Genomic DNA, 121896 nt, shown 5'->3' with positions numbered 1-121896 from the left:
TAATATTTTTTTATCTGCCAAATTACTGCTTGTTGTGAAGTTGAGTCGCTGCCACCATTCAGCCCCCGTATCTCAAGTTCATAAATCAGGTCACTGTAGCAACATTTTACAATATCCAGTCGTGATATTTTCAATTGAATACTTGTTTATTCGACCTAGTGAGTGTGTGGAGGTGTACCTAATGAAGTGTCCGGGCTCCTGGACGCATTCGGGGGAAGGGATAGCAACTGCGCTGCGTGTGACGTCACCGCGCAGGAGCGAGGGGGCGACGGCGAGTGGAAGCTGCAATAAACACACAGGGCGTCTGCGCCTATCTAACTAGGACAATAAAGTGCAAACAGCATCAATGCTTTAACAATGGATCTATCCGATATGGTTCTCCTGAAACTTGTCCTCTTCGCCTACTTGCTGCACGACACTCTAGGTGAGCAAGGCGTTTTCGTGGAGGAAAACTACGCGGATAAAGGATGTGGATAACGGGCTTGTTGAAAGGCTGCTCGGCTAGCTTCGCGGCTAACGATACGCTTTGGATCAGCGGGGCCTGCTTGTTGTGAAGGGGACTGCACCCTTTTCGCCGTGTTCTCGCCGAAAAACGAGGCACAGTGGAAAGTATTCGACAAATTCGGGCGGCGCGTTGCAATAAACCCACGTTTTTCGTGTATTCCAGCGTGTTGTCACGGCTCTTCTCGCCAGCTTTATGGTGTATTACCGTGCCTATGTCACCGCCGTCCATTGTTGTTAGAAGATGGGAGATGCCGACTGGCTTCAACACTGGACTGTTAGCCTTATGCTAGCCAAGGCTCGCTGCTTGTATTTCGGTGAATACAATCGCCGTCAAAGTCATTCTACACTTTTTTTGTTTTTGTTTTTTTTAACCAGTCACGTTACATTTTAATAATTCATACGTACGTGTAATGTTTATCTTTTTTCTCATCACTACTCAGTAGTAGTACATGTATATTATTCTTTAGTTAACGCGGTAAGGCTACATTAATCAACTCTAGGGCGATGTACTATTTAAAACGGTGTTTGTTTTTCCATGTTTAAGTTTTCCAATGTACTGTTGTTGTGTGTGTGTGATTATTTCTTAAAACGCTTGTGACATACATGCCTGTGCAGCACCGAGGAGTCAACTACATAGTTGACAAATCGTTAGCCTAACAGCATAATTGCACAAGTGATTTTGAAACGTTTTCGGAAAACAAGAACAAACAGTCCACAGTCCAGTTGCCTCAATTTAACCTTTGCGGATTACCATGACCACAGAAAATCTAAATCATAAAGGAGAAAAAAAAACGATATATTATTTGAAACGGTGTTATTTTACATTATTTTTAACGTTTAAGTGTTGTAACGTACTGGTGTGTGTGTGTGTGAGGGAGAGAGAGAGAGAGAGAGAGAGAGAGATTATGTTGTAAAACACTTGTTTACATGCCTGTGCAGCACTGGGAAGTCAACTGAAAAGTGCTGCACCGTGCTTAAAAGCATAATACTAATAGCATTGTTGCCTAAGTAATTTTTTAAAACGTTTTTCAGTAAACAGCCAGTTACCTCTCTTCACTCTTTGCAGATTACTATGATCTGGATGACTGAGAATCTTACACAGGCACAAAGAAAAACATTTTTTTTAGCAAGCACATTGGTATTTTTTATTGATAACGTGACAGTCAGTTAAAAATAACTTAGCTATTAGGCTAATGATATTTAGCTTGGGGGAAAAAAGTCTGACATTTTTTTAAATTTCAAATTAAAAGCTCAATTTGTGGTGGTTGTGAAATTTTAGACAGAAGTTCAAAATGATGTACTGTTCACATAAGTGGCATGAACGTCTCCTCTTAAAAAATTTGAATATTCCAGAATAGTCACAGCTTTTACTTCTCATACTCAATGAAAAATTTAATGTTAACACCTAAATTTTTCATAATGCACATGAGCGGTGAACTCGCTGAAGCTCAGTCTACTATCATCCGTTACATTGTTACTCTGGATGATGGAACTTCTGCCTCTCAGGCGTAATTACAGAGAATCACATAGTGCTTTTACTGAAAATAAACACTGGTTTAGAGTTGTTGCCATAATATGACCCTGCAAATACAACGCAGTGCTTTGCAAAGGGTTGCATTGCTGTCATTTTGTGCAGCACAATTCCAAGAATTGTATTGTTGTTTTGTTTCGTGCAAATGGAATTCAGGCCGTTTTAGAAGTGTGGAGAAGTCGGAGAAATGGGTGGAGGTGCTCAAGCTACATTCTCCTTCATGCCCACCACCCACTCTTCATGTGGAGAAATAATTATACTGTGACGGGTGTTGTTAAGCACAACCATGAAGACAGTTCATTTTTACTGCAATACATGTCACTTTTTTTTTTATTTACTTATTTTTTTAAGCACACCACACTGGGTCATTTTCCTGTATTTTTAACCTTCCTTGTCATCTGTCTTCCCACAGATAAGACATGGCTACATGATTAAGACATGTGTCACTTATAAACATAGCTGCGATTGTGCTTAAATTTGAGCATTCATCCTGCAAATTTAAATAAATCTTGATGAGGCTTACAAACCATGTTTTCCTACCTAAAGTGTGTGTAATAAGTAGTTAAATGATACTAAAATAAATTATTTTTTTTGTCTACAACAAGTTATTTGATACGAGTAATTTGATCTTGTATATCCTATTTTCACAATGATATTAAACATTTTGCATGTGTCCCTGAAAGTTCTCTTTTATGGCGTATCTGCCCCTTTAGGAAACCCTCTGATGCGTTTAGTGACATCAATACTAGCATTTTCTTTCCTCAATGCAGACTGAATCAGTGGTAGCTGCACAGTAAATATTTACTTAGGATTCTTAAGTTTCCTCACACTGGATGTTGTGAAGCGTATCATGTCCACAATGTCATCGTAAAATATCAATTGATAAAAGCCTTTCAGAAATGAGAAATATATTAGTAATACAGTAGAAAGCTTGCTTACTGAATCATGTTTCCAAGGTCCACCATGTGCTCATTACATGCTAACCTTAGCCAAAAAAATTTCACCCGGTCATTGTCCACCCTGTCAGCAAGCTGTTTGCATGTTCATTGTCTGCTTGCAGTTAAAAAAATAAATAAAAAAAAAATAAAAAAATATATATATATAGAGGGTGGGAGCTTGATCAACATGCATTACTAACAGCATAATATCTACTTAGTACAATGAATAGAAATTTAAAAGGAAAATCTTAAGGTTTCTATGGTAAAATGGGAACGTATCAATGGCACCTTATGGTGGTCCATTAACCCATACACTTGAGATTATTACTGTCTGAAAAGATTTTACCATGTTAGCCTCTACTTATAGAACCTTTATACTTTTTCTCTTCCTGTTTCCGTCCACACAGGACACTATCGGAATCCCCTTAACAAGTACATCCGGCACTATGAAGGCGTTTCCTACGATACAGAGCTGGTACATGGCAAACATCAGAGAGCCAAAAGAGCACTCTCCCACCAAGACCAGTTTCTTCATTTAGATTTCCACGCCCATGGAAGGTTGGTCGATTTTCTAATTTCTTACAGATGTCGTGTGTTGTATTATTGTTATTTATTTATTCATTGTTTATTCCTGCTTATCTGTATCCTTTCACTCTTTGGCAAAAATCTATGCCTACATTGTATATATTTGATGGGAAGTACCAGTAGACTCTCGAAAATGTAAGGGAAACCTATTTGTCATTCCGGCAAAAGTCGGTACCACAAGGTACTATTTACAATCGTCATGTCAACTACTGCCAGTCGCTCATTGACTGACAAATTAGTCATCCCTGTATCATTGGAACTTTTGAGTACACATGGCTAGAAATGACAAAAATAATATCATAATGTTACCCTGTTTCTGTGCCTTAGTATTATACTCCCCAGTCTCCACTTTGCTGCAGTAGTCTGAAAGAGTTGTTGTTTGTTAGTGTGTCTCATTGCTAATATACTTTCTGTGACTAGTATTGAGGCAATAATATTTAGTAGTGGAGAACTAATTCCATCAAACTGAGGCAAGTAGAACCGAGGTGCTATTTGAAAGGGGGTAAAATATGCGCTCGTGCTTAGGGACTACGAGGAGTATACAAGATGACATCAGAGCAAACTGATTGGATGCTAATTAAGTCGGTGACAAGTCATAACATCATCACCTTTATGGGTGCTAATTAAGTCTGTGACAAGTCATAACATCATCACCTTGACTCTTTCCTCAGAAAAGTAAAGTGTTTGTTTGGGCTCAGCTCCATGCTTTGCTCTTTAAATGAATAAAAAGCTATTGGACAATACTGCGGCTGTCATCTGCAGTTAAAAGGACTAATAATAGCATTAGCATGCATTCATTAATTATATTATACCGCTGTCTGTCAAAGCTGAGCTTTTGAAATATTTTTTTAAAGGCAGTTATTTTGATACAAGCCTTGTATTAGCTCTCATTAGATTTTCCAAGTGTTTCTGATGCTGAGCTAATCAAGGGAATTGGCTGCTGTTTCACTAGCTACACATTTTTGTTTATATAGTAACCCTTGATGGATCAAATATGTGATGGTGAAACTGCAATTTTTATTTTTGTTTTTATGGGTGAACATAGCAGTTTTGGTTTGGTTCTCAAAGGAGCACCCGAGGTTGTTGCTTAGTGCAATTTTTTTTCCGACCCCCCCCTGACTTCACTTGATGAACTTAATGACTTACAGAGTTACATTATGGGATCGTTCTATCTGCTGATTTGGCAGTTCTCTAGGGCATAGGTCCCCATTCTTTTCTGCAACATAAACCAGTTTCACGTCAAGGCATATTTTGACAGACCGTCGTAGCCGCTGTGCAGCGAGACCGAGACACCCACAAAGCCCGTGCCTCATCGGCGGCCCCTCCCCTCGAGGCCACCGTTAGCTGGGAAGTGTTCAGTTCACAAAACAGTTATTTAAAGGTTTATAATTACTGTAACATCTATGCTGATTTCTGTCAGCCCGTCGAATGTGTTTTACATTATAAATGAGCATTAAGCTATTGGACTTAGATGATATTATATGGTTTGGTTGAACATTTAGGGGTTTGAATATACCGTGTTTACAGTAAACATCAACAGGTGGTGACAAAGAGCTTAAAGCTTTGCCTCTTATTTGGAGAACGGAGTCTTTTTGTTTCCTCAAACTGATGTCATATAATTGTCTCCCATTTCTTCACATCGAGGGAGTGAGATCAGGTGCTAAGAAATACTTTAAAAAGTTTTTTTTTTTTAAATAAGGTAAAATTTGTTTAAAGCATGTATGAAAGGTGAAACAATTTTCACTATACTAGAGGTACGCGGTCTTTTATTTTGTAGATTGTTTTTTTTTCACCATTTTCCACTAAGCTTTTTAGAGAGGTGTAATAACTGAAGGTATACTATGTACAAATGAGAAAACCAGTTCTGCATTCTGCGGCTTGATCATTTCCTATTTGAATGTGATGTATTTTCCATTGAGGGAAACTAATGAGTACAGGTATGTGCCAAAAAAAATTATATTGAGGAAAAGTCCATTTATTTCAATAATTTGTTTCAAAAGTATTTCACAAAATTATAATATTTCATGTGACCAACAAAAAAAGGATCTTAAAAACAGAAATGTTGGCCTTCTGAAAAGTGTATTAAAGTAATATGCCCCCAGTACTTTGTTGGGCCCCTTTTTGCATTAATTACAGCATCAAGGCGGCGTGGCATGGACGTGATCAGCCTTTGGAACATTTCAGGTGTTAAGGCCTCTTTATACTCCCGCGGTCACGCGGCCAACAATGCCCGCATTGCATCACGTGACTGACGAATTGCCCCGCACGGCCCCTCTGCGTAGCTTGATGCGCACACGGCAAAAATTGTTGCTGCGTGACGAACGCCGCGGACATCATCTCTCGTGATTGGTCCGTTTAAGTCACATGCTGTGATGACGTATTCAGCGTGCCCCTTGCTTCTACATACCATCTACGCCGCCGCCTTTTCAATCGATTTTGCAGCATAACTAAATGTATCATCTGGTCATCTAGGTCCATTTGTTCTAGGAGACACTGTTCCGCGGTTGCCATTGTTGTTGCTTTGTTCCTTGGTACTGAAAGGAAAGTAAAAACGGCTACCGGAAATGGCCCAAAAAAGGCAGAGGAAACTCCACTCTGTGGTGTCCTAGCCAATACCAGCCGTAGCGACACCCCCGACTCATTTTCAAAAGTGCGCGCGTGGGTTGCGCTCGAGTATAAAGGGAAACTACGTGCGGGACAGCCGCAGTGACGTCAGCGCGGTCACCGACCGCGCGATTATAAAGGAGCCTTTACTGTAGCCCAAGTTGCTTTGATATTGGGCTTCAGATCGTATGCATTTCGGGGTTTCTGTTCCCTCCTCCTCCTCCTCTTGACAATACCCCATACATTTTCAATGGGGTTCAAGTCAGGAGAGTTTGCTGGCCAGTCACGGACTGTTATTTCATGGCTATAAAACCAAGCATTTCTTTCTCCTTATGGAGGGTGTCAATGATGGTTTTCTGCACAACCGTCAAGTCAGCAGTCTTCCCCATGATTCGGAAGCCCACTAAGCCAGACTGAGACCATTTAAAGGCTGAGGAAAACCTGAGGAAAGGTGTTTCGCCTTAATTAGCTGACAAGATTGGGACACAGGGAGCCTACAATGTTGAACTTTGTCATGATATTCTAATTTTGTGGGGGAAAAAAAAATTCTGCCAGAACCATCAAAATTTAAACAAATAAAGGCTTGAAATATTTATATATATTGTGTCTGGTGAACTAAGACAACATACAAGTTTCACTTTATGCATCAAATTGAAATTGACTTTCCCTCGATATTCTAATAATCCATCCTGTATAATCAATTCAAATAAAAATCCGCCTTATAAAGGAAATCTATCACCCCACTGCTGCCAATGGCCCCTGTCCTTGTCAAGTCCATCAAACAGACTTTTTACTGTCAGACACGAAAAACAGAGGCTCTCGTACTAGGCTGGTCTTTGTGAGATAGATGTGGTAGGTTAATTGACAACTCTAAATTGCCCGTGTGAATGAGTGCGAATGGTCGTTTGTTTATATGTACCCTGCGATTGGCTGGCAACCAGTTCAGGGTGTAGCCCGCCTCCTACCCGATGATAGCTGGGATAGGCTCCAGCACGCCCGCGACCCTCGTGAGGAGAAGCGACTCAGAAAATGGATGGATGGATGGATGGATGAGTATAATGCATTGTACACCGAGAATGTTTGTTGACTCGTCCCTGGGGAAAAAAGCCTTTATGTTACACCAAATATGTTGATGTTTAATTCTTACTTTGGTATGTTGAGGAGGTGGTGTGTTTTGTACGAACATGTCCACACTCTCCAGGACCATCTGGCTTAGAGAGCTCTGCAATGACTGTTTTATCATCCTGCGTGGAGCAGAAACTGCTGTTGCTAACCTCACACACTGCTTAATAGGCGGGAGAATGATAAGAGCTGTACAGAACACGGAAGGAAGACGCCTGTTTCCTTGAAAAGCAAAGATGTGTCAGCTTCTTTTCCTGTTTGAATTCTGCTTGACAATGCCAGGCACACAATTCTCCCTCTAAACATTCACTTGTCTGCACGACGTCCACATCCAGTGGAAAGGTTTAAAGATGCACGGAATCTTCAGTTTATTATTACATACTGGTTTGTATATATTAGAGGACTGCTGCTTGATTTAAAAATGATAACGGAACAGGTAATTAATCATTCTTTCATGCTGTCAAATTAGAACAAAGCTTGAGATGCTTTACATTGCTTCATGGGGGTAATTAGCAAACATGCTTTCAAAACCTTTCTTTTTCTTAACCTGGGTGTTAATTCGTCTTCTTAACACCAGCTAGTAATGAGTGCTTGTGAATGTCCAAAGAGAGCCAATGTTAGATCATTGCAAAAAAATATATACTCAAGAAGTTATTTTGTGTTACCTCTTTGTTATTTCAGGCATTTTAATTTACGCTTGAAGAGAGATACAACCCTGTTCGCTCCAGACTTGAAAGTGGACGTTTCAGGAGAAGAGTCGACATACGATACCTCTCACATCTACACTGGAGAAATATATGGTGAGAAAAGTATTCCTTAAGTCAATGTGCTGGAAACAGATCAAGCACATTCAACAGCCTGACCACCCCATGGAAAATATAATGATATCCAATACAGGAGTTGAATCAAATATTCTCCCTATACAAAGGGAATATTGTTCAGTTTTATTGCAACTGTCAGATGGGTAGTCATGTTCATTCGTGTGGATGTAGTTTGCAGAGATGTAGAACAGTACTGCATCATACATAGATTTGTTTCTAATATATTGACTTTCTCTTGTTACTAATGTAGGCAACCAAACTTAAAGACACAGCTCATCTATAATACAGTACAGTACCAGTACAGTTCTGACAGCATCAACCAAAATTTGAGCCTTATTACCTTAAAAAAGGAAGACTATTTGATACAGTTCTTGTATTGGATACCATTGCATTGTGCAACTGATCATGTTGATGTTGTGGTTGGGCTGCGTACTGTATATTTTACGATAAAAGATAAGTAAACCACTACGGGCAGGGGCGATTTAATTGATTAATCTGAGTTTTGGGTCAGGCCTTATAATTGTTGTTGTTTTTTTTCTCCAAAAATGGAAACAATTATTCCGTAGTTCAAAGCATGTCCTAGCTAACGCACACTATTTACACTCACGCCATGGCAGTGAAGAGAGAAGTAGTAGGCACATTTTTGACAGTCATTACAAATTGGTTTGGGTTTACAAACAATGAGTAGAAAACAGTTTGCTGCAAAAAGTATGACAAAAGGCTGTTGCAACCAAAGTGAGTAGCGTAAGCAGATTATTGCAACATTTGAAATGCATAAATACAGCAGCAGATGTTGATCAGTATTTGACTCGGGGAAAAAAATGGAAGGAAGCGTGAATACGCCCACTAAGAAACAGACATAAGCAGAAACATTTTCATTGTTTTCCGTGTAGTGTGACATATCAATGACAACTCTCCTGACAGCGTACCTTGACGTCGACCAATAGAATTGCGTATTGTGACCGGCGCATCGCCTCCCATGCTTGCCGTTGTCAACATTGCGCGCTGTCACCATTTATTCATGCACACAAGCCAATGTTTACCGAAGCTTTAGAGCATGACTCAACGGAACGCCAACATGGTTACGTACAACCGTTAGTGCTAGGACTAGCTTTCTAGGCTAGATAACGTTTTGTTGCCTGGTTGAGCGCCGTATCGTATTAAAAGTACGTGAACATACCTCAAGCAATCATTGCAGGCAGTTCTCTCCCGAGCACCAGTGACGGACACCACACGTTTTTCCTCATTTGGTCCCCCCACGCTCACTCACACACACAGAAACAATACATTGACGAGACGCATTGTTGTTGTCGTCGCCATGGTAACGAATGTATCCGGTCCTGTTGACTGGAGACACGTTTTCTGGTTCAGGCTCTCCGACAGAGTTTGATTTGACAAGATAAAGTCCAGTGATCGTAAAAGACGGGATACGGTGCGATCGGAATAAATGTCGTGTAGTGTTGCCACTGTCTGCCAGAGATACGGCAAGATTTGATGGCAGTAGTCTGACAATCGGGAAAGACCAAATTTGTCCTGTAGTCTGATCCAGTCATAAAAATTGGCACCCGTTTTTACTTGTTTTAAATAATGTCATTTTCTGTTTCTTTTTATCGAAGGGGGAAAACACTTTTATAATCATAATTCAGGTGTTTTGGAGAAAAGAAATCGTTTAAGGCCACATGGCCCAGCCCTAATGGCTACTGGTCTCCCATTGGTCAAGCAGGCTTGTCATTACGTCGCCATTTTAACATCTGAGCTACTTGCTCGAAATGACAAAAATAAACAGATACTCAATAGCTGCTCTTGTTGCTGTGCCTCAGCTCAGGATTGTACAGTTGTATACACCACAGTTTCCATTTAGCTGCAGTAACCTGTTTTCTTGCTGCCCTCAGTCGCTCAAATAAAATGTCTTTGTCTGTAATTTGTCTCCCCAGGTGAGAAAGGTACACTGGCACACGGCTCCATCGTGAATGGTAAATTTGAGGGTTTCATTCAGAGTTTCCACGGCAATTATTATGTGGAGCCCACTGAGCGATACCTGGAGGGCAAAGACGTGCCATTCCACTCTGTCATGTACCACGAGGACGACATACGTGAGTCCTTGACAGCTGCACGCTCACAATTCCTTAAACAGGACAGGCAGTAGGCAGTAGTATGTAATTTACATGTGGATACATGTGGTCCGAAAGTGTAAGGTTACTCTCGCTGAGCTGATGTAGGCAGATTGAAACACCCCTGAAGAGCAAAGCTACCCAGGGTGCTCATTAACTGAGTAACATGATCTTTCTCTCAGGGTACTGCCTCATTAAAGCTGTCTCTACAGCATTGCTAGGGATAATGAACAGCACTCGCATTTAATTTCTAATCACCTTTTACATATAGACTGTGTTAACTATGAGAGGAATCAGTAAAGAAAGTAAGCCTGCAGAGCAACTGAGGCTCAGGTGGTGTGTAAGGATACCAATTAGCTGATCATGAATAGCATCACAAACAGAGTGACTCAGGGGGTTAAGTAGCTAACATTGTCTCCATAATCCTGACAGTGTTGTGTCGGCCTCTTTCACTTAGACTATCCTCATAAGTATGGCCCGGAGGGAGGCTGTGCTGATCGCTCCGTGTTTGAGAAGATGAAGCGGTACCAAGCCTCTGCTGTAGAAGAGCCGTCCAAGGTGAACTTCACCACACACTTGCAGTGCAAGTGTTCTGCCAAAAGAAAATTGATAAACCTGAGATGTTTATCCCCTTTGCAGGAGCTATGGAAATTTACAGCACCCAGGCACAACATTATGAAAACACGATCTAATGAGAGCCAATATAAGAAATCTATCAAATATTCTGCCTTACAAAAATAATGCTCAGCTTTGATTCACTCTGACAGAGTTGTGTTAATTTGGTACAGTGGGACCGTTTTTACAAGTTTAATTTGTTGCGTGACAATGCCCTTAACTGAAAACACGGAAATAATCTTTCCATATTGAAATGAATGGAAAAGTTATTTGTCCCAGCTGTTTGACCCAGTTCTGTATCCGCGTTGTACATATTTAGCCCAGACCGCCCCCTTTCCTCTCATTGGTAGAAGACCCACTTGTGAGAGCGCACGTGTTTGTTATGTTTACAGCGCTGGCTCGGGAGCGGAAATGGAAGGTGAAGATCTTCTCTAGTGACGTAGATAAGCTCGAGAAATTCAAATGACCTGATTTCAGGTGGACTGGTTAGCACATCTGCCTCACAGTTCTGAGGACTGGGGTTCAAATCCCGGCCCCCGCCTGTGTGGAGTTTGCATGTTCTCCCCGTGCCTCCGTTGGGTTCCGTGGGTCACAATTAATTACAGTATCTTCATCCATCCATCCATTTTCCGTACCGCTTATATATACACCTCTATGTATGTTTAATTTGTTTTTGTTGTTTGAATAAAATGTAAAATGTATTTATTTCTTCCTTTCATGCACCATATACTGTAGCACCAATGTATATTGTATGAAGGTTCTATACCTTTAAAACCAGAGGCCAGAAATATCCGACATGATTTATCCAACTGCTGTTCGTTTGTAAATGCCCTTACACTATGCTGTGTTTAATTCAACTGCTGTCTATTTCCTTTTCCGTCACACCAGGCGCAACTCGGTCAGTCAGTTCTTAATGAATCTGTGATGCTAAGAAAGAAGAGGATGGCGCAAGCTGAGAAAAACACGTGCCAGCTCTTCATCCAAACAGATCACCTCTTCTTCAAGTATTACAAGACAAGAGAGGCTGTCATTGCTCAGGTGAGAGGCACATAAACAGATAAGCTCGAGTGGGAGCAAGGATGCGATTGCTACCCATAACGCACTGCTGATTGTGTGACAAGCCATGACTCAACGACAGTTGCTCTTCGCACGTTCTGCACCCTAATTAACATATCAAGCCGTCGTTTAAGTTTTTCATCACACTTCATAGAAATGGCAAGAATATGTCTCTATTCATTATCCATCCATCCATCCATCCATTTTCTGAGCCTCACTAGGGTTGCAGACGTGCTCGCCTATCCAAGTTGACTTTGGGCGAGAGGCGGTGTAGCCTGAACTGGTCGGCAGCCAATCGCAGGGCACATCTAAACAAACAACTATTCGCACGCACATTCACATCCACGGGCAATTTAGAGTCCTCAATTAACCTACCATCCGTGATGCCGTTACTTTGTAACGCGATACTCCAAAAATCTGTTACTTTTCCCTGGAAAGTAATTAGACTACAGTTATTTCTTCAATCCAACAATAGTTACTTTTGCATCATCAATGTCTCTGACAAAACAGCAATTTGTAGCTGGTGATTCAAACAAAGAGCAGTCCAAATGTGCAAAAGCATTTTACCAAGACCGCCCTTTTCTCCAACAAGTAGAAGAAAGCGATTGGGAAGTGATTATTGATTCTATAATGCACAGTGACGGTGCAGTACCATAAAGGTGCAAAGAAATGCATGATTTCACTGTCGCCACACTGTTTTTTTTTATTTTCCTTTGTAAAAAGTCTATTTGATTGTTGTTACGTTTTTATTTACACATTAAGAATACAGTTTTACTAGCGTGTTAAACGTGCAATCATTGTGAGTTAATTATTCATATCGAGTGCGCGATCATCAATCGGTCAGGGAGGGTAAGGACTGACCCACTAAAGGACTTACAATACTTAGCTTAAGTAATATTTACAAGGAAAAGTGAGAACTCTCAACTTTGTCTGTGAGCTGGTTGAACGCGCGCTGCACGGCTGATGTCACGTAGTAAGAAAAAAAGAATGAATGTTCCTGAGAGGTGGGTTGGCATCTCTGCATTTATTGCCATTCAGTACATGTATCTATTTGAGTCTCCAGTCAAAGACTATATGTCCTTGATCTACAATGGGGAAAATAAACAGTCAGTTGTCCTTTTGAAGGGGCGGGAGAAACTCTCGAAAATTCTGGAGTCATGTACTCCTGAAAGCATCAGAATAAGTCATCATCTTGGTGTCCAAAGAAGAAAAATAGAATATCTCCCAGCAATTCAATATACAATGCAATTAATATATTTTTTTCTGATTATGTGTTTGTATGTTGTTATCATATCATTTCAGATCTCCAGTCACGTCAAGGCTATTAATGCCATCTATCAGGGCACAGACTTCTTAGGGATTCGCAACATCAGTTTCATGGTGAAAAGAATCAGGGTGAGTCTTCTGTTGGTCATCGTCTTTTTTTTTTTTTTTTTTTTGTTGCCCTATTTTGTTTATGTTGAAAATACTCGTCATAGTGTTTGATGTAAACAAGCCCTCTTCCTCCCACACAGATAAACACCACCAATGATGAGAAGGACAAGTCCAACCCGTTTCGCTTTGGGAACATCGGAGTGGAGAAGTTCCTGGAGCTGAACTCCGAGCAGAACCACGATGACTACTGTTTGGCTTACGTTTTCACTGACAGAGACTTTGATGATGGCGTCTTGGGTTTGGCCTGGGTCGGAGCCCCCTCAGGTACTGCAGGACCGTAGTCACTCATCAGCAGCTGTAAACAATTGGCTGTGGTTTTAAGTCAACTAAACAAATTGAAAGGCAATTGTCATTGTCAAATCGGTGCATCTATTTTTTAATTGGGTTTCGTGGTAAAAAATGTATGACTCATAAAACAGTGTGAGCTCACTGCCCAATGATCAGTGTATCATTGCAGTTAAAACGAAACAACAACAAAAAAAACATTTCAGTGGAGCTTGAGACCGCAACAGACTCAGGTTCTTATGGGAATCAGAGTCAAACATAAAAAATGTTCAGGAGTGTTTTTTCTCACAAAACATTGACATTATTTTGAATCTTTATCTTTTTTTTCTTATCTTAGGACATTACATGCCTGCTTTGGAGGGTGGCTTATCTAATAGATGTGCTTATCATTGTCAGGGAGTTCTGGAGGGATCTGTGAAAAAAGCAAGTTGTACTCCGATGGGAAGAAAAAGTCTCTCAACACAGGGATTATCACTGTCCAGAACTATGCCTCTCACGTACCTCCCAAAGTCTCCCATATCACCTTTGCACATGAAGTAGGGCACAACTTTGGCTCCCCGGTGAGTAACTCATGTACTATATTCACTCACAGAAAGAAAGATGAAATGGAGCGTGGCAACTTTTCTCTCTTCATTATCTTTTTACCTTACTTTTAATTTTTTTCTTCTTCTTCACACACAGCATGACTCTGGTTCTGAGTGCACACCAGGTGAATCCAAGAGCCAAGATAAAAAGGAGAAGGGCAATTACATCATGTATGCGAGAGCTACATCGGGAGACAAGCTGAACAACAACAAGTTCTCCATCTGTAGTGTGCGCAACATCAGCCAAGTGCTGGAGAAAAAGAGGAGCAACTGTTTTGTTGGTATGTATCACCTTTGTGACTAGAAAAACACATACCGTAATTTCTCGTGTATAATGCGCATTTTTTTTACCCCCAAAAATTGTCAAAAGTCAATAGTGCGCATTATACATAGGTATAGAAGAAAATAAAAAAAGACTTTCACATTTTATCAATGTATGGCGCCATCTAAAGGTTATGAAAAAGCTGTACACTATCATTTCACTATGGCAGCGAGGTTATGAAATAGTTCTACACTTTCATTCTAGTATGCCACCTAGAGGTTATGAAAAAGGTGTAGACTACACTTTCATTCCAATATGACAGTGGTACATATGTACAATTGTGCTCATAAGTTTACACACCCAGGGAGAATTTGTGAAATATTGTTTTGTTTTTGTTTTTTAGTACGACTGATGACTAAACAACAACCATCATTAATTTATTTATGGTTATGTTTTGTTTATTGATAATGCAGTTCTGCAATGCTTGATAGTTTAATTTGAATCCCATTAAAATAGAATTAAATGTGTTTCGCCTGGTCCTTCAGGTTTTCTTACAAGAATTGTACACATCTTACAAATCCGGCCTGGGTAATCAAACATATGAGCACAACTGTGTGTTTTTTCATTTACGAAATAAAATTAGGGCTGTGAATTTCAAAATAAGAGCAAGTAAATAAAAATAAAGTATTGTGTGTTCAAATAAGGTGTTTAACTTCTGAAAAAATATTTTATAAAAACTAACAAAATACAAATAAAATACTTCATGCTTTGATCATATGCAAAATCATGCATTGTAAAAATGCATTATACATAGGTAGAAGGGTTTTCCAGAAATTTTAGGTCAACTTTGGGGGTGCGCGTTATACATGGGTGCACATAATACAGGAGAAATTATGGTACTAACATACTAACTAGGTTTTACACGATGAGGATTTTTGGGGCCAATCACCGATCAGCTGATGTCATGTTGTTAGAAGCAAACTTCCATCCATCCATTTTCTGAGCCGCTTCTCCTCATTAGGGCGTGCTGGAGCCTATCCCAGCTATCATCGGGCAGGAGGCGGGGTACACCCTGAACTGGTTGCCAGCCAATCGCAGGGCACATACAAACAACCACTCGCACTCACATTCACACCTACGGCAGTTTAGAGTCGTCAATTAACCTACCATGCATGTTTTTGGGATGTGGGAGGAAAACGGAATGCCTGGAGAAAACCCACCCAGGCACGGGGAGAACATGCAAACTCCACACAGGCGGGCCGGGGATTGAACCCCGGTCCTCAGAACTGTGAGGCAGACGCTCTGACCAGTCGTCCACCGTGCCGCCGAAACAAACTTCATTTTTGTATTTTTTTCCCCCACCAACCAGAGTCTGGTCAGCCCATCTGTGGAAATGGCCTTGTGGAGCCAGGAGAAGAGTGTGATTGTGGCTACAGTGATCAGTGCAGGGACCAGTGCTGCTATGATGCCAACCAGGCTGATAACAAGAAGTGCAAATTAAAGTCCAACAAAGTCTGCAGGTAGATTGCAATATGTTCCCATTTCTAATTTCTAATTTTCACACCATCTTTTGAGATCTATTTGACCAAACTTCTTATGCTTTTGTCCTCAGTCCCAGCCAGGGTCCCTGTTGTACCCCTGAGTGTAGCTACAAGGGGCGCAATGAGAAGTGCAGGGACGAGTCGGAGTGCGCTCATCATGGCATGTGTAATGGAGTGAGCCCCCAGTGCCCGTCATCTGAGCCCAAGGCCAACTTCACCGCTTGTCATGGCGAGACTCAAGTCTGTCTGAATGGAGTGAGTGATCAGCAAATTTTCCGAGCAACTGGTCTCAAACTCATTCGCTGCCAGCCGATTTCAAAGTAGAGTTCCCCATATCATTGTTTTTAGAGCATATTGACTGATCTTTCAAGACCCACAGAATATTGTTCTGTGACAATATGAGCACCGGACCTACCAAAAGAAAGCGTAGATCCTTTTAATGGAAAAATAATTTATTTACAGATTTATGAAGAAACATGCTTGACAGTTTAATTTGAATCCCATTAAAATAAAATTCAATGTGTTTTGCCTGGCCTTTCATGTTTTCTTTAAAGAATTGTACCCATCTTACAAATTCTGGCTGGGTAATCAAACATGAGCACAACTGTGTGTTTTCTCCTTTACTAAATAAAAGTAGGGCTGTGAAATTCACAATAAGAGTATTACGTGTTTAAATAAAGTGCTTAACTACAGAATAATTCTTTGAAAAAATACAGATAATACTTAATGTTTCGATCATATGGGTAGAAGCAAAATCATGCATTGTAAAAATGCATTACACATATGTAGAAGTGTTTTCTGGAATTTTTAGGTTTACTTTGGGGGGTATGTATTATACATGGGTGTGCATTATACAGGAGAAATTACGGTACTCGACAAACATATATGTCGATGGCCGTAAACTGATGGATTCCAGTTGACAAATATTTTCAAATAACTTCTTACCCCTTCTCTGCGTTGGACAGTAGTCCACGGCAGTGAATGGGTTAAAAAGAAGTCAACGTGATTCAGGCCATTGTTACGTAGCTGGCGTTCTCCTGCTCCTCGCCCACAGGGTTGCTCTGGCTCTATTTGTGAGAAGTATGGACTTGAGGCGTGCACATGCGCCAGCCAAGAAGAAAAGGATGAGACGGAGCTTTGTCACGTATGCTGCATGGAGAAGAGTGAGTCATGTACTTTATATGTGCTTGGGGGGGGGGGGGGGGGCTCTCATTTCCAATGCGCACGCTTCATATCTCTCCATATCTCTTCACTCACTCGGCTTCATCTCTCCAGTGAATCCCAACACGTGCAGCAGTACCGGGTCAGAGCGTCTGGCTCGTTTCTTCAATAAGAAGGTGACCACCTTGCCGGCTGGCTCACCCTGCAATGACTTCAAAGGTTACTGCGACGTGTTCATGAAGTGTCGTCTGGTGGATGCGGACGGCCCTCTCGCTCGACTCAAGAAGGCCATTTTCAACCCAGAGCTCTATGAGAACATTGCTGAGTGGATTGTGGTACGTACAACCTACTGCCGTCTGATACATACGGTCAAAAAATCTGACCTGCCGACAGATCGTAGCTGATTTCTTTACCCAATTATCTTTTCGAAAAGTTTCACTCGTTTACCACGATGCATTAATGATTATTATACAATGCATACTTCCCATTTTAAACGATGCACATTTTGCACATTTCCCATTTTGCTTTCCTTTTCGAAATGTTTGTGCCATGTCCAAATACGCTATTTAATTCTTATATTTTTATTGAATTTCCTGGAAAATGTATACTGTAAGCTACTCTCTTGTTTGACTATTGAGCATATTCTAACACACACAATGACTTGTTTGCTTGTCAATTTCAATCTTCATCCTGGAAAAAAGTATGTATGAACATAAAACTAAAAGTAGACTTAGATTTGATACATGTAATTAAAAATGTAAATCATTTGCACGAAAACTAGCTACGTTATTAGTAGGGCCCGACTGATATGGAGGCCAATCCTGATTCTGATATTTAGTTGGAAATAAATTCCATTAACCTATTAAAAAAATATAGAAGGAATAAATAAAATAACTTATTTTTGGGTGCCTTAAAACTTATAACAACAAAGATATGAATTACAGGCAGAACAGACTGTTTTATTTGTCCTTTAGTATTTGTTTAACTCTACAACAGAGAGGAATTTCCAAGTACATTTACTGTACATTTATGTTCGTCTCCAGATTTAGGCCATAAATGTATGCAACATGATTAGTGAAGTTACTGGCAAAACATTATTTTTATACATGAGAGGCCCTTTAACACATTTCTTCTACTCCCATTATTTTCCTTGCCATGAAATGTTGACTCTAAGAACCAAAATAAATACCCGAGACACCTATTCTCAGATGTCAAATCGTCATCTTTGACAGAGTTGCATTTTACATATATGATGTACACAGAGAGAGTTAAACGGGAACGGGAGCCATATTGTTTCATTGTTGACTTCACAAGGTCATTATTATTAAACGCTTTCAAATGTAAATGTACAATTTTGGTTTTGTGCACTTTGAAGGATTTGTGTGCGCTCGATTGTTTGCAGGCCCACTGGTGGGCAGTGCTGCTGATGGGGATCGCTCTCATCATGCTCATGGCCGGCTTCATTAAGATCTGTAGCGTTCATACACCCAGCAGTAACCCCAAGCTTCCTCCGCCGAAACCGCTTCCAGGTGAGTGCGGACTGCTTGATGAGATAAGGTTTTTGTCGTTATACGTGAGGTTCAACCTGCGCCGCTCAGTTGGTGGCATTGCTATATATCAAGCGGAAAGTTGCAGGTCCGATCGCTGGGATGGTGAACAATCGGGGCTATTTACAAAAGGCTGTATTAAAAAGTGAAAACTGTCCTTTTAATGTTTTAACTTATTATATTGATTAGAATCGCTTGAGGAAATTCAACTTTCACTGTTCTGTATATATATATATATATATATATATATATATTGTGTTGCACACTACACACAAAGAACCAACTCAGTCGTCATAGGTCACACGTCATGACTCCTTCTTGTGACTGGCTCCAAGTCAGCTCTTAGATCTTTCAGATCTATCTTTCGACGATTAGTTGAGATAATTTTGGTTTCTGGTATTTAAAACATGTTTACATGAGCATACTAAATTCATTCACTTACATATACTCTCCCAAAACACGCTTAAAGAACTACATGGCAATTTTGCCCATTTGGGAGACACAATCCTGAATTTGCCTGGTTAGTTAGTTGATCAGCTTCCACATTTGTTTGCCTGAGCAATCAAGTTTAGGCCTGTTCTTGCTCCTGCAAACCTTTGTAAATCAGGTCTAAAGAGACTCAAGTTAGCCAGACCACCAACCAATTTTTCCCAATCTCTCCTTTGAAATCAGCGGTGCAGTAAGTAGTGTGCCCTCTGAATGTGATTGAGGAATAGCAGATTTCCAACTTTACTTGGATCAAATCTGGTTGTCGTAGTCAGGATTCAGATTCAGTTTTATTTGCCATAACAAATAACGATGTGATGCTTACTCTCAGTAAAAATATATTTTCCCCAACTATATTTAAGTTCCCTGTTAAAGGGGTAGTTTGCAGTGTTAAAACTACTATGAAGATTTGAATGTAGCCTCACTTCACTAATCCCTTCCCTATGATCAAACTCACAGCTCTCACTATCATGCACAAGCACAATTGTCAAATATGGCCATTAATGATGCCATGTGATTACGAAAGTGCAAAGTTGTGATAAATACTCACAGAGTACACACATTCGGCTGCAGCGAAATAACAGTGCTAGCAATACTAAGCCATTATTAGCACTGTAAACAAGCCAACGTTAGCCGTGACTGCTACATTGGTAGCTTGACTTATTCAAAGGAGTGTTACTATAATAATACATTTCTTTTATTATGCAAATGTGCAATCAATACAAAATAAAAAATGTGCTAAACCTACCCGTCAACAAGAGTAATTCCACATCGGTTATGAATCCTCTCAACTGCCTGAAGTCCCGTCACTCTGCTTCTGTTTGCTATTCTTTGCCCATCCCGCAGTAAATATTCCGCCATAGTTTCAGCAAAGTTCCTGAAGCCCAAAGTAGCGGGTCATCGCAGGGCTGCAGGGGTGTGCTCCCAATGAGTGTGCCTGTGAGTGCATGAGAAATGATTGACACTTCTTCAGTCACGCCTTCCATCTTGGGTTGGTTTTCCTCGGGTGTGATGGTTTCTTAAAAATCAAATTAGAGGTATAGGTTGTGGCCAGGGAGGGCTGATTTTTCTTCTACAGATCATTTTGCTCATTGTCCTACCAACAAAACTACGACAAAAAATGATTTTTTTTTGGGGGGGGGGGGGGGGGGGGGGGGAATTGGAAACTCCCCCTTCAGGAGCCAAACTTCTGTTTGGTCAAGTCCCATAAATTTCTGTTAATTCCCATGTAAAGTTTCCCTCTTTGAAAACTCCCGGAATCTTGCAGTCCTACCTTATCTGGTTGAGTCTCATTGCTTACCAAGTCTTCCTTCCCATATCCCACACAGCTCAACTTGCGTCCCTTTTCCCCCCCCGACAGGCACTTTGAAGAGGCGGCGAGCGCAGCAGCACGCCAGCTCCCAGGTGCAGCATCAGTCCCAACAGGGCGGCCACGGCGGTCAGCGGCAAGCCCAGAGGCAGCCTCAGAGGCAGGCCCAGCAGCAACAACACCAGCGACACCACCGTCAGCCCAGAGAGAACTATCAGATGGGGCAGATGAGACGCTGAGACACCGCCGCCACCCGCCCCCCTCCCCCTCTCCCCGCCACTCCCCTCCAATGCCTTGGCTCCTCCTCGTGCCTACAGTGGGAAACATAAGCGTCACTCCATCCAAAGAAAAGCCAGACATGGTTGTTGGTCACCACCGTATCCTCCATCTTACTGACACGCAAAGAGAAAAATCCAGCAACTCGACTGGCTTCAGCCATTTCCAACGCCGTGCAATCTAGCTTCTTTTTTCCGTCTTCATCTTATTTTTGTTCATTTCAAAGGAGTGCCAAGGAGTTAAAGAATCATCAGTAGCTTGAGTCCACTTTTGCAATGTGTTTTGGTTCTATTGCGATGTCGTCTCGAGTGACATGCTGCCTGTGGCTGCCGGTGAATTGTCGCGTGCTTTTCTTGCGCCGTTCTAGCCACAAATGAGAGAGAGAGAGAGAAAGAGAGAGACACTCGGCGGGGGATTGGCGCTACGTTTGTGATTTCCACATGCCCGAAAACGGCGAAGGACACATGCTCCGGTCTCTTGTGCAGACAGTCTCCTGCATGTGACTGTACATATTTAGTGTATCATAAGTGAAAACGAACTATTTCTTCTACTGTAAATGTGTAATTCTTCACTCTTTTTTTTTTTCTCTCCTTCTTCTTCTTGGTTAGCGCTCTCAGGACTTTTAACACATAAATAAAAGGAGTGATGGTTGCTAGGAGTTCCTTGGATGTTGTCACTGACGATCTGATGCTGTCAGGTCTTCTCTGCGGTCGTCCAATCAGGTGGAGCTCATTCACTTTGGGTTACTTATTTCTCTATTTCTCTACCAAGTCACCATATCCCCTTTTTTCCAAGGTCATCTAGATTTCTTGCTAACGTGTTGCTTGCGTTGTGTAACAAGCTTCACGGGAGAAAGGGAAGGATCGCTCTGCTTGTTATAATTTGTTTTTCTTTTACCAATTTAATAAAATTTTTAGCTCTATGAAGAATGAATAACCACTAACTGAACCTAATGATGAGTGAGGAGAAGGGGAAAGTTGAAAGCTGCTGCGGCTTAGTTTAGAAGTGAGTGTTAGTGACATGCGTGTGGAAATAAGTTTTAAAATGCCTCAGTGTGGATGTATTCAAAAAAAAAAAAGTAGGTTCATCATTCTATTCTTGCTCTGATAGCAAACCTTAAGAACTTTTGTGGGCGTGCAAAGGCATTAATTAAAATGTGACTATTATAATTGACTTTGGTCTATGATATTGGCTCAACACTAAGCTGACAACTGTTAATGTGAAAAGAAAGGAAGGCAGGCTTGTTGAGGCAGGATTTTCACACAGTTTGACTTTGCTACTTCACCTTCACGGACTGACACTTTCCAGCTTGCATCTGTGGTGATTTTTCTTATTTTATTTTTTTGCTCACATCGAAGACGGGAAGCATCTGCAAGCTTCATTTGAAGGATCCGACACACCTCAGGTGTTCTTTCCTGTCACAAAATAACGCTCGATCCTGTCACCTTGACATGATTCAGGCTTTGCTTTGGCGAATAGGCTAATATTTTGGCACTAACAATAAAGCACATCATTTTACATTACATATTTCTTTGGGGTTTTTTTTTTTTTGGGGGGGGGGGGGGGGGTTACTGGTCTGAATTGAGTATATCTTGGCATTTTTACGTTTAAAATGCATGCAGTTCAAATCACAACTAATGTCTTACAACACTGTCCTGAGGGTTGGAATAATCCCATGTTTTGATCCAGATTGAATGAGGAAACGTGTGACAGTTAATGTGACATGGCAGATGAATCAGGCTTGTCATGTCTGCATAAAAAAAGTTTTGTTGTTGTTTTTGTTTTTTTAACTGTCATATTCGTGGGTCCAGAACATGTAAACTTGTACAGTACTTTGAAAATTTGCATTTCATTGAAAACTAACAATTACATTTTGATACATCTTATTTTTTTATTTTATTCCAATTCTAAGATGTTCATATGTGACAAACGTCTTAAGTTATTTATGTTCTCATATGTTCTAGTTCAACTGGAGTTTGCTTATGATACTTGTTTTCTCCTCTGTCATCAATTATATAAAAAAAACAATTGAGTGTGTTGGATTTAATGTGACATTCTCATTTTAGTCTTTGTTATCCTGTGGCATGGTTTGGCTAGAAGAGCAGAAGAATAATGCCTGTAAATTTACTTTTCTTTTCATTTCGTAGTCTTGGTTTAAAAAAAAAAAAAGAAAAAAAAAAAAGGTTTTTAGATAAACACGCACTGCAATGTCCAAATTGATTTTGAATTGTTGTAGGTGATGTAGGCCGAAAGAACACGATTAAAAAGTAATACTACTGTCTGATTTTAATGTTCACTGTGTTTTATACAGTATTGGAAATTTTTGTTCACTTTGAACATTTTTACTAAAAAAAACAAAAAAATTCAATTGTATTGTGCAAAGAGATGTAATTTTTTGGAGTACTTGAAATGCATTAATTAAACGACTCATTCAATAAAATAGACCACTGTTTACTGTCAGTTAGGTGTACTCTCTCTTCAGATGCCTTTCTTTTAGGGGTTCCTTCATTCATGAACTAATAACGTAGGATGCGATAATCCAACCATACAAGCGACAACCACAATAACATTCTTAATGCCTCTGTTTTTGTCAATCAAACACGGCATTTGTGAACAATACCTCCATATCAACAGGGGGCAGTAGGCAGCATTTTACATCCAATGTCATACACCATGTTAAACCATTCCATAATAGGCATATCATTAATAATAAATTAATTAAAAACTTCCATCCATCCATAACTCCAATCCAATCCAATATTGTATTTAACTTCCATCCATCCATAAATTTAATATAGTGTATTTGCATTTAATCTTAAAAAAAACTTTAAAAATTATTTAGGTTCAAAAATGATGTGTTTAACATTACATTTTAATTGAATCAGTTCTTTTATTCCCCCCCCCCCCCCCCCCCCCCCCCCCCCTATATATAAGCGCAGCGTTAATGTTCAAACTGCTTAATGTTGGCTTACAATAATATTAGACATACTTTTTAGGTGGTACTTGGAGAGTTACATTCTTTTTAGGTGTTACTCGTGAAAAGTCTTGAGAACTAATGGGTTATAGAACACATTGTTGATTTTTCTTTTTTTTTTTTTTTTACATAGAAAAGCCTTGGTGTGTTCACTTCTAGCCTCCTTTCCTGAAACTACGCAGGACATGTATTGTAATGATGACGTAATAACCAACCAGGAAAGAAGGCTTAATTTGCACATGCAATGGAATGTGGCCTGTATTGATTTTCAATTTGTACCCTCGAGCTTGTGGCGCTGACATAACCATGCATTCACTCCATCCAGAGGTGGCAAAAGTACTCGTAATCTGTACTTAAGTAGCAGGCCCCTCATTCAGTCATCCAGCGTCATTCTATGGCTGCTTTAAATGGAACCTACACCCATACAGTACATGTCATAGTTATCGAGCAGTCTATATTAACTCAATGTGCAAGGTTAATTGTATTCATTTGTAAGGAAATGTAAGCATGAACGTTTATAGTGTAGCTTGATTGGCTGCGCTAGTATGCCGTTGTCATGACAATCCTGTCCATATCAATACAAGCATTTGGAGCCCATAATGGGCCGGGGAACCACATTTAGTGACTTGAACTTAAAATCGTCATGTCGTGTGCAGTTAACATTACTCTTTAGGGCTGAGATTCTGACCCCGAACCTCAAAATTGTGAAGCAGACGTTCTAACCACTAGTCCCTTGTGCTGCCTTAGGAAACCTACGTTTTGTATCCCACACAAAATAACCAGTGATGACTTAAAATACAGGTAACTAGTTTGTAGAAATTTTAATTTAAACAAAACATTACATTACAAGGAATACATTTGGTTTGCTTAAGAAAACAAAACAAGTAAAACAAAAAAGTAAAAATATTTGGACTACTGCAGAATAACAGGAGCAAATATGAAGGAGATTATCTTGCTTGTAATATCTAATATCCGACAGTACAATATTTACATTTCATCCATTCAGAATGTTCATTAGATTTCCATCAACTCACATTTAAATACTTGAGCTTAGCACAGCTGTTTTATGCATATTTTATTTATTCGCAAGCTACTTGCTTGTGTAGAACTGTTAATTTGTACAATTAGCTGCTGCGTTGCATCAAATTTGAATTGAGTGTTGCGAGTGGGCCAAAAAGGTTGATCATAGGTGTAACTCCAGTCGATTGCGCCATTAACAAAGAGAGCACGCATACTGAAGTGAAAATTCTTCACGAGATCGACCATAACCTGAGTAAATGCGCCCACGTGCACTGAATGTCTCCTCTCGTTTGTTTTTTTTGGCCATGTCAACCAGCCCAGGGCTTTCAGAGTCAGCAGTGCTGCCAAATGTACTTTAAACTATATTAGCAATGAGGGTATTAGATTGCAAGTTTGCTTCACGGGGCCGACAACATTAGCATTTTACTGTCCTCTGATTGGTTGGTCAGAGCAGGCCAAATTTGACGAGCAAAACTGTAAAAAAGACACACATGAATACATTTCAATAATTAGCATCTCTGATGTATTTTCTTTGAATTATGTTTATTAGATGATGTACGTGTTATATTTTTTTAATTTTGTGTATGTGTCTATATATATATATATATAGTATAGAATTGCTTCTATAATTGCGACATGATAGTGGTGGTATTAAAAGGTGGATTAAGCCGGGTAAATTCCCACCGAAGGCCCGAAACGCGTGGCCCGCCACTGTGTTTAACTCATGGTGATCATTTCGTATTTGTCCTTCAGACTGCAGTCCTCGTCATCCTCGTCTTCCTCCTCCTCCTCCTCCTCCTCCTCCTCCTCGCCCTCCTCCTCGCGGGGCTTCTCGGCATGGTCGCGGGGGTGATGAAGCTCGATGAGCAGGTAGTACAGGACGGCGGCGACCACAGCCCCCACCATGGGCCCCGCCACTGGGATCCACCACCAGTAGCCTGCCGTGCTGTATGTAACACACGTTAGGTGAGACTTTGAAAAGTGTAACGGAATCATGTTGGATCAACAACAGCAACAATCAATCACGTCTGTTGAGCGCATGTGACATTATATAATAACCCAACAATGCTTGTTGCCTAATCATTTATTTCAATCAATATGTTTGTTTGTCCACTCACCAACTTGACGTAAAGTAGGCCTCAGGTCGGCAGTAGGGATTTGTCTTTTTTTTTTCATCAGAAAGCCCTGCCGTTCCTTATAATAAGGAGGAGGAGGAGACGAGCAACAGCCCCCCCCCCCCCCCCCCCCCCCCCCCAAAAGAAAAGAGAACGGGTCCATCCAATTCTAATGGCACGTCATGATCTGAGGGGCTTTAGGCTCATCCGTGAGCTGCAGCTCCATGAAGACCGATTGGAGGTGTACACCAGGCTGAGCAAGTTGCTGCTGTGCCTTCTTTCCAAGGTGAACAGTACGGCATTTGTCTTGAGTCGCAGCGCTCAGGACGCCAGGGCACTGACAATGTATTTCCTACCATTCATGTATCTTTGTTCATCTATCTTTGCCAGCGACATCTGGTGACACGCAAAACATTTCAACGCTCTTCCACAAGATGGCAGAAGGTCAAATTAACCAGGCCGGGATTTGACGGTGAGAAAGTAAATAGTCTGAGTAGATCATCCAGTTTTCATTATACATTACATGTGAGACACACTTTTAGGAATATTTTTGTTTGGTGGTGTGCCATGAATTTTTAAAATTTCAATTTAAAATATGTGCCTATTCTTCAAATAGCAACTGATACTGCATTGTGACCTGTAGAGTTAATAATCCCAAATGTGTCCTGCAGTCACCTGAAGACCTCCATCCCCCATCCGGCCACAGCGGTGAACAGTCTAGGTCCGAGGTCCCTGGCAGGATTCAAGGGGTATCCACAGTTCAGGCCCATAGACACCCCGATGGCCATGATGATCAGCCCGATGGCCAGTGGCTCCACACCTTTCGGAGCGCCGATGTTTCCTCCATCCATGATGGCCAGGATGCACAGAACCAGCATGCCCGTGCCCACCACCTGCAGACAATGGAGCTCGTGGCTGCACTTTCTCGCGTGTGTGTGTGTGTGTGTGTGTGTGTGTGTGTCCCCTGTATCGCATTCCACCCTGTTAGTCCGTTGTAGTTTCGCCCTCTAAAGGAAAAAAAACTAGTTGCCATCAATCAACATTCTTGATGGGACGTCACTCTTTTGGACCAACTTAAGACCAGAGTGAGGTGAGTGTAAACTTTCTGTCTGCCTTTTTAAAAAAAAATATTTATTTATGTATTTATTTTTAAGGATCCTACATGTCCTATTCTTTCCCCCCCCCCCCCGACCCTCTTAAGCTAAGTTACGATGAATCTAAACTACTTCCAAAATAATTCAAAATGTTGTTTGACATGTACATTAATAAGGTAAAGGTTTTTAGTGAACAGAATAGCTTGTTCAAATTTGGAGATTTACATAGCAATGGCTAATTTTAGTGGGAAAAAAAATCCACGCTGTTAAATGTACCTAATTAGTTGGTAAGTAGTAAGTTAAGATTTAGACCCCCTTTATTGTTTTTAATGTTATATTTTAACAGTGGTCCTCAGTGCTTCTTCTTACACGTATCTTGGTATTACAATTGAAGCGTGTTACCTAAAATGATAAAACATTGCCTGTACCTTTAAGATGTCTTATGATGGCTAAAGTTCGTCCTCAGGAATCAAATCATAAAAGTATTTCCATGATTTCCTATAGTAAACTCTGATTCTAAATACAAACAAAAGATTTTGTTGGACCTGTAAGGTTGCACTGTACATGTATGTGAACTAGGCAAACTTGCAGCATTGTAACACATTCACTAATCTAGACTCATCTGAGTGGGTCACCCCTTGTGGTTTTCAACATTTTCCAGCACCAACGTGTTATTTTTGGATCAGTGCACCAACTTAACAGACTGGAAATGGTGCCGAGTATAGATCTGACCTTCCGGTGAATACCAGGAAGCAGGTCATTCAACCCCAAAACCAAACAAAGCAAAAGAGGGGGGGAGGGGCGGGGGGCGGGGGGTGTTCTCAGACTAAATGGGGCGATCAATTTCGCATTATCGCCATTTCATAGATGTTGCCGTATTTCGAGCCCCGATGGGATTAAGAGCACAGTAGAAAGGTAATCGGGCCATTGTGAGCTGAGTTCACCTGATCAATGAATCCGCCAAGAACTGACAGGTGTCTCGCTGGGTAGGATGCAAAAATGTGACCGGTGGCGTTGATTCCCGTCACCGACAGAATCCCGCTGGTGAAGTCCATGAAAGCATCTGTGAGGAGTTCATCGAGTTCTCACTCGTCACTGTGGCAAGTCCAAGATGTAACTTTCGAGTGTACATTAGAAAGCAGCATTAGTCACCTCTGAGTGATCATTAGGTGTATCCAATTAGTGACTGCACCTTTAAGAGGCGGGGCCCGTGGGGTGGCGCATGACTGGGAGAATCTGCTTGTGAGTGTTTGGGCGTGAGCTGTGGCTGACAATAGTTTTGTGTCTATGTTTTACTGTTCTCCACCACCATTTTTAATCATGAGAAAAATAGCAATGTATTGTGCGATATAAATAGAAAAACATGATACAACATAAACACAATAAAAGAAGATGTTTAGAAAACTGGTTTTATAATGAAGTCGAAAGTTACAAACACACACCAGTGGATGTGTGCCTGCAAGGGGCGTGGCCTAGCGAGTGACATAAAGAGTGTTGGCAGTTCACCATCCGGCTAGTTCAGTGTGAGTGTCTGCTTCATGCTCCTTTTGAGTGTTTTCATTTTGTATTCTGTCTGTTTGACTGTTTGTCCTTCCAGTACCGTCATTGCTTCTTTTATTTTTCCACGTCAATCAAGCGGCGGCGTATCTGAAGTCGGTTTGTCACTCAAGACTTTGAAAAAACTCGACCAAGTAACGCAAAAAAAAAAAAGTGGTTGTGGGGCACTCGTATACTGTAATAACCCATAAAAAAAGTAACACTTAAAAATCTACAATATGACGGGGGCATGAAGGATGAACCACGATATAGCTGGAGAAAAATGTATATATATTTGGTGACATTTTTGTCTGCTGGAATTCCGTGTCATTTTTCTGATGTAGTATACGTACGTGTCTTGGCTCAATAAATGTCACGAAACACTGAGATCAGGTCACGACCGAAACGCGTGCGCGCTTACCGTAGTATAATCCAAAGACCGCAGCAGCTCCTGCAAATGCGCCGAGAAACTGAGCGATGACGTAGAAAGGAAACTTCCAGATCTCCAGTTTGCCGAGGATCACCATGGCCAGAGACACAGCGGGGTTCACGTGGCCCCCTGGGATGCAGGTCAAAGGCCAGAATGAGTGAGAGCTGCAGCCTGGATCGAGGTGTCGTTAGGCACGTCATTCGGGATTAACTCTTACGCTACTGAAATATTCGCGGCACACTACAGACATTTTTCCACAGCTCATAACGCTCATAAATGATTTTTTTTCCCACTCACATGCACTACTGAAACGCTTTCATACAGGAAACTGAAATGCTCTCATACACACGACTGAATTTCTTTTCACGCGTCTAAATGACTGAAATGAATCTCACACATGAAACTGAAATGCTCTCATGCGCACTACAGAAATGTTTTCTCTTATATACACTACTTAAACGTTCTCCTACACACTACTGATTCTTTTTTTCACTCATACATTACTGAAATGCTCTTATTGACGACTGAAATCGACATAATATACTGAAATACACATTTCTGAAATCCCTTTGTAGAATATACTGAAATATGTGTTTTTGTAGTGTGTATGAGAGCCTTTCAGTAGTGTATATAAGCCAAAAAATATATGTATATCTCAGTAGTGTTTGTGAAAGGTAATCCTGAATGATCTCCCCAACGGTCCCTCATAGGCCGGCATGTTACCCTCTCCATCATTAGGGAGGTTGTCACATTTACGAGGGGCAGCAGAAGGAAAGCAGCCCCCTGCGGGGTGGCAGGAGTTTATTGAGGAAAAGCAGACAGTCAGACACAATAATGGCCATAAACATAAAGCGTTCTGGCTTTGTGCAAGCCATTTGGTCCTGCTGTTCAAACGGCAGGCGGTCACGTTTTGAAGCGAACGTTTGCCACAGACAAACGATCGCGGGCCGGCGATCGATGTTCGCGGGACATTCGGCGCCCCAGGTCATGGACGACCCCGCAAAGGCTGCGCTCGGACTCCACCAAATCAATGGCCAGTGCACACTGAGTGAATCCTGCCAGAAAAAAAAAATGGCACGTTCCTGCTGCATGGGAGCTCAGCAGAGCCACGGAGGTTGCACATGAGAGAGGTTGCACAGAGAGACAGACAACCACTCAGCCTCACTTTTTTTGCAGACCGTGTTAAATATCCTTTTCACTATATACTGTGGGCCGCTAAAGAAAAAGAAGACAGGCCACAAATGGCCCCCGGGCCATAGTTTGGACACCGAGGCTCTAAATTGTCTATAGGTTTGAATGGCTGTTTTAGATCTACATAGACAACAAACGCATGACTAAACACAATGTACCGCAATGGCCATTCTCCAATTGGTGATGATTTGATGACCTACTGTACCCTAAAACGCGTTCAACAACAATCAGGTTCCAATTTATCCATCAACAATTCCTGTGCCGATACGAATAACAACCAGTACACGATCGCATGCGTCTACCGGACATCCTCTTATAACGACTCCTAATCATATTTTACCTGACACGCCACCGGCCACGTAAGCCGCCATCATCAGTCCTACGGAGAAGCCAATGTGCACGGTGAGCGGCTCACCCAAAGTGTTTCGACTGAGGACCGTTTGGGCGACTGAGCCGCAGCCAAATAACTGAAAATATATAGACAAGATATACACGTGCATAGATAAATACACAACATTCTTCAGATTGACTCACTGGCAATTCTAATGTAATGAAGTAGTGTCACACTCTCACTTGGAATCTCATGAGAACCTCAAAAATCTGCTTTTACCAAGATAATAATGCTCTTTTTAGTACTCAGTCAACAATATTTATCAATGTCATCATTTGCAGTAGTATAAAACTGCACTGCATCATACTGAGAGGTGTTTGCAATAGTTTGGTCGGCTTTTCAGCCAAAGGAATGGAACCCCATAGAAAACCTTTCGGTAAGACGCGGTACAGTTCTACACCGTGAAACTACGACTGCAAGAGGATCAAATGAATACCTCTGACAGTGTCAATTAAAACGGATGGTTTCCAAAATGCACGTTGTCTCATGCCCTTCGTAGTGAAAATGTCGAATTGAGTGTCAAGTGAAAGAACAACTCCAGGGAAATCAATCATTGAATACATTACGAATGCAAAAATGTTACTTACAACCAAAACAAAGGTCCCCAGAAATTCTGCCAGGAATTCCTTGAGTATTCCATGTTTGATCGCACAGTGTTTCCTCATGCTTCTCTTGAGATGTTTCCAAGTATCCCTGTGGTGACTGTGATTCAAAGTGTCTAAAGGTCCTGCCGTGTTGACCTCTGTGAAGCGGACGTCATGTCAGATCTCCACCTCTGCCCAAGCGCAGCCATTCAGCGCGCAGGATTGATCCGCTTGTACAACCATCACCAAGTTTCCAGGCACAGTGATTGACGCGTGCGGTTGCTATTTTATCGTGACTGTACAAACGATTTCGGTGATGTGATGTAGAAGGACAACCTCGTGAAGCAAACAAAGTTTGATTTTATTTGTACAATTTCTGGAGGTTTATAAACATCAATACACATTTTGAAAAGCATCACACTACATGGAACCATTAGTCGGGAGATAAGAAAAGGACTTGAACAATGTGGACAAAAGTATTTAGACCGAGCCACAAATTGAACATATTTGTGAGTCCACCGATATCGCGCCTAAGAAAAGGCCTTGCTCACAATCTTTGTTCCCCAAACTGTTTCCACACAATTTGAAGCATCCATAAGATTTATATTACTGTTTACATTCCGTTTGGTATAGCTCTTGTCCTCATTGGGGTCTTCGGGTGAGCTGCAGCCTGGACTGGTTGCTCGCCAATCGAGGGCAAGTCGGAAGCATGGAATTGTCCAAAATGAAAAAAGATGAAGACTTAAGATTCCGGGGGAACTCGCCAAAAACCTCTACTGTGTCTGTGTCATTACTGTAACACAGCTCTAAGGCGGCGGTGATTGTAAACCACAGTGCTCGCAGCACATTAGTGTTCCAGAGAGAGAGCATCAAGAAATTATACAATTTCACTTCATTGGTCTAAAAATTATATTTGTTCATCTATCGATGCCCGTGACGAATCGAGACAGGCAGAAGAATGTAATGCTCTTACGCTAGATGACGGAAGGTAGCTACATAATTCACTTAAGATTGTGAGACAAGATCATCATGATTTCAATATATATACTTTTTGGGACATTTTTGTTTGGAGGTGCACTGTGAGAGTTTTGCAATGTAAAATAGTGATGCGGTAATTGGCGTGAGGGTTATGATGGGGTTTTTTTTGGAAACAATTCTCAGCTGTAGTCGGAGCACACGCTAAGTTTGAGAAGCTCTGCTTTTGAAAATGGACGCATGGTGTATCTCCATACTTTTGTCCACATCGTGTAGCGGCACTGTGGGTTTGTTTGCCACATCAAGTAGTTCAAAATATTGCCACTAGAGGTCAGGCTTAACACAATGCCAGGATAATAGGAGTTGTTAATGGAATTACTGAAACAAGCTCCTCATTAAGTCCAAACGTGATGTGAGTTATTTATCCAATTAATCAGAACCAGTGTCATCCAGGCCATCTCCATCCTCCGCCACTTTAATTACCGGGGGCGATTTCCGTTTGCGCCTGGTCATGCAAAAAAGAAAAAAAAAAAAAAAAGCAACGTCAAAGTTAAGCAGTACTTTGTCATTCATTTCTGTGAAATCCAAACGAGGCAGAAGGTAAGCAAGCATTCACCTCATGTCTTTCCTCATCGTGTCAATTTGGCCATGAAGCTGCTCATTGGCCTCAAGCTGCTCCTCCAGCTCTCTCTGCAGCTTCTTCTTGGCGTGCTCCAGGCGCTCGATCTCCTCCTCGGCTTGGTCCATCTGTCGCTTGGCCGTCTTCAGTCTCTGAGTCAACTGCGCCGTTCGGGACAAGTCACATAAGCGACAGCGTGACCGGTGGCGACGCGGCCTCTCATACCTGGTCCCTGTGCGTCTGCAGGTTGGCGTGCTCCTCGTCCGCATGCATCTTCATCTCCTTCGCCTTGCGCTCCAGCTTGCGGTTGGCTTGCTGCAAGTTGTTGCTGTCCCTGGGAGGAGATGAGCCAAGAGATCAGCTGAAGCTTCCCGTAATTTAACACCCTCCCACTGTGACGCTCCCAGTCTTACAAGCATAGGGAATGTGATACCAGAAGGGGCGACAGGGGGGGTCACCGCAGAACTATTATCCAAAATATGTTCTCAGTATTATCTTCCACTGTGGCATTACGTAACTCTTTACCCTTTTCCGTTCCATTTTCCGCACCGCTTATCCTCACAAGGGTCCCAGTCAATGTTTTTGCTTCACGGTCAGGGAGCCCTTACCTTTCCTCCCCTTGCAATCTCTCTTCAAGTTCCTGGATGCGGCTGTTGAGTTTGGAAATGAGAGAATCCTGGTTGGTCCTCTGCGATCCTTCTAAATGAGACACTCTGCTCTTGAGGTCTTTATTCTGACGCGGGGAATGGAAACAGAGGAATGTCACAAACGAGGCAACGTTAAATGTTCCCGTCATGCTGGCTCACCAGTGCAGGTCAAAGCCAGGTCAATTCACTTCATCAACAAATTCATCAATGAAGAAGTGGTCTATTTCACCCTGAGAAATGTATGCTTCCAGAGCACTTGAGAGGTAGGCCATTGTTTTGTTCCACCTTTAAGGCATGAGTATGTATTAGTTTTGTATGGAGGAACTGTACACAACCCTAACCCTCACAGTTAACCCCATCAAACACTTTTAGGATGACATAGAATAGCGGGCCAGAGCTATTGGGTTGTCCCGCATTTGCAGAATCCTAAATGACGTCTTGCTACTAAATTAGCTGAAGCCCATCCCAGATGACTTGGGGTGAGACGCCAGGTACACCCTGCACTAGTTGCCAGCCATCCGCGAGGCACAAAACAAACAACCCTTAACATTCACGTTCACACCTATGGACAATTTAGAGCTGGGGTGGGCAAAGCACGGCTTAGTTTTTACTCCGGCCCACCGAGTATTGACATCAAGACAATAACAAAAAAGCTATTCTTTATGCTGAGTCCTGTAATATTTTGTCACTGCCGGATGGAATCACATGTCCAAATTAGGTCAATATCATATTTTTCTTCACAAATCGATACTATCAGCCAGTCTCCATGCGGGTCTGTTATTTATTTATTTATTTATTTTTACAAATTATTGATCATTCTAAAGTGTTGAAAATGGCTTGCTCTCTTTGATGATGCAATGTTAATGGCTCATTAAACGTTGACAAATTCAATCAATTATGAAAAGTAATGGTTTTGTCGATGCAAGGATTCTGCCCGAGAGATGTTTTGTTTGTTTTTTTTCCCCCCCGTCTAGCTCATTTAAAAAAAAATGCTTAATAATCCAATAAAATTATTCATAAAATAAACAAATGTATATTTTTAGTAAATAAATGCTTCATTAATAATTGATTACATTTATTGCAAATAATCTTTTATCTTCAACTGAGAAAAGACTGAAATAAAACACAATCACGCAGTGACCCACTGTTGCCCTTTGAGGACCAAAGTTGTATTACAGGATACAACCAACAACATCCCTTAGCCTAGCTTGTTTAGACCAATATGTCAACTTGGATATTTTGAGTATACAGTAATATTCTGTATACTGTATGTATTGTCCTATTAATGATGGGTTCACCCTACCTGTCTTTCCAGGCTCATGTTGTCACACTCCAGGTCCTGTCTGACTGCTCTCTCCTGCATCAACTCGCTCCTCATCTGATCCACCTGACACACATCAACATGTACTGTACACTTCGGCACATTACAATCACATTGCAATGTCATACGACATTGACATAGACGCACGCGCGCACACACAATCTATGTTTCAGATAGATAGCTAGATATATAGATAGATGACATACTGTACATCCCATCAGGGAAATTATAAACACCAACCAATAATAAATATGATGTCAAATGAATATGCGATGAATATCCCTTAGATCGGCCTGATGCCTTTGTGCTATCTCCAGTATTGACAAAAATAAAATTAAAATTTAAACTTTCGGTTTAAATGGACTTCATTAAAAAAAAAAAAAAAAAAAAAAAAAAAAGAGGAAATGCTTTCTTGTCTTACCAGTCTTAGTCTCAGCCGTAATAACATGCAGAGGCCCAGTGAAGGGAAAGTGAATCACCACACACAATACTTTGCTGTTTTGTGTCTTTGCACAGCATCCAAAACAGCGTTTTGTGTCAATTAGTCCGCAGCGCTTTGCTTGCATGAGCAGTGGCCTACTTGAGCAAAAAAGGGTCCCAACGCTGACTGACATGAGGTAATGAGAAACATATGACATGTGACGAGTGGAGCCGTACATCAACGCGACTACAAAGTGAACACGATGAAGCAGAAAACACACTTTTTAGGAGTTGACTGGACATAACATCAGCAGCTGTGGGGAAATCTGAGTATGCAGCCCCCACATCTGTTTGTGGTTAAAACACAACTTAAGATAATAATTCCACAATGGGCAGGTTGACCCTTGACTGAATCTTTACAAAAAAGGTTTTTAAACCTGCCTGCTCTTTGGTTTTGTCTAATCGCTCCATCAGTCGGTCAGCAGTGCTGCGCTCATCGTTCACATCCTCCTCCAGCTGACCGATGCGACCCTACCAAGAAAACAATGACAAAATATTTGAATTTTGTATATACCAGTTACCGAAATTCCAAATACAAAAGCTGTCCGACAACTCAGGGAATGCCCCTGAACTTATACAATTTGGAGTTCAACCAGAACATAACACAAATACAGTGGGTATAAAAAGTCTACACACCCCTGTTGAAATGCTAGGTATTTGTGATGTCAAAAAAATGAGACCAATATAAACCTGTTCAAAACGTTTTCCACCATTAATGTGAGCCATGACCTGTACAGCAAGATGTTAGAGGAGCTGAATGGCTTAATTAGCATTGTGTCATCTCCTCTAGTAGTGGCTTGGGTGAAAATTAGTTTTGGTTTTTTTTTAAACAAAAAAAGTTGTGGATTATAGCTTTAAAAGATCACATGTTCAGTCAATTTAGCTTATGACGGTGACTGTTTTGAAAATACATAATAGAGTCTGACTAAGTATCTCTTTGTGTTTGAAATGAAAGGCTCCACTGTATTACCTCCACCAAGGGAGTTCTGTTTTCATCACTGTTTGTTTGTATGCAAGCAAGCAGACTTTTTTTGGGGGGAAAACCATAGTTTTCCAAGTTAATAATGCCTGGAACTTGATAACATAATTCAGACATAAGCAGATGGTAGGTATATATATGATGGTAATGGTGCACTATTTGAAACGCATCCAAATGAGGAGAATGCTCGACTGGGTGGTTTTATTGTTAACGTGACGCTATTCCATTTTATATTGTGTTGTATGTTGTGTTATAATTGGCGGATGAAGCTTATTATTGTCATTTTGCCTCCATTATTACAGAACAATTGAATTGCTTGTTTGACTTTCTCATACATATATATATCAACCTAACCAACCGACCTACAAGAAATGGCTGCTCACTTAATTATTGCAGCTAAGCTCCAACTAGTTAGAAAAGGTATGAGAGAAGAGATTGCCTCCCCTCAGGGCGTCGGTGATTGTACAAACGTACAATGTCCCAGTGTTTGTGTCCCGCTCGGACAGGTCGGAGAACTTTTCCCAGTAAACACGAGGCTTCCTCGCTTGATGCGCAGTGTCAACACACTGATGTCACTGTGTAATGTTTTGTCATCAGCAAGACAAACAGTGCTGAGCCGTGAGATGCCGCTGCGGCGGCGCCGTTCGGCACCCTCATGGCTCCCAGTGCAAGGGAAAGGCAAAGACAAATAGTGGTGCCAAACACATAAACGCCCCACGGCATGTGATCAAGTGCAATCTAAGTTTGACTCATGTATGTATGAATGAATAGTCACTTCATGGAATCATCAGCATGTAATATAGGAGTTGTAACACAATTTTATTAACCTTTAAAAAGACAATCATGCCACTTTTGTCTTTGTCGGTTCTCAGTCATCCATCTCATGGTAATAACCCCCTAGTCCCCTTATTTCCCACCGGACACATACATTGGGGGAATCCACACATAAAATTTATCACCAAAGAAGCTTTTTGGATTAAATATGAAACACTTTTAACAGCCAAGAAGGGTCCAGTTCTCTTGATTCAACTTCTGGGGAATGCCAGTTGGATTTGACTTGCGGTATTAAATCAAGTATATTGTTTATTATTGTGGTTGTAGAACTGTACTCCATGACATTGAGAGCTGGTTTTAATAGTTTGCTTAATTTATTTCGCTACATGAGATTGAGAAACTGCAACATAAGCATACACTGCCTTAATTTGAGGTGGATTTACAGTGATGCCTTGAAATAGGAGTGACTTGACTTTGGAGTTTTTCGAGATACGAGCCGTCATTTGGCCAATTTTGTGCTTCGACCTGCGAGCTAACATTTGAAATACGAGTGCTGTATGGTGCCAGTGACCTAAACTCAACTCACTTTACAACAAGCAGCAGTTTGGCAGATCGTAAACAATTCTCCCAAAAAGAAGTTTCATTCAACTAATCATAAACAAAGACAATTATACATTGTGTATTTCAAACAACCGCCAAACTTTGCCTTGAAGTCTGCTACCTTTATGCTATAACATGCTGGCCAATGCCATAGACGGACGGACTAACGAATGGAATCTATGTGGCGGTGTCGTAACGCTTCAAGGAGTGGATATTTGAACACAATCACACAATATTTGAATCAAAATCAAGATCCTCTGACTGTGAAGCGGACGTGCTGAATGAACGCCTCGCCGCGCCGCCCGGTTTCACGCGAGTGTGTTCTCGTGTTCCTAAACGCGTTCACCTCGAGGAGTTTGACGTGCCGCTCGCGATCGTCCACCGTGGTGGCGTTCCTCTCCTCCAGCTCCTCCGCTCTTTGCTCCAGCTGCCGGGCCCTAGACTGGGCCTCCTCGTGCTCCCTGTGACACCTCCGCAGATCCTCCTCCAGAGGAAGCAGCTGAGCACAGAATAAACACGCACATAAGGAAAAGAAAGTAAAGGAAAGTTAAAGAACTGATACTTCTGACTACTTTTTATTGTGAATCCAAGTAAAGTGTTCCTTGGTCTCTCATTGTAGCTAAAAATTCCCTTTGGTCGTTTTCATCAGCGGCTTAGCTATTTGAACCCACGTTCTGATGAGTCAGCAAAATGATTTGCAAGGGCCACACCTCATCCTGAAGCTTTTTGGCCGCTAGTCGGGATTTCTCCAGGTCAGCTCCCTTTTCCTGGAGCTGTCTGCGTAGCTCGGCCAACTCCCTCTGACTCCTCTCTTTGGCCTCGTCGACCTGGCTCTGAAGAACATCTGTAGATGCCTCGCAGTCCTCCATGATGCTATTCATCTGAGCAGACAGATTTACAAGGATTGAGGTGAAACTCCCCCATAAGGTTCAGTCAGCCCCGCCCGCGGTGCGAGAGAAAGAGACAGGGAGGCTCATACATTCCTCTGAAGTTGTTCCACTGTCCTGTCCTGCAGCCTTCTCTCATCCTCCAGCTCACTTTTGCTCTTCCACAGCTCTTCTGTTTGTTTCCGCTCTTCCCTGAGCTTCTCCTTCATGTCCCTGTGCTCGTGGTTGAGTTTGGTCAGCTTACTCTAAAACAACCGAGAGTATAACTTTTAAATCCATGTCAAGACACTTTCAAAAAGTGCCTTATTTCTTTTTTCCTTTTTTTTTTTTACTTGCACTTCCTCCAGACGAGCCAGCAGCGAGCGGTTGGACTGACACATTTCCTCTTCATTCCTCCTCACATCCTGCAACGTTTCCTCCAACTGCTGCTTTTCCCTCTTTAGAGCAAACAAACAGCGGGAAAACCAAGACCGCATGACATCATTTCAGTCAGGGCAAATTGTAATGGGTTAAAAAAAAAAGAGAAAAAGTCTCCTGGAGTCAAGAGAACAAAAAGTAAGAACCAACATAAACTCAGAAGTGTCAGAACATCCCATTCCATTAAATGTGATTTCCCGAGTTACTTTTAAATTGTAGCCTAGTGTGAATACAATCCGAATAAACGTTTTTCATTCATTCCTTCACTTTCCAAAGCGCTTATCCTTAAAAAACAAAAAACAAAACAAAACAAAAAAACTAATAAGAGATTTTTACCCCGCATACGCATGTACAACTTTGCAATTCAAATCGGAAAAGATGTAAGTTTGATCATTTTGTGACGAGCAGGACCTTGAAAAGAGGAACTGCATAACTCATATCTTTTTGTATGTTGTGTGACGTCACAAATTGTGATTGCCACGTAGGAAAACAGTGAATACGTCCATGTCCTGGCTGCTCAGTAAAATACGGCTGAAATGAAACTAAGTGCAAAATGTGCTGTGCTTTAATGTGAAGAGACTGACCTCCCAGTTGCACATAGCAGTCTCCCTCTGCACGTTTGTCACGTCATTAAAGTTAAGCGCGTGTATACTAATTGATTGCTTTTACATTTTACTTCTTTATACAGGCAGTTTATAATGTTAAAATGTATGTCCATTCAAATTTTGACACTGGTGGTTATTTCCATTATTTCTTCTCAAAGCAATTGGGAGCTCGACCAGACTGCCACAACGGTTCGTGATTGGCCTTGCGTACAGACAAGCAACTGTTCACGCTTCAATTCACACCTGTGGACAATTTAAAAAGAAAACTTGAGATTGAGCGGGAGATTTGAATCTTGAACTCCTGAACTGTAAGGCAGACCTGCGAACCACCTCCGCACCGTGCTGTCTCGAATGACCTCCGTTCAGGTTGATGTAGTGAAAAATATATACTCATGTAGAGGAAGAGAAATCCTCCTGGGTGGAGGTAACAAACCTCCAACTGCTTGGCTCGCTGCTCCTGCAGTCTCTCCAACGCTTTTGACTCCTGAACGGCTCGACTCAGCTGATCCACCTTGCTGCTCAGCTCCTGCACTTTTCCCTTGAGGTGATCTCTTTGCTGACTCAGCTCCTGGAGCTTCTCCTTGGCTGCACCGCCCTCTTCCAACGCCTCCGCCTGCTCTCGGCCCAGCACGGCGTTGCTCTGAGTTGGAATTATAAGTGAAGATCTTGTGAAGAAGAACAGTAACGAACGGCTTGGATTTACCTCTTTAGTCTTCTCCAAATCCCTCATGAGATGTTCGAGCTCCAATTCGTATTCTTCCTTAAGAGCAGCAATGTATTTATCGTGCATCTCCACTTCATCTTTGATGGCCCCCTTCAAGTCTCTGAGCTCCTTTTCCTGCTGTTGTAGAAGCTCCTCGTGCTCCTCCTTCACCAGCAGGATGTCCTGAAAGTCTGCACGCAGCTGGGCCATATCCTGAGACATGACTCATGGTCATCAACACTTTCAAAACCCCTTCTATGTAACCTGCTGTGGAGAATTGGGAGGTTGAGGTTTTACCTTCAAAAGGACTTCTTTCTCCGCATTTATCAATTCGGCCTTCTTGGATTGGTCCAGTTCATCATGCATCTCAGAGAGCTGCTGCTGGAGGTCTTTCATCTGCACTTTAGAACGCTCCCTGTCCGCAATCATCTGAGTCAACCTGGGAAATATACAATGTACAGTACAATATAGTAATAATCACTCTGTTTCACTGTTAATACTACGAGAGACACTTTGTTGCAACTGTTACACACATGTCGAGAACAAGAGATCAAATAGGACTGGGAATATGAACTCACTGGTCATCATATTAAGTACACATGCACAATCTAATGAGATCCAAAAAGAGAGAAAAACACTCTACGACTGTTAGCATAACAAGGGACCGGGCCAGACCGCGACCAGCAAAAATCTCTAGATGATTGATGGCCGTCATAACTGCATTGAAAACACTTTTTAACCGCCCAAATGCTTGAATAAGCGGGGATAACCTGCAAATATGTGTGGGATTGGTTACCCACCCACAAAAAGAAATAATAAAAAGAAAACAGATTTTAAAAAGTAAAGTAAAAACAAATGTTGGGAAAAAATAAAATGAAATCTGCAAATAGGTGAATCGGCGGGTGCCGAACCACGTGTATGCGGAAGCCCACTAAAATGCTAATATGTGTAATTATGCACTGGTACATTGTTTAATATATGTCAAAAACTATTTAAAAATGATTTATTCCCTTTATACTATGAAAAAAAACTGTTATATATGGTCAAATTCTGTAAGACTAACACCAAAATGTATTTGCATCAAAAAACTGCGTTGTATTGTTCTGTGCTCTACATGTTGGTGTTTAAGTTTAACAAATGAACAAGGGAAGACATTTGCTGACTCGTCTTTGGTAGACTTAAGTTGTGCCTCAATTTCCGCCAGTTTGTTCCTGAGTTTGGAGAGCTCGGCCTGACTCGTGGCCAACTCTTCCTGCAGCTTCTTCTTTTCGGTCCGGGCCTTCTCGCAGGCTTTGGCAAGCGTCTTTTCATTCTGGCGGACAAAGAGACGTGGCTCAAAAGGAAGGTTTTAGTGATTTCGCTGTATCAAGTAAGTCAAAAATGGCATCAAAACCTTCATCTCGGTTTCCAGTTTTTGCTTCAAGTCGCACACTTGTGACTCCAGAGCTTCTTGTTTCTCCAGCAGCTGCTTCGCCTCGACTGTCTGATCCTACAGAAGTGAACATTTCAAATCAAACATGCTAGATTGTCAATAGTTGGTAACAATGGAGAACATTTCTCCCCTCCACTCACTTTCATCTCCTCCTCCACATTCACACCTGTTTTCCACTTCAGTCTGTTGATCCTTTCAAGCAGCAGGCTGACTTTCCTCTTGGTGACCGACAATTCATCAGTCGTCCTGAGGAGCAAGAGATGCTTAATAAACACTTGTCTTTTTGCCTCGATTGTGCAGGGATGAAAACGTTGGCAGGGCTTCTCTCAGCCTGCCACACAGATGTTTATCTGAGCACATAAGTCACAATAGGTGATAGCTCTTCAAGACATTCCGAGTTAAGGAGTCATTTTATCAGTAGAAGCGAGATCACGCTCTGCATTCCTGATGCACTGACTGTGTGTGTGTGTGTGTGTGTGTGTGTGTGAGCAGCTGGGCCAGCAACCCTGTTATCACACTAAACTACACAATGGCGTAAGTTAAAAGAATTGAACTCTTACTCTTTCTGCTATCATCAAACTAATCTATCAAATGTCGTTGTTTTTTTGTTTTTTTTTGCGATAGCGGTTCTATTTTTTAGATATACAGTGAATCAGCACAGGAGAGTTGAGACATATTTAAGCTGGAATGAATATTAGTGTTATCTACTTGCGACATCCTGTCAATGGAAATTGTTTTATGAATGAAACTCGGCTGACGGGAATAAACTGAAAATAAAAATATGATCTATTTTATTAGCAGTGTCTGTCAATACCGCTTATCCTGTCCTTGGTCACAGGGGAGCGGCGCGAGCCAGTACGGTGGGCACATATATATGGAGACAGATGACCATTCACACTGTCATTGAGTGGCAAATGAACCCAGACTGCCTGCACAGACGTCAGGTCCGTAAACTGCGAGTGACTTCTGTTAGTACTGCAGTGAGTGTATAAATTACAATGACAAAATTGAGACACACGAAGCAGTATGTTTGCTCCGCATACTGTAGTTGTATAGTTTGGTGATCCAAATTGGGATTGTTCGGCAGAGGTCGAGGACCGCCTTCAACTAAGGTTCATTCTAGGTGGTTTTGTGGTCACTCACCCTTCCTTGAGGTAGGTGAAGAGCATTAGTTTCGCTGCATCTTCATTCGGGTCGACAGACACCTGCCGTCCTTTCAGAAGATCAGGAGTGACCTGGTTAGAGAGCATAATTAAACAGAACCTTTTCAATGAGAAACCGTGTCCTTGGGGACTTCGCTTTACCTGAGCGTCTCTTTCCTCAGCTCCATCTGCGCAGGCACTATGCGACAATTCCTTAGTTCTGTGAAATACTTTTGCTGTCATGTCTATCCCATGGTGAGCTTTCAGCGGCATGCTGGGTTTGTTCTCTCCTCTCTTGTTGGCCTCTCCGCCCAGCAGTCGAGCCCGGGCCGACCCAGGAGGATAGATCCCGCCTGAGGTCGCGCCGCCGCTGCCCCCCTTCAGAGACGACGCCCTGCTGGATGAGGAGGAAGACGAATCAGACGCTCGGCCGCTGTCCACGCTACGTGACCGCCGCATTTCCTCCGGGTCCAGCCGACTCCTGGGACCGCCCCTTCCCCTACGCGGGCTGCTGTTGAACTGGCTGATCAGCTTCCCTACGGACATGAAGGGCTCAGAGTCTACTGAGTTTGGGGACCTCGCGGGGAGATGTGCAGGTATTTCTGAGGGAGGCGTGTTCTGGTCATCAGAAGGGCCTTCTGCTGGAAGAGGAATCCTGGCTTTGGGTCGGTCCGCTGTTCTTCCAGGAAGGGTTTGGGTCGGGTTGAGATGGTTGAGGTTGTTGCTTCTGGGGTCGTACGGTCTCATGATCTCTGGATGTTTTTGGTAATGAAACTCGAAGGAGGAGCTACCCTCATCCACGGACCTCCTCACCATGCCCGGCTTGTACCCAGTCTGGTGAGTGATGACCGATACGTCTCTGTGGCTTTCTTCACCAGAACTGTTCAGAACTACAAAGGGCTGACCTTTAATCCCTTGAACCTGCACACGAACTCCAAACGAGCTGTCATGGCCGCCTCTTGGGTGGTGAGGATCAACATAACTGTTCTGTAACCTCATTTCCGGGGAGCCTCCTAGTTTTGCCATTGTGGCTCCTGCTGCATTAAGGGGTGAACTAAGAGGGAGGAAAACAGAGAGCCAGATTTACAAAGATCCCATATAGCAGTCACTAAATGGTATATCCACTCTAACAGACTGTGTGATGGTGAGCTTGTTGCATATGAGCTACCAAGATTGCACCGCAATTGGAAAACGGTGTAAAAAATTGGGACGAGTGGAGACCATCAAATGTTTTGCGCTGACGGCGAGCAACATAGCGGAACGGGACTGAACTGTTGCGCAATGTGCAGGGTTTCTGCAACTAGTTTTCATGAGTGACTGACCGTCGGCCACTGGTTTTGCTGCAATTTAAAAATTTGAATCGCAGGTGAACGGCGTCGCAACATTGCAGATGTGACGGTGGTATCGTGTGAACTTTGAAACCAAAAATTACGTTTCTAGCTACGAAGCGAGGCCCAGCCGGCTGTCACCAAGCCCTACCAATAGACAGTAAATATATACACAGTACATTGTGTTTTACAATACTGAAAAAGCAAAGCATGGAGAGCCACTGTCGCCAAAATGTTTAGGTGCATTTGATGGGTCCATTACTGCCAAGCGCCTCTCCAATATCCACTCTCTCGTTCGTTTCTCGCCCGTTTCCTCTTTGTATTCTTATAATATAGCTACATTGACCAGGACAATCTGCTTCTTCCCTGACAATTGCACCATGTTTTTTGTGATTCTATCAAAAAATAATCCAGCATGTATATGTGGCGCCACAAAACGTTGTTTCCTGATAAGAACACTAAGGGCTCTATTTTCATGTAGATAACACTGGTCAACAACAAATTGATTGTCTCAGATTGTGTCACTGATTGAACAACAATTTTCATGTGCTGAATTCAAATGTCACATTTCTTTTGCTCAATCAGCTCAACTTCTGGAACTATCACCACATGTTTTTGTTTATGTACAGGTATTTTCTTTAGAGGTTCAAATAAGCAGAGGTTCATGCCCTGAATTTTGAACATTCGATTTACAGGTACTTACTTCCATCAGTCTACTAATTCAGTTGACAGTAAGCAAAGTTTGTAACATTTGATTAATAAACTGTTAACAACTTGGCATAAAGACCTGACCCGAACAAGAGAAGCAGATGTCATTTTCGGATTTAGTGATGCAAAACTGTTCTAAATCAATTGAGAAAACAGACAACTTACAAAACAACGTTTTTAACCCAGTGTAATATGTCATGTTCATTTTTGTTTCTGGCATCTCAAAAAGGTTTATATGAGCGGAAAAGATCCCCCAGAGTGTTATAACCCTGATGGACGCTGATCCAGCGTGGGAAGGCGTACGCAGATGTTTACACAACATTGGAGCTGTCGTGGAAGTAGAGACGTAGGGCCACCTAAGGATCTCCTCTCTCACACGCAGCTGCACTCGCCACCCAACATGAAGACACAATACATGGACAAGAGCTTGATTTTGCTGTGCAATGCAAACAACTCACTCTGTGTGTTAATGACACTGTCGTATTGTACCAACAACGCTTAGCCAACTGCATGACGACTACGACTGGCTGAGGTCTGAGGGGTGTCGTCACCCACTACATGGTATAAAGGAGCAATATTTATCTCAATAGAGATGGCAACACTGGCGGCATTGTCGTCATTACCATACTCAACTCATAATTTAGAGCCATTTACAGATGCGTTTTGAGTATTGCCATAGGGTTTTTAATATCTTCGTACCAAAATATTAGAAACAGCATTCTGCACCACTGAAATCTATAACCATATTAATTATATACAGTATAGTCAAGTTAATGCCTCTGTGGGTGCATTATCTTGTTAAATCATTTCATCAAGATGAATAATGTAACCATAATATTATACATGTCTTTCAGTATGATGGCGTGCAATCTAAAACCATATTAATAGTACAGTGAAATTAATACCTCTGGCACAGCATTATTATCTTTATTCAATTATATATATTTTTTTATCTCACGAGATTAGTTTATGTGTAAGATACATTTAGTACTAGTAAGCAAGGCACACTTTATAAATGTTTACACATTTTTGAAAGCGATGCCTTCATTTGTAACATTTGAGGCAAAAACGTTTGGGTTGCCATGTTGGGAAAATCCTCTTTAGCATATGAAAACATACTTTCCCCTCAAAGCATACTTTGTGTCGTTATGGATTTTTTATTTTTTTTTAATATCATGGAGGCAAAACAAAAGTTTATTATTATTTTCTACTTCTGTAAAGCAAGTAATTATCAATCAAATCAATCACTGTAATTACTCTTGAGGGGTTTCTTACAGCTTTTATATTAGCATTAGCCAGTTACCGTCTTTCACAGGTAAAATAACACCTCAGCAAATGAGCAAGTAATGCTTCCATATCGTAAGGACACTTAGGACTGGGCAGGGCAGGGTCGCTGTCCACATTAAAACGAGGAGGCTGTCTGTCACAGAAAGCAAAGCAAGAAACGCTTTACCGACCGAGGTTCCGTAAACTCACCACAAACACGCCAGAAAATCGTAGCTATTGCGAGCCGTTGATTCTTCCAAAGGTGAAAGTGTAACATCGTAATAAAGAGGGAAACTTACCCGTTGTGAGTTCGTAAGTGAGTGTGAGTCCAATGAGTTAAGTCCTCCTCTTCCTCCTCCAAACTATCCCGCTGGCCTGCCTCTGCCCAATGAGGCGTTCACTGACGCCTCAGTGTCCGACGTCCAAGAGTCACGTGACAAAGGATGGATTCATGACATTCTTGCTTAAACGTTTTAAATGACAATTTCCATATATAATCCCGAAAGACTATTTTACTGGCGAAAATTAAGTGAATTCTTGTTATTAAGTTAAAACAGATACTCGAGGTCATTTGGTTGTTTGTCTAACCCAGTGCTTCACACACTTTACCAATTAAACATAATTACCACGTTTTGCGCTAAATGAGATAGGAATTAAATAAGTGGCCTATATTCGAGGAAGTCTGTTACGATAACAAATTTATTGGAGAAAAAAGTTGAAATGTTATAACACACGATTCTTTTTTGGGTTGTTTTTTCTTCCAAAAAGATAGCTATAATCTTTACAAGGACATGCATATTTTGTTGGGATGATAAATAGTAATCACAAGAGAATAAAGTCGTAATCCTTCGAGATAAAATTGCAATATTCAGATAGTTTAACAAGTAATATTTCAAAAACAAAACTTTATTCTCGTAATATTACACCTTTTATTCGAGAAAAGACTGATTCTCTGTAAAGTAGACTATACCCCTGCCCCCAAAATACGCCCTTTGTTCTTAAAAAAAAAAAGTCCTGCCATATTACACCCTTTGATATAAATAAAACAAAAACAACATTAGTCATGTAAGGATTTATCTATGTTACATTAATTTACATTTAGCTTTTAAATGGCCCAAAGCTAAGGTAGGGAGGAGTATTTATTATGTTTGTTTTACTGGCCGCTGGAGCCCATATGTAGGTATACATTCTTTTGCAGACCCCCAAGCTATGGCTCACTGTCCCCCGGGGGTCCCGGACCGCAGTTTGAGGACCCCTGTTGGAAAAATACTTTGACACTTATGTTTTCCATATCAAGTTTCAGTATTTGAAGAGAGTTGCATACAGTACACCACTGTCTCACACGCCAAGTATACATTAGTATGTACAGTACATAAACCAGCCTTTGTTGTTAGTCTGCTTTAAATTATACAGGTCCTCTGAGTTGAGGTGTTCTCAATTGATGAATTGTCTTCATGAATCACAAATCAAGGGGGAACTGAAGAACTCAAAAACATGTATTGCTATATGCAGACACAAGCCGTTAGGCTACTTTCAACTGTACACATACTGTACATGTTATGATAGCAGTACTTTTTATGACTATGTCAGATTTGTTCAGAAAAAAACAAATAAACAGCATTTTGCCTTAACATATTGCTCAAAACATGAATTGTGTCTGAAACATGCAAAGAAAATGTTTCCTTTGTAAAATCAGAGCGAGAAAAGCGTTTACATACATTTGTATAAAAGATAAGTTACATAACTTAGAAAAAAATTCAACATCCTAAACATGCAAAAAAAACAAAACATTTGGCTAGATCTGAAAATGCATGACATCTGTGACAAGTGTTTTGTTTTTGTCCACCAGTGTTGTTTTTGTAACAGTGCTAAACATAAAAATAAAAGAACAGCTTCAATAGATGCTAATTAAAACATTCTTGGAGATCTGTTCATTCACAGAATGGTCCAACTCCTGAAACACACACACACACACACACACACACACACACACAGTCGCACACAGACACACACACACACACACACACAGCACCTTGCACACTCACGATACCACACGACTAATACATCTGCTGTCTGAGCACACGTGGAAATGTCATGTCTGCGACTGCGAGAGATAGCGATGCACTGTTAAATTGTCTGCCAAACTTGCAGATGACACCACTCCACAACCGTGTTTCATAATAAATATTTCCAAAGAAGTGTACAAAACATCTGCAAGGTACAATGCATTTGTCTGTTAGAAGTACTGTGTAGTTTTAGGCACAAAGTAAGAAGTGTGCTGGAGAAGCGAGGGAATGATTGTTCAACTGTGTCAACACTTCAGAGTCTCTGCTTCTAATTTTGCTAGAGACAGAGACACAGCGTTTACTTATTATATATTATAAAAAGGACTGTTTCAATTCTAACCGAACCAGGAAATGTATTGGTCGACTCAAGGCTCAAACAGTGACTTTCGCTGTTTAGCTCCATGTAAAAGAACAGCAAGTTATACAAAAAGCACTGAAATATTGAACGGAAAGTTGAACTTGAAAGTTTAGAGAAGGTCAAATGAAGTTGACCTATAAAATGTATAGTGCATTTTAGATTATCCTAAAATGTAATCCAAAGGCCCAATTATCCCACACTTTTTGTGAGGAGTGTACTGTATATTCTCCCACAGACAATTTAGTGCACCTCGAACACTGTGTCAACAACCAAATGTTAATAAAAAAAAGGATCATGAAGGTCCTTTTTGGAAGCATAAAGTCCACATTGATAATCGGGTGTTTGACTACTTGGAGCCTCAGAGATGGACCATTGGGTTTGCAGGGTCAGTCAGACCTGGATGAAATGCGACATGCATGGACTGTGCATCTGACATGACAGCAGACACCTTCTCTTCCTCTCTCCTCCTCAGACACGCCGCTTTCGGGTTGAGGTTCCTCTCTGAGAGACGAGCAGTGGTTTGGTTGAGTATAAACATCGCGCTCAATGAGTGTTATCGCTCATCTGCGTATGGCGCTCACCTCTGACTTGCTGTTCCAGGCTGAGGATGACGGCCACAGCCTGGTGCAGCACCAGCAACTTGGTCTGCGGCTTCTCGCTCTTCAGGTGCAGCTGACACATGTGGCCCAGCTCCTTGAAGGCCTCGTTGATGTCACGCACACGCAGACGCTCCCGCGCGTTGTTGGCCATCCTCCTCTCGCGCTCACGCTCAGCCTTCTGCTCTGGACTCAGATCTTCATCCTCGTGGATACTTCAACATTGGACAAGATGGGAGAGGAAGGTGAATGGCAAGTTTATTGACGTAAAAGAGTCAAGGGAGGAGATGGGATTTAAAGTGGATTATACTGCCCTCTACTGGCCACTACACTGTGCATTTACAACCAAAATCCTAACATTGTTCAATGAAATTGTATTCATTTATTTCTATTCCCAACAGTCCTCTGATTGGTGGGTCAGACAAGCCAAGTTTGAATAGCAAAACACATTTGTGGCGATCTGCACGCATTTATACATTCAGTTAGCAGCATCTCCGGTGAGTATTATGTATTTGATTTAAGTCTTTCATGCTTTTTTGTGTGTGTGTGTTCATAGATAACTACTAATTCTCAACTGCACCAGATGATGCACACAGCACAGTTGCGTGCTGTTTTTTGAATTTACATTTTCGTATAGTCTTGGTAGGTTCTATAATTGCGACGTGATAGTGGTGTTATGAAGTGAAGAAGTGGATTAAGTCAGGTAAGTCCCCAGTGAAGGCCCAGGTACCAAATGCGTGGCCCGCCACTGCTTGGGGTGCACCCTGGACTGGTCGCCAGTCAATCGCAGGGCACATATTGTATAGAACCCAGATAAAATCCATGCAAACACAGGGAGAATATGCACATTCCACACAGAGGTAGGCCGGAGCTGAATTGGGAGGCGGACATGCCACCCCACTATTTTTTGTATTTCTGTATTTGCAAGACGTCTCGTCTCAATGATCTTTTTTCACAGCAGTCGTTACGACATGGTAAAATAATGAAAAGCAGGACCGATCATGTACATTGATTAGCGGTGACATCAGTCAGAGTTTCTATTCCATTTAAAGGCCTACAACTTTACACGCTTCCAAAAATCGTAATTCTCTTGCTTTAGCCATCATTTTAGTTGTAGCCTCATTTGGATTTTGATAAAAGAGTTAGCGTTGTCATGCCAATAGGAACCTGTCCCAATGGTTTTGAAGTGCAAATGCTGTCCAAGTATTACTATATGTGACACATATAAATATTGTTTAAGGGAACATAAATGATTGCCACTTGCCACAGCGTCTTGTCATTCTTCTGTTTCAGTGAATTATAAACAAAACAATGAGAAATAAATGTATATGTTGAAAATAGCATTGTTAAACTGATCTTATAAGCGTGGATGTTTTTTTTTTTCCTTTTTGAATATGCTGCATGCTTTTGTACGAAAGAAAAGCTAATCATAGGAACGTCAGATACAAATAGGGAAGCACTAAGAGTGACAGTGAGTAATGACATCAGCTGGACCACAACTACTCAGTTTGCTGTCACTGATGCGGCAATATTATTTTTTTATTTAGCTCATGGCTATGTTTTGTTTTGCTATGTATATGATGTGAATAAGAAATTTGTTCAGGTCTGACTCAAAGCATTGATTAGCAAGTCTCTTGAACTTAACTGTAATACATCTTTGCACCTCGTGAGGCAACGGTGTGCAACTCGAGTGAAAAAAAGCGAGTCGACGATTCCAATAGGTCGCTACGATGCAGGGCGAGCTCTTCACCACTGCAAACTATAACCACGATAATAAACATTGTTCAAATAATTACATCTCTGACAGTTTAAATCAAAGCTGTCTGTGATTTTTGTAAAGGTAGAATTTGTGATACAGCTCTTGCAGGGGTTAGCTGTCAGGGTCAGCGCTGCCTTCTCTCAAGTTCTCTGCTGACCAGCTGGCTGGCCCACAATCAGCAATTCTTCCATCCTTTGATTGGTTGGTCAGACAAAGCCAAGTTGGACTAGCAAAACATGTCTGGAGCCCACATTCATACATTTTATAATCAGCATCTCTGGTAAGTATGCTAAATTCTATTTAAGTGTTTTATATGTTTTTGTACACAACATGGCACAGTTGTGAGCTGTATATTGTGTTTTTGTATTGTATTCAAGGTTTCTATGTTTGCGATGTGATGGTGGCGGTATTAAGAAGTCTATTAAGTCCCTACTGAAGGACAAGGTACCAAATGCATGGCCCACCACAGAGCTCTTGTATTAGGTTGTTCACCTGCACCTAATGAAGTGCTCTTTTTTTTAATCCTACATTATTAAGCATGAAAGTAACTAGGCAATAAAGTTATAAACTAAAAGCATTAAGGTCTACCTGTCCCTCGTGCTGTTGTCTCCATGCGTCTTGAGTTCGCTCTCCTCATCTGACCTTTGACTGTCAAAGCTGGGACTGGTGTGCATCATGTCTTCCCTCTCGCTGCTTTCCATCTTCAGCTCCGCATTCCCCGGAATGCCCAAACTCCCTGCAAGGGAAGAGGGAATGTTAGCCACTGTGAAATCAGTTGGGCGGCTGATTGTTGCTCGAACAATAGAAAACAAAATTGTGCTAAAAAAATCAGCAATGGGAGTCACCTCTGCATCCTCCCGTCATTGGCTCCACTGTGGTCACCTGTCTGGCGGTGTACAGGTGTCCATTTTGTGTGCGGCCCTGGAAGGCCGAGTGGTTGTTATTCATGGTGACAGTCCCCACCTTCGTGGCACACAAAGAAGTGGATGAGATAAGGCCGATATTTACAATATGTGTTCGGTCACTACAGGACGCGTGAGAATCCTATAAATTATGATTGTAAATGATGGTACAGTACAGCGCTTTAAACTCCTGTGGAAGCGACACAAAACCAACATCTGCTTCTTTGTATCCAACACCCTCCCGAGTGGATCACTTTCTGTACAGGCCCAATCTTAATCCTCCCCTTAAAACTGCTATATACTTTCTATTACACCAGTAATTCGCTTCAGGAATGATTCACTACTCATCGACACATCCAAAGTAGGAGAATGTAATACTGCTCTCCCGCAGGGGATTAGTATATACTTTCCCTCCCGCTAGCCCCAAATCCTCCCACTTGGCTAAACGGGAAAAACATGCCGTATCTTAGGCAAACCCCATCACCCCACACATTCAGTACACTTCCTATACAAGGGTGACGTTTCTCCATTCTCACCCATTGTGTTCTGTTTCCTATTTTGCTGATAACAGCTCAGTGGAAAAGTCCAGAAACTGAACAGCGCACTCAAACGCAAGACGGCATTTGCATACACGCAGCTCCGTACTGAAATGCTTCTAAGTGGTAAGTCTAACCATAGTTGGGGCGTGGCAGGTGAGCGGCAGCGTGCCGGCGGGGTTTGGTCGGCCATGGAGATTCTGGTTCAGCAGGCCGTGGATTTCAGCGGCCAGGCCGGGTATGGGACCGACGGCATGGTTCCTTAAAACGTGGATCACATCGTCCAATCTGTCCAGTCTGTCTTCTATCTGAGACTGAAAGGGGAACAATATTTGTTAAATCATGTTTTAACTGACCCCCAATAACGGCGCAATATGTCAAATAGTTGCAATATATCATATAAAAGTATCTATCTATCTATCTATCTATCTATCTATCTATCTATCTATCTATCTATCTATCTATCTATCTATCTATCTATCTATCTATCTATCTATCTATCTATCTATCTATCTATCTATCTATCTATCTATCTATCTATCTATCTATCTATCTATCTATCTATCTATCTATCTATCTATCTATCTATCTATCTATCATTGCAGCAGGGTAGCATAGCCCCAATTAGCTTACTCTCGCTTAGCTTAGTTTAGCATAGTATAAAAGCGCTAACATAATTAAGAATAAATGTAACACAGTGCTTATCTTTTTGTACGATTTACTACATTCTCATATGTATAGATTACATTTACGATAAAGTAGCGGTACGTTTATTCTTGTTTAATCAATCCTAAAGCATAATAATAAACAAACTGCTACAGTAGCAATACTGACAGTTTATGTGGAATAAAAATGCATTATCTTTGTAAAGGCAATAATGGACACTTTACATTATGTCCAATGAGTGTCATACATAATAAAAAAGAAGTGCAATGGTAAGTCTTAATATTTTCAAAAATAAATAAAAAATGTTATTTGTGGCCAGGGTATGAATAACCTGTAATTAAAAGTTAACTGAACCTGAAGCAACCTCAGTTTCAAAAAGGTTGGTGAGTACGCCATCACTTCCTGTCATGTGACATTTGGTTTTGTTTAATCATTAAACAATATTAAAGGAACAACAATCAGATGATAATCTGAAGAAAAGATTTTGAAAAAAAATTGCAATTGCAAAATGAACTTTTGTACGATTAATCGACAGAATACTCGATAGAAGAATCAATTCTAAAAATATTTTATATTGACAGCACTATTTTATACCATTTTCATTATTGAATGTATGTGATTTTGGCATGTCCCACACATTGCTCCGCTTTTTATTTATTTTTTTATTTTTGAATGTAATCAGGGGAAGTCTCAAAGGCACCTTATGGTGATATTGACTCAACAAAATAATCCGGTCTTACCATGGATATAAGTGAAGACTCATAATGTGGTGACACAGGTGTCTGTACCGAGCTGCGGGGCCACATATTGGTTCCTGTTACGAGCAGAGCGCAGAGAGATTAAAACACAATCACTTGAAAAGGAAAAATGGCAAGCTAAATAAACACGGTCTCACTAGGGGGAGCCGATTTTAGCCACCCGACAATTTACCTGCGGGTTCGCTGGCGTTTGGCAGAGGGGACGGGGACCTCACAGGCGTGGACGAGCTGGAAGGGAAGCTGCTGCTGGTGTGATCGGGGGAATAAATCTGGCAGCAGACATGGAGGGAGAGAAGAAGAAGAGGAGGAGGAGTAGGAGGAGGAGAATGAGTGGGACGAGGGCATGGATCATTTTAAAAGCACTTGTCATTTCTGCACCGGGCCTTCCAGCTGTTGCCTTTAGAGCAGGCTCGCTCATAACCCAAACTAACTCATCAATTGTGATCATATTACTAGTCAGCAGCTAATAAAAAGTGCGAGAGTAGTAGCCCTTTGCTGATATGCACTCGCCGGCTACTGCCAGGAAAGACGTACAATTTCCTCTTTGCATTGCACCCCTGGGGCCTTCGCTTTAGTTTTATAGTCTTGTTTTGAATGTTTGATTGTAACAGAGAACAAATGAAGTGATGCAGTGTGACTGCGGTGCTGCATACTTACAGAAGCCAAGGCTTTGCCTAACGTATCGCCAGTCTGTGACCCTCCTGACACATTTGTGTGGTTCCCTGAGAATAACAAACATCAAAATGTGTTTAAATGGGTGTGTGTATCGTAAACAGATACATTCAGATAAAAAAAAAAAATACAGATAGAGCGATTTATTTTTTCATTTCGCAGAATTTCAATTTCACCCTGCTCCAGAATACAAGTCCCATCCACCTAATCCTAATGTTTTGCATGCTGCTATCTAACATGGTGAGAGTAATAAAGTGGACAAAAATATGCTCCATAACCTTTTCACTTTTATTAGGGGGACTTACATCATTTTAATTGACTCCTCCCGCCTCAGGATCTAAAATATGAGTCCAATAATCTTGTGCCATTCTCTACGCAACACACGTTTTGAGTTAGTTGCTTGTTGTTTATGTATAAACGACAAGATTTTATGTTGCAGCAGGAGTTCACTGGCTGCTAGCAGGACATACAGTATATCGCAATCTTTTGTATTTGTGTCTGGCTTCACAATTGCTAACTACTGACTCGTTCTTGTCGGTACACTGATTGCAGAATCGTCCATCGGAGACGTTAAGATTTAAAACAGGATTAGGCAGTCAGTGCTCTTCCATTCAGTTGTGAAAATCTATGCAAATGCAAAAGCCGCCAAGTGCCATTTGGACAATTAAAATAGACCCATGCCGACTAGCAGACTACCTATCACGGCATTGTTCGATGTAGCCATCTGAGTATGTGAATTAATAAAGCAATATAAATAATGCATATTCAATATAATACGTTTTTGAAACTACTCAATCTTTTTCGACGCAATTTGGTAATCAATTAATTGGAGCCGAAAGGGCCGCTCTTTTGAGGGACCTGAGCCGAAAGAAGCAGCTCTTGAGATTGGTGTTAGTGACTTCAATTCCCCAAAAGATAAAACGGAGATGTCTGCTTTTGCCTTTAAACTCTTCGATTTGGCGTTCAATTTTTGTGCAGCCTTGGAGGAGCATCTTGACCTCTTGCCTCACCTGCGGAATTGTCTGTTGTGTTTATCGACGGGACGTGTGATGATGCATTGTTGCGGTGAAAAGTCGACATGGGAGGGAGAGCCCTGTTGGTGTCTGCAGCCATCACCGAATGTGGAGAATAGTCCTAAACAAAAAGACAAAACACACAAGTGAAGTGTCGGGGTATAAAACACAATATGTTACATCCTGGATTTAAATCTCACCAGGTGGCCGTGCGGCTGCAGACTGCTGTAGTTCGCCGGCTGCGTTTGGTGGCTGCTGGTTGCTCCCAGTGCACCTTCATAGCCATTCTGGTTCAGCCCGTTTACTGCATTCCAGATGTCGGGCAAATTGCTTGCGCCCTCTAAAATGGATGACGATATGTTACATGTAGCATTGAAGCAGTATCTCAAGCAGACATGAAACTCGAGAGCAGCCTGCACGGGTGTCAAATGAATTCGGCATTATTTACCACTTTTCACAGTCTCTTTGTATATCAAACTTAATTAACTTTCTAATCAACTGCACGGACTGAATGACATCCGTGAAAATGTTCAGATGATTTAGAGGATTTGAAAAAAAACTGGATTGCATTCACTTTAAAACAAAAAATAAAAGCTATTTGAATGCAGAATTGTTTTTCTTGTAATTAAAATTACTAGTTAGTTACTCAGTGCAGATTTTCAAGTCATTCAGTGCCCTTCCAGTTAACATGGATCATTGACTTCTAAAGCAGTCAATGGCAGTGAATGATTTTTTAATGGTAAAATGCAATGTTTTCATTAGTCTGTCAACTTGTGCTGTAAGAAGAATTACAACTTTTTGGGTGGCAATTTTTGACTAAATCCCGGTTGAGAAAGTCTGTGTTTTGGAAATGTTTTAGGAAATATTTAGCAAATGGTCCTTATGTTATTATTTCGTGATTTAGACCAGTGATTCTCAAAATGTGGTACACAGGCTCTCTCTAGTGGTACGGGGGAGGGGGGGTCACTAATTAAATATTCTAAACTGTGCATAATGTGACAGTGGTTTAAATATTGTTTTTTAATCCAGTACAGTACATTTGTTAAGTTTCACTTTTAAGTATGATACATTTGTATTTAATCTTTAATTTAGGTATAATTGTTATTTAACTGTGATGTGCAATATATTTTGATTTAGTCATTATTTAAGTACATATGTACGTTTTTCTATATTTAAGCACAGTGTTAATGTTCAAACTCTTGATAATGTTACAGTGCCTGACAATAATATCAAATATAATGTTAAGGAATAAAATGTAGCCAAGTATTTGTTTAAGTGGTACTTGGTGTAAAACGTTTGCCAGTCACAGATTTAAACAAATCCGATATTATTATTTTATGTGCAAAGTCTGTCATTACGTTAATAATTAATAATGGTCAGTTCTACCGATATCTGTAAAATGCAACGATTCATATCAGGTTCACAATTGTTAAACCGATTGAAACTAGTAAGTGGAATACCTTATGGTATCGAACTTCATTTTCGCACAATCTATCAAAACACATTATAAATAATAAATACATAGAAATTATAAACAATACATAGGTACAACAGTAAGATAAGTGTTTTACTGAAATAATAAACAACCTCCATTAAGCCAGTGTTGACATTTTTTAGCTACTTAGAAGCATGGGGATCTTAATTTATTTGGGTTCTATTTATATTTTGTATGTATTTATTAATTGTTAAGTATGTGGCCATCTCAAAACAGCAGTGTTCTTTTTATGGCTTAGAATAGATCTACAGTCGTTCTCATTTTGCTTACCAAAAAAAGTGCTGGCAAACACATTGCTGGAGGCCTTGCTGGACGGATCTAAAGATGAGTTCTGGCTGATGTCGTCATTACCGGGAGACTGCCCATAAATCTAAGTAAGAAGAACAGTGTGTTCAAATTGGGCAATGTAAACCTGGTCACACAAACTGACACACAGTTTACTGCGAACGGAAGTAACAGCATATTCAAAACAAAGCAGAGAGCTGATGCACACTTAGAGCTATTGCGATAATCCATAAACTGCAGATCCGTGCACCTCCTCATCCGGATTTAGGAACCATTCAGCATGAGAAATCCTTGCCCTAATCGTGATGGGTTCTGATGGTTTCAGAGGGCTGAAATACAATTCCTTAATGAAATTGAGTTACAAGCCTCGACGAGGAAACCAAGTAAGAATCAGTCTGACCTTGTTGAACCTTTTTTTGTCTGAGGAGAAATTAATTGAAAAACAGAATTTGTCTAAGCTTCCACTTATGTTTCATTTTTTACGATACTACAGTTGCATTGCACAGGACTACACACATGCGCACACACACAACACATGCGTCCTTACTGACACACACGCACACACACACACACACACACACTGAGAGGTCTGGACTGCACCTGCACCTCCCTCCAGTTCTTTGATGTGGCCCGGGAAATGAAAATAAAACTCCCTGCACAGCATCAATGTCAGTTACCCGGACGACAAGTCCTGTAAAGCAGGCTTTTAAAGACTCTCTTGAGCATGCTTGTGCGACAACACACACATGCACGCGTATACACACAGATCCGTGACCCTGGTTGGCATGAGTCCCATGATGATTGTGGGCCAGGCCAAACAGAGGAGCCCCTGCCGACACTGGGCCCGTCTGAGCCGCCATGGGCAGCATATGGCAAAGGATAAAGCCAATTGTCGTCCTTACCATCAGCATAGCAGGCGACCCGTTAATAATGGTCACACCCCCGCCCCAGCACGCCTCCTCTGGCCCCCGCTGGAGAGGAGGGCCGTCACCATGGCATCCTCTTTTAGCGTAGCATTGATTTAGAAACCATCAATCATGGCATCACAAATGATAAGGGACTCTTTTTTTTTTCCGCAGCAATTAAAGGCCTTAAGTAGGAAAGGATTAGTAAGAAAGTATGTTTCTTTGTTATATGGTCAATTCATTTCATCCAACGTACATTTTGCAAAAGTGAAATCAATCTTAGGTCTTCATAGTGCAAGGAAACATATCACTAGCCTAATAGCATAGTTGCTTAGATAATTTTTAGCTTACTGTAACAAGATCAATGAAAAACAACAATGTGCTATAGCTAAATTTATTATTATTATTATTTTTTTTTTTTTTAGTTTTTGTTTTCTTTGTACAGCTGTGCAGGTTGTCAATCATCCAGGTCATGGTAATAATGGGCAAAGGTTGAATCAAGGCAACTGGACTCTTCTTGTTTGTTGAATTTGTTGTGTTTTTTTCTTATTTTCCCGAAACGCTCAAAAACGATTTGGGCACTTATACTATTAGGCTAATGATATTTGAATGCCACACACCTCCCTATGAGGCTGTGGAGCCATTTCAAAGGTGTCAGAGCAATGTTTAAAAAAAAAAAAAAAAAAAATTAGTTAAAGCTATTAGTAATACCAATATGAAATAAGGATAAGCATAGCTGTTTTAATTTCTTAAGTTAAAAAATGATGCATTTCAAGCAAAATTTTTAATTTCCAACAATTTTAATGACCATTGAGTCCTTAATAATAGTTTAAACCAAATGGAAACTAGTAAACAAGCAAGTACTTTACTGCGAGGTTTCACTATGTTACCACATTATCGTGTTGGATAAGAGTAATATCAACTTGCACTTTGCTTTGCTCCTCAAGCAGCCACATGCAACCAATTTTCTGCCTCTGTGATCCATGATGTCTGGATATGGTTAGTCTCAGTGAGATCAAAGCTGCCTTTGATAATGGCTGAAGCGGTGGAGGGACAGCTTAAATCAAATAGAAATAGCGGGCAATCTGCTTCATGTCAAGATGCTTGCTGCTGCCAGTTCTGCGGCAGCCATTCAAACACAAGTTTTGTCAAAAAGTGCAAAGGCCGCGAGTGTGCTGTGATAATGGAACTGTACAGTACTTGGGCTGTTGTGCTCGATTCCAGCTTCAGCAGTGCGGGTTGCGCACTTGAAGCTGAGATGCACGTCCATTGAGAAGACTCATCACTCAGAATGGAAATCAATCACATATCTAACCCGAAACAAGTTCGTTATCAAAGGGGAAAAAAACACCCAAAAAACCAATTTCAAAACATACTGATGCTCCTATAACTTTTTTTACAGATTAAATTGCATGACTTGTGAGCTGGTGCAGAACACATTGTTCTACCACTGTAACAAGCAAAGCTCTGCAAATAAACACATCATCTGGGAATAGTGTACACAAAAGTGTGCATCAGCATCAGCATCAGCATCACACACAGTACTAACTTCCAAAGATGCACAGAAATGTACTTACGGGCTTCATGTTGTAGCAATACATCAGTGACTTGCTGCCTGCGCCTGAGACAGGATGAGCACAGTACATAACTCTGCTGCTTTTCACAGTACAGTCCACACAGTGTCAGTTCCGCTCGTCAGACAGTCACTCGGTGCTCCTACTCATGTGTGTACAGTCCTCTTGCACTTCCCTCCTCTAATCCAGCCCTGCTGGTCGTGCAGCAGCTACCCACAGACAACGTATGCAAATAAGGGCTGGACCATTGCGGAGAGTATACAGAGGGGTGGCCAAGAGAGGACGTCAGTACTTCAGTTGATGCATGGTCTGAAATATTATGAGCATTCCCCCTTTTTCCCACAGAGACGTCGATTGCAACTCCACACCTAAATTTTGGTGCTTAAGTGTACATGTGTATAGTACATAGATTTACACAAATGTATCCTTGTTGTGATAATAATATGAATGAAATAATAAATGAGGATGGATGGATAATTTCATAATGAGGGAATTCCTACGGTGGCCTGGAAGTGCAAAACAATATAACAAATTAAATGTATGCAAGGTAGACCCTGTGCTCGGTACGTTCAAAAATGAATGGAGCCGGCAGGTTCCTTGCAAATATCCACACTTTAATTCTCGCCAGCATCCTCTCTCTAGCAACCTGCTTCTTCCTTAACTCTTAATCTATCTTTTTAAGGTTTAAGAAATGTGATCAAGTACAACATATTGTATATACAGCATCAAACGCCGACACAGGCTCGCTGTAAAGGGCAACCGTATATACAATCGCTATTTGGCGTGGACATCTCGCTACATGTGTGTAGCCTACCCTTCCCGCGATGCAGGAGCCAATCATGTTGAAGCGGGCCGGGTCTTGCCGAGAAAGGCCGTGGGATTTCCAAGAATGTCTGTGAAATGGGTTCCTCCCTTTCCGGGTTTCCGCAATTGTAATTTGTTTCGTCTTTTTGTAAAAGTGTTTCGTGTTTTGTTTTTGTGTTTCCTGAAATGTTAAGTGTTTGTTTTGTTTTTGTGTTTTCTGAAATGTTAGTGTTTCGTGTTTTGTTTTTGTGTTTCCTGAAATGTTAAAGTATTTTGTGTTTTGTTTTTGTGTTTTCTGAAATGTTAAAGTGTTTCGTGTTTTGTTTTTGTGTTTCCTGAAATGTTAAAGTGTTTCTTTTGGTTTTGTGTTTTCTGAAATGTTAAAGTGTTTCTTTTGGTTTTGTGTTTTCTGAAATGTTAAAGTGTTTCGTGTTTTGTTTTTGTGTTTTCTGAAACGTTAAAGTGTTTCGTGTTTTGTTTTTGTGTTTTCTGAAATGTTAAGGTGTTTCACAATTTGTTATATTGTTTTGCACTTCCTGACCACCGTAAATTCCCCACCTACACATGATCAACACTCTCACCTTGGTCTAAATATTACAATAATAACCCATTGTGAGTTACTTTGCAATTCCCACCCCTGTAAATCATCCATTGTTTGCTTAAAATCAAGCTTGAGAGAGCTGCCCTCAGAGCAGAGAGCAGCGATGACGACACAAAGATTAGCCCCTTTTAGACAGGTAAATTGGGGATAACACAGCCTTGTCTGACCCACATTTACAAATAGAATCAGGGTTGTAGGCACGTGTGTGGCGGTTGGATAAAGGTTGTTTTCTCTGTATGAGTGAGCGGCAAAAGGGTGCTACATTAACACGCAGACCTCCGCAAGCGGGTTACCCGGAAGTCTGATGCTCCGCTCTAATGGAAACTGACTCCTGACTCCTCTAATGCATTTATTTATAAATTCTTGTCATGGGATGCTAATGAATACAGTTTTGCATTCAAATCAAATTAAATGTTGTGATCTACCATATATGCCTGTGTACAACAACGATGTAATACAATTTTCATTACATTTAAAACTGTCACACCCAACAGTGTAATGGAATTGAAAGCCACAAAACACAATAAAATAGTCAATTCAATGGACATAAAATATATTAAACACATGAAGTACAAACCTGAGCATGCATATTTGTACAGACCCCAATTCCAATGAAGTTGGAAAAAATAAAATGTAAATAAAAACTGAATACAATGATTTGCAAATCCTTTTCAACCTATATCCAATTGAAAGAAAGATAAGATATTTATTTTATTTTTTTTTCAAATATTTATTCATTTTGAATTTGATGCCTGCAACATGTTCCAAAAAAGTTGGGATCGTGGCATGTTTACCACTGGGGTTACCTCACCTTTCCTTTTAAAAACACCCAATAAGTGTTTGGGAACTGAGGCCACTAATTGTTGAAGCTTTGTAGGGGAAATTCCTTCCCATTCTTGCTTGATGTGAAACTTCACTTGCTCAACAGTCTGGGGTCTCCCTTGTCATGTATATCGCCTGCACACATTTTCAAAGGAAGACAGGTCTGGACTGCTGGCAGGCCAGTCTTGTCCTCCTTTACTCTGAAGCTACACTGTTGTAACTCGACGAATGTGGCTTGGCATTGCCTTGCTGAAATAACCACCCTGAAAAAGAATTTGCTTGGATGGCAGCATATGTTGCTCGAACACATATATGTATGTATGTACCTTTCAGCATAAATGGTGCCTTCAGAGGTATGCAACTTACCCTTGCAATGGGCACTAACACACCCCCATACCATCACAAATGCTGCGTTTTAAACTTTGTTCTGACAGCAATCCAGATGGTCCTATTCCTCTTTGGCCTGTAGGACACGACGTCCATAATTTCCAAGAACAATTTGAAATGTGGATTCGTCAGACCACAGCGCACTTTTCCACTTTGCGTCAGTCCATCTCAGATGAGGCCCAGAGAAGCTGGCGGCGTTTCCAGGTGTTGTTGATATATGGCTTTCGCTTTGCATGGTAGAGTTTTAACTTGCATTTGTAGCTGTAGCAATGAATTGTGTTAACTGACTATGGTTTTTCCGAAGTCTTCCTGAGCCCAGGTGGCAATATGCTTTACACAATGATGCCGGTTTTTAATGCAGTGCTGCCTGAGGGATCAAAGGTCACGGGCATTCATTGTTGGTTCTCGGCCTTGCCACTTATGTGCAGTAATTTCTCCAGATTTTTGGATTCTTTTGATGAGATTGCGGACCGTAGATGTCGAAATCCCTAAATTCCTTGAAATTGCATGTTTGATCTTGATCATGATCTTTAGCTGATCCAACATACATTTATGACAAGTTAAGCATGATGAATTCAATTAGCCTTTTTGCAGCATCAACGGGAGGCATAGTTTTTATATTGTTTCTGATTCGTTTTAGCAGTTGACTATTTTTACATGTAGCCTACCACGATTACGAATGTTAAATTCTTACTTCAAGCATCATGTACCATTACTAAAAGCTTTATAATAATACCATTTTGATTTAGGAACAGAATAATTCAATTTCAGTTGACAAGTTTCGACCAGCGCCCCAGAATGAATCGCATTCTACCCTTTAAGGTTCCACGATAGTTTAAAAATAGAGACCAAAATACGTCATTTTGAGGTGACAAAACGGCACGCAATGAACTAGTTTGCGCGGCGGCATAACAATACGAGAACACCAAAAATCTCATTCAAATAATACATAAATAACAATGAATCCATTAATTTAGCATCAAGGAAATTTGGTCAAGTGCCCCTTACCTAAAGGCCACTTTAACGGACACTTTACATATCAACTGCAAGGGACTGAATGTGTTTCATGTGTTTTATTTTTCGAATGCTTGCAACGACTAACCTTCAGGATCAAATGAAAGAGCACTTTGTTTGCCAGCACTGTTCACTAGAATCAAAGTGCATTACTCTCAGTCTCGTCAGGAGGTGTGCAGTGTCAACCGCAAATTCTAATCCTGACTCTTCACGCTAGTGTTAACTGGGTTAGCAGGTCAAGCGCTCCATTTTTATTACTGTACTTAATTGGATTTTGTTTTGTTGTTAATGACATAACTTTTAAGAATGTGGTCTCCAAAATAAACGTTAAAGTTTTGCTTCCTCATCAATGATCCGAGACCACGAGCAGCTAGTGAATGACCTTTTCCACTGATAGAGATCACTTCTGCCATCTCAGATAGTCAACACACAAATACACACAAACCCAAACCCTGTGGATAAATGAGCCAAGAGCAAATATATACAGTCCCCTAACCCTGAACTTTGCATCAATCTTAGCTAATTGCAGCCTTGTCAGGGGTACGATTATTCAAACAGGTAATGCAAATGTTAATGAGTTCAAATTTGCATATCTTTATTTTCCCATGGCTGAAATGTCATTGGTTATGACGCTCTACATTGAAGAATGTCACTCCTGATGGCCCCCTGATACGTCGCTGGCCATTAAGAGGCCGAAAAAATGAGCATCTGAGAGGACGGGCGAAGAAAAAAAAAAAAGTCAACAGTCGGTGTAATTGGATTCAAACTGTTTAAGGACAACACAAATAAACACACTCTCACAATACCAGCATCATGACAAACACAGATTGTTGAATTTTGACAGGATATAGCAACTTCTGTAGCAATTTTATAAACGCACAATTGCTTAAACAGCAAGGCATCAAAAAGGAATCTTTGTTGATTTAAATTGTTCCTTTTTTTTGCACTATTGTGCATAATACTGTATAAGCACAAGTGTGGTTTGCACGCTGCTCTTCATCATGCGCCTGATTTGACATGGCTTAAATAAGTATCTTCCTGCCAGTGACTGGCATTCGCACAAGAAGGGGTGAGCGGGACTGGGGAGCAGATGGTGACATTCCACATGACCAGACTGATCAATCAGCATGCTGGGACGCAGGTGCAGCGCAGGCGGGCAGCACCGCACCGTCTATTTCACCATCTACGAGGCACAAACACACGGGCACCAAACGTGGCACCCTCAGGGCCCTCAGGGCCCCGCATGCTCCACTGTCCCGCTGCACCAAGGATGATGACATCACAATTTCCCATCCGCCCTCCTGTGGCAAGCCAAGAATAATGATCCGGAGCGGCCTGGCCGAGCTCGTGTGCATGACGTCAACTAAAGGGACTCCCACATTTCTACCCGTATTTATCTGGTAAACCTACGCGGTGTGTCAGAAATGTTCCAGGACTGGCATCACGATACATTGGACTTTTCCCCTTCATTGTGGACCAGACAATCCACCAGCGCATCTACAAACAAATCCTCTGGCCTTTTCTTCATTCCGTATGTAAAAAGAGGCGAGAGGTAGGTGGTAGGACAACCCGTGGCTGCTTCACCATGACAAAATGGCTGCTCACAATGCCCTGAGCATCCGACAGTTCCTAGCCCAGATGAACATCTCTGTGCTGGAGCAACCTCCCTACTCACCCGACCCGGCTCCATATGATTTCGTTATTTTGTGGGCCCAAGGCAAACCCAGTCATGTGACCCTCTACATCCGTGTATTGCGAAGATTTTGAATATTAATGTGTTTCATCAACTCAAAAATGTGAATTTCCCGGGCGAGATAGTCCTTCAAATCCTTCTTGAGGATTATTATTTATCAAGTGAGCTATCCTAACGTTTTTTACTGTCATTGGTGAAAATAATACTAAACATTTAATATTTATCATTTCAACCGCTTTAATACTCACATCTTCATGATAAAAAAAACTGTGACCTTTATGATAGATAACAAATTTTGAACAGAAAAAAACAAAATTGCTACAAGCAGTGCTTTTGCGGGTCAAATAAGGCGTGGAATCGCTGCAGTTTGGCACCTGTGATCTAATGGCATCCAATAAAAAATGCATAACGATGAGAGGTCTTTCTAATATTTTGCACTTCTGATTAAATATAATAGGGCAAAGCAAAATCCTACCATGCGGTGCTGTGCAGCTACAGAAATCCACACGCCAAAAAAAACAAAACAAAAAAACATAATACAAAATGTTAATATAAAGCATTTCTGGTGAAACAATACTGCATATTTCACATTTCCCAGATACCATGCGAATATGCCCCTTAGGGGCTAGTAGTAGCATAGGAATGAAGTACAGTACAATAATACTATGAGGACGCCATTGCATCATTATTGCTCATCCATCCACGATCACGGCTTGGATTTTCTTTCCAGAAATCGTTTGGATGGTTTGATGGATTCGTGGATGGATGGACAAATTAGTGCTTCTCTTTTTTCGGTTAATATTACTGTAAACTCTCTTCAACACTCAAACAATTACACTAATACTCCTGTGACAGTGTCAATTAAAAAACAAACAAACAAAAAAAACAATTGTTATATTTGCAAAGAACTTTTATATTTGATCACATTAAATTGTGCGGGTGTGCCTAATGGTAGATGGTAAATGGGATTTCACTATCTCCTCATACACCTTCTGATGACGCAGCGTCAGGCGCAACCGGGGGTTCCGTACCTTGCTCAAGGATACTTGGACATGGTCACACACGTCAACGTTTGATACAGTACGTGCTGGCGTGACTCTGTGCCGAGGATCTGCGGTGTCTTCGGGATAAGACGTGAACGCGGGTGAGCTGATCTCGCAGTCTGGCCTGAGTGCTTTAAAGAAGTGGGGGGTTGTAAGAGGATCAGAGCAGCCGTGGAGCGCACGTGCGAGCCAGTCTCATCCACCTCTGCGCCGCCGTGACCTCAATGGCCCACATTCAGCGGCGCACCTATAACGGGAAGACGGGTGGCTTTAGGTCGCTGCCACTCTATCGTGCGACCCGCTTGATGTCCAGTGAGCACGCCAGGGAAACACTCTGTCTGTTATGTGCTCTCTCAAAACACATGCAGTGACATTTTTCTCAAATAGCGGCTGCTGTTCTCATCGAAGTCGCAACTGCAACTGATTGAGTTTGGCTCGTATTTGAGTCATGTGTTTTACACACAAATAAATAGAAGCCTCATTTTTGCTCCCCTAAGCAATAACAACAGTTGATTCCACATTGCTGTTTGGCTTTTATTCTAATTACTATTTTTTTATTAATGATATTGTCCTGTGTTCTAATAGATTTCTTTAAAACAACACGCATGGCTTACAGTTTACACAGCTTACACAGCGCCATCGGCCCCAAGATGGCTGTTCGATCACCTTGGGCCAAGCATTTTTTCATTTATTTTTTTTATTTTATGGCCCGTGGGCTGCGCTACGGTGTACGAGCGGTTGAGATCTGATCTCCAACTTCCTCCCATATTCCAAAAACACGCATCTTAGGTTTTATTGTAGACTCTAAATTGCCAGTGAATACGAGTGCGAACGGTTGTGTGTCCAGACGTGTACTGCGATGGGCAGGCAGGCAACCAGTTCGCTGCGTACAGCTGGGATAGGCTCCAACTCAAATGCAGCCCTAATGAAGAAAATTGCGAAAATTGTAGAAAAAAAAGGATAGAAAATGGATAGACAGAAGTTTTGTAACGGTTGCCATTGGAAAAAAAATAACTGGAATGAAGAAAACATGCCAGGCAGTGAAAGTACAGTACTATACTTTTCCTGGTTTGTGGCTTGCTCACTACTTTGGCGGATCTTGTTCACATAAAATCCCAACCGCAATGAACGCGATTGCTGCCGATGTCTATCTAAGGTGTCTGGGGGCCGAACTGGCTGCACTCGAGAGATACGGCGAGACGTTGCTATGGTGCCGTTTTAAAGATGGCGACCACGTTGGGAGAGGTGTTGCGTAAATCTTCACATTTGGAGGAAAGCGCGAGGGCAAGGACGGCTGAGATGCGACCTTCCGACCCAAATGAGAAGTGACAGGAGATTGACAGTAACATAAATCAGTCCAGAATAGCCGGCGACGCAAGGTCAAAAATAGAGTGAGAAAACAATGACTCAATGAAGAAGAGGATGGGGGGGGGGGGGGAAACACATTTTCTTGAGATTCAGAAGAAGTGTCATGGTTTCACACCTCCGGTGTCGCTAAGAAGTCGACAAGGTTGGACAAACGAGTGTGACACGTGAAAATCATACTGATCAAAGTCTGGCCATTGGACACGTCGGAGGAAATACTGTCAAGTCTGGCGCACACACAGGAAGTGTTACATCACTTAAAAGGCTCTAATAACAAGAATATTTGGCTCCGTGGTCGCCACATGTCAAGTTTCTGCGTCCTCACTCTTTTTTTTCCACGTTGGCCAAAGTGGGAGGTTCTGACTTTTTGGGGGGGATGCACCCCGGAAACTCGAGCACGCACGCCTCTGTGACAATGGATCGCACACATGCACAGCACATTTTGGACGGCTCCGTGTGGGTGCCGCTGTGTACGTGCTGACAATGTTCGCTTTTGTAACGCGCGGACGTTTGCAGATCAGAGGAATGTCGGGAATCGTAAAAAAAAAAAAAATTTAAAAAAAAGACTCTTTGCAAATGTGTGAACAGAAGACAAAGGTCTATGAGGCCACAAGTTCCATAATAGCAGCAGAAGAAAAGTCTGATTTCCTACTGGGGGGGGGGGGGGGGGGGGGTCTTACACCGAATTCAAAAAGTCAAAGTATTTTATTTCTTCCATCAGATCAGCACAGAAAAATGGAAATGTTGCAATTTAAAACAGTGGAAGAACAGTCTCTTGTTGTGATATTTCATTATGATTCATATAATAAGAGAGATTAAACATTTGGAACCAAAACAAAAACAAAAAAACAAACAAAAAAAAAGGCTTATTCTTGGGGTTAAAATTCTGAACATCTGATTCAAGTAAGAACGTCGAAACTAACATAAAAGTATATTTCTAATAACATGTTCATTATTGTGCTTGTAGTTTGCTTTCTGGATTAGACTGAGAGACCTGCTTCTCAAAATGTGCCCCCCCCCCCCTCCCCCACTGGTAACCAAGATGCTCGTAATATGCTCTACAACTGCAAATGAAAGGCCCAATTATTCGCATTTTGCTGAACATTATCATACAGTATCTGTTTCTGAACCCAAAATCCCTCCTGCTGTGTGACCCCGACGCAAGGTCAACATGTCATCATCATCGTCTGATCCCGGTCTCACTTTCTTTAAACACAAAGTGACACCAAGACAAACGTGACAGTAAACTAAAACATAATAATAATCATTTTTAAAAAAACTCTTGGACTACATGCAATATGTAGTAAGGGGAGAAAAACATGTATAATATGTTATTTTGAAGTTGTAATTTACTGTTGCTTGCATGTCATCCCCATAACACTACCCGCGTCCATCAACAGATGGCACTATAAAATAAATCATGTACTGTATGTAGTAGGCCTTGTTTTTCTTGACCTACTGACTTCATTCTGAGCTTGTACTAAAATGTTCTCCCAATGATCATCTTTGGTCCGTATGATTAATTCATTACTTTCGCTCGGTTTCGTTTCTTATATATGCATTTAAAAAAGTGCACACACAAAAAAAAAAAAAAACATTATTAAAAAAGCAGCTTCACATAATGTGACTCATGACACCATATTCCAGTTTATCTCTTATATGTTTAAACTGTGCCCCAGATCAGAGTGAGTGGAGGAAAACAGGTAAGAAAAGAAAATTGTGAGACTGTCACAGTTGTTGTTAGCGTTTCGGGGTGGCTTTTGACCTCCAGATTGCACGGCCAGAAGTAAAAGTACACAGGAGGGCGAAGAATGCTCACCGGCTCATATGTGGAGGTGATTTCATATTTCATCCTGCCTGTCATTGTCACTCTCTGGTCAAAGCGCTCCCGCAACAGCGCCTCTATCGGTTGACAGCGACATTACAGTTAATAAACAAAGTCAGGTATCAATACGAGGAAATGCCGAATTCCGGTTTGGATTTTCAAAATAGAGTCATACAATATTGGAGTTCATGGAGTTTATTTGTTTTGGATACCAAAAAGAATGGAATTGCATTTATTGATTCAGGAGGTGACGATGCTGTGAACAAGGACGACGGTGGACCGGGGAGAGATGGGGGGTGAAAGCAATTTATCGAGATGTGTGGATGTGGACCATGATGATGATGTTATTTATGTATGCTTCAAATGATACGGTGCTGAGGATGACACCCAGGCTCCGAAATGGTGGAATTGTCATATATGCAAATGGAGCTGAGCATAACTAGAAATATGTCCTCCTTGAATGTGTTTTGCGCATGTGCACAGAACATTCAATTAAAGAAAACCCTTTGCTCAAAATGAAATATTTCAGATTATGCAATACTGTAAATTTAAATTACAGTAACGTAAAAAGAAAATACATTTAAATCACAAACAAAAAAATTGCAACGATTTGAATTTAAAAAAATAAATAAATAAATAAAGCAATAAATATATTCAGCAAATTTTCAACACTTTAAGACTTTTACTCAAGTGACATTCTACTTTCACTTCTACCAAATCGATTTTCTGGTCTGGTACTAACGATACCCGAGTATGGCTTTCAGGCTACAGGATATTCCAGCGGCCTGTTGTCTAAGTACCGAGCAGAGAACTTTGGCCACGATCTTATTTTGAAGGCACGAGACACGGTTGTTTCCGGTCGGATCGGCGCTCCAATGTGCAACGTGACGCAGGCAGCCCGTCCTCGGCTGCCGCTGGCTGCTGCAGGCGTGCTATCGGAGGTAGCGGAGGCACCTCTGCGGAATGCCTGCTGCATGGCCGCCCTCGGTCTTTTCTCCTTCTTTTTCTTTCGCTGCACAGTGTTTTGTAGGGACCATGCTCCGCGGCGGGCTGTCCTAGCTGCCTGAGCCCGCCCCAGCGAGCGGTGCGGTGGGTCCGGTGCGGCGCTCTGCTGCGCCGGGGATGCGGCCTGCTTGTTAAAGCTCCCTCAACCACTCCTCCGACCGTGATGGCTGATGATCAACAACAAGCTGACCAGAAGCCTGCCTCGGGACTCGGCTCTCTTCCAGCGCTGGTGCCGGGACTCCAGGGACCCGAAGCGAACGCGTTACAATTTAAAATCAAGAATTCAATTTGGTAAGAAATGAAGCCCCGACGTAGCTGCGACGAACCCCCCCCCCCCCACCACCACCACCACCCTCACGCCCCCCCCCCCCCCCCACACACACACACACACACATCTCCCCCCCCCCCAACGCTAGCTCCGTCATTAGCGCATCTACTAGCCGCGGACGAGCTGCACAAAAAGCGGTGCGAATAAACAACAAACGCGTGTTGGCACAGTTCACACGGAAATGAGACAGAGAGGGAAGCTCCACTGACTGCTGGGTGTTTGCGTGGAACTAGCAGCTCAGCGTCGCCTTCCTCAGTACTAGTAGCCCGCATCGTTAGCATGGAGCCACGGGAGGCCGTGGGACCGATGACAGTCCACCCGCGGAGCTGGTGACAGGTGTCACAGCATAAAGTGCAACATCTGGAATAATCATTTTTAAAAAATGTAAAAAAATTAAAATAAAAAAATAAAAAAAACATCCCTTAGGCATAGATTTTCATGCCATATATGCTGTGTTTTCATTACCACCGAGTGTAGTGGTGTAGTACATAGTAATACTCAGTGACTCATTCACTGTATTGTCATAGAGTGGACATTTTTCACTGCAAAAGCAAAAACAAAAACAAAAAAAACCAAGAAAAAAACTGGGTTTAAAAACAGAAAGAAAGAAAACAAAAGTCATGAAATTAGGATTATATTCATTGAAGCACAATTTTCTGCCAGTAGAACAGGGATATCTGACTGCAAGATTTATTCAATCAAATAAACATAGCTATCCAATTTAAAACAAAAACAAAAAAACACCGATGTCTTAAAACTGTCTCTTTATACTACTTCACCTGAAGAATTATGGTCGTTCTTGTTTTAAGATAGACTTGCTCATAATTAGTAATAAAACCCCTCATTAGCAAGTTCTAATACCTTATAAAGGATTTTAAGGCACACACAAAAACTGCCTAGTAAGAAGAAATGTCTTATATCTCTCACATTTTATACCTTTATATGTGGTATTAATATTGGTTGGAGTTTAGTTTTTGCTGTGGTGACTTGCTGTGGTATTTATTTATTTTTTGCTTGTGTGCATAGCTGCACTGTCTCGATTGTAACACATTAGAAACCCTCCCGAAATCGCCATTTGATCAGCATGGCAATTGAACACGCCACTCCTCTCTTATATGTCTCTAAATTGTCTTGAAGGTGAGTGGAATTGAATAGAAACCCGTTTAGGTGGAGCGTCGCCTCTGGTGTCGTACGTGCCATCAGCCTGTGCCGAGTGTTGTTGCTTATGTGAACGCTGGCGCAGAACAAAGGGCAGTAAATTCAGCGGCGTACAACCCTCATCCTGTTGTTTGTTTTGCCAGTCAACGCGGGCCGTTTAATGAGCTAACATTATTTATATGCATTTGTCAGTTTACCCTGACACACAATAACTGTTTGCACGTGAAAGTTATTGAGTGAGGCTCTTTTTCATCTGACTTTTATCTACCACAGAGGGTCATTTGGGACAGGCCTATCTGCTGTTAAGACCCCGCGGGAGTCCAAACCTTTATGGCCACGCACTAAAACGGTAGTCGATATTTGAAGAAGCATTGTCCTTTTGGAGTTCTGCATTTACAAAATGGCGCACTCCAATGATGATCGTGTTCCGCTCATATACTGATTGCGTGCACTTGTTGGACTCTTCATTAGGTGCAAGCAAACATTAAATACATCCACATTGACCTCCTTGATTGGACTCGATGCTGTAAATGTTAAGCTCCATAAAAAGTACCCTCATTATTTGGTCGCTCACATTGCTTATTCACATCTAATTGATTATAGTTAGACTGCTGCTGCTGTTTTTTTTTTTTTTTTTGTACAGTGCATCATGCTGTTTTATTGCGTTTTTTAAGTGGACAAAGTTGCTCAACATCGATTCATCATATTTGTCGTTAGCATGCCTGGAAAGTGGCCTAAAATTACTACAGGCTGGACAAAAACAGGTAGTGTTAGTATGTAATATGTGTGTAAGACAAGGTAAAATTACAGTGTGAATAGAAATCCACTATAGAAAGAAAATTCCCAATGTCTACGTGTATTTGTTGCCATCCAATATTTATTTGGTTGTCTTTGTTGTTGCAGCAAATCTGTACAATCAAAAGTGGACAGCATACTGGTGAGTTTCCACAATATCATCACATGAATGTTTACCTGCATATAGCTGCATACACAACAGCGGAACATCTAAGGTCAAACAATCCATGCCAGCGTTGCTGCTAGTACATTTCCGATATGTGCGAGTAAGTGTTCATTTTCGTTTTACAGGGACTTAAAAGTTGACAAATGATGCAATTTATTTTCTCAATTAACAAATGCTGCTAGGTATGTTATTAACATGTATGTGAGGTGTTTTTTTTTTTTGTCAGAATACACCAAGGATAAAAAAAATTGGGTATTGCATTTAAGGAGGCTGCTGTTGAACTCGGCAAGTGTGTCGGGTGTTTGACAGATTCAGGTTGGCGTGATGAGTCCTCGTTAAGCACACAGACAGCACCAATTGTACTCCAGAGGGTTTATTTCATTTGAAATGCACCGATACTACTCGAAATTGTTCAAAACGTAAATTTTTCATTAAACATGCCATAAGTTTGGCTCAAATATAACACTTTTTATATACATAATCAAGTAATAATAATAGTAAAAAGTTTATTGAACATGGCGTAAGTGTCACTCAAATATACACACAATCAAATATTCTTACTTTTTTTTTTTTTTTTTTTTTTGAACATGAAACAGATTTTACTCAAACATATAACACGTTTTATTCACGGAATAAACCTGTTTCACTTGCCTGGGAGGTTTGAGTGCTGCTTCTGCGATGGGCACCTTGGCCTTCAAGTAGGCAGTGTGGCGCACGCATGCAGATAAAACACGTACTGTAAAAGACAAAGAAGAACATCGTCAGTCATATCAGATTGTTTTTGCAGAGAAGAAATTATATGCCTGTGGATATTGTTATATAATCTTCCTGTATATGTTGCTGTGCTGTTTGTATGAGAATATGTGTTATTTAAAGGTTATAGGGACATCGATACAATTTGCAAGTCCAAGTGTTTGTCATTATGTGTTAGTATGGACTAATTTGTTTGCTTAAATATATAATGTATAATTCTCTCTTTCCTCAATTTACTGTAAACTTCAAACTGGAGCGCTTTTTTTTTTTTTTTTTATGAATACGAATCGGCACCGTACTGGTGCGTCCCTAATTCAGTGTTATTTGACCAGGACTATCTTCTATGACCATTCATGCAGCATCTATTTAAAGATGAATTTTGAAGCTGTATTGATCTCAACAGCTTTTTGTTTGCCGTTCTTTTACAGCAAGATGTTGAGAAGTTTACAGACATCGAAAAGCTCTACCTCTACCTTAAGTTGCCTTCTGGTCCCATCAGCGGCAATGACAAAAGGTACTCCTTCTATTTCTCACTCAAACACAAACAAGCACACTTGAGTCGAGGTTTCCATTTTTCTCGCCGCTGCTTCCTCGTCCGCTTGGCTCATGATGACATTTTTTGGCAGCGTTGTCTCATCTCGTGTCCGAAACGATCCTCTGCTACATCAAAAACGCTACTTTGCGCGCTCAAAATCAGCAAGAGAAATTTCAAGCTTTTTTTTTTTTTCTGATCTGCTTTGTGATATTGTTGGGGCTGATTACACGTTCATGTAAAACATTGATATATGTAGATTTTTGCTATACCTAGCTGTCTGTGTTTCATTTGTTTCCCCATATCTATTCATCACCCCAACCCCCAAATTGTGCCCAATTGGACTGAGAATGAGAGGGGGTCGTCCACTCCTGGATTATGGTATTCAAGTTTCTGTCTTAACAAGAAATGATGCGTCCCAGTGGAGGACACCGCCTCACCACTTTGCTTTCTCCTCTCGCACCACGGCAGCGATCAGAGTTCCATGTCATCGAGTCGCACTCAGCAGATGTACGCGTTCAACTGGATACGGAATCACCTGGAAGAGCACCCGGAGACATCCCTCCCCAAACAGGAAGTGTACGATGAATACAAGTGAGTTTGGCATGGGGGATCATATCCGATGTGTCACCACAGTCGCTTTTGAGGCGAATGGCTGCTTAACAATCATAATCATTTATCATAGTCATGTGCTTTTCATTTTGTTAGCAAATGCAAAAACTGAATTTTCAAAGACTTTTTAGCCAAGAGCTTTTTTTTTTTTTGCTTTATATTATAAGTATAATATTTTTTTAAATTATTAAACATGTCGTAATGCCACGAGAATAAGTCTGAATTTTTTAAAATAGTTGCGATATTACAAGATTGTAGTCATCATTTTACCTAATGAATGTCATAATCAGTAGTCTTAATTATATATATATATATATATATATATATTTAATTTTAATTTTATTATTTATTTATTTATTTTAAATTATTATTATTTTAACTTTCAGTTCTGTGATTAAATTCCAGTAGAAGAATTGTAATTCTTCTTTTCAGTGTGACCCAAATACTCTCGCTTCTCTCGAGTTGGAACTTATATATGATAATATTCGTATCTTAGCTCATTTAAAAATAAATATTTTGGATAATATGGGCAACGCTTATTTGCTATTATTGATGTTTATACTTTTTCTAACGCAGGGTTCATCAGCATGGTGAATTCAGCATTTGCGGGCGCAACTATGATGAGAAAATGATTTACCGCCCCCAAATTTTAGCAAATTTGTTTTTTCAGAAGTGCATTACAAACTGGTAGCTTTTTGCATTAATTAGTACCGGTATGCAAGAAATGTTATATTTTTAGCATGTGACACAATAATACAGTATGTTCATGGCAGCATTTATGATGTCACGGGGCTGTGTTTTAGTCCCGCCCACAAAATCAGGAAAATTCAAACAGTAAAAAAAGATGCTTCAGCTATATCTCAACAATTCAGCATTATATTGTTAGAAGTCTTTGCTTATGTTTTCAGCACTTCAAACATACTTAAAACACGTTTATCTGTCTGGAGCCCCTTTAACATAAAGCTAACCCCCCGCAGGGCGAAAGTTATGTTAGTAAGGTACATTAGCGTAAATCTCACCGATTTGCGCTATGTTCATTTTCCTTTATTTGGGGCTCAAAATGTTCCCACACTTTTGGCATTTTGTCTTTTTTTTTTCTTCTCGCATTTGTCTTCTCTGATGTCGTCGCCATCTTCCTGCTCCTCGAAGTGCTTCGCCTCCCATGCGTAGGTGACGTAAGCTCTTTGTGCTTGTGCATCGCTTGCGCTTCGACTATTAAATAAGTGGTTCCCCGAGACAGAAAAAAATTCCTCGATCGTTTTTTTTGTACTGTTGGTACCCAAAATTTCAAGTACTCGTTTCGCCACTAGTTTTATGCTCATGCATTTGCTTCTAATATCATCTGGATTTGTTGTCATTGAACTAACTCCCAAGGTAGTGTTCTTTGACTTTGAACTTATAGTAGCTGCGAGGACAAATAAATGCCGCTTTTAATGAAGATACTGCTTCTGCTCTTTTGCAGGAGCTATTGTGACAATCTCGGCTACAATCCATTGAGTGCAGCAGACTTCGGGAAGATCATGAAGAATGTCTTTCCCAACATGAAGGCACGTCGACTCGGGATGAGAGGAAAATCCAAATATCCTTTTAAAAAAAATCCATTTTGCTTCATCTCCAGCGCTATAAAATAAGTTTAAGCACTGATACCAATTAAGTTGGATACATTTCAGGATTAATTACTTCAGTTATGAATCAGATTGATTTCATATGAATTACTGTAGTATTTGGAGTGAAACAAACAAATGTGTATTACAAAGCTTTACCACATGATGGCGCCGACAATTAATTTTATCTCGGCATTGTCTTTCCGTCATGCACAAAAATGCATTTTTAAGGCTACGTGTCAGACGTTGCATTTTGTTTGTATTTGTATGTGCATTTTTAATATTATTTTTGTATTTAACATGATTCTCTTTATTAGAACCATGCAAATGGCTGGTGACCATTCGAGGGTGTACATCACCTAAGTCAGCTGGGATCGACTCCAGCTCACCCGCGGCCCGAATGAAGACAAGCTCTGTCGTAAATGGATGGATACTTTATTAGATAGCTTCTATTCTAGAAATCCTATTTTTGGCAGATTTTATTTCCCAGTAGGTCGCAGCTTGCTTGAAGAGACAAAAGGAGAACGGGGCGCAGACGAGTAGACTTTCACGACAGAAGTCACATTTGAACGATGTTCAAATGTTTTTGTAAACCTTAACTCCCTCCAACATATTGCTATAGCGGGTTAAGGAAGAAAGCTTTTGTTCACATGCCGTCATTACCCAACTTGGATCTGCAGAAATCGGGCGATGGGGTACGTTCTGCTGCATTACCGCATAAATAGTGCGAAGTGTTCCGTCACTCACCCGTTGTTTGCTCGGTTTCCATTTCAGTGTGAACTGATGGAGCCGGCCGGACAGTCCCCGAGTGCTGAAGATGAAATGAGGTCGGCAGCCTGCGGTTTGGTATGCGAGTGGGCCCAGAAGGTCTTGAGTCGTCAGTTTGACAATGTGGAGGATCTGGCGCGCTTCCTGCTAAATAGCCACTATATCGGTACCAAGTCCATGGCTGCGCTCACTGTTATGACGGGAACACCCACAACAGGTACGGATGATCAGACCTGCTTTTGTGAGTTACTTACTGAATAAAGAAGCGGGAGAAGTGTTGATTTTCGGGGCATGTCCACATGTTTTGAAAGAAAACGTTATATTTGTATCGCATCAGGAGATATATTGGATTCTTGTTTACTGCCAGGTCACAGTTTTAGATGGATCATATTCCAAGTATTTGTCCGTTTGCACGCCGCATCATTCTGCCGTCTCCTTGCATGCCTTCATGTGTGTGTAGTCTGCTTCTCTGTGTGGTGTTTAACCAAAAATATAGCACAGATTATGAATTTAATTTCTCCTTGAGGGATTAATATTAGTACAATAAATGTTTACATTTTACGCCTTTTTTTAACAGTTATTGGTGTCACGTTCCGACACAATTTGATGCATTTGAGCTATAGGGGGCAATAATGCAGTAGGAAGGTTTAGCATTAGGATTTCAAAAACATTGTGTTCCATTTATTTGATTGGGGAACTGGTCATAATGTTTCACCCAGTGGTGTCCTTAGGCCTATTTTAGGTGGTCTTCAGCCCCCTTAATATGTTCTTCATCCCCCCTAAATGATTTGGTTGTTTATAATTATTTTTTTTTGGGACAATTCTTTTTAAACCCAACCCCCAAACGAATCTTGAATAAGTGGGGATAAACCACCAATAAGAGGTTGTCAATCAACCTAGCATGCATGTTTTTGGGATGTGGGAGGAAACCGGAGTGCCCGGAGAAAACTCACGCAGGCACGGGGGGAACATGCAAACTCCACACAGGCGGGGCCGGGGATTGAACCCCGGTCCTCAGAACTGTGAGGCAGACGCTCTCCGTTAGAACAGTGAAATGTTTAATCACCAAATCAGATTATTACCATTAAACAACAAATTGAGGGATAACTAGTTTTGAAATCAGAAGACAAGGATGATAGTATTGTTCAAGTGACTGTGGAAGAAGGGTTTGGTAACAGAAAAATGCAATATCTCATCATTATTGTTTCTTATTATGACAATTTGGAATTTGGGTACAGATTTTAGCAAAAATCACGGAAGTTAACGAAGCATGATTTGCTTTTCACGGGCCACATAAAATGATGGAGCTGGCCACTTTGTGCACAATTCACAGTCCTTCACTAATGTCATTCGAAAAGACACACTTCAGCATCAGAGCACAAAAGAGTGATAGACAGATTTGCCACCCTTAAAAACAGACAGCATTCGTTGACGCTTCCATCCAACAAGTAGCTGGTGTTAGCAGCTGTTCATTTTATTTTTGTTACATTGTTAATTCCTTGAAGGGAAATTATTTTCTGTAACTTTTTGTCAATTGCAAAGGATGGGCCCGTGACCATAGTGAGGCTAAGTGCCTCAGAGAATGAATGGATAGATGGATGGATGAAAATGATGGGCTTGGCTGACTTTGTTACAACTAAGTGACCTTTTGACCTTTTAAAATGTGTACATCTTTTTTTCTTTTTTGTGGTTAATGTTGTAAACATCCTCCCTGCGTTGTGTACTGCATTTAAAAACGGCCTGAAATAACTACAAATCTAACGGTGACTTTGAACTTTGTCTTGTTTTAAAATATGTTGAAAAATGTTAAAGGGGTATTTCTGAGTCTTCCTTAGCTGTTTGTGAAATTTTGTGCTTGCGCGCTACATTCATTCAAAACCTGTGCATCTCCTGGGGACTAAGTCCCCCCACCCCATCCATAAAACCTAGTGACGCCCCTGGTTCCGCCATTTGTAGATGGAAGAAAACGTTAATAAATAACAGTCAATAGAAACCTAATTTGTTGTTAACAACGTTTATGGCAAATTGACTTGCTTTGAATTTGAATAGCTATGATTTGCGCAGAAGTTGCCCAGTGCTACATTGTCATGCTTTTTTAGTTTTCTATTTTTAGCGACCTCTTTTACCACTTAAAACAGACTTTGGCACAATTTGCAATGTTGACAAAAAATGTGTGCATTAATGTGTGTGTGTGTGTGTGTGTGCGTGTGTATGTGTGTGCATGCGCTGTTGTGTCCCAAGTGGCGAAATTAAAATTTAGTTTTGTTAATTTATATGTATTTGAAGCCTTAGGAGCAACTCCACTCACCATTTACATATTAAATGTCTCTTTTTAGCAAGCTGCATTGTTGTGTTGCCTTTACAAAAGTACTTTTAAAATGGTTGCATTCTCCACAAAAGCTTCTGGTTGGCTATTATGACATAGATGTTTTGTTTTCCAAGGTAAATTTGGGGGAGGTGGGGGTTAGTGAAAAAAGTACATGTGGAAACATGGATGTAGTCTTTGATGAAAAGAAACGTTTAGTTTATCTAGCTTTTCTTTGAATTCAGTTAGAATTTTGGAGACTGCAATGGAGACCTGATTATGTGTTCTTAATTCTTTCAATATTCATTTTTTCCCTAGGCATGAAAACGCCAACCCCGGCCTCTGCGTTTGTGCCTACAGCTGAGGCCAACTCCTTCCAGCCCCAGGTGAAGACCCTGCCCTCACCCTCTGTCGATGCAAAGCAGCAACTGCAGCGAAAGATACAGAAGAAGCAGCAAGAGCAGAAGCTGCATTCTCCTTTACCCAGCGACGCCCAAGTCAAACGAACGGAGGTCAGCACCCCGGGCCCGACCATCCCCTGTGGCAGCCCTGCTCTTCTGTCCCCTCAGCCCACAATAGGCATCGTAGTAGCAGCTGTGCCCAGCCCAGTCACGGTATGTAACCTTTGAGAATGAGCTTAACAATTCGTTACTGTCCAGTGGTACCTTGACTTTATCTTGACTCTTGAGTACGCTTTGTAAATGTAGTATTATTATTATTATTATTATTTTTGCTTTATGTTGAGAGCCAAAATTTGACCGACTGGTTAGCACATCTGCCTCACAGTTCTGATGACCCGGGTTCAAATCCCCTGTGTGGAGTTTGCATGTTCTCCCCGTGCCTGCGTGGGTTTTCTCCGGGCACTCCGGTTTCCTCCCACATCCCAAAAACATGCAAGCTAGGTTAATTGACAACTCTAAATTCCCCGTAGGTGTGAATGTGAGTGCGAGTGGTTGTTTGTTTATATGTGCCCTGAGATTGGCTGGCAACCAATCGTGGATGGGTGGATGGATGGATGGATATTTTGATGTTTATTGAAAATGCAGCCAGACAGGAAAGGGTTTTAGTGGACAGACAGAGGGACAAAGTGGACAAGGGGAATAGGGGTACGAACCACAGCAGAACAATAGTTAGACAGTCTAGCTATTTGAGCACAAGTAACGTTACAACAGTCAAATTGTGCTCTTATTTGTGGATGGGTTGGGACACCCGGTCAGGACATGCAACAACTAACCAATAGGACAAGATCAGAGAGGACAGAAAAGGGCAGGACAGGACAGGACAGGATGTGGGAAATGACCAAGGCAGTGCGACTGATGAGTGGTGCGCTGGGATGCTTTTATAGTGTCTAAACACTGTTAGTATAACCTGTGTTGTTATTAGTGGTCCCAGCACAAATAATTCAAGCCTATAGCGTGTCTGTTGAACTTATAAGTGAATGAACACCATATCACATGCATCTTAGTCAACTGGTGTGTGGGCCCGGCCCCCTCCACCCGCAAGGGGGGGCCATGACATATTAGGAGCATAACATGCATTGCCTTCGTCATAGTGAAGCGACAGCTCTGTTCTTTTGTTGTAATGCAGAATTCGAACTTCGGGAGGCGCCAAAAGTTACATACTATAGCTTTAAGTCCTTTTTATTGGAAAACGCCATAGACGGTTAATGACTAGCCTCTGTGTGTCGGTGTTGTGAGGCTTTCAACAACGGATATGTTCTAAGTTCTTTTTATGGGAAAATGCCATAAATGGTGCAGCACATGTAGACAGTCAGTATATCAATACTCACAGGAATAGATTCTTTTTCCTCTGTGAAAAACAAACTAATATTACTGCACTTACTGAGTCACTGTAGTTGTGAAAGTCTTCTTTGGTTGTCTGCATGACAACATTTTACTTCCCCCAGTGGCCAAGTCGCACACACCAGAAGGAGCCACAATGGATTAATCATTATGCACAAAGTGTTTAGTTCTTTATATTCTATTTTATTAGGTTGTAACCGTATGTTTTTATACAGTACAATATTATAGAGTGCTATTTTCCATATTAAAACACACATTACAACATTTTTTGTCGTTGTTTTTTGTGCAGGCTGAGGCTGGAACGAATTAATGGCAATTCCATTCATTTCATATAGGAAAGATGATCTGAGAATTGTTTTGCATTACAAGTGTGATCATGGACTTGTATTTCAAAGCACCACTGTACGAGTAAGATGAGTTATGAGCTTGATCACGAAACAAATTAAACTTATCAAGAGTCAAGAGACCACTGTATGTCTTCGAGAAGAATGTGGCTAACTGTGTTTTTGCTCTCTCCCAGGTACAGAGAAGCAGGCAGCTAATGACTTCTCCGAGCCCTGTCGGGACAACTGAGGGAAAAGTGCTGCCTGTGAACTTAGTGGTCACCCAGTCACTTAAGCAGTCTCCCAAAACCCCACAGAATATACCAGCGAGTCCCGTGGGGGACCGACTGGCACGGCACGGTACCAGGTACGCTCAGATCCTGCCCAAGCCCGCCGCCACCAGTGCCATCACACTTCGGTCTCCCCCCACCTTGCTCATTACCAACAGCCCCATAAAAACTGTGATGCCCACTCCCCACGTCAGCTCGGTCAACGTGGTCAAGATGACGGCCATCGCGTTGGCTCCCAGCAGCAGCAGCAGCAGCAGCAGCAGTACTACTAGCAGCAGCACCGTCGTACGCCCCGCCTCGACCGGGATGGGCGCGACTTCCGCCTTAGACGAGTCACAAGGTGCAAGCCTGACTGCTGCAGTCAGAGCTGTTGCTTCTAACCTGCCCTCCTACACTGACGTCAAGGTGTCTGAAGCTGGAAACTATAACAGTGCCGTTTCTGGTGCGGGGAAGACTGGCATTGCCGCTGGTGAGGAGAGAGCGGCAAAGTTTAGGGCTGCTAGTGAACCAAGCTTGTCTATTAAGTGTTCTTCAGGACCAGACAAGGTCTCAAGGATTAAGAGTGACTCGATTTCCCTTTCCACCTCGGTAGCTGTAGCTGGAATTCAGGACAGCAATAACAGTAACTGCCTTGACAGCACCTTGTACTTGACTGTTGATAACCACAACTCAATTGGCAACATGTCAACCAGTGGTTCCTCTATCAGTATTCCAGCTTCAAAAGACCCTTGCACAGATGCAAAGAGTCCCAGAAAGCGCACAGGCCCTAACGGAGAGTCTCATATTATTCCTGTGAAGAGAGTTTTTATATCTCAGCAACCACTTGCTGCACATAACAATCTCAAAGCTGGAATCAGTGCTGCAGTGAAGAGGATCCCACGACCAGGAACCCCAGCCCGACCGGAAAGCGCGCCCTGCAAAGTGACTGTGAAAGCCACCTCCGTCGGCCCCACGCAGATCCTGGCACTCTCCGACTCACCCATCACGCACATCCAGGGTTCTCCGACTGTTGTTAAACCGCAGGCGTTGATGGTGAAACGGGAAAACCGTTCCCTGAGCGCGGACATCAGCATCGATGCGGTAGGAACGTCTGACCAGGCCCTTTTGCAGCAGATCACCACGGATTCGCGTGCCATCCCAACCAACTCAGGAGCACACAATGCCTCTGTGATGAGCGGACTAAAGAGCACAATATGGGAAGAGGGTCAGCTTGATGAGCTACGGAAACACTCGTTTGCTCCGCGGATACCAGCAGAACACAAGCAAGCGCCTACAGACCAGCTTTCTATTATAGCCCAATCCTCTGACACCCAAGGCCAACTCGCCCTCGCACAGGAGATGGTTGACTTTGCCGGTTCTCAGCCCAACATGGACTACTTCCCGTTCAACGACGACGACATGACGCAGGACAGCATCGTGGAGGAGCTTGTCCAGATGGAGGAGCAGATGAAACTGAAGGGTCTGTTTGGCAGCTGCGTGGACGTTTCTCTCCAAGGCCAGCCAGCCGGCAACCAGAGCTCCGTGCTCAATGCTCACCAGGCAGGCACGGCTTTCTACCACTCCACCCACAGCAGCACCACTCCGGTGCAAACTCCCACGCCAACTCCCACGCCAACCCCGACACCCACCCCTACCTCTGAGATGACGCTTGGCCACAGCCTGACAAGAGAGAGCCCCTGCTCCCGCATGGCTCCCATCACTCCTGTGGATGGCGCGCTGGGTCGCCACACCCCTATCAGCACACCGCTGTCCAACTGCAGTAGTAGCGTGCCTCCGAGCCCGGTGGAGTGCAGAAACCCTTTCGCTTTCACGCCCATCAACTCGAGCATCACTGCTTACCACGACGCCAGTATTGTCTCCAGCAGCCCCGTGAAGCCCATGCAGCGGCCCATGGCAACACACCCTGACAAGGCCAAACTGGAGTGGATCAACAACCGCTACAACAGCAATACAGCTGGCCCCTTGTCCAACCATAGCATCGGTATCTTGCCTAGCTACCAAGACCTGGTTGATGACCAGTTTCGTAAACCACATGCTTTTGCAATTCCCGGTCAGTCATTTCAATCTCAGTCCAGGCCAGATTCAGCTCATTTTGGCCCTTTGACGCCTATCTCCCCCGTGCAGCAGCAAGTATCTGGTGGGACCACTCCCACTAAACAGGAGAGTTTTGCCGTGCCTGCCCCATTGGACAACAAGGCGGCAATCTCCTCAGCATCCAGTACTTTCCGCTGCCGCAGCGTCAGCCCTGCCGTACGCCAGAGGAACTTCAGCGGCAACACCGGCCCACAGACCACCACCACCACCAATACCCCCAGCACCACCCTCGCGGTCGTCTCGCCCTTTAACTCGGCCATCACCTCCGAAGTGCTCAGTATCCTGTCCAACACCCAGTCAGCCAGTTCCGTCCACAGCATGGTCCAACGCAGCCAGTCTGTACCCCTGAACATCATGATGCAGAGCGAGATGTTGCCCGTGCAGGGCCCGAGTAACACTGCCAAAATCACCAACGTCCTTCTTAGCAAGATGGAGGCAGACGGGGATGAGTCTGTCCGCGGCCTGGGGGTAAACAACCTCCCATCTAACTACACGGCGCGCATGAATCTCACACAAATCCTGGAGACCACTCCGGCCTTCACTGTCGGAACGTCGCACCAGACCCAACTACCCGTCAGCTCCAGCCCGGCTGCCTTTGAGCTCCAGCAGCACGGCTACCTCGCCAACGCCAGTGGGGAGCACGTGAGCTTCTCCGCTGCAGACAGCCAAGCACAAAAGGGCACCAGTGAGCCAGACCAGCAACAGCAGCTCCAAGAGATCCCGGTGCAGACTCAGCAGGAGTTGGAGGATGAGCAGCAGCAGCTGGATTTCAACAACACCGTCAAGGACTTGTTGGGGGACGACACCCTCAACCCCAGCTCGCAGCTGGTGGGCCAGGTCGCCTCGGAACTTAACGCGGTGGCGTCTGACTTTTCAAATGACATCAGACTGACCACAGATCTGTCCAGTAGCATCACTGACCTTAACACGTTGGACACCAATCTGCTGTTTGACCCCAATCAGCAGCAGGAACAATATGAAGACACAACACTGGAAGAACTGAAGAACGACCCGCTATTTCAGCAGATATGCAGTGATACCGTGAACGCTGGCTTTGACTGGCTGGAGAGCAAAGACCAGCCGACCACAGTAGAGATGTTGGGCTGATCTCACCTTTTATTCTCTACCACTTCTGTTCTGTGTCGCTCATTCGTTTGGTGCGTATCTATCTCTATCTGTTTTTGAAACTACAGTTCGTTGGGATTTGTCTGGACTTTGCCGTTGGTTCTGTTCAGAAGTGCCAGGCTTACCCTTCTCTCTTTACTTCTCTTTCTGCTGATGTCCCATGAGCTTCTCTTTCTTTCTCATTTCCCGCCATCCCCTCACTCAACCACCTTACTCCCGTGTCTACAATCAAAAGTGAAAGTGTTGCAAATAAAGGGGAGAATTCAATGGCTCAGCATGTAGTGATGTGTGAGGATTTGGAGGGAAAAAAACATCTTCCGTGTTAGAACAAATCAATAATGCAATATTTATATTGAACAAACACTTGGAAGTGAGACGGATAAGAGATTTGGCACAATATGACATTACCAAAAATGTAAACTATTTTCAGTGTGTGCAGTTCAACCAAATGTAGATATTAATAGGGCAGTAGTGTAGGTTGTTGGACGTTTGCCTGCCATATCGAAATATTAACAAGGGTAGTGACTCAGGCTGCCAGGTGCTGAATTTTTGACAAATTCTTTCTACTTTATCATAAACCAAATCAGTGGAGAACTGATTGACGCCTGAGCATTGTTGACATTTGTTTTTTTTTTCCTTAAAAGCCTAAACTCGTACTGTTGAATATCTTGTAAAGGGAGTAGATGAAACAGTAGGGACACGATGGGATTCCAGGCCACTTGTCGGACTAAACATTGAAAGGAAATGAACAACTGGCTGCCTTATTCCTTATGTCCAAGGCCTTACGCCATCTTTAGGGACTGTACATAGAAAAATGTTGAGATAGAACCATTCCGAGCGTCTTCGTCATATCAAGGCAGCTGTTACTCTTGATATTTTCAGCACTATTCCTTCATCTGTTTATGTTTCACAGTGTTACAGCAAAGGGGCATTTTTATTGTTTGTTTGTTTTTGTTTTTTTTGTACAGGCTAGCGATTACATTGTGCGCGGGCTAATTGCTCATTTTAGAGGAATTTAATACACTGTCACAGAACCAATGGCAGGCACGCTTTTACATCATTAGGTTTTTGTTAGATTTCTGCATGCTTAAATAAAAATACAAAAAAATCAATGGTTTGGAGAAGGCTAAGCTACATAAAAGACGAGGCAAAATACATGCATTGATGTCATCTTGAAAGAAATGTGCGATCCAGCCTTATTTCCATACCAAAGATTTTGAAAAGAGATTATTACATGTGGTCACTCGTAGTTCAAATTAAAATCAGCAGAATTGATTATAATAAAAGCTTTTATTGCATCTAACTAAAAGGATTAAGTTACATACATTCTATGTACAGTATGTACAGTATATTAGGGAAGTGGTCACAGGCCAAAAGCCTGCAAAAGCATGTTGAAACCATCACTACTATGTGATACAGTAGGAGGCTTACTTGAGTTTTTGGCAATTGTCAATGTTGTACAAGTCATGTTAAAGCTCCATTTGTAAATAGGATAGATACATAGAGATTTGATGTATCAGGACACTATATTATGGCCATTATTATAGCTAAGTATGTGTCATTTAAAAGAAAAAGAAAAAAACGTTTAACAGATGTATCGTCAGCAAGATACTGTATGTTGTATGTTACATTTCTGGCTTAGAGTGTCGTAAAAGTAATGCTGTCTGGTCTTAGCTTGCTGATTTTATTTGACTTTTTTGAGGAGGAGAAGCAGAAGGGTGTGCGCTTTGAACAGGAGGGGGGTAAAAAGTTGCGATACTGTTAGCTTGTCGCTAACATTTTTTGCGACAAAGCCTTTCAGCAGACACTGGATAAGAAAAATCATTCGCTCATGTTTCAACAAACTTCAGAGGTTCACATTATTGCACTAAATTTGTATGACACACGCCTTTGCCACACCTTATGTGACAAATGTAACGATGGACGGCTGCAACATAAAAAAAATATTTTTTTATGACAAGGTAAGGAAATTAACTGTCAGAAAATGACTAATTGTCTTGTAGCAAAATGTGCATTAATCTCAGTGAGATACACATTTCTTACACATTCTCACACATGAGAATATGAAGCATTGAGGGGGGGGGGGGGGGGGGGGGGAACGATAAGAGTAACCTTTAAAAACCTACGTGCTCATTGTGTTGATAAATGATTGTACGCACGCATGTGTGATGTTTTCTGTTGTACTTTATATGTTCTCGGTGACCACTGTCTGCTGTGATGTGGGCAGGTTCTGTTAACCAGACAGGCAGTGCCAGTTTTGTCAGCTACTTCTGTTGTTTGCTGTTTACTAAGTTAACATTGTTCTGTTGTCTGACATTGATGACTGTTTTTACTGTTGATTTTACATGTCTCAAAGTTCAGTTGTGAAGACATGTTCCCGTATTTTATTTTATTTTTTTATTTTTATTTTTTTTTAATTGAAGGCACTGATATTTGAATTCTCAATGAAGGAAATGCACCTCTTCTGAGTTCCATCAAGCAGGAATTTTACCTTTGACTGACCCGGAACCAACCAATTCATTTCTACCAGTATAAGAAGAAAAAAAAAAAAAAAAAAAAAAAAACCTCCTCTGTGATGTTGTCTGGTGTACTGCTTAATGTACAGTAGCTTGTGAATATTGCAAACGCGTTGTTTCTTTCTTTTTCTTTTTCAATGGAAAGTACTCACTGGTGAGATTTGTAAAGTGGTTTTAAAAGCCAATAAACTTTTTTAAAGAATCTTTCGGGGGGTTTTTGGTTTTTGCAAAATGGTATGAGTGAGTTTTCAATGCAAGAGCTGCTTCCGTGCTTACAAAGATTATAATGCTGAAAACGAGGTAGATCAAGAAAGAAATGGGAGAACTGTAATGGCTATCTAAAATTGAGGCTGAATAAAGTAAAATAAATACTATATCATAATTCAATGGAAGGAAAGTATATTAAACAGAGATGGGAAAGAAAACAAAAAGTAAATATCACAGAGACTGAATAGTTGGTACCTTTGAGACTTCCCCATTTCACCCAAAGACATCTGATATTTTCCATTGAACTTCATATTTATTGTATTAAAGGTGCCATGCTTTACCAAACCAACGTTTTCTAGTATTTGGCATATAATATTGGGTATATGGTTCCTCAATAAACGTGAAATATGAATTAAAATCATACTCGCATTCCTGAGTTCCAGATATGTTTTCTGCCGAGAGGCAAGAAATCAGGTCATTCGAATTTCTCTAAGCTCATTTTGGTCACTAGTGAAGAGCTCTGCCTACCTCTCACTCCTATGCCAGCGCTTTCAACATAACAAAGATGTGTGCTTTCACAAGTGGGTCTACACAGGGAACTAATCAGAGGAAAGGGTCGGTCTTCGCCAAATATGGACAAAGCGGATACAACACTGGGTCAAACAGAAGTAGCTGTCAGAGGGTCATTTTCTGGACACTCGTATGGCAAAACATGTATTTTTTTTAAATGAAATTGAGACTTTTATATTAAGTCCATGTTACAGAGTCACTCTGTGGAGGTCCAAATAGCCAAAATATGGGAGCTTTAAGTAGATGTAATGCTGTTAGAAATTCATATTGGTCAAGCTCACAGACTTTTTTTTTTTTTTAACAGAACACAGATTATGTACAGTACATACAAACAGCAAAATATGTGAGTTTGTTGACAGGGTGGACATTTTTTGCCAATGTTAGCACATGATGTGCCTTCGCTTAGCAACATGATTCAGTTAGCAAGCTGACTGTGCACTGGTTAATATATATTTTTAATTTCTGAAAGTGTTTTTTTTAAATCAGTGATATTTTACTTAGACAGGGTGGACATGTTAAGCTTGACAACGTCCACCTAGACACATGATATGATGAAAATTATGAAACAAGGGTAAATATTTGTTCTGCTACGATCCACTGTTTCAGCCTCGAAAGACAAAATGTGGTAAAGATGTCACTGAAAAAATCAGGGGGTTCTCAAAGGGGCAGTTACCTCATAACGACAGGGTGGACAGCAATTTCAGGGACACAAAGTGTTTCATATGATTATGAACATGGAATATACTTTACATGATCAAAATGATTTTTATTTTATCAATGATTTTTCCTGTCCATTAAAACCATTGTAGGTCTATAGTTAGCAGACCAGTGTGTGGGTGATGTCAATTCGTGCATACAGTAAAAAAAAAAAAAAAAAAAAAATTGAAGGAAATGTATTTTAAGAGACTTATTGTAAATGTATGTGTGCAAACTATTTGCCACTTATAATAAGGCATCAAAGTTTAATTATTCTTTTACATTTTCATAATGAGTCAGTGATTTTGTTGGGGATTGTTGGGTAACAATCATTACTGCAAGCAGGAAGCAGCCATTGTACATGCAAACAGCAAAGTACAGTATGTGAGCTTATTTGATACAACACATTTATTTGATCGCATAATACGATGCAAGTGGTCATAATGTGGTTGAGCAGTGTAATAATTAAACAATCAAACCTCTCCATCCACTTCCGAGCAGAAGGTCAGAGTTCGTCAGCGCTTCAAAATGACCCCCATGGTCCAACCAATCAGAGCTCAGCTGGGCCGTCCTCTCCGCTGCTTTCCCAGGCCCTGGTGATATTCATAACATGTTAATGACCTTAACCTCATTGATCACGGCCGGCCGAGCAGTTCGGCCTTAATGGTGCGGAGCGCGGTGGAGTCTCAGCTGACTGGGCGAGCGGCGTGGTACACCCTGAACTAATCACTTCTTATAACACACTGTAGTTTGCAGAGCTTTGTGCCAGACAAGCCAAAATCATTGAGAACCAATGAAAACATGTCATAAAAGTAGGAAACACATCTTAAGGAAATCATCATTGAATTGCAACATATGCAAATGTTTAGCCGCTTGTATTGTGTGCTGCTTCGGTTTCATTATTCTGCTACATTTTCATGATGACTAAGTAATTCTGATAAAGACACCTAAGGCTCTTGACACAGTTATAGAAGATGCAGATGGATGGACGTGTACCTAATGTTGTGGCTCGTGCACGTAGGAAACTAAGTTGCAGAATAACAAATGTGATGATTTGTAACTGATTTTTTTTTTTTTTTTTTTTAAAGAGATATTAGCTCTTGAGTAAGCAAATGACAGCATGTCACTGACCAAGCCATATAGGAGAATTAACGGAGGAGGCTTCTGATGATTAAATCAATAGTTAGCTTTAATCAATACATAATTACATTGGGCTCTCATCATTGGCTTGGATATTAAAGTGTGGCCATTTAAGTGTGTAGTACAGTATGCAGCAGAAATCATTGCCTAATTTACCAATGGATATTGTCGAGGGTAACATTTTATACAATATGATGTACAGTATATATTTGGGTGGATGTATCCACTCCAAATGTATTTGACCTTTTGTGTGTGCATGCGAACGGGCTGCGCTCACAACTGGAGCCCATTGTGTTGCCAGTGAAAGAGGGCCAACGTGGGAGGGTCATTGTCACAAGGCATGGTTGCCGGATGGATCGATATCAGAATTCATTAGCCAGCAGGCTTGCAGCCGTCGATATCGCCTCATAATTACTGGCTTCTGTGGTGGGAGCAGCTGTTTTTTTAGTGTGACCTCATGACCCCCTTAACTTCTAATCAAATTTCTCCTTTGTTGGTAAATATGTATATTTTTGGATCATTGTAGCAGACAGCACGACGCACAAGTGGTTAGCGCATCTGCTTCCGAGATTCCGAGTTTGCATGCTCTCTTTGTGCATGTGGGGGGTTTTCAGGATACCCTGGCATCTCCCATGTTCTAAAAAAATATAAGGAATAAATGAAGCACTGTTAATACTTTCTGGATACACTGTACTGTCAAAATGTCCCCTGCGATTGACTGGAGACCAGTCCACGGTGTACCCTGCCTCCTGCCCAAAGTCAGCCGAGATAGGTTGGCAGTCACCCGCAACCCTTTGAGGACCACCACTATAAAAAAATTGATGGATTTCATCTGTATATATATATATATATATATATATATATATATATATATATCATTACAAAAACGCATGTGTACAACTAAATGCCTCCACACAAAAAAAATGCCTCAGCTCAAATAGACTGTGAACCCAAGACACTCAGTTACCCCTGCCACTCTAAGATAATAATAATAATAATAATAATAATAATAATAACTGTTGGTGGTCTCAGTTGTGTTCCCCAGAGTAGGGAGAGAAGAAGAACCGTATGCTCCCTTCACATTGGTGAACGGGAGGTCCAGAGTTTTACTCCCTCTCATTACGCATTCTCCATGTTGTGTGAAGTTGTCAGTCGATGAGAGAGAAGAACATGACTGAAGTCTCCAACGACCAGTATGAGGGTCCCCGGATGCTGCAATTGTAATCTGGTTATCATAGCGTACTGTCAATATGAATAGTGGTTGGGGTTTTATTGGGTGAGTCCGAGCACTAGAAATCATGTACATGATTGGTCCTCCGGTCCAGAGGAAAAGGACGATCCGGATTGTTATCTGCGCAAAGATCAAATGCTGGATCTGTGATGGTATGGCGGTGTGTTAGTGCCCATGGCATGGGTAGCTTCTCTGTGAAGGAACCATAAATGCTGAAAGGTACATGCAGGTCTTGGAGCAACATATGCTGCCATCCAAGAAATGTATTTTTCAGGGACATCTCTTCTTATTTCAGCAAGACAATGCCAAGACACATTCTGCACGTGTTACAACAGCGTTTAACAACGTTAGCATTAACAGTGTTAATGTTTTTCAAATGTAACAAATTTGGTCATGGAAATTTCCCACAACAACTGTAATTGAACCACACATTTTCTCCCAGAAATGTGATAGAATACAATTCCCTAAATTTTGGAATTATATTACGCAATCAAGTTACATGCAATTAGTTACTCCCCAGTGATAAGGTAAGCATAAGAGCCAAGTCTGTTGCATCAAAATGAATTGTTTATTTATCGCCCATGTATATGTTTTATGTATAATAGAAGAAATAACTTCCACGTAGGTCACGCACTGTGACATTTGCAAGCTGTAAGAGCACTCCACCCCAGGCCTCCTGGTCCTCGGGTCTGCGCTGGTTCCCGGCCTGGTGTGCCGAGAGCACTGTGCTTAAGACCAGGCTCTCAAACTGATCCTGAGTCAGCTGTTGTTTCCTCCAACTCTTCAGCATGTCCACCATCTGCTCCATGGAACTCAGACTTCTGGGAATGTTGTCATTGATCTGAGAGAGGAAGGCCCGCCCCAGCCTCATCGATGCCATCTCCTCATCAAGGAGGACAATGTTGTTGTCCTTGTTGAGTTCCACCCCGCCCAGCAAAAACTGCAAGAACGGATGAAGAAACAACTGGACTTAAATGGAACCAGAGACTCTCAGAATTTATATGCACTGAATTGTAGCATGGCAACTGTACCTCAAACATCAGGTTTGCATCAACAACTGTCGGGGCAGTCGGACTTTTACCTGCAGGCGCTTCTAAAGCAGAAAACACAAAACAGTTAGATATTTATTTCAAACAAATACATGTTTTAAACCTTGAACTTAGGCACAGGCATAAATCTTTGCACTTCACATTTTTGTGTCTTATTAGACCCGTCACACTCAAACACTGATAATTGAGGCTGCTATGCACGGTAAACATATTCCTTGGTCAGTTTCATCGCATATTTGTCAACTTAGTCTTAGTATGCAACAAGATTCAGTCCCCGTCACCGCTCTCACTTGCTCCAACTTACCCTGAAGCGCTTGTTCGAACCACATCCACATGATGACCAGCCGCCAAATTATTAATTGGACTTCATTCTTTATTTCCAACATGGCACTACTGCATCCTTCTCCCGTTCTCGCTTGTCCACTTGTGAGTTGAGGCAGAGGCAACTCTGTCAGAATACCACGCATTTTTTCTCCCTGGAAAAAGGAATCCAAAGCCAGATGGCCATGGTGTGGAACAGAAATATTTCGGATCCTACTTTTTCTTATCCAAAGATGTCAAAATCCTGCTGAAGTAATAGTGGTAGTGGATGGGGGTAACCATCTTTGACTTTTCATTGTGCAAAAAAAAAATAATAAAAATAAAAAATAAAATATATATATATATATATACAGTATACTTATCAAGCCCATTTGGTGTTAGTAATGAAGTCAGGCAAGGGGAAATTTTGTCCCAATTTCCTTTGAATCTGTATATGTATGATTTAGCCAAACATTTGAGGATCTGCAAAAGGTGGATGACTGGAAATGTTTTAGCAAGTCTCATCACTTCCAGTAGTGCAGGTTTCCAACAGATGTTGCATGTATGTTCAGCGTATGGTGCGCATCATGATATTAATCTAATGCTGCTAAGAGTCTAGTGATGATTTGAAACTTTACATGCACCTGTTTTTAGCATGTTATGAACCTTTCATTCATCTTATGCTGTGATGTAAAGCAACGTATTTTGTAAATATGTACCTATCACATTGTACCGTTGGTTGTATTTGTATTTACTTTATCTGTTTGTATTGTATTTATGTGTATTTGATTTTATTTCGCTTTATTATTATTCGTTCGAATAAATAAATAAATAATATACACGCAAAATGGACGCAAATTTACACTGGATTGAATCGTGACCATTCATGCAATATAATTCTGGCCTCTGGGAGGCAGGAATTTATTTTACGACATCCGGAAACCCATAGCAGAAGAAGACGATGATCATGTGACTGTCGCAGTCTATTTACTTACGGTGAACAGTGTCGCTGCTTTTTAATGCTAAAGTGGGTAAAGGTAATTGTCCTGTATTAATACTAGTACTCTGTTATTATGTTGTTAAAATTATTTTTTTTAAATAGTTTTTAAATAGAACTTACGGAGGAGTTATTTTCTATGCTAACATGCGCTCACGCAAGCATTTAGCAGCTTACGTTAGCATAGCTGGTCCTATTCATCACCGGCATGTCACATAGTATGTAAATATTATTGTTTATTGTGTAGTTCATATTACTACTTACATTGTGTTCGTTTTGGTAACATTATGCCGTTTTCCATCAAATGTACAAGTCAGCTCATCGCGTTTTATTTGGAGCCTCTGCCACGTTCTGCTTTTGTCTCAGTATTATTCCTGTGTTTCGCATTCACTGTTTTAGCATATGTTATGTGCACAGATCCTTTACAAAATTACCTAATACATGCAATTGAAGATGGGAATGTTGTTGGTAATAGTAAATGCCTGTTGTTATTATTGTTTTATTTGTCATTTTTTCTCCCGTCCAGCCAGGCGTAATGGAGTCCAGTGAGGTGGGGGACCTCAGTGTCGGAGGAGAGGAGAACTACTTCCAGGGCTACACCTTCACCGACCGCTCCCACTCCAGCCGGGTGGTGAAAAGTATCATGGACCTGTGCCTGGAAGATGGCTTGTTTGCCGACGTCACGATTACAGTGGACGGCAAAGAGTTCCACCTACACCGACTCGTGCTGTCGGCGCAGAGCAGTTTCTTCCGCTCCATGTTCACCTCCAACCTGAAAGAGTCCCGTAACCGCTGTATTGAACTGAAGGATGTAAGCGCCGCTGTCTTCCAGCTGCTGGTTGACTATATCTACCATGGCACCATTAAGCTGAGGGTGGAGGAGCTGCAGGACACCTACGAGATGGCAGATATGTACCACTTAACGTCTCTCTTTGAGGAATGTTCTCGCTTTCTCTCACGGACCGTGGAGGTCAAGAATTGTCTACAGGTGAGTTGTTTTTTATCTACCCACGTTTCCCGTGTGTGTTGTTATGAGTTATGATGACGCTTTGGATTTATGATAATGTCCAGGTGATGTGGCTTGCAGACAGGCACAGTGACCAGGAGTTGTACACGTCTGCCAAACACTGTGCTAAAATCCACTTGGCCCAACTTCATCTGACCGAGGAATTCCTCAACCTGCCGCTCTGTCTGCTCTTAGACATTATCAAAGGTAGTACCAGGGCTCGACACTAACTATTGCACTGGTAGCACATGATACATGATTTGGTCGCACGCTTTTTTGGGGATATACGGCTTGACCATGCATATTGTACAGTCCCCTCCAAAGGTTTAGCAACGGCAAGGTCAGTTCCTTTGTTTTTGTTGCATACTGAAGACATTTGGGTTTCAGAGCAATATGAGACAAAAGTTCAGAATTCCAGCTTTTATTTCATGGTATTTACATCTAGATGGCTTAAACAACTCATGACAGACAAGCCACCCACTTTTCAAGTGAGCAAACGTCTTGGAACAGACATTATTCAATTAACTTAATATGAATAACATTTAATATTTGGTGGCATAACCCTTACTTGCAATTACTGCATCAAGCCTGCGACCCATTGACTTCACCAGACTCTTGCATTCTTCATTTGAAATGCTTTTCCAGGGCTTTACTGCAGCCTCTTTCAGTTCTCGTTTGTTTCTGGGGGTTTCTCCCTTCAGTCTCCTCTTCTGGAGCCAACGTGCATGCTCTATTGGGTTAAGGTCTGGTGATAGACTTGGCCAGTCTAAGACCTTCCACTTTTCCCTCCTGATGAAGTCCTTTGTTGTGTTGGCGGTGTGTTTTGGGTCATTGTCTTGTGGCATGATGACGCTTCTCCCGATTAGTTCGGATGCATTTTTCTGTAAATTGCCAGACAAAATAGCTTTGTAGACTTCAGAATTCATTCTGCTGCAACAGTCGATCGTGCGTGTATTGTGTTGGTCAAAAAAGAACAAAATGGGGGGAAACCTGTGGCGGTGGTGGTCACCGGTGCTCGGGAGAAGACGTTCGTTCAAGGAATGCTTGAGGTATGTTCACGTACTTTTAATATGATACCGCTTTGCAAGCAGGCAACAAAATTAAATGTAGCCTAGCAAGCTAGTGCTAGCACTAACGGTTGTACATAAAAAAAATGCCAGCGTTCTGTCGAATCATGCTCTGAACCTTTCGGTGTGTGTGAGACGTAATTGAATGACAGTAAGTTGTTTTGACTTGATTGATTAGAATACATGACCTGACGAGAATATTTTTGAAGATACCCAGTATATAGTACACAATTATATACAGTAAATGAGTCATTTAAATAGACACATTGCTCCATCTTGTGATCGGATCGGTGAGTGGTTATGGTTTTTTTTTTTTTTTAGCTCGGCGATCGGCCCCAAAAATCCTGATCTTGTAAAGAAAGAAAGAAAGACAACATCTTTAAATGATTGTTGTACCATGAAAGCATTATTTTTTCCCCCCCTAGATGGTGTTCCAAGCTCCCAGAATCCAACTGTAACTATTGAGTCGTGGATAAATCACAACAAGGTGGAGCGAGAGGAGTTTGCTTGTATCCTCCAAGAAAATCTCAAGGTACAATTTTGGCATATTTCTTAAAAACGCGCCACAAATGACTTTTATTACGTACATTTCGGGCCCCTGCTTACTATTACATCAAAGTAACTGTCTTGATCGACTTGTGGGACTTTGTTCGTCTCCGGTACAAAGTGAATAGGGGGAAGTCTTCCTGTAGAACATGTTCTATAAAACACTGTTCTGATAGCAAATGGAGGTACTTGTTATAAACGTGGCATTGTATAAAGTTTTTATTGGTTGTTTAGCTGCAGACTTTTAACATTGCAAGGCAGAATACGCTGTTCCTGAGTCCTTTTCTTTCTCCGGCCACAGGAAATCGGTGAGAATGTCCACATTTATCTGATCGGTAAAGAGGACGCAAGGACTCACTCCCTCGCCGTGTCACTTCACTGCGACGAGGACGACGCCATCAGCGTTAGTGGCCAGAACAGCCTGTGCCACCAGATCACCGCCGCTTGTAAGCACAGAGGTGACCTTTACGTGGTGGGCGGCTCCATCCCCCGGCGCATGTGGAAGTGCAACATGCACACCATGGACTGGGAGCGCTGCGCGCCGCTGCCCAGGGACCGCCTCCACCACACCATGGTGTCCGTTTCCAGCGAGGATGCCATCTACTCTCTCGGCGGGAAGACTCTGCAGGACACGCTCTCGAACGCCGTCATCTTCTACACGGTAAAAGACAACGTGTGGACGGAGACTAGCCAGCTGGACACGGCGGTCTCGGGGGCCGCAGGTGTCAACTTGGGTGGTACCATCTACTTGCTCGGCGGCGAGGAGAACGACATGGACTTTTTCACTAAGCCGTCGCGCCTCATTCAGTGTTTCGACACGGCGTCACAGAATTGTCAGATAAAACAGTACATGCTGCCGTTCGCCGGGTGCATGCACGCCGCGGTCCACATGGACGTCATTTTCATCGTGGCGGAAGGAGACTCGCTGGTTTGCTACAATCCTTTGCTGGAGAGCTTCACCCGCCTGCGTTTCCCCGAAGCGTGGAGCTGCGTGCCATCGCTGTGGAAAGTGGCCAGTTGTAACGGCTGCATCTATGTTTTTCGGGACAAATGTAAGAAAGGTGATGCGAACACATTAAAGTTCAATCCGGCTACGTCTGTTGTCTCTGTTATCAGAGGTCTAAAAATCCTCTTGACAAACTGGCAATTTGTCTTGGCCTAACATTTCTTATTTTTAGCTCTGAATGTACATACTGTATACCGTACAGCAGTGTTGGGGAGTGACTAATTACATGGAACTAGATTAGATAATTTCATTGCAAAATGTATGTAGCTTAATCCATTACGAGGAGAAAATGTATAATGAAATTACAGTTGTTTTTGGAAAAAGGTTAGACTCATAGGTACACTTTTAAACACAAAAGAAAATGTACTTTTCAACAGTTTCATCTCTATAATTTAGGACTTTTTTTTTTTTTTTAATGGAACATTTCACTTCTCCAGGTTGTCATATGAAGCAATATTAGGGAGGTTTACGGGGAGCCTTCTATTCTGATTATAATCGGTTTAGAAGCCCAAACCAAATGGAAATGCTTCATATACACACCTCAGTCGGAATAAACACGCCGAATCTGAGTAGAATTTCATTCGGTTTCATAAGGGTCGGAAATTCCTTTGCCAAACCGATCAGAAGTCAATTTTCATCGCGTAAAAACAGTGAATCGTAATGCGCTCTGTCTTCATGTAAATACGCGGTGACGTCATCGTTGAAGCACTTAAATATGTCTGAGAATATTGTCATTCATCCGGGTCATTGAATCCGTCGCATCAGGACTGTTGTGTTTGTCTTAGAAGATGTTTCGCCTCTCATCCGAGCAGGCTTCATCAGTTCATGCAACAAGGCTTAGTTAGGACGCACTCGCCAGTGTTTGTGTGAAAGACAGCTATTTGTGCTCCGACTTAGAGGCATGTCCCACACCACGTATGGAATCTTTCTTTTCAAATGCGAAAAAGTGGAGAGTCGACAAGCCGCCTGGCCGAGAGGCCATAGTCGGTCCGCTAGAATCGTGGAGTGGAAACTCCCTCACTGATATTCCATTCGGTTGCAACGTGGTCGTGGAGTTATCTTGACTTATTGTCAAGGTATCACTTAAATATAGCGGCTTCGAGCCAGAATGCGTATGCCATGGAGATGTTTTTAACGGGTAACTTGTTTTTATCAAGCGCTTGTTTTAATAAAAGTGTAAAAACAATCCCAACAACTGTGATAGACGATGGACCTCCATCTTGATAAATGGCGTGACGACTTCTAATTAGATGTAGCGCACATGTATACACCCAAATAGTTCGCTTCACATGTAAACCGTTGACCAGAGGTCTTCAATCGGAATGACAAAAAAAGTCTCCAATGTAAACCCAGCTATTGTGTAAATTGTCACTCGGTCAACATTGTGGTGTTCCACATGCTCTACAAGTATAATGCAACAAACAAATTGTTTTTTTTATTTACTTTTCATGTTTAGTTATCGGTTCATTTGTGTAAAGAACAAATATGTGTTTCATTTAAAATAATGAGCTATGCTTTTAATCAACTTTTTTTTTTTTTAGAGGAAACATCCTCTTGATGAATGCATTAGAAATTCAGAAAAGTAATCAAAATGAATGCGTTTATGAACGAGATTACTGTGAGAAAGTAATTTAAATAGTTACGCTACTGTTACATTTTCAACAGGGTTACTTGTAATTGTAACAATCTACATTCCCAAAGTAATCTTCCCAGCACTGCTGTACAGACAAAACTTCAGTGAATCAATTAGACAGCGTTATGCACTTGGACCTTTGAGACAATTGACTGCTTCCAACTTTTGCGGTAGCTGTTTGGGGGAAGCCCTTTTCCCCCAGCTTGCACCTGTTCACAAAACAAGGTCCGTAAAAGCATGTTTGGAGGGGGATGTAGATCATTAGAGGTGAGCCAGGCCTTCTGGTCCATTCGTAGGATAAAAATCATTTTACTCTCTTACAGATTTGATGTGTTTGACCTATTAATTTAACCCATCACAGTGAGAACACGGCACCCTTTTCGGGCAGCCATCCACTCCGTATCACCTGTCCCCAAACTTATCCCAGCTGACTTTTGGAACTTGCCCATTTAGAAACGGTCTTTTCCCAACTAGATGAGGCTACATCTCGTGATTTTCCTCAAGCAGTTACTCTGGCTGAATCCATGTTGATGTCATTTTTGCATTTGTATTAGCGCCTGTCTCATTTTGGATGCGTTTGCTGAGTAGTCACACAATATGTCACAATGGCATAACCAGCGCGCACGCATGCACTTAAAATCAAGTAGAAACATTTTACTACTCTTCACTATATCGTAACGACGTGTCTAATATTGATGTGCATACATATTACAGGAGATGTTTTCTAACTTGTCAAATGTTCTTGTCATGAAACCTTTACGTACGGTGTTTCTTGTCAAATATATTGCTGTGGCAACTTTATACTGCTTATTCAACTTTTCTGGCCTTGTCGTGTTTGTGAAATGACTGTTTCCAGTGATGTTTTATTTATTATTTCCAGTAATCAGGAGTGCAATTTTAGCAATTCGGTGTTACCCTGCTAATATCGAGGTTCATCGTTCGTAACCCCGCTACATTGCTGATTTTTAAGCAGTCGTCTTTTATGGGTTTTTAATGGTATTCTTACTGCAATGCCCTTGCATGTGGGAAAGGAGAGCCACAGTCACAGTTTCACATTTTCGGACATTTATTGAATGCCGGGAGAAGAGTAGAACACACAATGAGCACACTCGCGCATGAGCTGCTGGCAGCCACAGCTCACTCTCAGACACGCTTGCAGACTCGCCCACACCGCAAGCCGATCCACCAGGCCCCGCCTCTTAAAGGCATTGCATTTATCGAACACACAGACACGACAATACGCATAGTATTTACCATACATTTTGTGTTCAACTATGTTTAACACCCATTGAACGTGTTTGAATGTGATCTGTTACTTGTGAACACAGCCACATGCTAGTTATATGAGAGAGTGCATCCTTGTGGGAGCAGTTTTATTTGTATTTTATTGAAACTTTATTTAACCAGGTAAAATACCAGTTAAAACAGAACATCTCATTTTCAATGATGACCTGGCCAAGAAAGCAGGTTAAACATCAAGTCCAAGTCAATTACATTCAAGTTTATTTCAGTTGTTTATTTTCCCCTCCCCTGTCAAAAAGATACAAAAATAAATCAGTTGAGTTGTACAAATTCTAGGTCACATTAATGGTGGAAAAAGTTTTACAATTATTTATCATGGTCAAAAGCTCTTTTACAACACAAAAACCTGGCATTTGAACAGGGGTGTGTAGACTTTTTATATGCACCGCAGCCTTGTTCCTGTTTTTGTAATCTGCCTGATGAGTTCACAGTACTGTGCTGTTTAACGAGTGGAAAACAATATAGTATAAGACCATTTCCTGGAGCTGAATTTGTCTTCTTTTTTTATTTTACAAAGATTTCATTTCATAAAGATTGTATTTATTGTTTTAGATGAGGGGATATGATTCAGCACATTCATATTTTATTTCATTTTTATTTTATTTGATGTTCGTGCTCTGATTTAAAAAATAAATCAGAAGTTACTCACTCGTTACTCAGAACTTGAGTAGTTTTTTTTCGTAGTAGTCGTACTTTCTTACTCTTACTTAATATTTGGCTAGTCTGCCCACCTCTTGCGCTACTAAACTAGCATTAGCACTGTAAAGATTATGTTGGTAGTGATTCTCAACCAGTGTGCACATTAGTGTGCTGTGAGCGCTCTTCAAAAAAATTGTTTTTTTTTACAAGAAATAATGTATCTTTGTTCATCTATTCATGCCAGTGAGGCATAGTGACAGCCAGAACAAATAAATGCTCTTCTATTAGATGGCAGGAAGTACATATGGTCATTCATGTATCCACTTTTGGTGACATTTTTGTTTGTTGGTGTGCCGTGAGATTTTTCAATTGTAAAATGTGTGCCTTGGCTCCATAAAGTTTGGAAGTCACTGCTCGAAACACTAAATGTCGGCTTGAAGTTTTGTTCTTTAGAATGTGCAATCACTTAAAAATCAAAAGAGGAGATCATCGTAGCTCTCGAGCAGAAATTCTGCATTGCTTCTGACTCCTCAGCTGCCTGAGGTCTCTTGCTCTGCTTCTTTTTGTTGGTCTTATGCCCAGTTGTTAGCAAATGAGCGATGGGTATTTTTTTCAGGACGTGGGTAATGATTGACACCTCGTCGGTCACACCTGTCTCTGATTGGATGATTTACCTATTGTACTACTGTCCGGCCAGATTGAAAGTTTCGACAAATATGACAAAAAGTGATTTTGGAATACTGCAAACTAACGGCTGTTTAGCTACATAAACCTAGTGGGAGATGAGATGGATTTTGCAAAGTGAGAGGCGGAGGCATTTGTGTTCGTGGTGGACAAAAAACGGAGCTGAAAGAGCGAAAGCTACTACAGAGAAGCCACAACGTTGATCCCATTGATGTGCTGCAGGAGGCTGTGCAGCTGAAACCCAAGATCGGTTACATGTCAGACTTTGTGAACTATTCTAAGCGTCAGTTGCTGACGCTGAGATGAGCGGTGGGGGTTTCTGGGAGCACATATGCGCCTCCATAAGGACTCCCGACTGGAGAAGCCATGATCGCTGTCTCACGTGCGGGCTCCGTTGCCCAGGGAAATAAAACTTGCACCTCGTGGTGATCGGATGCACTTGGTTGTGTTCGTGTTCCTGAGGCAAGTGATGTTGGATGACTGGCTTAGATCGTCTTTTAATCTGAAGGTGGATCGCTAGGAGCTGTTGTGACCTTGGGGCTGCTTGCTGAGGACAGAGCAGAATTCCTGAAGGGACACATGGTTTGGAGTGACAAGGCCATCTGCTGCAGCGCTCACACTACGAGGAAGGTGGAGGGGGTTGGACAGAGAGGTGCTGAGAATTCCTTTTGCTCGGGTGTGGAGGGAGAAGATATTCTGGGATATCACTGCTAGCACTCAGATAGGAAACGTGTTTCTTTGGAATTTTTCAGGTGGAAATCCGAGGAAGAACTTCTAAACGCTTCATGCTGAGGGGGGATTATTGCAGAGTTAAATGGGGAAGATATTTGCCTGGCCCGCGGGTTTACCACGAAGCCGCTGGTGATAATGGTCTCGACTTCGTTGGATCCAGTTTCCTTTTCGTCCCAGCGCGGCCGGAGTTGAGCGAGCTGGATGTGTTAGGCCTTCTGGCACCAACCTCTCAGGGGATCATCTTCAGTGTTTAGCATGGCGGAGATCTGCTTTCTTTCTGCCCCGCTGAAGTCCCATGGCCTAAACAAATGAACATTTTTATGTGGCACCTCAGTACAGAGATGGGCCAGGACCAAACCAAGCAACAGATAGAGAAAGGACTGAGGTTGTACCAGTCCAATCAGACTGACAAAGCACTGCAAGTGTGGACAAAAGTGTTGGAGAAAACCTCGGATCCGGGAGGGAAATTTCGGGTTTTGGGATGCTTGATCACGGCTCACTCGGAAATGGGAAAATATAAAGATATGCTCAAGGTAAGACTACCAACAGCACTTTGGATGCGTAATCATTAAAGATTGACAACTGGTTATGCATATGTGAGTAGTCTAGTCATGTGCTTAAAAACATTTCCATTGTATGCTAAAGCTTAGTGACATTCATTTATACTGTGTAATGCAAACAGCAATCTTGCTCGTATGACATCATTCCAAGAGCGCATGCCTTTGAATATCATCAGTGTGTCATCGGGACGACTGTGCAGTAATTGTCCATTTCCACGATGCGCAAGATGTTTTGAAATGGTACGAGATCAAAGGTTATACCTTCTTAGCACCACTTCCATGTGTGGCTTGCACTCAATGCCGGGTAAATAAGTGTCCTGCAATCCGAGAGTAGGTGTGGGGTGTCTTGTTGACATAACAGCCTTACTCAAGCGCCACTCACTTCTCACTGAACTGAAGAATCAAGTGTTGTCGATGTTAGCGTTCTCGTATTGCACATTCTCCGCAGTACGCCTTGGATCAAATCGACACGGCCAGAGAAATGGAGGACCCGGACTACCTGACTGAGGGTTACCTGAACTTGGCGCGCAGCAACGAGAAGCTGTGCGACTTCCACAAAACGGTCTCGTACTGTAAGACCTGCTTAAACATGCAGGGCACCACGGTCAGCCTGCAGCTCAATGGTCAGGTATGTCTCAGCATGGGCAATGCCTTCCTGGGCCTCAGCCTCTTCCAGCAAGCTCTGGAGAGCTACGAGAAGGCCCTGCGCTACGCACACAACAACGACGACAAGATGCTGGAGTGCAGAGTCTGCTGCAGTCTGGGAAACATTTATATCCATCTGAAGGTAACGCAAATGACTCACACTTGCGTCACAGTATATCGAATAATACAATAGTCACAGTTGCAGTCGAACCGGAAGCTCACACGTCGTTCCATTACCTTTTGACTTACTCTCATGTAACACTTGGAGATTTATGATAAATAAAATGTCTAATTCCATTTTTGGATTAGGATTATTATTACAGTACATTTCTTCTTGAACTTCCTGGTTGTCGATTTCCCATAAGCCAATAGAAGACTTCTAAACAGGATTTTAACATTCTTAACCACTATAAACATAAAAATAAGTCGACTTATATAATATTTAAATAATTTCAAACAGATAATGTGTAACGTGTCTGTTTTGTGTCACAGATGAAGTATTCATCATTCTTAACTACCACACAATGTTAAAAATAAGTTAGTACAATAATAAAAGGAACAACAATGAAACACTACGCCTCGTGATGACGTGCATGTTCATGCTAGCCAAAAGTGTTTGTGAGTGTGCCAACTTCACATAAAGTTCAAACCGATACAATTTCGTGTTACAGTAACACTCCATTATGATTAAGGTGTGTAACTGGGGTAACAAGGCAGCAGGTCAGTGCGACTGTCAAGTCACAATGACTGTTTGAAGCAAGGCAATATTTTATATTCATTTTTTTCCTTTTTACTTCCGTTGTTGAGTGCATTTATATTATTTTATGTTATTTTTTAAAAAAAAATTCTATTATTTATTATCCCGAGAAGCGGTCAAACCTTTGGAATAAATGTAAAATGTCCACACCACTTAACGCTGTCACGTAATGTATGATGGCAGTTCAAAGTTGTGTACGAAACTGAAGAAAGCTTTGCTTGGCGTACGACTATAGTGCTTCCCCTGCATAAGTCTTGGAAATTGAATAACTCAGATTTGTTCTTTGATTAAATTTCTATTGAGCAATACCTATTTTTCAATTATGTGTTATTTTAGTATCTTGTTTTAGTCTTGTGTTTTTTTTAATGGAATAACATGAGAGTGCATGATGGCCTCCATTTGGCTACGTGCATTGTTTTTTTTTAATAGTGCCCATTGACATTGGGTGGCACGTGTGACTTGATTGCGCAATCACTAGTTCCACGGATGTGTATTTGCGGAGTATGATAACACCGTGGCGCATCCAAACAAACATGACCAACTGTTAGCTCATGCGGTAGTGGGCATTGTTAGTCATGAGGACCTGCTCTGGGGCGAGGGAGGGGGCGTGATGGCGTACCCTTGACATCAGAGATTTGTAAGAGTAATCCTCTAGCTTCCCGTGGAGGATTGGTTTCAATGGCATTGTGTGACCATGTGGCATGTGAAGAATGCACTCGCGTGTTATTTTATTCACACATCCCCCAAAAAGTGTACAGTTTCAGCTTCTTTATTTAGACACTGCCATATTTTGACTCGTCCGCTTCATTTCAAATGTATGCCCACAGGACTACGAAAAAGCCCTGTTCTTCCCCTGCAAAGCAGCCGAGCTTGTCAATGACTATGGCAAAGGTTGGAGCCTCAAGTATCGAGCTATGAGTCAGTACCACATGTCGGTGGCCTACAGGAAGCTGGAGCGCCTGCCGGACGCCATGGAATGCTGCGAGGTAATGGCAACAGTACTCACACTATACTTCGGTTGAAGTATACATACTGTACTTGTGTAAAATACGATTCGGGTAAACGTGCAAGTACTGATTTATCTCCTTCACTTAAAGTGAATTCAGAGATTTGTTTCTAAATAAATAATACATGTAGGAAGATAATTGGTGAAAATGTCCAAAGACATAACTATGTAGTACTTAATTGTGGAGATACAGCGTTAAATTTATAGTGATAAACGTTTAAACCTGATTTTCTTTTTTTTTTTTTGCGGCGTGGCAAAAACGGCACCGTGTGACGCACCTTGGAGTCGCCCCCCCAACCCACTATAAAAAAAAAATGTGCGCCTTAATTCGCATTAACGGTCATCCGGTACAAATGTGGTGTGCAGTTAGCTAGCTAGCTATGCCAACACCCTGAACATACATCTTCCCCTTGGATAGTCCCCTGGCATGGCTGCATAAGAGCGCCTTGTTGTTGGTCGTGAGTGTCCGTATGTCACATCGAGAAAGGTGGAAGCGCCAGGAGGGGAAAGGAAGGTGGAAAAAAAAGACGTTTGTGCCAGGGCTCCAGGCTGGCATAGCCACTTTAGAGCGCCTCGTTGTGCACACGTCACACAGAGACAGAAAGAAGAGCGAAGAGAAGAAAATATTTTTAGTCCGAGTTGACAGCCAGCATGTGGACAGGGGCTTCGTACTGGTCTGGCCGCTTTAGAGCGCCTCGTTCTTACGGCGTGTATTCAAGCGCCCGGAGGCTTTAAGCGGATATACAGACTCCATCCATCCATCCATCCATCCATTTTCTGAACCGCTTATCCTCAAGCGGGTCGCAGTAGTGCTGGAGCCTATCCCAGCTAACTCTGGGCAGGAGCCGGGGTACACCCTGAACTGGTTCCCAGCCAATCGCAGGGCACATAGAAACAAACAACCATTCGCACTCACAGTCATGCCTACGGGCAATTTAGAGTCTCCAATTCATGCATGTTTTTGGGATGTGGGAGGATACCGGAGTGCCCGGAGTAAACCCACGCAGGCACGGGGAGAACATGCAAACTCCACATAGGTGGGGCCAGGATTTGAACCCCGGTCCTCAGAAGTGTGAGGCAGATGTGCTAACCAGGCACCCACCGTGCCGCCGATATACAGACTCTTTCCTAAAAAAATTTAATATCATGGAAAAGTTTATTTAGTTCCACAATTCCATTCAAAAAGTTAAACTTTCAGAGATTATAGATTCAGGGCCCACAATTTAAGCAATTTTAAACAACCAGTATTTATTTGCTTATTCTTACATAATTTGGGTTTCCAGCTCATAAAACCCACGAAATCAGGAATTCCAAAAATTAGAATACTGTAGAAGAAATCAGCCTATATTTTGCAGGCCATAAATGTTTTAAACCGAGTGTCACACACTAATCATCCACTGAACTCAAAGCACCTGCACAGGTTTCTCCAGGTGTCATTAAATTGCTCCAGTTTGGTTCAATTGTCTCAGTTGGGTTCAATATGGGGAAGACTTCAGACTTGACGACTGGCCAGAAGACCATCATTGATACCCTCCATAGGATGGGTAAGCCACAAAAGTTCATACTTAAGCAGGCTGGCTGTTCACAGAGTGCTGTGTCCAAGCATATCAATGGAAAGTCTAGCGGAAAGTCAAACTGTGGCAGGAGAAGATGCACCAGCAAAAGAGATGACCGTGGGCTTCAGCGGACTATCAAACAGAGAAGATTCAAGAATCTAGCAGAGATCCAGAAAGAGTGGAATAAGGCGGGAGTCACAGCTTCAAAAACCACCACATTCAGACGCATCCAGGAGATGGGCTACAACTGTCGGGTTCCCTGGGTCAAGCCACTTCTGAGCCTGAGTCAATGTAGGAAGCGTCTCAACTGGGCCAAGGAGAAGAGGACTGCACTGTTGGCCAGTAGTCCAAGGTCCTCTTTTCTGGTGAAAGTAAAGTGTGGAATTTGGGAATCAAGGTCCAAGGGTTTGGAGGAAGACAGAAAGAAATGACGAAGAACAGAACCCAAGAAATATCCAGTCAGTCATGATTTGGGGTGCAATGTCCAGTGCAAGTGTTGGTAAACTCTGCTTTCTTAAATCCAAGGTCACCGCAACAGTCTACCAGAATGTTTTAGAGGACTTCATAATTCCTTCTGCTGAGGATGTGTATGGAGATGCAGATTTCATCTTCCAGCAGGACCTGGCCCCTGCCCGTACTGCCAGAAGCACCAAAACCTTGTTTGATGCCCATGCCATCACAGTGCTTGACTGGCCAGCCAACTCGCCGGATCTAAACCCCATTGAGAATCTATGGGGTATTATCAAGAGGAAAATGAGGGGCACCAGACCCAAAAACAAAGAAGAACTGACAGCAAGCATCAAGGAAATCTGGGCTTCCATAACTCCCAGACAATCCCGCAGACTGATTGCCTCAATGCCACAGCGCATCCAGGCAGTGATGAAAGGGATTCCCAACCAAGTATTGAAGATACTGTATCTTTTTGACTGTATCGTATTTTGATTGATTTAATGTGACCCTAATTTCTTTCTTTTTTTTCCACAAAAACTGAGAAGTAAATGGTGATTTCGTCACATTTTTTGAATTCCTGATTTCGTGGGTTTTACGAGCTGGAAACCCAAATTATGTAAAAATAAACAAATAAATACTTGAAATTGTTAACATTGTGGGCCCTGAATATATAACCTATGAAAGTTGAACTTTTTTGAATAGAATTATGGAAATAAATAAACTTTACCATGATATTCACATTTTTTGGAAAGGGTCTGTATTTCAAACAAGTAGTTATGTGTAGGCATAAGAAAGATGCTAAACGAAGTAGCGTCATTTTTTCCTGGTCGTAGAAGTGGGATGTGACTAACAGTTGAGCAGGGCGTGGTTTCAGCGCCAGCAGCATCTGAGAGCAGAGACATTGGCCTGTTTTTCCACTATTTTGAAGCTTCATTTTATGTACTTGGCGATTCTTTTTCACCACTCAAATTCGCCGGGGTTGTTAACACGCTTCTAGGGACTTTAAGGACAGTAGTGAAGTATTTGTACTTGTTACTTCCCACTACTGTTTATAATTTATGGACAATATGTTACAAGTGAGATCTCTGATGTCAGCTTGATGTCAAAGCTGTAGATACAGTAGACGCTTGGTTGCTGACAGGTGTGAGGACCAGTTGTGTTCTTGCAGTAGACCTCGACCAAAATATGCCCACAGAGGCGCTGGTTTTAAGTGTTAATGAAGAGAGGGCCTTTAGTCTCCGCTCTCTGTTCTAATTATGCGCTGTGGGAGGGGAGGGGGAAGGTGCTGGGAATAACTCGATGTCGTTGACTTGGCGTGCAAAAGTGTTGTCATGAAATAGCAGGAGGCTCCCCAGATTCATTAGATTTGCCAAACGCATTTAGCCAAACAATTTACACATCCTGTCATATTTAGAATAGCCGCGCACGGGAGGGTGCTCGAAGGTGAGCTCAAAAAAGTCTCCCACTCCCGCTGAGAGTTATTTGAAAAGATACGTGTGGTAGCTGTTAATAATCAGGCGAGTAAACACTAAAACGGTTAATAATATGGTAAGCTCAGCTACAAAGGATTCCAAAATATGGGGGGTTTTGCACTTTTAACAAGCTTTTATGGAATTGCTGCATGACTCGCAATGAAGTTAATGTTCGATAAAAAGAGCTCTGTCAAATGTATAGCATACATCATTAGGTACAACTGAACAATCCATCCATCCATTTTCTACAGCGCTTGTCCTGGGTCTTTTCCAGCTGATTTTGGGCGAGAGGAGAACCCTGGGTTGGTCGGCAATCAATCACTAGGCAACTTTAGACAAACAATTCACACTCACATTCACAATGAACCTAACATGCATGTTTTTACAACCCCAATTCCAATGAAGTTGGGACGTTGTGTTGAACATAAATAACAACAGAATACAATGATTTGCAAATCATGTTCAACCTAGATTTGATTGAATACACTACAAAGACAAGATATTTAATGTTCAAACTGATAAAAGTGATTGTTTTTAGCAAATAATCATCAACTTTGAATTTTATGGCTGCAACATGTTCCAAAAAAGACTGAGAAAGTTGAGGAATGCTCATCAAACACCTGTTTGGAACATCCCACAGGTGAACAGGCTAATTGGGAACAGGTCGGTTCCATGATTGGGTATAAAAGGAGCTTCCCTGAATTGCTCAGTGACAAGCAAAGATGGGGTGAGATTGTGAACAAGTGCGTGAGAAAATAGTCGAACAGTTTAAGGATAATGTTCCTCAACGTACAATTGCAAGGAATTTAGGGATTTCATCATCTACGATCATCATCAAAAGGTTCAGAGAATCTGGAGAAATCACTGCATGTAAGCGACAAGGCCGAAAACCAACATTGAATGCCCGTGACCTTCGATCCCTCAGGCAGCACTGCATCAAAAACCGACATCCATGTGTAAAGGATATCAGCACATGGGCTCAGGAACACTTCAGAAAACCGATGTCAGTAAATACAGTTCGGCGCTACATCCGTAAGTGCAACTTGAAACTCTACTATGCAAAGCAAAAGCCATTTATCAACAACACCCATAAACGCCGCCGGTTTCTCGGGGCCCGAGCTCATCTAAGATGGACTGACGGAAAGTGGAAAAGTGTTCTGTGGTCCGACGAGTCCACATTTCAAATTGTTTTTGCAAATTGTGGACGTCGTGTCCTCCGGGCCAAAGAGGAAAAGAACCATCCGGACTGTTATGGAAGCAAAGTTCAAAAGCCAGCATCTGTGATGGTATGGGGCTGTGTTAGTGCCAATGGCATGGGTAACTTACACATCTGTGAAGGCACCATTAATGCTGAAAGGTACATACAAGTTTTGGAGAAACATATGCTGCCATCCAAGCAACGTCTTTTTCATGGACGCCCCTGCTTATTTCAGCAAGACAATGCCAAACCACAATCTACACGTGTTACAACAGCGTGGCTCCGTAATAAAAGAGTGCGGGTACTAGACTGGCCTGCCTGCAGTCCAGACCTGTCTCCCACTGAAAATGTGTGGCGCATTATGAAGCGTAAAATACGACAACAGAGACCCCCGGACTGTCGAACAGCTGAAGCTGTACATCAAGCAAGAATGGGAAAGAATTCCCAAACGTTTTTTGAATGTTGTTAAACGAAAAGGTGATGTAACACAGTGGTAAACATGACCCTGTCCCAGCTTCTTTGGAACATGTTGCAGCCATAAAATTCTAAGTTAATGATTACTTGCTAAAACAATAAAGTTTATCAGTTTGAACATTAAATATCTTGTCTTTGTAGTGTATTCAATTAAATATAGGTTGAATATGATTTCCAAATCATTGTATTCTGTTTTATTTATGTTTAACACAACATCCCAACTTACCAGAATACCCGCAGAAAACCTACACAAGAACATGCAAACGCAACACAGGAAGGCCGGAGAACTGTGAGGGAGACATGCTAACCACTAGGCCGCCGTACTGCTAAACAACCAAATAAGATTTTTTGTTTTGTTTTTTTTTAAGTGTAGAAAACTTCAGCCTTTATAAGATTGATGTCATGTGGTTTGCTGTGGTGTTGAACTGCAGTTTCAGGAATTATTTGTAATATCCCTTTAATGTTCCCACAATATTACATCTCAGTATAAAGCTCAGCAACGAACTACATTAGTGCCTTGCTGCGAGTTTATTTTGTTCCTTGACCACGCTCGTAACGCAAAATACTCTTATCTTAAATCCTCTTTCCCCAATTGAAATGAATGGAAATGCCATGAATCCATTCTAGCCTCCCAAAAAAAAATTCATTTTTGTAATGTTTTTTTTCATAAGGCAAAAAAGCACTCTATAGCATTGTACTTATATATATATATATATATATATAATTATAGTCATAAAGAATTGAACAGTTTGTGCTTCATGATTAATCCATTATGGCTCCTGGCGTGTAGGACTCAGCCACTGGACAGCAGTATAATAGTCATGCAGACAAACGTAGATTGGTTTTACTCAACTACGCTGTGACTCAATAATCTGCAGTATTATTGGTCACTGTTCGCAGACGATAAAGAATGTATGCCTGTGAGTATTGTTATATTGCTTGTCTGCATGTTGCTGCATTGTTTGTGTTTAAATATTTGTTCCTTAAAGCTTTGTAACACAGTAGATGCTATTTGTTAGGCCGTCTATGGCTTTCCCCGTTAGGCGTTAGCATTAAGATTGAAGCATTAGGATTGAAGAAGTGGACTTAAAAGCAAATCTACCTGTATATGGTTGTTTGAAATACAAAGTGTGTAATTCACTTGGTTTTATGTTTAGTTTGCAAAACTCAGCTTTAACTGCGAGTGGCATTTTTGTTCACTATGCCAAACTGCTGCTTGTTTTGAAGTGAGCTGAGTTGAGTTCACTGCCTACCATGCAGCACTCGTACCTCAAAAATTTACTTCACAAGTCCAAGAAAAAAATCGTATCCCGAAAATGTCGGATCACTCATTATCATTCATCATCATCATCATCATCATCATCTCAAGGCACCACTGTACAGCTACAATAGTAAACATTGTTAGATAAATACCTCTCTGACAGTACCAATCAAAACAGAGCATTAATATCACATTATACAATATATATAACCTAAATAAGATACAGGAATGAATACATTTCTTTCATCATTGGTTATTTTCATGCCTAAATGTTTTGCCAGTTGATTCATACTTTGCCATCTTTAGATGACAGCCGAGCTCAGTGATGGACTTCTCCTCTCTCCAATGGTTTCCTTCAACAGGAATCTATGAAAATTGCTCTGCAGCACGGTGACCGTCCTCTGCAGGCTCTGTGCTTGCTGAACTTTGCAGACATACACCGGTACAGACGTGACTTTGATGTAAGTAACTATCGTTTGTTTTCCCTGATTTTGTCATACTGTACCTGACAAATCAGCTGATTGAAACATTTGAACATACGCGCTTAACTGTGCCTTGTTAACCTTTTCAGAAAGCATTCCCTCGTTACGAGTCGGCATTGGGTATCATGACTGAGATTGGGAATCGACTTGGACAAGCCCATGTGCACCTGGCAGTGGCAAAGTGTTGGCTTCTGATGAAGGAATATGTTAAGGTGCCCAAATTAGAACATAAATTCAGTAGTTATACACCGGTATCTTGTCACATTTGGGTAGAAACCAACTCTGTTATATTCGCTCACCGGACACAACATTAGGTACACCTGTACAAACTGCTAAGATCCAGAATGAATGACAATTATTGACATATGAATGACAACTATGTATCTAATTGAACAGTATCCATTCGTTGGTCCCTCCAGCCATCCCTCCATCCATTTCTAGCCTGCTTTTGGGAATGGATCCGGTATTCTGGCTGGCCCTGGGCAGATGGCCATAGACCACATAAAGGCTGAAATCTGATTGGACAAAAGAAAAAAAAATCTAATATCCAATAAATGAATATGACTTGGAAATAAATTAAAACACTTGCATGGAACAAATATTAGAATTTAGGTTGTAAGTGTAGGTCAGTGCTTCTAACGTTTAGGCCAGCAGAGAAGGCCTCGGTGAGTATTGTACCATCGCAACTGACCATGCCTCATTATTTACTCTAAAGGCTCTGGATTCCTTAGAGCGAGCACAGGCCCTGGCAGATGGAATGGGAAACAAGGTTTGAGATGTTCCTCACACACATGGTAAAACCATCAGTGCTGGTCTACATGATCCACTGATGATCTTGTTGTGTTTGTGCACCAAGCTGTGCACACTGAAGGCCCATTGCCTGAGGGAGGGCATCTACAGGAGTCAGGGCAGACAGGAGGAGCTGCGCGAGCAGGTGGTGAAGTTCCTGCAGTACGTGGAGGAGCTGGAGCTCTACTGCGGCATGTGCGGGGAGTCCATCGGGGACAGGGACCAAAAGCTGCAGGCCTTACCCTGTTCCCACATTTTCCACCTCAAGTGGGTGCTGATTCACCGTTCCGTCATTCCTTTGGAACACTTTTGAGTATAATGGGTTTTATTCTTTCAGGTGTTTGCAGACTAACGGGACAAAAGGTTGTCCCAAGTGTTTGAAGAACTCCATGAAGCCAGGGTTCGTGTGAATCGGCCACCATGTTTACACGGGCGGGATCTCTAAACACAGTGCATTAATGCCTCACATGCTGCTGACTGGTCTTAGTGAAGCAGGCAGCCTCGGGGAAGCGATGATCTTTGACGTGGGTCAAACTCATGGTCCTCTGCTGAGGGATGCTGAACGGAAGCGGGCCTCCCATTCTGAGGACTCGGTCAATCATCTTTTCTGACATCAGTTTGGAATTGACTGAAGAGGACAATGGAGGTCAAACTGCCACTTGCCACATTTCAATACAGGCTGGAGTATTTGGCCTTTGGTTGCAGAGTGTGAGGAAGTAGCGAAGAATGTGGACCGTAAACCGCACATTTATAACTGAACTCATGCTATTCTTTGCATTGGTAGTGTACAAGAAGGATGAGATGATTTCTTGCTGTTATTTACACTTCTTTATGCATATTGTTTTTTCAGTCACTTCTGAATTCAACTCATGATATTTTATTCTTGTACATACCGTAATGTAAAGGTTTTGAGTTCCAGGAGGGCTTTTGCAAAAACTTAACGACTCATGTCTTCACAAAACGTATACGCAGCTGTTTTCTCCTTATTTGCTGAGATTAAGGAACCGGATCAACGCACATTGTGTTCTTCATAGAAATTCCTTTTTCTGTCCACATCTGACATCCGTAGTGAAGGGCAGATTGCTGAACAGGAAATCTGGTGGTTGCTATAATGTAGTCTATTGTAAATAGGGAATAATTGGTCATTTGAAAAAAAGAGGTACACGTTGGTGAGCTTTAGTAGAATTGAGAACTCTGCATGTCAGACATTGCATGTATTATTAACTATAGAATGCCAAGCAACTACACAGAATAATTCAAATCTAGTCGTGTATTCACTTGAGGATACAGTATAATCATACTATTTAGCAAAAAAAACATGTTACATTTTTCGCAAAACAGAAACACCTCTCTGTACAATGGATACTGCAAATTACAACCACAATAATCAACAGGGTTAAATAAATACCTCCTGCACTGCCAAAACTGAGCATTATTATCTTTGTAAAGGCAGAATATTTGATACACTGAGCTCTATTAACTCTGACATTTAAAAGTGTAGCATGATCACATTTCACGGTGAATAAAAATAATAATTTGCTGAAGAAATTCTCACTTTTTGAGTATCGCAGATAAAACCCAAACAGATGAGTTCTCTTCAGCACAAACAATGGAGGTTTTTGCTTCAGAGTATACGTGACTCCACTGCTGACATTGCAAGAATTATCTTCCTCAACTCTGACTTCTGTTAAACATGGTTCACACATCCACAATAAATGATGGATTTTGGTGTCCTACAGCTTGCAGTATGGGAGTTACCAGTTGAGCTGGCATGTTCGTCCAAAAAAAAAAAAAAAAAAATGACAAGCTGAACATAAGGCTATAAGGTGAAAATTAACAGTGTGAGGTAAGGCCTTTTCTAATAGTGCAGTTGTCCCTGTGATAAACCAGCTTTGCTTTGCATCCATGAGTTATCTCCCTCTCTTCTTTGTTCCATTTTGTTTTCTCATGTGGATGAATGTACCCAGTTGTCCAATGTATTGTATCATGTTTATAAAATAAAGAAGGAAAAACAATAACAATTTGGGCAGAATTGACACCACGTTATTCTATTATTGTTAACCATCCTTCTCTTTGTTTTTTGTTTTCCTCTGTGTTGCCATATCTTTGAGTTTAGAGTCCAGTTTCCTGTGTAGATAAGCTTTCTTATTGGGGTCCATGGATTTTTCTTTTGTCCCGCTGCCGGCGTAAAGAATCCCCTCCTTGCTTATTCTCATTCGAGCCTGAGTCTTTGCTTGGTCTCCACAGCCGTGAACCTAATATGATACAAACATTTTAAGGCCTCAACAAGTGCCAGTAAAGGTAAAACTATACAACAGCGACAAAAGTATGGGGACATCCTTCCGAATCATTTAATTAAGCAATCATGCCTGCGTAAAAGACCCCATTAGTTCCACAGTTTTCCTCCCTTTGTAATTTTTAACAATTCTATGCATGCAACTTTGTGGGAACAGTTAGAAGAAGGCCCCTTTTCTGTTCAAGGTATTTAAAGGCATGGTGGGATGAGTTTGGTAAGGTAGAACTTGATGGCTCTGACCTCAATCCCATCAAACACCGTGATGAACCAGAACCGAGATAATGACCCAGGTCTTACATCTATGAGGTCATACGGTGGATAGAAAAGTCACACACCACTGTTTAAATGCCATTTTTTGTGAATAAAAAAAAATGAGGCCAAGATAAATTTAAAAACTCCCCCCCCCCCCCCCCCCCCCCCCCCAATTTTATTTTTTTTTGTCTTTTCGAGAGCGGATGTAAAAAACAACTGAGATGTGGTTGTACAAGTGCGCACACACTCTTATAACTGGGATGTAGCTGCATTCGGACATAACCAATCAAATTCATGCTAAATGGAAGTCAGAACACACTGCCACCATTTTAAAGTGCCTCTAATTAAACCCAAACAAAGTTAAAAGAAACACAGCACTAAATAATGATGCTACAACCACCATGATTCACAGTCGCTATGGTGTTCTTTGTTGATGAGCAGTGTTGTGTTTGTACGACCCCAATTCCAATGAAGTTGGGACGTTGTGTTAAACATAAATAAAAACAGAATACAATGATTTGCAAATCATGTTCAACCTATATTTAATTGAATACACTACAAAGACAAGATATTTAATGTTCAAGCTGATAAACTTTGTTTTTAGCAAAAAATCATTAACTTGGAATTTTATGGCTGCAACACAATTCCAAAAAAAGCTGGGACAGGGGCATGTTTACCACTGTGTTACATCACCTTTTCTTTGAACAACATTCAATAAATGTTTGGGAACTGAGGACACTAATTGTTGAAGCTTTGTAGGTGGAATTCTTTCCCATTCTTGCTTGATGTACAGCTTCAACTGTTCAGCAGTCCGGGGTCTCCGTTGTCATATTTTACGCTTCATAATGCGCCACACATTTTCAATTGGAGACAGGTCTGGACTGCAGGCAGGCCCATCTAGTACCCGCACTCTTTTACTACAAAGCCACGCTGTTGTAACACGTGCGGAATGTGGTTTGGCATTGTCTTGCTGAAATAAGCAGGGGAGTCCATGAAAAAGACGTTGCTTGGATGTCCGCATGGTTTTTTCCTCTTTGGCCCGGAGGACACGACGTCCACAATTTCCAAAAACAATCTGAAATGTGGACTCGTCGGACCACAGAACACTTTTCCACTTTTCATCAGTCCATTTTAGATGAGCTTGGGCCCAGAAAAGCCGGCGGCGTTTCTGGGTGTTTTTGATAAATGGCTTTTGCTTTCCATAGTAGAGTTTCAAATTGCACTTACGGATGTAGCGCCGAACTGTATTTACTGACATTAGTTTTATGAAGTGTTCCTGAGCCCATGTGCTGATATTCTTTACACATTGATGTCGGTTTTTGATTCTGTGCCGCCTGAGGGACCGAAGGTCACGGGCATTCAATGTTGGTTTTCGGCCTTGTCGCTTACATGCAGTGATTTCTCCAGATTCTCTCAACCTTTTGATGACATTATGGACCGTAGATGATGAAATCTTTAAATTCCTTGCAATTGTACGTTGAGGAACATTGTCCTTAAACTGTTCGACTAATTTCTCACGCACTTGTTCGCAAAGAGGTGAACCTCGCCCCATCTTTGCTTGTGAATGACTGAGCAATTAAGGGAAGCTCCTTTTATACCCAATCATGGCACCCACCTGTTCCCAATTAGCCTGTTCACATGTGGGATGTTCCAAACAGGTGTTTGATGAGCATTCCTCAACTTTCTCAGTCTTTTTTGCCACCTGTCCTAGCTTTTTTGGAATGTGTTGCAGCCATAAAATTCTAAGTTAAATGATTATTTGCTAAAAACATTACAGTTTATCAGTTTGAACATTAAATATCTTGTCTTTGTAGAGTATTCAATTAAATATAGGTTGAAGATGATTTGCAAATGATTGTATTCTGTTTTTATTTATGTTTAACGCAACGTCCCAACTTCATTGGAATTGGGGTTGTACTAAACATGCCTTTTGGAATCATGGCCAACCTTAGTTTCATGGGATCATAACAAAATCTCCCAAACACGTGGGAGAATGTGTTGTGTGTGGTCCAATGAAACATGAATCATGCACCTTAATTTTTAAAACTACGCAGTCTACTTGTCAAGGTTCTATTCTTCATGCTGCCTTACCTCTGGTACGTGGTGACTGAGACAATATTGCCTGTTGCAGAAAAGACAAAGCTGTCCAAGAGTTAGCACGGAGGCTTTACACTTGACAAAACTGCACACGCTGTCTGCCTTCACCACGGCGCTGATGAGGGTGTCAAAGTCGTCGCCCGGAGAAGAGGATGCCGCAATGTCGCATGCGCCTGCTTTGGTTCGCTTCTTTCCTGGAAGAGGAAAACAGAGTTTGCACACGTTTGGAGTGGTACAAATACAGATGTTTGCACTGCTAACCTTTAATGGCTGTGGACTTCTTTGTAACAACCGAAATGTTCTGCTGCTTCTTTTGTTGAGCATTTTCTTCCCTTTTCTGCTGTTCCCTATTCATTCGCTCCAAATGTAAACTTTTAAAATCTAATTGAGGTTGACATGATGATTCTTTTGAGGGTGGTTGAGGAATGTCCTGCTCCTGAGAAACTGCAGCTCCCTCACTTTTGTCACTTTCCTGCTCATCTTCCTTAGTCTCTCGTGCTGTTGGGTGATCCGGTTTTGAGTTCACATGCTTGGAGACAGTGATATACCTGTCTTTCCCCTCGCCTTTACTCTGGTGCACGAGGCCCAGCTCTTCAGCGATCTGGTGCACCAACAGGCGGTCATGGGAGTTGAATGACGGCGGAAAGTCTAGCTCACTCTGACTGAGGTTCTTCAGAAAGTTTTCCACCATCTCTCTGATCTCACTTTGTCGGTTCTTCATCTGTTCCTCCTCGGTGAGCACTGATACACGTGACTTTAAGGGTTTGTCATGTTTTTTACCAATTCTTGTGTTACTTCCACTTGTTTTCTTCTGAACTGCTTTGACTTTCTTTCCCTCAACCTTTTGTGTGGTCAAAATGCAAGGCTTTGTGTCTTTGTGGTCACGGCTGTAATTCTGCGGTACAATGTCTTGTAGGTACTCAAATGCTGTTCGTACATCCCCACACTCAGTGACATGATGGATCAGTGTCTTAAGGAAAGCATGATGTTGAACTGTCTGGGTGTCACACACAATGGCGACGTGACGTCTCGCACGTGTGACAGCCACGTTTATCCTTCTGTCCTCTGCCAGAAATCCCACTTCACCTGCATTCAAGAAGTACAAAAATTGTCAAATTAATTTAAAAAAAAATAATTTGTGCCAGATGGATATGTTGCTGCTATGCCACAAACACCAAACTGAAAACATACCTTTCCTATTGGACCGGACTAAAGACAAAACCACAGCTTCTTTCTCTCTGCCTTGAAAGCCATCCACTGATTTGATTTCCAGCTCTGGATGCCTTGCAGAAAGTTTCTGACGCAAAAGGTCAACCTTTACAGGAGGTACACAAATAAAGCCATTCAGCTGTTATCCAAGTTTAGAAGTAACCTCACTGCCCTCAATATTAGCTACACCTGCACAAACTGATATGAGCCAATATGAGCGCAGTATTAAAAATTCAGACTTCAAAAATAAATCATTTGTGGGCATCACTTGTACAGGTACCAAACAAGGGGTCCGAAATTAACATTCGCCAGGTGCCAAATGCGAGTAAATTTGTTTACTTTATTAAATAAACAATTTGTATCTTGTACCTCCAAAAATACTACGGACTTCAAACTAGTGTTAGGTTTTTTTTTTACATTTGCTGCACTGTTGAGTGAAAAGTGTTATATTTTTCAATATGTATTTTATTTGCTTAGTAAGTATAGTAATATCATATCAGGGTTATCGTTTTAATTATTGAGTGAGAAGTGTTGTAAACAAAAGGGGTTAATAAAATGTTGAACTAATCTCTAGCTTCTTTAGTTTTCAGTATAGATGCTTTAAAACTAGCTATTTAAAAAAATATATTAAAAAAATCGTGTTAATAATCAAGATCAGACAATATGAAAAAAATTTATCGTGATTATTATTTTTTTTTTGCCCAGATCACGCAGCCTTACAACAAACAAACACGTTTTACAGTACAAGCTAAAACATTCAGAAAATCTCATGATACATTAATCAGCACAGCAGTTTTACTAAGCAAAATCCACATTTTTGAAACCAAATAAAATGAAACCTCGACAATCTCATGTTTCAACCTCCAAGCTGCTTGAAAGTTCTTTAAAAGTGTTCAAAGATGAAAAATTAAACAGAAATGCACGAGGACTGTGCCAGGAAAAGGAAATGCCTGACCTTATGGATGTTAAAAATATATATTCTTTTGCTGCTGTTTAACGTTGCTGTGACTTGTCTCAGTTTGCATCCAACATAATACCGTATTATGAAATATGGGTAAAATTAGGGCTGCACACATATTGCACGTGCCATTATCGCAATTACAATATATTATTTTTTATATATATTGTGAAACCCTATATAAAATGAGTTAATATTTTAGCCGGTAATATATATGCTTGGCTGGTGGAATTTTTCATTTACCAGCCAACTTGGCTGGTGAGTCAAAAAGCCCCTGACAACACATCAAGTGTGTCGCTAAACAATTGAAGAAATAATTTAACAAGACAAAAGTCCTTGTGATATTTCCAATATAGCTTCCCACTTAAATGACTTACTTGCAAATTGTAAGGAGCAATAACAGCTATGTCTTTGGCATTCACCCCAGCTTCAGTCAAGGCTTTAATGTGCAGAGCTACGATGTCCACCTCACCTATGAAACGGAAGACACGGTGTTATAAAAGGTCACACCAACTGTTATTATTGTCCTTCACCCATCCATTTTCAATCCAGCGTATACTGTTCAGGTTTGTGGGTGATCTTGAGCCTATCCCAGCTGACTCTGGACATAAGGCGGACTACACCCTGGACTGGTCGCCAGTCAATATCAGGGCACATATAGAAACGGACAACGATTCACACTCACATTCACGCCATCAATGAGAAGGAACTGAACCCACATTGCCTGCACGGAAATCAGGTGAGTATACTACCACACTATCAGGGACCTAATTTGTTTTTCTTCAGGAAAGAAAACAATTCTAACCTTGGTTGCCTTTGGATTGCTCTCCTGCTATCTCCATTTCTGTCAGACCGCAGCCGGCTGTGTCGATGAGAAGAAGAGGTGTGCTGGTTTCTTCGACACAGGTGACCCCAGGCAGATCTCTGTGTGACATTCATTTGAGTACAGTACATATCTAAAAGATGTTTTTCATAATTATTTATTCAGTAATTTTATTATTATTTATTTTTTACTGAGCTGCTTCTCACTTTAACAAGTGTGCTTCCACTGAGCTGTGTGCCGTCAGTCTTCCCTGGTACATTTCTTTGGAGGCCCAGTCCATGATGGCACTGTTCATGCGGTACTGGACTGTGAGCATTCGCACAACTGAGTCTCCATACATTTGGATGAGTCTCTCCATTAGACTAAGAGACAAGCCTTTTGAAGCTGCCCTGAAGGAACCATGTAAGAACAATGTGGATCATGGCAAGATTGAAAATTAAAACTTATGATAGAAAAAATGTCCAATATGGGAAGAAAATTGTTTACACGTGTGATTTGATGGTAGGTGGTAACTGCTTGTAGTCTCCGGACAGAGTGCACTTGCGCGCTCGGAGCAGGCTAATCCAGCAGCTGCTCTCCAGTGACTGAGCGCACTCATCAATCACCACCCAATCAAAATGCTCAGCTGTCAGGAATTTCAGAGGCCCGTCATCACATGCACCTGCAGACGCGGACAAGCGGCTTCTGATCATTGTCACGACTACACCCAGGTGACATTTGCCATCTAGCTACTTGACGCCGTTACTAACCTGTATTGGTTGATAAGACAACATCGGCGCTTTTAAGAATCTGGGCGATGGCCGTTGCTTCCCTGGTTTTCAGCTCTTTTCTTAGTTCACCTACTTCCCTCCTGTAGTTCACGTGCTCTCCTTTTTCATTTTTCTTTCTCATACCCAGCTGGGCGGATTACACATACAAGGGTACCTTGAGTTTTACTTGTTAACTGAACAAACTCATGACACAAATGATTTGTAGACCAAATCATTTTTCCCCACTGAAATGAATTACAATGCCATTAAACTGTTCCAGACCCCAAAAAACAACCATGATTGTTTTATGTTTTTTTCATAGACGAAACATAGCACTGTATTGTTTAAAAACATAGAAGAAAATGTAAAGAAATAAACCAGCTTTATAATTTCTGTATGTTGGAACAAGCTGAAAGTCATAACAACAACTGTAGTGTTGTCTGTTTGCCTTTAAGAAACGTGGCCTGGTAAGTGACATTAGGGGCTGAATTCTGGTTGGTTCCATAGACATCTGATGCTTATTGCACATTGCTTATTTTCCTTCTTCTTAGTCTATTTATATTAGAATTTGTATTGTTATTATTGACATCTATGTTTTATGTTGCACCATTGGACCGAGAAAAATTCCTAGTTGTGAATGTACCACTGACAATGGCAATAAAAACGATTCTGATTCTGATCAAAGGTTGGCCCAACTTGGCGCGGTTTGTCTGCGTGTGAGCATCTGGGTACGAGTTTCGGTCAACTACAGC

General features: G+C 41.6%; 9 protein-coding genes and 2 long non-coding RNA genes across 16 annotated transcripts in view; 5 read left to right on the top strand and 6 right to left on the bottom strand.

Moving 5' to 3' along the window:
• The first annotated feature begins 240 nt into the window (after positions 1-240).
• Positions 241-23232, top strand: LOC133478558 (disintegrin and metalloproteinase domain-containing protein 10-like). The gene is made up of 16 exons (XM_061774739.1): positions 241-424; positions 3381-3531; positions 7966-8084; positions 10040-10198; positions 10674-10774; positions 11720-11869; positions 13190-13282; positions 13402-13585; positions 14003-14166; positions 14288-14471; positions 15822-15972; positions 16065-16248; positions 17048-17156; positions 17269-17489; positions 18557-18683; positions 20548-23232. The coding sequence occupies exons 1-16, from the start codon at positions 358-360 to the stop codon at positions 20733-20735; spliced, it is 2352 nt and encodes a 783-aa protein (XP_061630723.1). The 5' UTR covers positions 241-357; the 3' UTR covers positions 20736-23232.
• LOC133478561 (uncharacterized) lies at positions 13480-20528 on the bottom strand. The gene is made up of 3 exons (XR_009788709.1): positions 20488-20528; positions 19936-20124; positions 13480-13616 (listed from the first exon to the last, which is right to left on the bottom strand). It is a non-coding gene; the product is annotated as an uncharacterized LOC133478561 (long non-coding RNA).
• A 1310-nt stretch (positions 23233-24542) lies between the features above and the next one.
• On the bottom strand, positions 24543-31283 carry LOC133478559 (aquaporin-9-like). The gene is made up of 6 exons (XM_061774740.1): positions 31111-31283; positions 30473-30599; positions 28933-29070; positions 27920-28038; positions 26557-26774; positions 24543-25712 (listed from the first exon to the last, which is right to left on the bottom strand). The coding sequence occupies exons 1-6, from the start codon at positions 31186-31188 to the stop codon at positions 25484-25486; spliced, it is 909 nt and encodes a 302-aa protein (XP_061630724.1). The 5' UTR covers positions 31189-31283; the 3' UTR covers positions 24543-25483.
• LOC133478560 (uncharacterized) lies at positions 26007-26691 on the top strand. The gene is made up of 3 exons (XR_009788708.1): positions 26007-26167; positions 26272-26353; positions 26553-26691. It is a non-coding gene; the product is annotated as an uncharacterized LOC133478560 (long non-coding RNA).
• A 164-nt stretch (positions 31284-31447) lies between the features above and the next one.
• On the bottom strand, positions 31448-46424 carry LOC133478556 (cingulin-like protein 1). Of its 3 annotated transcripts, none has more exons than XM_061774734.1 (19): positions 46290-46424; positions 42851-43742; positions 42690-42781; positions 41687-41792; positions 41508-41603; positions 41278-41426; positions 40412-40553; positions 40115-40327; positions 39845-40051; positions 38722-38826; positions 38482-38634; positions 38213-38383; positions 37849-38001; positions 35531-35620; positions 34652-34735; positions 33310-33434; positions 32927-33035; positions 32699-32862; positions 31448-32587 (listed from the first exon to the last, which is right to left on the bottom strand). In XM_061774734.1, exons 2-19 carry the CDS (start codon positions 43712-43714, stop codon positions 32512-32514), a joined length of 3099 nt encoding a protein of 1032 aa, XP_061630718.1. In that variant the 5' UTR covers positions 43715-43742; positions 46290-46424; the 3' UTR covers positions 31448-32511. The 3 variants fall into 3 exon arrangements, with proteins under 3 accessions (XP_061630718.1, XP_061630719.1, XP_061630721.1); XM_061774735.1 differs by lacking the exon at positions 46290-46424 and adding an exon at positions 46201-46283; XM_061774737.1 differs by lacking the exons at positions 31448-32587; positions 32699-32862; positions 32927-33035; positions 33310-33434; positions 34652-34735 and having other exon boundaries at positions 35125-35620.
• A 1044-nt stretch (positions 46425-47468) lies between these two features.
• Positions 47469-59774, bottom strand: LOC133478555 (transcription factor 12-like). Its single transcript, XM_061774733.1, has 12 exons — positions 59579-59774; positions 57082-57181; positions 55517-55656; positions 55314-55437; positions 54289-54353; positions 53804-53900; positions 53614-53687; positions 52345-52521; positions 51615-51732; positions 51358-51505; positions 48996-49225; positions 47469-48915 (listed from the first exon to the last, which is right to left on the bottom strand). The coding sequence occupies exons 1-12, from the start codon at positions 59645-59647 to the stop codon at positions 48773-48775; spliced, it is 1485 nt and encodes a 494-aa protein (XP_061630717.1). The 5' UTR covers positions 59648-59774; the 3' UTR covers positions 47469-48772.
• A 10240-nt stretch (positions 59775-70014) lies between these two features.
• On the top strand, positions 70015-87507 carry LOC133478554 (DNA-binding protein RFX7). 2 transcript variants are annotated; one of them, XM_061774731.1, is made up of 10 exons: positions 70015-70425; positions 72524-72557; positions 73763-73849; positions 74210-74247; positions 74338-74460; positions 75941-76061; positions 76697-76777; positions 76857-77067; positions 79474-79769; positions 81478-87507. In XM_061774731.1, the coding sequence occupies exons 1-10, from the start codon at positions 70298-70300 to the stop codon at positions 84769-84771; spliced, it is 4413 nt and encodes a 1470-aa protein (XP_061630715.1). In that variant the 5' UTR covers positions 70015-70297; the 3' UTR covers positions 84772-87507. The 2 variants fall into 2 exon arrangements, with proteins under 2 accessions (XP_061630715.1, XP_061630716.1); XM_061774732.1 differs by lacking the exon at positions 74210-74247 and having other exon boundaries at positions 73763-73848.
• Positions 87508-91703: 4196 nt separating this feature from the next.
• LOC133478553 (protein FAM180A) lies at positions 91704-92709 on the bottom strand. The gene is made up of 3 exons (XM_061774730.1): positions 92503-92709; positions 92181-92242; positions 91704-92089 (listed from the first exon to the last, which is right to left on the bottom strand). Exons 1-3 carry the CDS (start codon positions 92663-92665, stop codon positions 91742-91744), a joined length of 573 nt encoding a protein of 190 aa, XP_061630714.1. The 5' UTR covers positions 92666-92709; the 3' UTR covers positions 91704-91741.
• A 725-nt stretch (positions 92710-93434) lies between these two features.
• On the top strand, positions 93435-99554 carry kbtbd4 (kelch repeat and BTB (POZ) domain containing 4). Of its 2 annotated transcripts, none has more exons than XM_061774725.1 (5): positions 93435-93535; positions 94022-94483; positions 94567-94708; positions 95994-96100; positions 96416-99554. In XM_061774725.1, exons 1-5 carry the CDS (start codon positions 93518-93520, stop codon positions 97274-97276), a joined length of 1590 nt encoding a protein of 529 aa, XP_061630709.1. In that variant the 5' UTR covers positions 93435-93517; the 3' UTR covers positions 97277-99554. The 2 variants fall into 2 exon arrangements, with proteins under 2 accessions (XP_061630709.1, XP_061630710.1); XM_061774726.1 differs by having other exon boundaries at positions 93450-93525.
• A 2864-nt stretch (positions 99555-102418) lies between these two features.
• On the top strand, positions 102419-113407 carry rapsn (receptor-associated protein of the synapse, 43kD). 2 transcript variants are annotated; one of them, XM_061774728.1, is made up of 8 exons: positions 102419-102643; positions 103119-103457; positions 104900-105058; positions 111852-111950; positions 112061-112183; positions 112687-112740; positions 112828-113027; positions 113098-113407. In XM_061774728.1, exons 1-8 carry the CDS (start codon positions 102419-102421, stop codon positions 113168-113170), a joined length of 1272 nt encoding a protein of 423 aa, XP_061630712.1. In that variant the 3' UTR covers positions 113171-113407. The 2 variants fall into 2 exon arrangements, with proteins under 2 accessions (XP_061630712.1, XP_061630713.1); XM_061774729.1 differs by lacking the exons at positions 111852-111950; positions 112061-112183; positions 112687-112740; positions 112828-113027; positions 113098-113407 and adding an exon at positions 107160-108756 and having other exon boundaries at positions 102452-102643.
• Positions 113408-113920: 513 nt separating this feature from the next.
• The window catches only part of ighmbp2 (immunoglobulin mu DNA binding protein 2), a 13341-nt gene continuing 5365 nt past the window's right edge, over positions 113921-121896 (bottom strand). Inside the window, exons 8-16 of the mRNA XM_061774724.1 lie at positions 121145-121292; positions 120882-121056; positions 120602-120784; positions 120378-120496; positions 119950-120044; positions 118597-118720; positions 117667-118491; positions 117400-117599; positions 113921-115015 (exon numbers count right to left, since the gene is read on the bottom strand). Coding sequence (XP_061630708.1) covers positions 114818-115015; positions 117400-117599; positions 117667-118491; positions 118597-118720; positions 119950-120044; positions 120378-120496; positions 120602-120784; positions 120882-121056; positions 121145-121292 — 2067 coding nt within the window. The 3' untranslated portion in view covers positions 113921-114817. The remainder of the gene's footprint in view (positions 115016-117399; positions 117600-117666; positions 118492-118596; positions 118721-119949; positions 120045-120377; positions 120497-120601; positions 120785-120881; positions 121057-121144; positions 121293-121896) is intronic.

The sequence above is a fragment of the Phyllopteryx taeniolatus genome, chromosome 5, assembly GCF_024500385.1.
Source record: "Phyllopteryx taeniolatus isolate TA_2022b chromosome 5, UOR_Ptae_1.2, whole genome shotgun sequence".
Taxonomy (NCBI): domain Eukaryota; kingdom Metazoa; phylum Chordata; class Actinopteri; order Syngnathiformes; family Syngnathidae; genus Phyllopteryx; species Phyllopteryx taeniolatus.
This window is presented reverse-complemented; position numbering and strand designations above follow the sequence as displayed.

Coding starts and splice junctions, on each gene's coding strand:
- LOC133478555 (XM_061774733.1), bottom strand. CDS start 59,647: ATGTACTGTGCTCATCCTGTCTCAGGCGCAGGCAGCAAGTCACTGATG. Junction 57,182..59,578: donor ATTGCTACAACATGAAGCCC/GTAAGTACATTT, acceptor CTTCTTACTTAG/ATTTATGGGCAGTCTCCCGG. Junction 54,354..55,313: donor CACAACAGACAATTCCGCAG/GTGAGGCAAGAG, acceptor TGTTATTCTCAG/GGAACCACACAAATGTGTCA.
- kbtbd4 (XM_061774725.1), top strand. Junction 94,484..94,566: donor AGGTCAAGAATTGTCTACAG/GTGAGTTGTTTT, acceptor GATAATGTCCAG/GTGATGTGGCTTGCAGACAG. Junction 94,709..95,993: donor GCTCTTAGACATTATCAAAG/GTAGTACCAGGG, acceptor TTCCCCCCCTAG/ATGGTGTTCCAAGCTCCCAG.
- LOC133478558 (XM_061774739.1), top strand. CDS start 358: ATGGATCTATCCGATATGGTTCTCCTGAAACTTGTCCTCTTCGCCTAC. Junction 15,973..16,064: donor AAGTCCAACAAAGTCTGCAG/GTAGATTGCAAT, acceptor TTTTGTCCTCAG/TCCCAGCCAGGGTCCCTGTT. Junction 16,249..17,047: donor CTCAAGTCTGTCTGAATGGA/GTGAGTGATCAG, acceptor CCTCGCCCACAG/GGTTGCTCTGGCTCTATTTG.
- LOC133478553 (XM_061774730.1), bottom strand. CDS start 92,665: ATGCGTGGTATTCTGACAGAGTTGCCTCTGCCTCAACTCACAAGTGGA. Junction 92,243..92,502: donor GTTCGAACAAGCGCTTCAGG/GTAAGTTGGAGC, acceptor TTTCTGCTTTAG/AAGCGCCTGCAGGTAAAAGT. Junction 92,090..92,180: donor ATGCAAACCTGATGTTTGAG/GTACAGTTGCCA, acceptor CCGTTCTTGCAG/TTTTTGCTGGGCGGGGTGGA.
- LOC133478559 (XM_061774740.1), bottom strand. CDS start 31,188: ATGAGGAAACACTGTGCGATCAAACATGGAATACTCAAGGAATTCCTG. Junction 30,600..31,110: donor TGGGGACCTTTGTTTTGGTT/GTAAGTAACATT, acceptor ATATATTTTCAG/TTATTTGGCTGCGGCTCAGT. Junction 26,775..27,919: donor TTGGCGGATTCATTGATCAG/GTGAACTCAGCT, acceptor CATTGTCTGCAG/GTGGTGGGCACGGGCATGCT.
- LOC133478554 (XM_061774731.1), top strand. CDS start 70,298: ATGGCTGATGATCAACAACAAGCTGACCAGAAGCCTGCCTCGGGACTC. Junction 72,558..73,762: donor CAAAAGTGGACAGCATACTG/GTGAGTTTCCAC, acceptor GTTCTTTTACAG/CAAGATGTTGAGAAGTTTAC. Junction 74,461..75,940: donor GAAGTGTACGATGAATACAA/GTGAGTTTGGCA, acceptor GCTCTTTTGCAG/GAGCTATTGTGACAATCTCG.
- rapsn (XM_061774728.1), top strand. CDS start 102,419: ATGAACATTTTTATGTGGCACCTCAGTACAGAGATGGGCCAGGACCAA. Junction 111,951..112,060: donor GGTACAGACGTGACTTTGAT/GTAAGTAACTAT, acceptor TAACCTTTTCAG/AAAGCATTCCCTCGTTACGA. Junction 113,028..113,097: donor TCCCACATTTTCCACCTCAA/GTGGGTGCTGAT, acceptor TTATTCTTTCAG/GTGTTTGCAGACTAACGGGA.
- LOC133478556 (XM_061774734.1), bottom strand. CDS start 43,714: ATGGCAAAACTAGGAGGCTCCCCGGAAATGAGGTTACAGAACAGTTAT. Junction 42,782..42,850: donor CTGAGGAAAGAGACGCTCAG/GTAAAGCGAAGT, acceptor CTCTCTAACCAG/GTCACTCCTGATCTTCTGAA. Junction 32,588..32,698: donor ACGATGAGGAAAGACATGAG/GTGAATGCTTGC, acceptor TTGCATGACCAG/GCGCAAACGGAAATCGCCCC.